This window comes from Chelonoidis abingdonii, chromosome 4 (genome assembly GCF_003597395.2).
Source record: "Chelonoidis abingdonii isolate Lonesome George chromosome 4, CheloAbing_2.0, whole genome shotgun sequence".
In the NCBI taxonomy this organism is placed as follows: Eukaryota; Metazoa; Chordata; order Testudines; family Testudinidae; genus Chelonoidis; species Chelonoidis abingdonii.
In genome coordinates, this window is record NC_133772.1 from 58255504 (window position 1) to 58399682 (window position 144179).

Consider the following 144179-nt stretch of genomic DNA (forward strand, 5'->3'; position numbering starts at 1 on the left):
GCCCTGGTCTACACTACGAGTTTAGGTCGAATTTTGCAGCATTAGATCAACTTAACTCTGCACCCATTTACACGACGAAGCCATTTTTGTCAACTTAACAGAGTGCTCCATTGTGACCGCTCTGGACAGCACCCTCAACTCAGATGCACTGGCCAGGTAGACAGGAAAAGCCCTGTGAACTTTTGAATTTCATTTCCTGATTGGCCAGTGTGGCGAGCTGATCCGCACAGGTGACCATGCAGAGCTCATCAGCTCATGTTTCAGAGTAGCAGCCGTGTTAGTCTGTATCCTCAAAAAGAACAGGAGTACTTGTGGCACCTTAGAGACTAACAAATTTTTTTTCAGCATGAGCTTTCGTGAGCTACAGCTCATATCTTCAGATGCATAGAATGGAACACACAGACAGGAGATATTTATACAAACAGAGAACATGAAAAGGTGGAAGTATGCATACCAACAGGAAGAGTCTAATCAATTGAGATGAGCTATCATCAGCAGGAGGAAAAAAACTTTTGAAGTGATAATTAAGTTGACCCATAGAAGGCGTGAGGAGAACTTAACATAGGGAAATAGATTCAATTAGTGTAATGACCCAACCATTCCCAGTCTCTGTTTAGGCCTGAGTTAATTGTATCTAATTTGCATTTAATCGAGTAGCATCCTCTTGGTAGTCAGTTTGGAAAGTTTTTGTGCAAAATTGCTACTTCAAGCTGTCACTGAGTGGTTAGAGAGGCTGAAGTGTTCCTCCCACTGATTTTGAATGTTAAAATGATTCTGATTCCCAATTTGGTCCATTTATTCTTGCGTAGAGACTGGCCCGGTTTGGCCCAATGTACCTGGCAGAGGGCCGTGCTGGCCATATGGCAGATACACATTGTTAGATTTGCAAGGGAATGAGCCCGCTGATGGAGTGAATGATGGTAGGTCTAGACGTGTCACTTAATAGATAGTGGACAGAGCTGCAATGGGCTTTGTGCAAGGATCAGGCCTGGTTAGTGAATAGTTCTATGGGGTTCTGGTGAGTATTGCTTCAGTTGGGAGGCTGCTAAGCGAGACTGGCCGTCCTCCAAGATCGTGAGAGTGAGGGATATCTTTAAGGATAGGTCTGTAGATCTTGAGATGCGCTGGAGAGGTTTTATGTTGGGGGCGTAGGTGATGGCTATGGCATTCTGATTATTCCTTGTTGGGCGTCCTGTAAGTAGGGTGATCTGGTACTCGTCTGCCTAACATCTTTTTTCACTTCAGCAGGTGGTAGTAGTTTAAAATCTTGATAATAGAGGATACCTGTAGGTTATCTTCTATCTTCTGAGGGTTGAGCAATATCGGTTGTACTTTAGCTTGCGTGAGACAATGGACGTGTGTGTGTACGGATGAAGCTGAGGCAGTAGTATATAATTATCTGCGGTAGGGGTTTTCCAGTATTGCATAAGTGATCAGCACTTATAGGGCACAGTAGTTCTAGGAAATGGACCGCTTGTGGACTGGTCTACGGATTGAGGTTGATGGTGGGAAGGGAAAACATTAAAAATCACAGTGGAATCCTCAATGGCTTCTGGTTCCAAGGGAGTCCTTAAGATGATGAAGATGTCATCAATGTAGCGCAAGTAGAGTAGGGGCGTTGGGAACAAGAGCTAAGAAGCCTGCTCTAAGTCAGTCATAAAGAATGTTGCATCTGTGGGCATGGGGGTACTCATAGCAATGCCCCTGACTGAAGGTATATATTGTCCCAAATGTGAAATAGTTGGGTAGGACAAAATCACGAAGTCAGCCACAGGTACCGTGATGATTATAAGGTGATACTATGCCTGATGGCTGTAAGTCCATCTTTGTGGAATTTGGTGTACGAGGGCTTCCAACCGTAGTGGCAGAATGGTGTTTCTGGAAGATACCAATGGATTGTAAGTCTGCCTCAAGTAAGTAGTGGTGTTCGAGATAGCTGGGAGTGCGGTAGCATAGGCCTGAAGAGAGCACATAGCCAAACAATACCTGCTGTGGAGGTCCATGGGCTTGAGAGATGGGGATCCAGGAATTTCCACGGTTTTGGATTTGGGTAGCAAAGAAATCACACCTGGTCGGGTTCAGGAGTTGACTCTGTACAGATCAGTTCCGCGCTCTCAGGAGTTTTTGAGTAGATGGTGTAAGTTTCTTTTTGTAATCAGTCAGTGATAGAGATAATGCCTGTACGAATGTGGAGTAGAGAGCTGCCTAGCAGCCTCTGTTCATATCCGACCTATTCATGTGATGACGACGACCTCTTGGTCAGCTTTTGATTATGATGGCAGTATGTTCTGAGGCTGTGAGGCATTCGTGTCAGAACGGTAGGTATGGCAGTGATACGCTTTCCCACAATTCAGCCCATGCACGTTGATAAAGGAAGCAATTCATGCTCAATGGAGTCTCCAGATATCACAAAAAGCTCAGCATGGACCGAATGGGAGGTACTGGAATCTGATCCGCTGTATGGGGGAGACGATCTCCAATGCTATTAGAATTCCTGTTCGAAAAGAACGAAATCCATACATTGGAAAAAATCTCCAAGGCATGAAAGACAGAAGACATAACAGGGACCTGCAGCAGTGCATCCGGCGTGACAATTTAGAGGGAGTGAGCTGCCAGACTACCAAAAAACCAGAGGACACAACAGCACCCGGGTCACGAGCCCAGACATGCTGCCTTCTATGATGGAGCTCAATGCCATTAGAGGTGCCCCTATTACAACACCCCAGCCCTGTCATGGGCGGCCTCCGCAATGGATTCTCAACCAGGACAGGGAACTGAAGATTTTGGGACAGACCAGATTACTCTGAAGATGCGAGCATCAATGTACCTTCCCCCAGCCCTCCACATTGATGTGGTGAAACGTCCTGTGTGAATCCGCACAGCCACAGTGAAATGGCAGCACCATAAAAAGTACCTCCCTTTCAGTTATTACGGCTGTCTGGTGTCTGGCCCAAGATAGAATGGTTTGTCTTATTGCTCCGCCACATGTTAGGCATCCCAGTGCAGCAAAAGCCAGCAACTATACCTGCACATTCCCAGAGTCCCAAACCCTTCGATAGCAGCACTCAGTGATCAATGTTGCTAACTTGGATCACAGCAGCCACACACATAAATTTGCCGCAATACCAAATTTATCCCAACTGACCAGCTAGCTGTCTGCATAGCAAACTTCCAAGATAAGGCTATGACCACTACGCTGGAATGTGAGTGCTGCTCGAATTCTTGAGCTTCAGGGTAGGGGAAAGCAAGTCACAAAGTTCCATGAAAGTGCCCTTACACATGCAAAAGTTTCACAGCCACTGGGAAACATCCCAGACCTCAACACTATGCGATCCCACAAGTCTGTGCTTGTTTACCGGGCCCAGAATTGGCGTTCCATGACATGAGCCTGCCCCATTGCCACCAGGATGGCCAAATTGCTGAGGCCAATGCTTTGAGACAAGTTTGTGTCCATGTCCTCATCACTCTCGTCACCGCGCTGCCGTCACCTCCTCGCCTACTTTTGCAGGTTCTGGTGCTGCATACACTACAGGATAATGCACGTGGTGTTTACAGTGCTCATAACTGCCGCAGCGATCTGAGTGGGTTCCATGCTTGCCATGGTATGGCATCTGTGCAGAAAAAAGGCGCGAAATGATTCTCAGCCATTGCTCTCACTCGGAGAGGGGTGACTGACAACATGGCTTACAGGGTTGGCTTACTGTACTGTTCCCGCAGTCTCCGCCGACCATTGGTATTCTGGGCTGCACTCCCAATCCCAGCACCCAGGAGACGTACAGTGACAGTGAGCTGAGCGGGCTCCATGCTTGCCGTGGTATGTCGTCTGCGCAGGTAACTCAGGAAAAAAGGCGAGAAACGTTTTTTTGTCATTGCTTTTGTGGGGGGAGAGGGAGCTGATGACATGTACCCAGAACCACCCATGACAATGTTTTTGCCCCATCAGGCATTGGGAGCTCAACCCAGAATTCCAATGGGCGGCAAAGACTGCGGGAACTGTGGGATAGCTACCCACAGTGCAACGCTCCGAAAGTTGACACTAGCCTAGGTACTGTAAATGCACTCCACCGACTTAATGGTCTTAAGTAGGGACACACACAATCAACTATATCAAATTGATTTCTAAATAATTGACTTATATTAAATTGACCTAATTTCGTATGTAGACATGCCCTTTTTAGGTGCTTCTTTTAATTCTCTAATGTTGGGCTGTAAAAGAAATAAGACGATGGGGCATGCCCACAATTGGTGTAAATTGTCCTGGTTCCATTGAACTTCACTGATTTTAATGGAGTGACAGTTTACACCACTAAAGGATCTGCTCCCTTATTTCATACTGGCCTACTTTGTGCCTGCATTGTAATAAGAAGGTAATTCTGTTTTTAAAAAATGGAGTATTATTTATTACCAATAGCAGTCAGTGAACAAAGAAGAAGGGCCCTGAAGAGTTTATAGTCCAAAGACAGGAAAACAAGCAAACAGCAGATAGAGAAAAGGAGAACGACAAATAAAGAGTTATTAGGGCTGTCAAGATATTAAAAAAATTAATCATATTTAATCCTTCGATTAAAAAAATTAATCATGAGATTAATTGCACTGTGAAAAACAGAATTCCATTTAAATATTTTTGGAAGTTTTCTACATTTTAAAAGATATTGATTTCAATTACAACACAGAATACAAAGTGCACAGTGCTTACTTTTTATTTATTTTTTATTACAAGTATTTGCCCTGTAAAAAAAACAAAAGAAATACTATTTTTCAATTCACCTAATACAAGTTCTGTAGTGCAATCTCTTAATCATGAAAATCAAACTTACAAATGTATAATTATGTACAGAAAAAACCACATTCAAAAATAAAACAATGTAAAATTTTAGAGCCTGCAAATCCACTCAGTCCTACTTCTTGTCCAGCCAATCACTCAGACAAACAAGTTTGTTTACACTTGCAGGGGATAATGCTGCCTGCTTCTTTTTTACAATGTCACCTTAAAGTGACATTGTAAAAATTAACACCATTGTAGCTGGAGTTGAAAGATATTTACGTGCCAGATGTGCTAAAGATTCATATGTCCTTTCATGCTTCAACCACAATTCCAGAGGACGTTTCCATACTGATGACGGATTCTGCTCGATTACAGTCCAAAGCAGAATGGACCAATGCATGTTCATTTTCATTATCTGAGTCAGCTGCCACCAGGAGAAAGCTGATTCTATTTTTTGGTGGTTCGGGTTCAGTAGTTTCCCCATTGGAGTGTTGCTCTTTTAAGACTTCTGAAAGCATGCTCCATACCTCCTCCTCCTCAGATTTTGGAAGGCACTTCAGATTCTTAAACCTTGGGTGGAATGCTATAGTTATTTTTAGAAATCTCACATTGGTACCTTCTTTGTGTTTTGTCAAATCTGCAGGAAAGTGTTCTTAAAAAAAACAACATGTGCTGAGTCATCATCTGAGACTGCTATAACAGGAAATATATGGCAGAATGTGGGTAAACAGAGCAGGGGATATAAAATTCTCCCCCAAGAAGTTCAGTCACAAATGTCATTAACGCATTTTTTTTTAACGAGTGTCACCAGCATGGAAGCATGTCCTCTGGAATGGTGGCTTGAAGCATGCAGGAGCGTACAAATGTTTAGCACATAAATACCTTGCAAATTTCAATTTGTAGTCTATTGTTTAACAGTATGATTAAAACAGTCATAAGCTGTTCTACTGTGAGTTGGCTAGGATGCTATAGACATCGTTTATCTTCAGTCAAGTACCCAGTGTGCACCTCTTCCTCAGACTTCCATGCGGGGCCGGCTCCAGGCATCAGCTTAACAAGCAGGTGCTTGGGGCGGCCACTCCAGAGAGAGGCGGCACATTCAGGTATTCGGCAGCAATTCAGTGGAGGGTCCCTCACTCCGGCTCAGAACGAAGGACCTCCCGCTAAAGGTTCTTAGGCAGTGGTACTGTGATAATGCAAATAAATAATAAATAGTGGATTTGTTTCTCAAAGTAGACAGGTTGGTTAATCTAAATTTCTTCCTGTTGTGGAGAAGTTTCTGATTATTTTGCAGATAAAATTGAGCAGATTTAGGGTGAGCTGTGTGGTTCTGTGGCTGCAAAGCAGTATAAACGCTTTCTTCTCTGGATGAGTTTGGGGTAATACTAAGTTACTAGAGGTGCTGGGAGCTCTTCATCGTATAACCTGTCCTTTTAAGAGGAGTCCCTTTTGGCTGACGTGGGCCTGCTAGGTGAAAAAGCTGATCCACTGTTGGTGGACATTGTTGATGCTTTCCTTATGGAGGGCAGGATGTCAGCTTACCTTAAGTAAGCTGTTGTGCAGAAGAACCCACATGATTCTAACAAGCTAGTTAATTATTGCACAATATCTAATCTTCTAGAACACCTATACATCCGAGGTCTTCAAACAGAAACTGCACTTCTGGTAGATCTCCTCCTAGTGAGGATGACTGGGTTTCCATACTGATAGATTTAATGCTATCAGTTGTTTTTGATATTATTGACTGTGAGGAGTTACTGATTCACCTGCAGACTGTGGCAGAAGTTGACAGGGCTGCTCTTGGTGGCCCCATTCCTTTTTCACTGAGCATTTACAGAAAGTGATGTTTGGCAATTGCTTTCATTCTTAAGAGTGTTGTCATGTGTGAGCTCCAGAGGCTTCCATCTTGTCTCCCCTCTTGCTGACTATGAATACAAGTATGTTGAGAGGATTAAAGAGGAGACATAGGCTGATGACATCTAGCTTTGTATCTCACCATATCCTGCCACTGCAGTTAGACGCCTGGAACCGTGATCGGGGCCTGAAGCTCACTCAATATAAAATGTAGGTGATGTCGGTGCATTGGGGAATTCAACTAGTTGACAGTGGGTGGGGTGACCAGACAGCAAATGTAAAAAATTGAGACGGGGGTGAGGGGTAGTAGGAGCCTATATATGAAAAAGACCCAGAAATCAGGACTGTCCCTAAAAAATCAGGACATCTGGTCACCCTAACGGTGGGAGAGATGGGAGATGACTGATGGTGTTTCTACCACTTGTCAGAGGTCCTCAGCCAGGGGTGCTGTTGGCTCTCCAGCTAGTGTGAAACCATCAGAGGGCAGAAGGGCCTCAAAGAGGCTTTCTCCCATCTCCCTCTGGCTAGGGGGCTAGAACCACTTCTTGTAGGTGTGGCCCTGGTTCCTCTGACCCGCACCACAGTCACACCATTAGTTTGGCACAACGCGCTCTGAAGGGACTGCTCTTCACTAGCAGTTAGCACGGAGAAGCTGAGGAAGACAGCACAATGCACGGGGGCACTACTACCAGGTCGGGAGAGTGCCAGCTGCTCCCTTCGGCCCGGCGAAGGCAGCCTCCTTTTGCTCGTTCCATAGACCAATCCCACCTACCGTACACACATCAATCACTTCCGCCTCGCTGCGGCGTGCTGAGGTCAGAGGGTGCGCGTGACATGCTGTTCTCTCCGTCTCCTCCTTTTCCGCTAGTCTCCGCCCAGCGCGGCGCTCCTACCGTTTCGTCGCTTTCTGCAGTCCTCACGCGTACACTCTGCTCCCTCGGGCTCCCAGCAGCCCCCGCGCGGTGCCGCTCCTCCCCCCCGCCCCTCGTGAAAGCCGATCGAGGGCGGCCGGGCGGCCATTTTATTCTCTGCTCCCAGCAGCCCCCGCGCGGTGCCGCTCCTCCCCCCCGCCCCTCGTGAAAGCCGATCGAGGGCGGCCGGGCGGCCATTTTATTCTCTGGACCCTGGGTCGCTGGAATTGGCGGCGGCGGCCGTGTGGCTGGCGGGACCCTGGGAGCCGCCGCAGCGCTGGCCGCTTTTTAAAGGGTTTTAATCTGTCAGGGGGCCGCTGCTCGGCCCTGTTTTAACCCGCCATGTCCGCAGAGGGAGCCGCTGGCGACCAGGTGAGCGGGAGCTCCGAGGCCGGTCCCCTAGGGGCAGCGGCCTGGGGTGGGCAGCGCGGTACGGGGCGGCGGCGAAGTGGGGACCCGCGCCCGCGTAGGCCTTGGATGAGTGGCTTGGCTGAGTCTTCTCTCGGGGTGGGGGCGGTCGGGCCGCAGGGCTCCGCTGGGCGTGTGCACGGGAGCAGCAGGGAGGTGGGTGGGAGGCGCGGAGCACAGGCGAGGAGCACAGGCTTTATTTTTCACCCCTTTAGACTTAGGGCTTCCTCGACCAACGGCAGAGCTTTGCCGTAGGATGGTGGCACAATCAAAAAATGGGCCCGTTCTCGCCTTACCCCAACACAGGTTGTATGAAACCTCAGACTTCCATATTTAACCAGATACAGTTGGGAAACGCCTTGCATGCGCCACGGTTGGTGCTGGCCTTTTAGACTAGTTAAACCGAAGACATTTTTAAAAATTCGCTTTCCCTGTCCATGTTGGCAAGCACGTTTTCTTTCGAGTCAGCTTGGACAATAGGAAGTGTAATCGGTTTCAGTTTTTGTATACCCTTCACTGCTAGTGCTATCTCGGTTTCAGACTTCAGAGGATAGTTGAAACCCAATTAAGCTGTTTATATACAAATATTTTATTCACCTTTGTAAAATAAATTTAAGCTTTGAGCTTATACTAAGCGATTGTGTCCCTTTAAACACACACTTCTGAAATTTAGAAAAATCACTAGAGTAATGTACTTTAAAATGTTTTTAATCAACACATTTAACAATGAAAATATTAAAACGTACTTGTTCAACAGAGGTGGTTGTTTTTCCCCTGAACAGATTTGTAATGGAGGGAATCTCTTCCCGGTTACTTTTTGTGCAGCAAATACCTCATTTTAATTACATCATCTTCATTGTGTGTTTAATATGTTGTTGTGGGAAAATAACTTTTCATTAACTTGTTTTTGTTTATTTTATAGGCAGATACAATCTGATGTTGTACATCATCCCCCTTAGAACTGGTGTTACTATGAAATGCTTGCTTTATTTACCAGCACTCTTTCTTTCTTTCTACCTACCTACCTACCTACTTACTTTTGGATATTGAAGAGCCTGCTCTGCCACTCAGAGCTATATTTTAAGTCCATTCTCACTTTGTGGGAAAACTCAAAGTTTCTGAAGCAGGGAGGAGTGATGGAAAGAAGCTCAGAGGAGATGGAGACCACATATATACAGTGCTTATACAAGTTGATGGTTCTGCTCTTCCCTTCTTAGTGAACTTATTTTTTTAATGGAGGTGAGAGTTAAGAGAAGTTTCCCTGTAAGCACTATCACCCCCACTTCTCACCCTAGGCTTTAGTAGTGGGGGAAGTGAGTGTCTAGGTTCTAGGGAGACACTTCAAAGGAACACCGGTTCTTGGGGGGGAATGGGAATCTCATTATTTTAACATAAAGCTCTCAAATCTTGTCTGCCTGCAAAGTAAAAGAAATTAAAACAAGCTAAATGAAAGTAGACTTCACAAAAATATATAGCAAAATTGAGCTAATAAATATTCACAATATGGAATATTTCTTAATCACAGTTATTCTGTTTACTTCTTGGCAGCCATCTTCCTTCTAAAGTTCACTGCAACAGGAATTCTGATGCTCCCATACTTATCTAATTTTGATGTAAAATTGTGGTAATCAAAAAAGCTAACAATGTTGGGAATCATTAAGAAAGGAGCAAAGAGTTGATTGGAACCTTATAGACTAACAAACAAATTGGAGCATGAGTTTTCGTGGGTGAATACCCACTTTGTCGGATGCATACCACTACATGCGTCTGACGAAGTGGGTATTCACCGACGAAAGCTCGTGTTCCAATACGTTTGTTAGTCTATAAGGTGCCACAGAACTCTTTACCGCCTTTACAGATCCAGACTAACATGGCTACCCCTCTGATATTAAGAAAGGAGTAGATAAGACAGAAAATATCATATTGCCTCTATGTAAATCCATGGTAGCCCACATCTTGAATACTGCATGAAGATGTGATCACCCCATCTCAAAAAAGATGTATTAGAATTGGAAAAGGCTCACAAAAGGAGGGGAAAATGATTTGAGGTATGGAACAGTTTCTGCATGAGGCAAGATTAAGAAGATTTGAACTTTTCAGCCTGGAAAAGAGACGACTAAGGGGGGCTATAGTAGAGGTCTATAAAATCATGACTGGTGTGGAGTAAGTAAATATGAGGAGTAAATAATGCGTCTGTAACACACTAACTAGGGATCACCAAATGAAATTAATATGCAGCAGGTTTAAAACAAACAAAAGGAAGTATTTCTTCACAAAACGCATACCCAACCTGTGGAACTTTTTGCCAGAGCGTGTTGTAAAGGCCAAGACTATAACAGCGGTTTTATTTTAAAAAAAGAAAAGTTTATGGAAGCTAGGTCCATCAATTGCTGTTAGCCAGAATGGGCTAGGATGGTGTCCCTAGCCTCTGTTTGCCAGAAGCTTGGAATGGGCAACGGGGGATGGATCACTTGATGATTACCTGTTCTGCTCATTCCCTCTGAAGTACCTGGGATTGGCCACTGTAGGAAGACAGGTTACTGGGCTAGATGGATTTTTCGTCTGACCCAATATGGCCATTCTTATGCTCTAAATATTTTAAAATATGCAACATTACATAGGAAAATCTTAGTGTTCCTCTTTAAAAATTGTACTGATAATCCTTTGGCCAATTTAAAGTTGTTTAATGAAGTGTTACCTCTTGGAAATAACTTTTAGTATAGTTTCTTGGAAATTTCAACAAGACAGAATTATTGGGCAGTGACTTAATTGTATACTTCTTACATCACTGCAAAGAGTATTAGAAAGTCATTTATGAAAAATAAATTATGTTCTGTCCACAGTAAGCATAAAAACATTCTAAAAGTTTGCTTCCTGGTATTATAATTCTTGTGTAGCCATGCGTTTGAGGATTTCCATAGTCAAAGGACTTTCAAGACTCCTTGTTCGTGGATGTGCGGCATGAGAGTGGAAGGTGGTGGTGAGGTTATCAATTTTAGTAATGTTTACATGTGAGTAAATTTTGTATAAAGGGAAAAATATTTCAGTTTAGCACCTTAGGGCCAAGTCCTGAAGGGCATCCTCAACTCCAATACTGTCTGCAGTACGGAAATGTAGGGAAAAATGTCCATAAGCTACTTTCCATTGGTACAGCTGCTGTTAGTAAGATTAATCTGTGTGATGGTAAAAGTTCTAGATCCCACTGGACTGTTGTCAGCATTAGATCTCCCACCAGTTCTATCACTGGTATTGCCATTTAATTACTACTTTAATTATCTAGTGTATACAAGGCTATACTGTTTTCCAGTGAGAGTTGAGGGTGTTGAGAACCTCAGAGATCAGGCCCTTAAGCATATGCAGTTTGAGAGTTCTTTATAGTCTGTCTAAAGCATGTAATTTCACATAACGTTTTGAAGCTTGTGTGGTTTATATTAAAGGTTGCTAATATTTTCCTCCCTGCCCTAACTCAGTTTCTTACTGATCCCATGATCCTTTAACTGTATCCATGCTGGTGAACTCCCACCCAGTTTACTTCAGTGGGGCTCTGTGCGGACACAGGGTTTTGAGCATGTGGGTCTAATCTGAGGATCAGGACACCTGCTTCAACATACTGGGTAAAATTTCCAGTAATCTAAGTGACTGAGATGTCCAGATCTCTTTAGTGCTTTTGAACATTTTAACTACACCTAAAGTATCTGTAACAGAATGAAATTTAGAAATACTTGTTAAGGATAGTACACTATCTGGGTAGTACTATTTTGAGTTGCTAAAAATATGTGACTGGGCAGTTGGTAAAGAATTTTACCAGGATGCAAGTGTAATTGGTGTCAGTTTTGTTCCCTAGATCAATGTAAAATGTCTGAGATTCCCATTTCAATGATAACAGAATACACTTGAATATTAAAAGGTTTTCAAGGTAAAAATGAAACCACAGAGAATAACATGATTAAATAAATCCTCTAACTCACTCCCCTCCTCCATTACACTGAAACTACTTTTACCAAGGTATTTCACAACCTCTTTCTGGCCAGATCTCAAGGTCTCTTTATTTCATTCCCATTCTCCTTGACCTCTTTGGTTCTGCTGATACAGTTACATGTCCTTTTTGAATTCCCATGGCTTCAGTGATACTGTCCTTGCCTTGTTTTCCCATGTGTTTTATTTCTGCCGTGGCTGTTGTCAGGATGCTCCCTCCTTTCTCGGTCCTGGATGTCCCACTGCTAACTTAAACTTAGTAGACTCAATATCCTCTGCTGCACCCAGTCACCACTGAGCGCAACAAAGGAGATGCGACAACTCTCTGATTACGGGGCTATCTAGGTGCCAGGTTGCCTCCCTCCAGGATGCCACTTCAAGATGGCGGCAAATATGTATGGGTTGAATATTTATTGAATTTAAATGATTTTAGTAGGTTATTGTAAATTTAGGCCTTTGGATAGAACATAAGAACAGCCATACTGAGTCAGACCAAAGGACCTTCGAGCTCAGTATCCTGTCTTCTGACAGTGGCCAATGCCAGGTGCCCAAAAGGGAATGAACAGAAGAGGTAATCAACAAATGATCCATCCCTTGTCACCCATTCGCAGGTTCTGGCAAACAGAGGCTAGAGACATTATCCCTGCCCATCCCGGCTAATAGCCATTGATGGACCTAGCCTCCATAAACTTATCTAGTTTTTTTTTTTTTAACGCTGTTATAGTGTTGGCGTTCACAATATCCTCTGGCAAGGAGTTCCACAGGTTGACTTTGTTGTATGGAAAAAATACTTCCTTTAGTTTGTTTTAAACGTGCTGCCTATCCATTTCATTTAGTGACTCCTAGTTTGTGTGTTATGAAAAGGAGTAAATACTTCCTCATTTACTCTCTCCACACCAGTCATGATTTTATAGACCTCTATCAGATCCCTCCTTAGTTGCCTCTTTCCAAAGATGAAAAGTCCCAGTCTTATTAATCTCTCCTCATATGGAAGGTGTTCTATACTCCTAATAATTTTACAATTCCAATATATCTTTTTTGAGATGCGTTGACCACATCTGTATGCAGTATTCAAGATATGGGCATACAATGGATTTATATAGACAATATATATTTTCTTATTATCTATCCCTTTCTTAATGATTCACAACATTCTGTTTGCTTTTTTGACTACTGCTGCACATGAGTAGATGTTTTCAGAAAACTATCCACAATGACTCCAAAACCTTTTGAATGGTAATAGCTAATTTAGACACCATCATTTTACATGTATAGTTGAGATTATGGTTTTCAATGTGTATCATTTTGCGATTATCAGCATTGAATTTCATCTGCCATTTTGTTGCCCAGTCGTCCAGTTTTATGAGATCTTTTAATAGTTCTTCGCAGTCTGCTTGGGACTTAACTATTTTGAGAAGTTTTGTATCATCTGCAAATTTTGCCACTTCACTGTTTTACCTCTTTTTCCAGTTATGAATATATTGAATAGGACTGGTCCCAGTACAGACTCCTGGGGGACACCACTATTTACCTCTCTCCATTCTGAAAACTGACCATTTATTCCTACCTGTTGTTTCCTATCTTTAACCAGTTATCAGTCCATGAGAGGACCTTCCCTCTTATCCAATGACAGCTTACTTTGCTTTAGAGCCTTTGGTGAGGGACCTTGTCAAAGGGTTTCTGAAAATCTAAATACATTATGTCCACTGCATCCCCCTTCTCTGCATGCTTGCTTATCCCCCCTGCCGTCCCCACGAATTCTAGTAGATTGGTGAGGCATGATTTCCCTTTACAAAAAACGTGTTGACTTTCCCCCAACAAATTATATTCTTCTATGTGTCTGACAATTTTGTTCTTTATTATAGTTTCAACCAGTTTGCCTGGTCCAGTACAGACCCTTTTTACATGCGACCTGTTTACACACGAATCTGCTTAACACACGGTAGCACCATGCCTCTCAGTGCTACCTATTTAACATGCGAGACTCGTTAACATGCAGTACAGGAACTTGCTATGTAGTGCTACAGATTTGCTCACTAACTCACTGACAGAAATCGACAGGAAGTGCAGAGCAGAAATGTCTTGTACGTCTTTACTGATATTGATAAAGATGTATCACGCACACTTAGTCATTGTCATGCTAGAGATATATAATATATACAGTAGTACTGTAGTTATATAGTAATAGGTATACTACTTTAGAAAATTTTAACTGTAGGCCTAATATAATGGCAGAGGGCAAGCATCAGCGTTCCTACACTGTAGAAGAAAAGCTAGCTGCAATAGGTCGAGTAAATAGTGGAGAAACCCAGGCCAAATTTTCAAAAGACATTGGAAGTGCCAAATCTGCTTTACGAAGATGGTTAAAAAACGAATCTAAACTGAATGTCTTTGTACAAAATATCGATTCTGCTGTGGGGTTTAAGTGAAAATGTGTGCGCTATTCAGCAAAACACACAGTAGACAAAGCCATGCGCACGTGGTTTGCTCAGGAAAGGCTGAAAGGAATGCTGCTAAGTGGGCCAATTCTTCAAGCCCAAGCAATGAAATTTAGAAATTAAACGGGGGATGAATCATTCCAAGCCAGCTAGGGTTTTATAAGTTGTTTTAAAAAGGGTCATGGCATAGCGCAGGTATCAATTTCTGGAGAAAGCTGATGGATAAATCGGCCGCGAATGCTTTTCCCTCTGAGTTAAAATCTAATTTACATAATGAAGACTACCACGAAGAACAACTTTTTGTAATTATGATGAAACTGCTATCTGATAACTTTTAATTACAAGACACAGAAAACAGCTGGATTTAAAAAGAGAAAAGATTGTGTGACTCTTGTTTGTAGTAATAAGACAGGCAGGCATACGCTTACTCCTTGTTGGCCGCTTGCTTTAATTACCTCAGTAGAACCAAACTGCCAGTAATATACTTTAACAGCAAAAATGCTTGGATGACGAGACACATTTTTGACAACAGGTTCCACAACAGCTTTGTTCCAGCTGTTCGTAAGCATCTGCAATCAAAGAAACTCAAAGCCAAAGCACTTTTGCTACTTGACAATTGTCCAGCCCATCCTCCAGCTGAATCACTGGTATTGAGCGATGGAAAAATTCGAGTGCTGTACCTACCATTCAGCACAACATCAAAAATTCAACCTTTTAGACCAGGGCATTATTCAGAATTTTAAAAACAGTTATCGGCAGGAGCTAGTTCCAGCGATCGTGTCATGGACGTCTTCAGGAATTTCCGAATTCCTGAAACAGTTAAATATGAAGGAAATTATTTATTTAGTTTAGAAAAAGCTTGGGATGGAGTAAAACAAAAGTCCATTGAAAACTGCTGGATGAAGACTCTCGGTGATGCCTGTTCTGTCAAAGATGGCTCAGACTCAGAAAACTCAGAAATGGCACTAATTCAGAGCCAGACTTTGAAGGATTTTTGGAAAAAGACATCCTACAAACAAGCACGGAGACGAGGATAAAGGCTTCTCTTTCAAATGATAAAAGATTTTAGTTTGGATACGTTGCTGGAAATCATTACCAGGGGGCTTGAGATGAATGAAGACTGCCCGACTTCAGAATTTCTGTCTGAGGAAGAAATATTAACAGGCTGCGAGGCTACGTCAGACGGGCAAAGTGATGGTGAGAATTCTAATAACGCAGGCTTAAATGACTATGATGACAATGATGAGGATGTCGTTGAAAAGGTCAGAATTTCACTCGCAGAAGCCCCTAGTGCTGTAGAAAGTGTTGTAAGTTTTATGGAGGAGCAAAAATGTGGAAAATATTGAAATCATTAATCTGCAATGAATGACAGACTTCATAAAAAAGGAGAAAAAATGCGAGTATGAAAGAGCAGAAAATAAGCATTTTTTTTCCTAAGTGAATCATGGACACTTTTTTCAGCATGGCCTTCTTAATCCGTGGTCTGTTAACACACAGTCATGACATCTTGACTCCCGACGTCTGTGTGTAAATGTGTATGTACTGTACTTAAGTCAGGCTTACCGGCCTGTAATTGTCGGAATCACTTGTAGAGCCCCTTTTTAAAATTGGTGTGTCATTAGCTATTCTCCAGTCTTTTGGTACAGAAGCTGATTGAAATGATAGGTTACAAACTAGAGTTAGTAGTTCTGCAGTTTCACATCTGAGTTCCTTCAGAACTCTTGGGTGAATACCATCTGGTCCTGATGACTTTTATTACTGTTTTAGTTTATCAGTGTGTTCCAAAATCTCCTCTAACAACACCTCAATCTGGGACAGTTCCTTAGATTTGTCACCTAAAAACAATGGTTCAGGTTTGGGAATCTCTCTCAGATCCTCAGCCATGAAGACGGATGCAGATAATTCATTTAGTTTCTCTTCGATGGCCTTATCATTCTTGAGTGCTCCTTTAGCACCTCGATCATCCAATGGCCCCACTGGTTGTTTAGCAGGCTTCCTGCTTCTGATGTACTTAACATTTTTTTTAGCTATTACTTTGAGTCTTTGGCTAGTTTGTTCTTCAAATTCTTTTTTGGCCTTCCTAATTATTTTGACGCTTCACTTACCAGAGTTTCTGCTCCTTTCTGTTTTCCTCTTTAGGATTTAATTTCAACTTTTTAAAGAATGCCTTTTTGAGTCTCAATGTTGCTTTTACTTTGTTTAGCCACGGTGGCACTTTTTTTTGTTTCTTACTATGTTTTTTAATTTGGAATCAACATTTACGTTGAGCCACTGTTATGGTTTCTTTAAAAAGTTTCCATGCATCTTGCAGATAATTTCACTTTTTGGCACTGTACCTTTTAATTTCTGTTAACTTCCTCATTTTTGTTGTCAATTTCAAATACATCTATCTTTTTTTAAAAATAAACCTATTTAACTTAAATAAATGATTTTTATCTACCCTGTTCTGCTTTCACGTCATTCATTTGCCTCCTTGAGACCCTTTTCTGCTAAATATATAAATAAAGATAAATAAATTAATGGAGTTATCTCCTAGAACTGGAAGGGACCTTGAAAGCTCATTGAGTCCAGCCCCCTGCCTCCACTAGCAGGACCAAGTACTGTTTTTTTGCCTCAGATCCCTAGATGGCCCCCTCAAGGATTGAACTTGCAATCCTGGGTTTAGCAGGCCAATACTCAAACCACTGAGCTATCCCTCCCCCCTGTGACACCTATGAGCAATTGGCTTACTAATGATGGCTAAATTCATGGGCAGTTGGGTATATCTGATATTATGGAAGGTTTTTTTTTTAAATTTAAACATTACCAAGTTGTATAGTAGTTAGCCTACATAACTGATTCCTACTGTGTGATTCTTACTACTGTTACACTCCTACAACTACCCCCTTCATCCTTTCGTTTCACACTTTTAATTGTTTTTGTGAACTTTTTGGGGAGAGACTTTCTTCCTGTGTATTTGTACGGCCTAGCCCATTGGAGCCCAAAGAGGAAAAATCGCCTTAGTGTTAAGACACTGATTGACTTGAGGATCTGGATTCTGTTCCTAGCTCAGCCACAAACTAACTATGTGAGCCTGGCCAAGTAATTTGTTGGCTTCATGGTTACTTCCCCATTTTGAGAATGAATGTGAGATGCTCAGGTACAGTGGCATTGAGAACCGTATAAAAGCTTAAGAAATCATGACTGTGACCTTTCAGCTCCACTGAACTGCAGAAAGGTTTTTCTGCCATTTTTTGTTAAAGAATTAGATCCCTTTCAAATATACAGTCAGGGTTATACATTAGCTGATTTATTTTGGATACAAAAGTCAGTGGACAGAGCCCTAGTAAATGTACTACAGCAGGGATTAATCTACTTCTTTATATTGTCTCTTCCATTTCCAGATTCTATATGCGGTGTTAAATAAAATCTTATTTTGCATAAGTGCAATTTTAAAAATGTGTGGTAGCAGTTAAATTACAGAAAGCTGTCTAGTCTTGAGTGATATAGCATGGGAAGTGAAATTTAACTTTGCAGTGTTTAAAAGTGATCAGAAGGCAGAGCAGGTAGAAGTGTAGAGGTATTTGGAAGGCAAACACCAAAGGGGAAAATATTTAGGATGGCACAAAGGGCGTGTTAACACTTTATATATAAAGTGGGGATCTTGGTTACAGTATGACTAAAACTGTGGATTATTGAAGTTTTTGGCCTGGTTATGCAGACAGTTATTTCCAGTCCCCATGTAACTGTTTGTAATCAATTCCCTGGTTTGGTTGCATTTATTAATAAGCCCTTGGCATACTAAGGAGAAAAGGTGGTCCAAAAGCTGAGATCTGTGGAGTAGCCTCAAAAGCGGGGTGTGGCAGGGTGAGGTGTAAGCCTCATTTGCTTCTTTACAATTAAGTTTCTTCAAGCTTTCAAAAAAAGTGGACTCCAAACATACTTGTACAGTTGGAGGTTGGAGTAGATGGTCAGCTTAACTGCATTGCTCGTGTGTGGATTTTTTCACATCCCTGAGCGACGTAGCTGGGCTGACAACTTTTGAGTGTAGACTGCATGGACTTTAAGGTCAGAAGGGGCCATTATGATCATCTAGTCTGACCTCCTGCACAACGCAGGCCACAGAATCTCACCTACCCAGTCCTGTAACAAACCCCTAACCTAGGTCTGAGTTACTGAAGTCCTCAAATCATGATTTGAAAACCTCAAGGTGCAGAGAATCCTCTAGCAAGTGACCCATGCCCCACGCTGCAGAGGAAGGCAAAAAACCTCCAGGGTCTCTGCCAATCTTCCCTGGAGGAAAATTCCTTCCTGACTCCAAATATGGCAATTAGTTAAACCCTGAGCATGTGGGCAAGACTCACCAGCCAGCACCCAGGAAAGAATTCTCTAGTAACTCAGATCCCACCTCATCTCTGATCACATCACAGACCATTGGGCATATTTACCTGCTAATAATCAAAGATCAATTAGTTGCCAAAATTAAGCTATCCCATCATACCATCCCTTCCATAAACTTATCAAGCTTAGTCTTAAAGCCAGACCTAACCTTATTCACAGTAGTTACTTAAGTGGTTTTTAAAAAAGCTCAAATCAGCTGTTGTGACTGACTGTTTAAACTGATGTCTTGTCCATGTGAAACCCTTTAACAATATTTAAACCACATGAACAGGAGGAGGTTTTTAACTGCCTGCCAGACAGCTTTGAGTAAATGCAAATTGAGCTCAAATGTTGAATGAATTGTTTGAGTTTTGATTTTGTTAGGCACTTTGAAGTTTGCTGTGTCATTGGATCAGGAAATTGAGTCAAACCGTTGAGTGTGCTCTTGATGGCAATGGAGAAGTGAATATGAATGAATTTTTCCTTGAAATTTCTTGCCAAAGTAAAGTTTAGCCCTGAAATATGTCTTGTTTTGCCCCACATGAACCAGAGTCAGAGGAGCATTTGACCCCTGTTTTGGGGTGAACTCAGTTTTGAATTAACGTTAGATCATCCTCATGAACTTCAAATTGAGTCATCTGAAAACTTAAAATTAGTTTTAGGTACAACTGTTTCTATCAGTGTGTTTGACTTTGCAGGATTTTCCTTTTTTTTTTTTTTTTTAAATTCACCTTCACACAAATAAAAGGAGAAACTGATTAATTTAAGTTCTTACTGCAAGCAGTTATGTTCATGGTTAACTTTTCACACTGCAGTAATGCCATTGCTTATGTGGAATTACTTGTGTGTAAAGTTAAATATGTGTAACTGATTGTGACATAGGGGCTTCATTGACTATACAGGAGAAAATGACTGTACACAAATGCTGCCAAACACGTGAAGTTAAACTAAAAATATTTTTCAGGCATCTAGTGATCTTTAAATTGAAGCTTCTTTGATCACCTTTACCTAATGATATAAAAATACAATAGATCTGTGACCATTTGGACCTCTTTTCTTGCACCGAAACTGGTATCATAAAGAGGAACAAATCAATTAATGGACTTCAGTTTTGCAGGATTAGTGTATGGGCTTTAATTTGCCTCTAACCTTACTCATTGAAATGGGCGGCTCTTACCCAAGAATGCCTTTCCCAGGAACTGCTTGCTCAGCTTACCTGTCAGGGTAGGTAGTGGTGTCTTTCTTCCAATTTTTAGATCAAACAGCATCAAACTGAGCTCTGGCAGAATCCATGCACTGGTAATGGGGAAATCTTCTCTGCTTGAGGGAAGGATTCATTTTTTTTTGCACCACTGGTGCTTCCAGTTTCCACTCTGCCACAGTATCAGATAGGAAATAGCTTTCAATTTAAGAGTACTCCTTCAGTAAAAATATATTTAGAAATGTTACAAAGCTGAGAATTAGTTTCAGTTCTGAATAGGGAATAGAATAATTTTTACCTTTAAAATATAACTTAATTTAAAAATTGTAAAATGGGCAGGATCTTACATATTTGCAGTTAGTAGAGACCAATTTGCCTCCTTTGTTGCCTTTTATAGCTAAATAGGGAGCTAGTGTAGCAATTACTCATCTGAGTGAATGTTTGCCATTTTGAGAGGTGAAATTGACATAATTTTTTTATAGGGTTAAAATATCAGGCGAACAATGAAGCGTGTCATTTTTCTTCTTGCCCCCAAATTTCACAGTGATCCTGCACCATGCTGTTTGAGTTACATAAGTCTATTGGGTCATTGTTAGTGATACAGCCCATCCTCTAACCTAAAAAGCGCCCTATTTCTCTACAGACAGGTTTAAAGAGACTAAATCCTCATAAAATAGCACTTGTTTTTGTGCTTGTATAGCATAGTCAGACTAACAAGTTTTACTTGTTTTAATTTAACAGTAGTGTCATCTAAACAAACAATAGTTGCCAGGAGCAAAATTGTATTCCCATCATGTTGTTTCATAACGTCACGAAGGCAAAAAACAGGTGTCTGTGAATTAAGCTTTGAAGTTTGTGACTTCATTGTAAATTCCAAATAAACAAACTTTGTATATATTTTCCCAAAAGGAGTCCATTTGGAAGTGCTGTAAAACTGAACTTTTAATTTTAAAGCAAAAAGTAAGCTAAGTATGTAGTGACCTTTCATAAGAAACTTTGCGATTCCCAATAAATACGCAGCACTGTAAGTCAAAACTTTGAAAGGGTAGGGATGTGACAAATTAGATTTATAAAACACCTGCTGTTTTCCGTCACCTATAGTCAAATAATTTGTAAAAACTATCTACTAAAATGGGTATTGTTTCATGACATTAACTGTTTTAGGTACGTTTGCATTCTGTTTTGGGCTCTCATGGTGTCACAGAATGAATTGCTGTGAATTTGCGGGAGGGAGGGCTTAATGTTGGGGAAGACTCACATTCAAGATATGTATGTAAAGCTGGTAGTGCTACCTACCACGGACTTCTCTCTTCTCTACTGTCCATTCTTCTCTTCCCCCTCCCCCCCTCCCCCTTCCCTGTGTCAGTATGTCTTCCCTGACATTTTCTTTGTTTGTTTTTGGTACTCCATAAGTATGTCATAGAGTTTAATGAAAATCAAATTTTGCTCATATAGTTAAAGAATTTCAGACATTATATATTGTTAGTATGAAAGTGGCATTTTGAAACTTGGTAGCACTGAATGAATAGAAACATTTTAAAATTCATCTTTTTGAAGCGATCAGGTGGTCCTGGGAACCTTAGTATATGTGTGAAATGCACAGTAAAAAAAAAAAAAAGAAAAAATAATGAAAATGAAAAAGCTAAGATTTCTGCACTGGCATTAACTCAGCCTTGTTGCATATATAAATTGTTTTGTTTTTGGATTTCTAATTAAAACACATTTTTGGTGGATTTTGTATTGCATTGAGGTTTTTAAGATCTCATGCAAATTATCCTAACAGTAGTTCTTGTTCCTTTCCAGGCCTGAGAATGTGGTCTTCTAAGGGAGTCCATTATTTCACTGGATTTATATTCTTGGAATAATAAGACTTCAGTGGGGTAATGCACTCTTAAGGGGGTATGATTTCTAAAGCACACTAACATGTTGTCAAGTATCAGGGGGTAGCTGTGTTAGTCTGAATCTGTAAAAAGCAACAGAGTCCTGCGGCACCTTATGGACTTATGGAAACATTGGAGCATAAGCTTGTGCATGACTCTCACGAAGTGGGTATTCACCCACGAAAGTTTATGCTCCAATACTTTTGTTAGTCTATAACAGGCGTAGGCAACCTATGGCACAGGTGCCGAAGGTGGCACACGAGCTGATTTTCAGTGGCACTCAGACTGCCTGGGTCCTGGCCACCGGTCTAGGGGGCTCTGCATTTTAATTTAATTTTAAATGAAGCTTCTTAATCATTTTAAAAATCTTATTTACCTTACATACAACAGTAGTTTAGTTATATATTTTAGACTTATAGAAAGAGACCTTCTAAAAATGTTAAAATGTATTACCGGCACGCAAAACCTTAAATTAGAGTGAATAAATGAAGATTGGGCACACCGCTTCTGAAAGATTGCCGATCCCTGGTCTATAAGGTGCCTCAGGACTCTTTGTCACTAACATGTTGTGCATATTAATTGGTTCATGCAGACCCTGCTGGTGTGCTGTTTGAAATGATTCTAAGGTTAAAATGCACTAAAAAATCTTTGGTGCACACCAGCGAGGTCTACGCAGACCAATCAGAGTGGTAGAGTGTAGTGTGCTTTAGAAATCACACTCCCATAGAAAACATTTCTCGTGATGTAGACAAGCTCTGTGACAATGGCTATTGGCTGGCTTACACTCAAACAACATTTAATGTTCAATGTATTGTCAGTATTGTGCTTCTTAGCTGTTTTGTCATCCTTTGCTTTAGTAAGTGTGAATGATGGTATGAAGTACTGATAACTGCTGTTCTTCCGTAACCAAGTGTTATGTCTGCTGCCTGTCTTCCTTTCACTGTAATCCTAGGTTGTGCAGGTCTGTTGTGTTTTTTTTTTTTTTTTAACCATCTAATGCCAAACTTCAGAATGGAAATCCCCATTTGTTCTTTAAAGTTTTTCTAGCGCTAGTGTCCCTAGTATGGTGTACTTGAGTCTGTAAAACATGTAGTTAGACTTAAATTTCAAAAAGAAATAACACAACAGAATACCAAGTTTTAATAATAGTTATGATTGAAAAACAGTTTATCATAACCCCTTTTTTTTCACAGACATAACTTACTGAAACATCCACTGCTTAGGCTGAAAGTTTCCATATTTTGTTTCTGGCTGAAATTGAACTGTTTTTGGAAAATGTGAGCAAATCACTTCATCTAATTTGAGTTACTGAAGAGTGGTGCTTGTGAGAACCTTATCTACTGTTAAAAGAAATAACTTCTGAACACACTTGTTTGAACAAAGCAGTCTCAAAATCAGCTGAATTTGTAGTTTAACATAACAATTGTCCTCACAGAAGTTGGTTTGTTTACTGGCTTTGACTTAAAATAGGTATGACAATTTGAAAGTTTGTTACTGAACTTGCAAAGAGGGAAAATTGCAGGATGTGCAATATGACCATGTATTTTTTGCAAAGTTAACTTAATTAACTATTTTTTGGTACTTAAGTTGTATTGTAAAAATTATAAATCTTCAAATTCATGTTCTTTTGCATTTTAAGAACCATGATAAATCAGTTAAATAGGATTACAAATACAGAACGCTTGTTAGCTAGCTTACATGTAAGATGTTTCTTATGGACTTAGGCTATGTCTACATTGCCACTTTTGTCACTCAGGAGTGTGAAAAAACACCCCTCTGAAGGACAAAAGTTTTAACAACAAAAAGTGGAGCTGTGCTCCCAGCGGCAAAGCTACCGCTTCTATTTGGAGGTGGTACCTCTTAGTGATAGAGTGGCTACACAGCACACCTTACAATGGCATGGCTGCGGCAGCACAGCTGTGTTGTTGTTAGGTGCGCAGTGTAGACATAGCCTTACACTATCATATTATTTGTTTAACTTATTTCTTCTAGTTTGGGCAATGAGCTACCACATTTTGAATGTTTTGTGTTGGGAAATACATTTTAATGTTTCTGTAGAAAACTTGCTTTACTTTAAAATCATTTTACTTCAGTTGTTTGTGTGTAACAGCTAAGATCAGAAATTCCAAGATGTGAAATGCTTTATTTTCAAAAGACATTAAACTTATACTATAGATAGTATTGAACTCCTCTGACTCTGCTTATAGGCACTTACGCTTCTGCTTGTTTTTTTTTTTCTAGGCTGCTGAATATGTTCCAGAAAAAGTGAAGAAGGCTGAAAAGAAATTAGAAGAGAATCCATATGACCTTGACGCTTGGAGCATTCTCATTCGAGAGGCACAGGTTTAGTGACATAGGATTACATTTCCTTATCTATGGGTCCACTCACACTATTTGGTTCTGGAAGTCAATATAAACATTTACATAAATCATAATATTGTAAATGCTGTTTGTTGGTTTTCAATTTTTTAGAATCAGCCTATAGACAAAGCACGGAAGACCTATGAACGCCTTGTTGCCCAGTTCCCCAGTTCTGGCAGATTCTGGAAACTGTACATTGAAGCAGAGGTTAATATTTTAACATTCTTTCTTATATAACAATAGGAATTTGTTTACATTCTGTGATAAACAAAACTGAAGTTAGGCACATAAACAAATCCAGGTAAAGGAGGATTTTAAACATATCTTGCCTTTATTTTGTAAAATAGGTGCAAAAGAGTAATTAAAATGAATTCTCAAGTATTTGGGTCTTTTTATGAGCTGATGATTGTTGCATTATGGAATTGCAACAACATTAAAACAGTTTCAATGGTATTGGAGTGCTTTAGCCTTTTATTTACTTGTCGTGTCAATTTATTGCCTCCTGTGTCATTTATTTAGAGCTCATTTTTTGCTCATATGTACAAACTAATTTGATTTACTTTATACGAATGTTTGAATCTTTAATATTTTTGCTTCCTAGGATATTTTGAGTGTCTCTGAAAGTCTTTTCCAGGGAGGGTGTGGGAAGAAGATTATTTCTAATGTGAAGTGTCTTGAAAATGCATAGTTTACGCATAAATATTGACTAAACCATCAAAAGTCCAACTAACTTACATAACTATTTTTATATGTATAAATAGTAGCTGTTTTTTGTTCCAGTTGGCTATGCCCAAAGACCAATCTAAACAGTCTTTATTTCATGCCATGCCATGAAATTATTTGTATGGGTATTGTGATTATATTTTTTTTAACTTTCTGTATGTAATTGATAGGTTATCCTGGTACACATGCTTTTCACTGGCATTCTTAGGCTATAAATTTTGATAAATATAGACAAGTCTTTTATTAGTTAAACTCCTCAAATGCAGGGGATTTCTGTTTCTCAGATGATAAATGACCTAGTTTAACCTCTAAATAAATAAATATCTGCAGGCTGGTGAGTAGGAATCTGAGTGTCAAACCAGTTGCTTAATCCTTACTATATCATATAAGTTGTGTCCAAATTAGTTCTGACACTAGATAAATCTTAAAGGTAATGCAAAGAACGGGGGAGTCCGTTGTAACTGAAAATCTTGCATACTGTACTAGAATTACTGTTTATACTTAAGTGTAAAATATGCAACATAAATTCAAATATTCACTCTGCTTACATATCCTATAATTGGCACTGTTTCGTTTCCCATCGTATGTAGAAGTTAGTGCGGTATCAGCTGATAGGACGTGTGGGTGTGTGTACTCTAATACATTCATGTGTGGGTCTCTCCTATCCAATCTTAAGGTTAGATCTTGCAACTAAGTCTATCCTCTGCCTCCGGCAACCATACAGATCTGAGTTGCAGAATTGAGACCCTAGCCTGTGGACTTCATCATCAAAACTCTCTCTGGGATCATTAGTGCTTATTTAGAACTGTTATCATTCACTGGGGATGCCCCTAACTTAAGAGGTGAATGAGAGCTGACCTGCCATTCTTGTATTTAAGCAAGAATTCTCAAGCCACTTCTGTATTGGATCTTTTGAAGAAGGCCTGACAGAAGTACTCTTCTTTGTCATTTATTTAATACCATACCTTTTAACTAATGAATAAGTTAGTAGTATATATAAGCACAAATACTATTGAAGCATAAACAGTTTAGGATACAGCTACCCCTCAGGTGATATTTCAGTAACATAATAACTTGGGAGGGAATGAGTCTGCATTGAGTTAACAGTAGGCATGAATATAGTGGGTTTAATTACTCTTGACCTGTAGGGATAAATGGAGGATAGAATTAAATCTTTTAAAAAGATGAAGAAAAACAAATGTGGTTCAGTATTTTGACAGAGGTGTCTTGAGCATGTTACATTTTAAGCTTCATTTCTCTTAAATCAAAGTTAATTTTTTAAACCAAAATTTTGATCTTAAATTTGAACTTATTCCTTTCTAGTAACTTTCTCTGTAGTAACAGTGTAAGAAGTTAATTTGCTGCTGCTTTTTTTCCCTTCTGACTTCACTGACAAGAATGAACACACAAATTGGATTACTTGGCAATACTGCCTAAATGTTGCTTTAAAATGCATCATATATGCTTTGAACAGAGCCTCAAAGTAACTGCAGAATTATACATGTTTATAACAATGTAGTTGAACCTAAATTAATACTGATACAAACTCATTTTAAAGGTGACCCGAGATAGGGACTAGACGAATTGGTTTGTGGATTCTTTTATTGTTGCTTTATATTGTGCAAAGAAAACCTTTTCTGCTTGTTTATTACTTTAGACATATCAGAAATATCAAATTTAGTCTTCTTATCTTGGTCGAGGCTTTTCTTGGATGGTCCAGAAATGTGAATAGGGAATTTCACAGCACTGAACAGGAGTGGGTGGGCATGTTGAAACTTCATCAAGAGGAGTTCTTAATGAGCTTCATTCCTGTGGTATTTTAAATCCTACACTTATAGTTGTTCGTCATCCATAGTCTACACTTTTTTTGGAAGACCAGACCTCAATTTCTAATGTGAAAACAGATTTTTTTCCTCTCTAAGAAAAACAGTTTTCATAGTTATCTTTTATACATCACAGAGAAGCAAAGAGGGTAACAAATCATTGTTTCTCTTGCTTTCTGACCTTTAGTGGTAGTGAAAGTCTTTCTCGTAAGAGTTTGACAGAATGACATAGGAAGAAACTTAGGAACCAAATATTTAAGTGTTGTGTATTGCATAGGGAAATAAGTTAGGGTGAAGATAATACCCTCTGGAATCTGTTAGCATTAATGTGGAATAGCTGCATTCAGCTGTTTTCTTTATGAAAATTCAGGTGTCTTAAATATTAAGAATTTTTAAATCTCCCTTTAGCGGATTTCAGGAATTGACCTTTTTTGAGTCACTTTTTATACCTTTGAGTAGAAAGCTATTCAGATTAGTCTTCAGCATCGATATTTTAGCCTGTGATATAGACAAATCCTTTTCTCACATACTTCATTTTTCTCTCATAATTTTTGGAGAAAGCTATAAACCCTACTAAAATATTTACCTTTATTAACTTCAGAATTACATATTTTTGCAGCGCTGTCTTGTCTTTTTGCTGTTCGAGTGTGTTCCGTGGTGGACTATAGTAGCATATTATATAAAGCAGTTTTCATCACTTACCTGTGATAACATTTATTGCCAGCAAATTTGAAAATAAGTATGTGCTGCAGTAAATTGGATACTTTACAATGCCATTTCTTGGTATGCTGAATGATGCTGTGGGTACACTCAAGGTTTTTTATGAAAACTACTGACTATGTAGTGTGTGAATGAATCTGAATGTAGATTTGGACTTAATCTGAGTTGAGTACACTCCCTCTCTGACTCCCTTCACTGATGGGAGACAAAACTACTACACAAAAATATAAACCTGTAGCAGTGAAAACAGCCTGCTTTCCACCTTGGTTCCTATTTCTACAATGACTTCAAGAAACAGTGGGGGAGGGGCAGTTATTAGCAATAGAAGAAATAATTCCATCTGCAAAAACACTTTATCATGCTGCAGTGTTGAACCACTTACAATCTGTGACCATACGGTTTTGTTTAGTGGTTTTATGTAGGCTATCCTCTACAACCTGTTTTGTAGCAAGTTGAGAAACAAGTCACTAGCTAATATATACTGCATCTTTTTTGAAAATTATGTGGCACAGTAATAGTCTCTGTAGTGTTGTGTAATTTTATCTTTTTCCCATTGCTTAACATTAAAATAGTTGGTTATTCCCTTAATGCCTTTTTTCAGCAAAAAGGCCACTCCCAGCAAGCTGCTTGCATAAATCCACAAAAATGCCTCTGTTTACAGTTTTAATGGAACACGTTACAAGTCTCAAACATCCACATATGCTGTACTTGCTAAATTAATAGTTCAGTGATCTGGATTCCATTTCTGCCCAGCTGACTTGGTGTGCCATCTTGGGTAAGTTTATTTAAACTCTTTCCTGCCAGTAAGATGGGGATAGTACTTACCTACCTCACAGGGTTGTTGTGAGGCTTGTATATAGAACAACGAGGTGCTATGGAAGTACAAAATATGTATATTCTGATGAAGTACACCATGTGGGCCCATGAAAGCAGATGCATAATGTATATCCATGATCTGATTTTGATTGAGACTGCTAGATGACCCACTTATTTTTAGATATTTATTTTTAGAATTAGTTTAATCTTTTTGATGCACTTGAAGAATTTACATGGTTGGCAGTATCATAAATGTTTGAACAGTTCAGCCTGGACACTTGTATGAAACTTGTAGTTAACTTGTTAATTTCAGGAATTTCCCTGCATTCCTAGTTTCCTCTGGAAAAATGAATCCGCAGAAAATCCTTTTAATCAATTTGTGACAAATAATCTATACTTACAATATTCTTGAGCAGTAGTATTACTCTTATTCCAATCTTGATATTTGAAATGGTATCTTTGAAAACTTTTACGATCCCATGCTATAGACCTTGGATGCTCTGGGCAAGCTTATACCATGCTAACTTCATTCTTTCATGGGCTTATTTCAGTATCTCCTGGTACATTCTTTCTGCTGTTGGGAGAGTTCAAAAAGTTTGCTATAACAAGGTATTTAAAAATCACAACCACAATACAGTTCTGACAAACACGTAAAAAAACCCAGAAACTAATAAATGCAAAGCTAGTCCATGTGCCTGTAAGGTATTTGAGCTGTTCATATGTATTTTCACTGTTATAAATTTCTCAAGTTTTGAATTGTGTGTAATTGCTTGCACTTAAGGAAAAAAAGCTTTATAAATAGAATAGAAATATTTGTAATTTTAATATGAACATAGTTTATTTTAAATGTAGTTTAATAGCGAGAGATGTCATACAAGAATTCTTTTTATGGGACAATGGGAGAAGGAAGAGGGCTTGAACTATATAACCAAAGGCTAGGATTGATGGCTTTTGCATTTCAACATAAACATATACATGAGTATCTTTAACTCATGTAATTCAAATTGGTGTGAACACTAGCCAGAATGTATCATTTCAATATATTTGTACATTAAAAAATGTAACTTTAATAAAATCATTTAGAAAAATGATTGGTTTTGTTTAAAATGTTTTTTCTGTTTGACAGTATTTTCTTTCTTCTAATACTTTGATTTGGGCCTGGAGAAGGAAATTGTGAATACATACTTTCAAAATTAGTGTTCTGTTTGGAAAATTGAACTCATTTCTGTCAGGATGAAGCTGATGTGACCTAAAGTCAAAGTAGACTTCTCCACTGCTGGTATTCCTTTATTGGCAACACCTTAACTGAATTAGAAATAACTACTGTTTGCTAAATTTATGTAAACTTTCTTATAGTAATTGAAAAATATACCCATATAAAAGTTGCTACTCCAGTTACATAAGCATTTTTCTTGGTCAACTTTTGTTGCTGAGAAAGTATGTTGTACAGAGTTTCTGCACATCCTAAACATTGGAAACTTCTGTCCAAACTTTTAATCTTTACAACTGTACTACTTATGAACTTTTCTTATTCTTATGGACTTGTTCCTTTCTTGTTAATAAATGTTGTTCTATGTCTGTGTGATTATTGTAGACTTGTACTAGAATCAATGCAATTTGTCCGTCTCCTGTCCCTTCTGCCCAATATGTAAATATAAGGGTGTGCAAAGTGAACAGAACATGTTTTTAGTTGTGTAGTGTCAGAAATACTTTTCCACACAACCACAACTGATAATGTTTGACTTAAAATAGATGTACAATATTGAAGTGGAAGACTGTATATTTATCTGCCTTCCATATATATCAATTAATACATTACTGTTCATTAATTTTAATCATGAAAAAGGGGATAGACAATATTTCTAATATTAATGGTGAAAGGACAAGATATGATCAGAGAATCACTGTGGATTTCTTTTGTAGTATGTTGTCATTTTCGCATGAAGAAATGGGTTGTTTGCTATTCTGCCTTAACAGTATTCTTTCTACTTGGTGTGGCAGTGGAAACGTTCACTTCATGAGGGTTGGCTAGCTCAACGTTGTTCATAAAGATCTCTACATTCTAGATCAGTTAGAGAGCACCAAACGTACTACAGTAGAAACATTTGGCCTCCATTAGCTTCATCTTTTTATTCTGATTTTAATAGGAAAAACACAAGCATTTAGCTTTCCTAACCGGGTACAATTTTCAAAACCTTCTAAGACCCACTTACAGAATTTGTGTAGACAGTGAAAACTTTAGCCGTTATACTATCTTTTATTTTTATTTTTATTTTTTGGTACATCAATGTGCTAATACTACTTCTGACTTTTCTTTCCTATAGTTAGATATAAGTTAAGCCTCTTTCTGCTCCCATTGGCAACAGACTTTCAGTATAGTGTAAAGCTTTCTCTGGCCTGCAGTGTTTATGGGTGGGTCACTTGAACCTGGACCAAAGGGGCCACTATAGCCAATTTCTTCTTACCTTATCTTTGCCCTCATTTTTGTACCTCACTCCAGTTATCAGCTGGTCAAATATCTAGTCATACTGCTTGGACTACTTCAAAAACTTACTGTATATCATTACTATTTCTTTGTGCACCTGTTGTGCTAAAAGTATGTAGGTAATAGCCCCACTGCATACTAGAATAGTGAATGTTTTCTTATATCTCAGATCCTTTTGCAGACTGTGAGTTATGTGTTGAAGGGAACACAGTGGCTTCTCTGTGCCAATAACTTATGACCAGTCATGTGAATTTACTGTATTCAGTTGTGGCATTCATTGTAGGATATGAATACATGTTTGTTTAAAATTGGAATTAGAATCTTTTCCCTAGCTACAGTAGGCTTTGCCAATTTTTGTGCCACATGATGTCCCATGTCCAGTGACAGCCAGCTTGTAAAAAGTTTGCAGTGAAGTATCAGGTAGTTGATGATAATTTTATTATACTATTATGAGATAAAAATGTAATGTTTGTCAGACTTCTTTATATATATATATATATATATATATATATATAGGCAACTCTTACATGAGAAGTAGCAGCAATGGATGTGTGCAGTGAACATGTGTGCATGCATGTTCATATACAAAAGGCAAGCAAACATCTTTATATGTATCAGCATAGTTTGTGTTTATATAAGAGCTGATTATTTTTATAAATTTCTTGCAAAATACAGTGATCTCAATCTATTCATAAATATTTACATTATGGTAATTGGATTGGAGCCTTATAGTACTTTTGTTTTGTCTCTGATCAAACTAGCTAACTTTTGTAAGTATGAACACACTTTGAGTGCAGTACGGCTGCTTGTGCCATCAGAAATTTGTTTGGTCAAGTGTGTTGTCAACAGACTTTTATACTGGAGCATGTGCAAGCCATCTGCATTAGGCTGACAGTTTTATAATGAATAATCCAAAACTGATCCTCTGAATAAAGTACACATCTTCTTAAGTGTTCAGTGTCGTGACTTGTTGAACAGCTGCATTTTTTTGTTTCCCATTTGACGTAGATTCCAAGTAGCTTAAATAAGCAATATTTGTTCTCACAATTAGCTTCCTGATTCGGGGCAATTGAGGCTCTCATCAGTTCCCTCATATCTCCTATTAGTTCATGAGATGAAAAACAGGGAAATTTTAATGTGGAAATCTAGTTTATTACAGGAACACATTTTGCTTCACTTAAAGAGAATTCCATTCATTGGGGTGGGGAGTAACTTCAGTTACAAAATGCTGTTAAATAAGGTTCTCACTTAAACCCTTAATTGAACAAAATACATAGTAAAAGACAGTCTGAGACTTTGGCACCAGTTCATCTGTTGTAATATATAGATATATATGGAAAGTAATTTAAGATACATTACTTTAGTGTGAAGGGTTAATTTGTTAGGTTTAAGTGAAAGGCTTCATGTTGTTAACTGGTTTTGTAGTTCCTCTGTTGCTTGGTTACTCTCACTTATGTTTTGGACAACTTTACTCATATCTCTTCTCGAAGTACAGTATTTTAAACTCATAAAGTTGTCACATTTTCTCTTGTTACTGTAGAAAATCAACAGTTCTGAAAAATGAGAGTGGCTCATTAGTGGTTCCTAAAAATAGTTGGAGGATGTGTATAAGAATGTAATCCTGCCACTACATAAATGTGTGCTTACCTTTATGCAGATAAGTAATCTCATTGAGCTCAATAGGAATACTTACATGCATAAAGTTAAGCATGTGCTTAAGTATTTGTAGGATTGAGCTCTTGCTTGAAGGGGACACTTTTTCAGTGACTCTTAAAATAAAACTTAGATTTTTGTTTAATACTCTTTGGTTTGGAGGAAACTAACTTTTCTCTGTTTTACCAAAGGCAAGTCACAAACACAGCTTCCTTTCTGTTTCTCCCATCTCCTTGCGCATCTTCCCCTTACCTCCCTCCCAAACCAACAGATTTATGTATAAGCATTACATGGGTAGTAATCTGCCACAATCAGTGGGGTGCAGGGAATGAATTATCCTCATTTGTGAGAGTTAAGCTTCTACTATACAGTTGACTGAATCTAGAGCAGCAGTGAAAACCAGGTAATTTACTTTCTTCTACACTAGGAACATGGTAATAGAAGTTTTTGAGAGAACTAAATTTAAAGATTTGGAATTTTCTTAATTTTTTAATAGAAAAATTAGATCTTACCTACACTGTCCATTTTGGAATGCACAATGGGTGCCTGGAGAGCGTATGTTGGTCAGAGAAATTGTGCAAGTGCAGTCTGCAAGAGGATGTGGCTTTTATTCAGGCATCTAAACTTTTTTATTTTGTAAACATCTATTTAACTCAAACTGCTTTTAGAATAGTTCTTTGTTGTTGAAGATTCAGCATCCCTGTCCTTTCAGTTAAGGGCTGAGAACTATTTAAGACAGTGGAGCAGAAACACAGTGAAGAATTTACATTTCTAATACTCCTAAGGTAAACACAGTCCTCCCCATATTTCCTGAGTAGAGGTGGGGATGAGGATTAAGGCTGTCTTTATTCATAAAGAAGCCAATAGGAGTTGAACTATTTTTCCACTTTTTGTACTTACCCAAAATGTAGTTCAATTTCTGGTTATGAAGTTTGTGTGTGTGTGTTTGTGCGTGCATGTGCTGCGAGTATGTATGTTTAAAAAAAATAAAAACCTTCCATTGGCCCCTATCCTGCAAAAAGAAGAGCTACCTCTGTGGAGTCTTAAGCAATCTTCTTGGATTTCTGTGTAGGTAAATCCATTTACTGGATATGGAGACATAGTGTGGTTCATATATGGATTTAAATGGAGAAAATAAAAGTTTAATCCTGATTATTCTGATAACTCATCTAGATTTTTTTTTTGTTACCCTTACTTGGATCTTACAAATGATTTGAAACAAAAGTGTGAAAACATACCATGATTTCAGTCCTCAACCTTTTGTATAGGTTTTTATGAGAACTTTCAACCAAACCTGTAGCCTTAAATAGTTCAACAGATTAGTTCCAATTGTGTATGTTTTTGGAGTGGTGGCTAGACCAAATATATCTAATCATGGTCTCTCTGGGGTAAAGCTTGTATATGAACTATACAAGGTGGTATACACGTAATAAGCTTATAAAAAAGTTCAGTGACATATTTTACATTCCATTTTCTTTTATATACCCCAGTGGTTAAAATTAATAATCTATTAACATTATATACAACTCAAGCGCATGTAGGGAAGCAGCTGAATACAAAGCAAGAAATGACTGAACTAGATTGTCCTACTTTGTCATCCAGTCTTGACTGCATTCTTGTAAAATGTTAATTTTCATATTTTACATGGTCACGGGCAGAGTTTGAAAAACGTTACAAGCAACCTATGAACAACTTTTGTTGATTTGGAGGGATAGGCCTTAGTGTACCTGAAGAGCAACACTCTCATGTTGCCTATTCCCTACCATTAGCTGCTGAGAAAGGGGAAGGTGCTAGGATTCCTAACCAGGATATGGTCCTTGGACTGTACCACAGGATTGTAAGTTGAGAGCCATGTTGGCACCTGACATGCACACCATATATAAGGATTTTGGGGGGCTTAGAAATATCAGGACTAATTTCATTTTCATTTAAAAATAGTTCCTTGCCATTTCCTTTAGGAAGAGATCTTCAAATCTAACGTATAGCTGGGATTGAAAGTTTATTTGCTGATTTCCCCCCCCCCCCCCCCCGTTTTCCACTCCTGTAAAGATCATGGGTTATTCAGTGTTTCCCTTTCACCATCTCTAGCCTGGCCTTCAGTCATGGGTTTGTCAGACCCACAGGTCAATTCAGGGTTTTTGTAGGAAGTAGACGGGTTATTGTCTAGTGGCTACTACTGTTGCTACAGCTATTGCAAGTTACCTCCTTGCCTCTATTGGATCTCCATCCTCTGCTGACCAGACAATGTAATCTTTGGCCGCAAGAAGGTGTAAGTAAATAGCATGAAGAAACCTGATATAGAAAACCAAATATGGAACTAAGACCACAGAACTCCTGTGTTGTGATCCTGGCTCTGAGTTTGGTTTCCTTTGCGGCCTCTATCAAGTTACTTAACCTTTCCATCTTAGCTTCTGTCTGTAAAATGGGGCTACATTATAGAGAATAGTTAATGCTAGTAAATTAGTATAAAATACTAAAATTAACTCGAATGGACACACAACGTTTAGTAGGGAGGTGACTTGTCCAGTTCCTTGTAAAAGTCTTGTAAACATTTGCAACAGTGCATAAGCACCTGGGATTCACTTCTGCAAAGATTATTATTTTGGTGGCCCACACTAAAATACAGATGGCTGTTTGATTAGGCAAACATACAAAAACTTTTTCCTACTAATTGTTTCACTAAAATAGCATAGAAGCTAGCCAGACTGTAGAAGGAAGATGTTAGTAATTTTAAAATTAGAGGTTTAAAGTTGCATTTTTGTATGGGCATAGTATACAACTTTTCATGCTATAGTGTTCTAGTCACTATACAGCATAAATGTGCTTCTTAGAATTGTAGATAAGGAAAAACTTTTCCCATTTCTGTATCTGTGCATTTGTAAAAAAGTGATGCCTGCACATTTAAAATCTTTTGCAAACACCTATTACAAGATGATATTTTGTGAAAAAGCAGAATTGGAGAAATTTGTAAGAAGCATCTCGGTAAGCATGAATGCAACTGATCTAACTCTGGAGTTCATGTTTCTCCCAGATTGATTTGATAAGTGGAGATTTTGCAGTTAAACAGGGTTGGAAGGCAGCATCTCTTAGCAGTTCTTCTTTTGGGCAAAGAGTATCCTTGATATTTCATATGTCTGTAACCCTGTGTTCTCTGAGCACCATTGAAAATCATCTAGCAGTAGAGGCTGCATTTCTTAACTTGATTTTTTTTTCCCTCTGAATTTTCCTGTATTTTTTTAGTTAATAATGCAGTGCCAAGGCTGGAAACTGAAATGCAATAACTCTTTGCCCCCAACCCCAAGAATCAAGTTCTTACACCAATGTTAACACAGTTCTATTTAACGTACTGCTCATTTATATCTGTGCAACTTCATAGATGCTGGTGAGATTGTAGTGGTATTAGTGAGGGTAGAAGTAGGCCTACTACATATATAGGAAGATGCATATTTAGCAGTATAAACAGCAGTCTAATAATGTGCAATGTGGCCCATTAATTGCTTCATAGCGCATTTTGAAATTTTAGAGTTTTAGAATTAAATTTGCCTTTACAATCTGAAGTTAGTTCTACTGTACTGTCACCAGTACCTTTCATACTGCCTGAAAGAAGCATCTGTAATTCTGAAATGATAAATTGGCAGTTCTCTTTAATATGGCATGGGGATCTTGGGATATAAGAAGTCCAGTGGTTTCATTGACTCTTCTGAAGAAACCAGGTAACTAACATCTTTTTGTTCTGTTTGTACAGTTCCTAGCACAATGGGGTTCTGGTCCGTGACTAGAGCTCCTAGGTGCTAGAGTAATTAAAATAAATGGATTTCTATCCAACTGAAAGTGCTGTGCACTCCTAGTAGCTTGTTAATATGCTTTAAAACAGCGCTACCATGAATGAATATGTATAGAGACAATTACTGTATTGATGCATTATATAAGTGGGAGTTGCACATACAACTTTCCTGCTCCTGGATGTATGTTGATTGCTTTTCTTGAATTTTGCATAGGTGGTTCTGCAATATCGTTGTTTGAAAATGGGCAAAATACTTTCACAAGTATGTATACTTTGAGAATATTGACAGTGTTACATATTCAAAAAGGAAAACGAGTTCATAACAGTTTAGATTGAGACATGGTCTTAGGCCAGGGGCGGGAATTTCAGAGTTCTAATATCACTTAATCTCTCTCTTCCCATTTATAAAATAGGGCCAAAAATATTTATCGGGGTATTACTGGAAAACTGGGTATTACTGGGAAACTGCTTTAAAGAACATATGTTAATATTATAGTCAAAACCAGAGAAGTTCATGTGATCTGGCCTTTAACTGATGGGAATCTAGAGTCAAGTGTTCAATTATTTGGGCATCTGTAGGTACAAATAGTGCCTAGTGGGATTTTGAAAAGTGCCTAAGCAGGTTAGATGCTTAACTCCCATGTTAGGCACCTAAGTAGGTTAGGGGCTTTTGAAAAATCTCAGTGAGTACCTACCTGGATCTTTAAATGCCTAAGTACCTTTGAAAATTAATCCTTAGTCTTGCTGAACATTGGACAATGTCAGAACTATTTTTAAGAAGGAAAAAAACTAATCACGTGCTGAAAGGGGCAATCTCATATTTCTTTGAGTCCGCTTCAGAATTCAGCCTGATAATATTAAATGTGGAGTATGTAAGTAGATTGATGGAGTGGGTAGACTGAAAAGAACTGAAAATATTCCTGAATGTCTACAAGAAGAGCAGTTATCAATGGAAAACAATCATTACATTAATATAGGAATACAACTAAACAGAATGTGCTACTTACACTAGAATGTAAAACTTCATTAATGTTTTCTGACATAAAATGTCTTTGAATCTGAACACAGAATTTGACTGTAGAAGGCCATAAATTAGAATTAATATGTTATGGCAATATGCCACTTTTTTTCAAGTCTGATATAGCTCACTTGCTGATTAAAGATGACAGTCTTTACAATTCTAAATGTAGTGCATACAATTTTTATTCTACACAAATATTTTTGCTGTAGTGTTGGTAGATCCAGGTAAGTGAATCTTCCATAACAACCCAATCCCTCTGCTCTTTCTTTCCTGTGCTGAGAAAAGCACAGAAGACTACAGTGCAAGTGAGAGAGATCTCATTGTTTGAAAATAGCTTTTTGATTAATAACATCTGGTCATGTATTACATACTAATGCAGTGTTCTTTTACTGATGATCTTTGATTTCTACACTTGAAAACAATAGTGTTTCATGTGTGTTTGGAGAAATTTTAGACTTTCCTTCTTTTCCCACTTAGAAATGAATGTCTTCATTTGCTCTTATGTAGATGAGTTGAGTCATCTCTTCCTTTTTTATGAGTATTGCTCTGATCAATTAAACAGTGGTCATTAATCTACCAATTGCTCTTCTCTTATACAGTTAATGGTTGAGTAGAAGTTCAGTCGACCTGCTGGTATTATTCACTGTTAGGTCTGTGACTGCTGTAGAGCTTTGCTGTAACACTTTCTCATTGCTCTTGGAAAAGCCTGTTTGTATTGATTCACTGGGTAAGAATCTTGTTTGAGCCATTAAAAAAAAATCTGATTACTTGGTTTCATAATTATGTCATCTATACTTCCATCTTCTCCTAGATGGTTGGAGATGCTAGAAATACAAGCTTGTCAAGACACAATTTTCTGTGGTGGTTAAGCTTTTGAGTTAGTGCTATCCACTTCAGTGCAAGTCCTGTCAAAGGTGTGTTGAGAACATTTGTCAGTGCCTGCAATGGTGCTTAATGCTGCTTAAAGGAGACGACATTTCTCTCAAAGGGCAGGCTAAGTTCTGAGTGAGGGGAGATTAATTTGCTCTGTCCTTTCAGCTAGTCTGCCTTTGCTGTTGACTTGGATTTTATGAGTTTGAATACTTTGGACACTGATAGACCAAACTCATGTTCTAGCTGCAGTTCGATTCTTTTCGTTTCATCAAAATGTTTGTCGTGCCCTGATAGATGTACCACATCTTCTGGCAAAGTGAGCTATTGAACTAATGCAAGAACCTCTTTGGAGATTAAAAGGCTTGGATGTCCTGTGATCAGTTCATTGATATAACATCTGCTGTGATAAACCTACTATCTGTCTTACCTTAGGAACTGGAACCTACTAAATGGGACACTAGGGATGACTACACCACAGTGTTACCTAGAGGAGCCTGAGCCTCTGACACACCCTACATCTGTAGGCAAATGGCACCCTTGACCCTCAGACTGAGGAGCTTAAATGCTCATTTTAGATCCTGTGCATTAGATGCCAGCAGAATTTCAGTATTGAGATGATTTAGAACCTTGTGATGTTCCTTTACATGGATAGTGGTGTCAGTCCACCTAGTCTTCAACTGCCTGCTAAAAATCTGTATAATACAATTGCAGTCTCCAGAATAGGTGGTGTAAAGTGCTTTGCACATCAGGAGGTGCTGATGACTTCTTCCATCCTACTCACAGTTTGCCTGTGGCTTTCGTAACAGTTTGCACAGTTCAGGGGGTCAGGAGCACAGTTACAAGCACTGCAGTGTTATAACTGGGAAGATATGTGTCTTTGAATCTAGGTGCTCATGAGTGCTACAAATCCCACGTGGGCAAATAGTTTAAGCTTCAGAAGGTGGTTCACCCATTTGTGCCTCAAAGAATAAATATGTGGACTTCCAAAACAATCATAGATTTAGTTTTAGAAATGTCCAGCAGTAGTTATTGGTATTATATGATGTGACAGTGAAAAAAATATCCAGTAGACACCCATGGCATTAAATTTATCTTTTCAACCAAGAGGTACAGCAATAGTAGCTGGAGGACCTTGTGTGACACCATTACTCCCTTTGGAGATAATGTGGAGGACTGTCTCAAGAACATGGAGGAAGTCATGGTACAATTTGTTTCCTTCAGTCAATAATCTTATTTTCCTCTTCTGAGAAAAAAGACAACGGACAGCGAGAGGCTTTAGGCTATAACCAATACAACAAGTATCCCCAAACAGCGTACTGAGTTTGGCAGGGACTGAGTCTTTGTATTTGGAAAACATCTACCACCTTTCAGGTGCTACGTGATCTCAGCAATATGCCTTTAACTTCAAAGCAGCAAAATGTTTGTTTTTTTTTTTCTCTTAAATTTCTGGATCAAATAATTAACCTGCTTCTGTCTGCCCTGTGTGATCTCACTGTCAGAGAAAGATGTGAGCTTACTTCCTTCTGACTCACCTAATTGCATATACATGGGTCCTCAGGATTGTCAAGCAAAGGCACAATACTCATTTTTTGGAAAAACAAACAAATCCCCACAAATTGAGTCCACAGCTTCACTCCTGCAGGAGTGCATCAGAGAGGCATTCTAGTAAATATAATTTTAAAATAAAACCCTACATCAAACTCCTATTACTTTATGTCTTTGATAACTGAACTGTACTGCCAATTCAGTTTTGCCTTTTGGATTGGTGGCGTGTTCAGCAGTTAGAGCAGGATACTGACTGAAAATGGGAATTTGTGTTTTCCAATTTCAAGATAATATGTTAAGAATAGCATTTCTTGAAGGAATCTGAGGATTTGTCCATGTCACTAATGGGTGCTGGAATCCCGGAGCTCTTCAATATAATTAACTGACTCAGTTTCTCTCCCACTGAGACTATTGAAATATGAGACCATATGAACATGTCTTATCTCACTGCCTTCTCTCCATTCCCCGCAAGTCAAAGAAGTTGTAAACCCTGTAAGAAGAATTTGCAAAATTTAAACAAGTTTTCAATAAAGAACAAGCTAGAGATATTGGGACTAATAGCCACAGCTGGTCATTGTACCCATAGCTCATCTCCATGAGTCAATCTCAATAGACTGAGGTTTATGTGGGTCACAGACCACTCATATGTTCAGTGCCCTCTTTGTGAAACATTTGGTAGACCTCTAGGAGCACCTTGCAATATGGAGAATACTTCCAAATTTATGCCACTTAAATTCTTGTAACCATGGATTGATCATCTGTGAGATATGGAAAAGAAGGGATGTTTCACACTCATGGAACTTAGTTTCTGCAGACCCCCATATCTCTACCTAAGTTACTGGAAATGAAGATGGTACAGTGTACTCGTCAAACTTTCAGAGACCTAGATTATTTAGGTGCTGTGATATTACAACTCAATAAAAGATGGTCCTGGTTTAAACAAAAATCATACCACCATGTTCCAGGTTAATCATCAGGAAGACATATGTCCCCTGTATTGGGAAGCTGTTGTAGATATGGAACTGAGCTTTATCCATATAACTCCTAGAGTCCATTTGGCTAGCATGGAAAGGAAACACATTAACCAACTGGCTGAGCTTGTGTGTAATGAAGCCTTCATAGGGAGACCACAGTAGTGGTGCTTATCTTTGCTGGGGCAGAATTCCAAGGTTAAACTCTGCTTTTTGCATCTTTTCTGAACAACTACCGGTTTTGTGTGTATACAATGTTCACTGTCCTCTATGGTAGGAGTAGTAATCTTTTCTTTCCTGTGATGGAAACTTCATGGATGTCTATTCCTCCACTTTTCTCACAGTAAACATCCTCACTAACCTCTGAAAAACAGTGGTTTTGTGATCCTGGTTGCCGCCTTAGTAGCCAAGGCAGATCTGATTTCACTGCTATTGCACATAACCATTCCCATAAAAGGATTTTGTCACACGTGATTGCTCATATACAGGACACCTGTCTATAGCTCAACCTGTAATCTCTCCCCTTTCATTTTTATTTCTGAAAAGAGAGATCTTGACAGGGTCTTGGTGTGTCTAAACAGGTTTCTGTGTTCTTGCTGGGAAAGACCTTGTCCAGTGTGAAAAGTGCCAGTGTGAATCTCATTACTTGTTCTGAATAAGCTGTTCAATTACATACTTCACTTGGTCCATAGAGCTATTGTGACTAAACTTTGTTTCTCATGAGTTGCTGAAGGTAAAAATTTCTTCTGTCATTAAGTTCATGAGGTTTTTGTTGCATTTCAAATTCATTGTTAGGTATAGTGACAGATATTTTCTAGTAACACCTCAGATCCTTACAAAGTTCCCACTGTTACGCAAGATTAGCAGAGTCTTTTATTAAGCTCTTCTTTTGAGACACTTGATAATTGTGAGTTAAAGTTTCTATACTTGGAAGATTTTTATTCCCATGGCTTCAGCTCAGAGAGGGAGAGATGTCCAAGTTTGTTACATACTTCGGCTCTTTCAGAAAGAATATTATGGGGCAACTCAGGGCCTACATGAAGTGAGTGTTTAATTGGGCATTTTATCTGTTGTCCCCATTTCTGGGTTCTCCAATTTTCTGAGTATTTTAAATAGTACTCTTGTCAATGAGCATATGCTCCTTTATCACTGTAAGGATAAAAGTATACATCAAGCACAAAAGTACTAAATAATTAATACACACTCCTACCAAAGGTGACAGAGTTATACCTACACAGTCAAACATCCTGCCAAAATGTTTCCCACAGCCTATGCCCGTTCCAGGAATATTTTTAATAGCTCAGTGTTTGGGCTTGTCTATGTGAGAAAGTTGTACCTGGTTAAGGTGTGAATTAAAACCAGTTTAAACCGGTACAAACCCCTGAGAGGACACTTTTCAGTTAAACTGAAATACCTGTTTTAGACTTGAGCTAAACAGATATGAGACATTTAAGCTGACATAAGTGTCCACTCAGGCATTTGTGCCAATTTTAATTGGTTTAAATTCACACCATAACTTAAACAGTACAACTTTCTCATGTGGATATGACTTTAGAGGGTGTTTTGGGTCTTACCTTGAGGAGACTAAAACTCAGGGTCTAATTCTTCAGTGTTTATGTACATGGCCCCACAATTCATGACAGTGATGTCAACTGCAGTGCGCACAAGCATGCTGCGCTGTAACTGCCCTGTGTGGAGCCTGCGAGCATGCACTAAAATGTATGTAGTTTGCATTAACTCTTGTTTATACCCCTGTCTTCTGAACTGTGCAGCTGTGTAGGCCTGTCTGTTGTTTCTGTTGACACTGGTTCAGTAGAATTTATTTGGCGTCTGTGCTTTCTTATCACTGTTTAAACTTATTACTGTTCAGTTATCGTGATTTTTTTCAAATATCATAACAAATATGGATTTCCTTCACTGTTATAATAAAACTTTTGCCACCTTGATTGAGTGTAGACATGCTGTGTTTTTGGTCTTCAGTTCTGTATTCTGTAGTTTTAGAATAGAGAGTAACTTTGAAGTCTACTATCCCTTAAAAGATTTCAGTGTCAAGCTAGAAAACAGCCTCAGTGGAAATGTCATTCAAGTAGCTTTCTTTAATAAAGCTCTAAGGCATGATTTATAAGAGAACAGCCTGTATATATATTGTTTCTCATTTGTTCCACATAATACCTAAACAAATAAATACCGACATAAATCAGCAACTGAGAAAATTAGATTTGGATGTGAGAACAACTTCAAAAACTTCATAAGTTATATGATCATAAAGCATACGTTCTTTTTAGTTTAATAGTTTTATAATCCAGAAACAGCAATAAAATATGTAGTACAAAAGATAATTAACCCAAGTACTTCAGCTTATTCTTGTTTCCCTTTCCTCTTTTTTGATGGGAGGAAAAAAACTTAGGAAGTAATTTTAGGGAAAATGTTCTCTTTAGTATGTTTTCTGTACAAAAGATTGTAAAAGATCATAACTTCCATGAAGAGTGCTTACCAATGTATGCAGTCCTATCTTGAGAAGTGACTTCTTGTCATGTACGGATGGCTAATTACATTTATGACGTATAGTAAAAACAGTGGATAGAAAACTGGTTGCATTAGAGTTGCACTTAACTTATCCCACCACTTTCAATAGAATAGACCAAAATGTAAATGCTAAATAAATCTGGTTGCCATGCATCTTGGAAAACCATTCCAACCCAAACTTGTTGAAAACTTAGGAATTTTCTCTCTCCTTCCTCCTCTTAAACTGGTCAGTTTCAATATATATTAGATAAATGGAACACACAGACAAGTAATCCACTGAATATAGACTTTATGCCAGTAGGCTTATAGTTTCCCAGGTGTTTCTCCATTAAAACATTAGGTTAATGTTGGTTCTGAAACAAGGGTGTATAATCCGGCAAGGTTGGTAAACTATTACTTTGAGATGCCAATTTCTCCTGCAACTTCTATCCACCCTTTCTCATTTATATATAACATAGAATGAGAATGGTGCCTTTGGCCTGTGTTCCGGGACAAGTAACCTGCTTGAGAGCAAAATGTCCTAGTACAGGACTGATGTTTCATTAAAAAAACAAAAGCAGGGACTGCTTCCTGGATCCAGATCAGCTTTTATTGTGCTACCAGCTTGTATTCATGTTAAGTGCATTAATCCGAATATTGATTATGTATTCCCACACAGTAAAGTCTGCTTAAATACTAGTTTTAATACAATTGTAATTGATGATTTTGAAGACTTTTTATTGTAAATATTGTAGATATTTTGGGATCAAGATGTCATCATTAATTGAATCTTTAAGTAGTTTAGGCCCAACGTTTAGGCTCTTGGGCACTGAGAATGGATAGTTCTGCAAAAACTATCTATTAAAATTATGTATTTAAACATTTCTACTTTATTTAAAAAACCTCCTTTTTTACAATATATCTTTTGGATAATTTGTTTTAAAAATTAATCTAATGTAAATAAAATCTTGGGAAATAGGAAACAACTGTATTGTGATCTGGTTCTTCAACCTTTTATGCATGAGAGGAGCTGTTTTACTGACACAAGTAGTCTTATTAAAGCCAATGGAACCCTTTACCTGAGTAAACTTGTACACGTTTCCAGGATTGGAACATTACAGAAATATTTATATGCCCTTTTTTAAAGTACAGTAAGGTTTGTCAAAACATAAGTGGTGTTGACAACTTTTAAAGTACTGATAATGTAATTTTTCCATATATTAAATGAACTGTGGATGTTTTGTAAAGATAAAAGCTGCATTTCCTTTCTTTAATACTTATACAAATAAGTACATACATCAGTGATAGAATTATTTTTTAATTTTATGAAACATCTGTTTGTTAGGTTTTGTGTTTACAAAAATAAAAATAATCCTTCAACCTAAATTTTGGACTAACTACTTTTACAGTGCCCCTTTATTTTCCTTTTTCATGTCTTTGTCAAATTGAGCCTAATAAACTGTTACTCGCTCTTCCTAATGGTGTTAAATATTGTTGTGCTCAGGTTATTAGTTTGCAAGTAACTCATGGGTTCTATTCTGCAGCTATAAAATGACATGTAAAATAATGATTAGTGGTATGACAAGTGCTACTATGTTGTCAAACCATGCAAACACATTTTCTAACTTGAAAAGCAGAGAACAACCTTTATTTTAAAAAATTAGATAACGTTTATCATAATAACCGTCTTGCTTCTGACCATGTCTTTCTACGTTTTCTTCTGCTTAATTGATTCTAATATGATTTGTTCTAATTCCCAACCTGGGCTGCCTTTTAAGGTTCAGTTTAACCTCCCTACACATCAGGTGAAGGTAGAAAATAAACAGCTGTAAACACCTTGTTTTCCTTTTTTTTCCTTCCTGCTTTCAGTGGAGGAAGCAGTCCTGGAGTTCAGGACTTGAGTATCCTGTAATTGAATTGTGAAGGTTTTTTCATATTTCAAATCCACCCTGAGTAGCTGCACTATTTACAATTGCAGTGTAAATACTATTCCAGTAAATTCCAGGACAGAACTTCCGAAAGTCATGAATTCAGCCTTATGAGGAGCTTAATCCAAAGTCCAGTGAGGTAATGGAAAGACTTCTGTTGTCTTTCATGGCTTTGGATCAAGCCCTGAGTATCCAACTTGCAATACGTGAGGCGACTGATTATTGAGAAGACACTCAGCAGCAAAATTCAGAAATGGTGACAATTCATCTGAAACCATTCTCTCCATTGGATGCTAATTTTGTATTCCATAATTAACTGTTCTGCTATGTTTCTGAAAACCTAATTTCTACACCTGCAGTCTGTCTTGTTTAATTTTCAAATTCTTGATATTAAACATGACCTTCCAATAACTAATATTGGGGAATCTTTCTGGTTTAGTGTGGTGGAAATCACTGGAGAAGTTCCTGGTTTTCTGATTGGCCCTGGATGGGAGTTAGCTTTAGGACTCAAAGAGGATATATGTGCAGGAAAACAAATCACTTCATATCAGCTGGGGCCTTTTCTGTATTTATATTGCCCCATCACTATAGTATCTGAAAATGTCACAATCATCAACTTGTTCTCACAGCACTGTGTGAGGTGGATTACTGCCCCTAGTTCATAAATGGCTGACAGACAAAGAGATTAAGTGATTGCTTGGGGTTCCACAGGAAACCCATGGCTGAGCTGGGAACCGAAGCCAGATCTGCGTCCCAGTACTTTAACCACAAGGCCATCCTTCCTATAATATAGCTCAGTATTCTTGAGTTCTGCTTTAGTCACTGTCCTTTCCATGGAGTGCAGTACTTCTTTTGTCATACATGAAATTGAGTGCAACATTATATAGTGTGTAATGAGATAAGTGAAGAGCTCTTTTAATTGGTCTTGGAATTCCAGATTCAGAATCTTTTCCTTTGATCTGACATCTAGCTTGTTGCTTCGAGTATTAGTGTAGTTTACCGATTTTTGACTGATCTTTTTAGTTGAGATCCGTCACAGTGTTAGGAGCGGTTATTTGTCTTGTCTTTTTGGACTATTCCTGCAATAAATTAGTGAGGTGGTAGAGTTATTTGCTGTACAATCGCATCCTCCAAATGTCTCCTAAGCATTCCTTTCTTTTTGCACCATTCTTGTTTCACATTGGTTTTATATGCAGTAAATTAATCTTCAAGAAATGAACCCTGGCATATTAGCAAAAGACAACAGTCAGAGTCCAACAAGCACTTGCATACTGTGTGAAGCCAAGGAGGCTTCTTTGTTTCCTCAATGGTGAGGGTGAAGAATTGTCTGTGAGAACTACGTCTTGGGTTGTGGTGGTTTCCTCAGTCTGATCTGCTTGTGGCCCTTTCCCGGTTAAGCCATTGCTCACTGTGGTGGCTTTTCTTTTCGTAGTGAGAAGAGAGCCCTGTTGCAGTATGTCAGCATGTGAGGGGATGAATGCGCAGTCTTCGGATAAAATTGACACACTGTCTTTTTCAGATATGACAGTACTTCATAGTTCCGTCCTACCATCCATGTGTATGGACCATTCTCCTTCCTGATTAGCTAAAGTCAGCCAGGAAATGGTAAGCCCATTGTTGATGGAAGTAATTAGTGCTTTCCTAGGTTGTTTCCTGCTCTTAAATGTGTTTTAGATTCAAATGTCACTTTAAAAGAAGATCTTAATTTGGTCAGATGCCAGCTGGTCTCTGACCTTGCCTTTTCATATAATCTTCCTGGTGATTCTTTAAATAGAGAACAATCATTCAACTGTATCTTCAAAATTCTGCAACATTTGGTAACCTCAACAAATATTTGTCTAGTACTTGATTAGATTTGTAAAATACCATGCAATCCATATTTCTCAAGGCACATACTTTGCTTATTTAGGCTTTTCTATTGATAGTATCATTTGAAAGGGATACTATATGGGACTGTATGTAGTCACAGAAGGAAATTAGAGTGGAAAAGGCCTAAGACTAAGAAAACTAAACATGAGTATGATTTACTTGCATGTAATATAATGGAAATTTACTGGAAAGGACTTGGGTAGGTCATCTTGTCCTGTCCCCTGCTCTGAGGCAAGACTGAGTACCATCTAGACCATTCCTGACAGGTGGTTGCATTACCTATTCTTAAAAACCTCCAGTAATTCTACATCTCCCTAGGCAATTTTGTTCCAGAGCTCAACTACCCTAACAGCAAGTTTTTCCTAATGTCTAACATAAATCTCCCTTTCTGCAGTTTAAGAGCATTACTTCTTGTCCTGTCCTTAATGTTTAAGGAGAATGGTTTATCACCCTCCTCTCTAACATACATGACAACTGTTATCATTTGCCCCTCAGTCTTTTCTTCTCCAGACCAAATACAGGTTTTTGGTTTTTTTTTTCAAATTTTCCTCCTAGGTCATATTTCCTAGACCTTTAATTTATGGACTTTCTCCAGTTTGTCCACATCTTTCCCGAAGTACGATGCCCAAAACTGGATACAGTACTCCAGTTGAGGCCTTATCAGTGCTGAGTAGAGTGGAAGAATTGCTTTTTGTGTCTTCCTTACAACATTCCAGCTTAATACAGCCCAGCATGAGATGTTCGTGTTTTTTTTTCCCCCCCTACAGTATTACATTGTTGACTCTTACTCATTTTTTGATCCTGTATAACTCCCAAATCCTTTTCTGCAGTACTCCTTCCTAGGCAGGCCTTTCCCAACTGATGATTCCTTCCTAAGTGTAATACTTTGCATTTCTCCTTATTGAATTTTATCCTGCTTATTTCTGACTATTTCTTCAATTTGTCAAGAAAACATAAATACTAATTCTGTCCTCCAAAGCACTTGCAATCCTTCACAGCTTGGTATCATTCACAAACTTGGTAAGTGTACTCTATCATCCAAATAAGAAGATATTGACTAGAACCAGACCAAGGACAGATTCCTGTGGGATCCCACTCCATATACATTTCCAGCTTGATTGTAAACCATTGATAACTACTCTTAAGTATGCTATTTCAACCAGTTGTACATCCACCTTGTAGTAGGTTTGTATAGGCTATACTTCTTTAATTTGTGTTCTTGATATACTGTATGGGATCTGAAAAGATGCTCTCCGGTAACACTATTAATTAAAAAACAGAGCAATCAGCTTAATCTTAACTAAATCTGCGAAGAATTGCTATTATAAACAAACCATTATTCCCCCTTGTATTTTTTAATTCAAAAAGATTTTTCAGTGTTCAGTCAAGTCAAGAAATATATGTGCAAAACCACCATAAAATACCATGATGTGAAACAAATCTATATAATGACACTGAATTAGATAATTGGTTCTTGGTTCTTCACCTTTCTTCCAGATATTGCTGCATAAGGAGAGTACACTTTATAGTAAGTTGCACTAAGTTACCTGTTACACTAATCTGGCCCCTGCATTACTTAGGCGCAATGAAATCAGTACAGTGTATCCATCTTATTTTTTAATTTCCTTGCTTTTGTGCCACAACCTTAAAATTAACTCAAATAACATTTAGTGGTAAAAGATCTTCAATTCATGCCATTGCACCTTGGCATGTGGAGGGAATGATTTTATATTGCATATGTGCTATGTTGATATATTTTAATTTCAATGGTAGTGTAACGTCAATCACACCCTTCTATTGATAACTGAGCCACTACAGCACGGGTAGGCAACCTATGGCATGTGTGCCAAAGGCGGCACGCAAGCTGATTTTCAGTGGCGCTCACACTGCCTGGGTCCTGCCCACCAGTTCAGGGGGGGCTCTGCATTTTAATTTAATTTTAAATTAAACTTCTTAAACATTTTAAAAACCTTATACTTTACATACAATGTAGCTTAATTATATATTATAAACTTATAGAAAGAGACCTAAAAATGTATTACTGGCACATGAAACCTTAAATTAGAGTGAATAAATGAAGACTCAGCACACCACTTCCAAAAGGTTGCCGACCCCTGCACTACAGTGTTAGTTCTAGTTTTAAAGGGATTGCGAATGTGTGAGAGAGAGATGATATGCCTCCTAACAGCAGCAAAGAATACCAGTAGATCTGTTTGTTGATTGAATTATGCTTAATGTCTATGAATACTTTCAAAGACTTGTAACAACTCCCATGTGTGTTTAATACTTTTTCACTGTCATAATAGATTACAAAGCCTGAGAAATATGGAATGTGAAATGGGAACTACAGTGAATAGAACTAAGAAAAGTGAGCAGAGAAATGGGGAAAAAATAAAATAACTCTTGCAACGGCTACAGTGAGTGTGTAGTGTTTATATTCTTTGCTGTTGACCTGGAGGTGGCACATGGGTAAGCAATACAAGCTGTTTAGAAAGCTGAAATAGAAGTTGAGGCTGGATGTGTAACATTATCATCTGGGATGTTGAAGACTTTTCTGCCATTTTATGCAGGAGATGCTTGCAGCTGAAATTAAGGAAGATTTCAAACACGAGAGGACTGAATCTGAGTAGAGGGAAGTGGAAGGTAGAAGAAAATAATGTGTGTTCATAAAATGGATTGTTCCATCTGAATACATCCAGAGAGAGTGTATTATCTTGCATTATATTTGACAATGGACAAATAGAGCAAACCAGTGTCCAAGCTGAAATGTGTGGTAACTGCACTGATCTCTAAGAAAGTCTTGAAGAAAGTTGTGGATCAGTGAGTGAAAGATCACCATGATCAGGGTATTTGTATGGAAAAAGAAGGGATTGGATAACATAAAATAGGGATAAGGAGAACAAAGCAGTATATTGCTTCAAGAGTTTGGAAGAATGGTTGCAGAGTGTCGCTCACATTACTAGTGACACAAGCAGTAAGCAGGACAGTAGTGTCATGCAGAAGTTCAGTGACTTGGGGAGCAAAACAGAGATGATTAGGTTAATCACTGAAGATTGGGCAAGGCCTAGAGAACTAGAAGCAGACAGATTGTTGGATTAAAGGCTGTTGCTTGGAAAGAAGTTTGGTTTAATGAAATAGAAATTCCTTGTACTGAGAGAAGGAGCTGTTACAAATAGAAGTTCTTCACTGTGTGCATGGGGGATCAGCCTCCTAAACTGGACAGGCTTTCGAAGACTTCTTTTAAAATGTGGAAAGTGATGTAGTAGGTACAGCTCACATCATGAGGAATGTAGCAAAAAAAGGGCAGAGAAGACACATTTTCCTAAAAAGACTACATGAGCAGACTAAATGTAAAGAAATGGACAAAAGATAACAGAGAAGATAATCTTCAAAGGAAAGGAAAGAAAAGTAACTGGACTAATGCAAGAAGCATGGTGGACAGATAATCACCTACGAATATTAGTTATAAAAAAAAAGATTTGGTTCTGCTGACAAAGATGGCTGAGAATAAAGACATGTAGAGTAGATGCGACAAGGAAGTTGATATGAAAAGAATTCTGATGGGGCTTGTTGCCTCTAAGCATGGTCAATGCAAAGAAGGATATAACTTAATTAGGGCAAATAGTACTTAAGACTGAACTAATGGGTTTGTTTTTTTCAAGAAAGGGTTAACAACTTCTGGATTTCTAGATACCAGTTTTACCCATGTAGTAAAAAAACTTAATTGCAATAAACTATGAGGATCTGTTAACAGAAGTGAAAGAGGATGACAGAGACTCCAGCTCCATTTTATATTTGACTATTTTATTTTGGTGTAAGAGGACATCTAGTGTTCTGTTTAAAAAAGAGTAACTTTAAAAGGGTAAGAAAACGGAAAGTTGTTTAATTGTCATTTTTCTAACAAAATCTTGTATGTGAGCCTGCATCTGCCATTCTTACTCATGTCAAGCAGTATCTAACACCGCAAGAAATATACAGGGACTATTTTGTATTTAGGTACTGGTGAGGGAAGTAGAGATGTGCACTGGCCTACGAGTGTGGGCTGAGATCAGAAATACATTTCTTTTCAAAATATGTACTCAGAGCTGAGAGGAGGAAGAAAGGAACTGGCCATGCTAGTGAAATAAAAAGAACAAGCAACAACTCATGTTGATGATTGGAGGAGGAAGTAGATATATAGGATTCTTCAAAAAAGGAGTGACTGAAGAATCCAGTATAGACTAGAGAGGGAGAAGAATGAACTTAAGAAACTGATTTGTCTATTTTCATTATCCAAGTTGAAAGAAAAAAATAAAGCAAGCCAACATAAATAGTGGGTAGGAGGAGTGAGTTGTCAAAGAGAAATAACTTTTTAAGGGTGAGTAAATTAGTAATGGCAACCCAGTGCCATTTCCTGTTGGTTATTTTGTTTTCTAAAGCCCAGAATAGAAAATCACTTCATTTTTGTTGTTTTGTTTGTTTGTTTAAATTAGTTTTTCTCCATAAAGACTTAGCTTGTTATCTGTAGACTGAGGTCATTAAATGTATGATAGCTTCTAAGACAATCACTATGAAGAGTGGGCCTCTTTCTGTAAAGTGCTGAGCACCCTAAATTTTTGTTCAACTTCCATAGAAATTGAAGGCATTCAGCAGCTTGCAGTTTTAAGTGCCAAACTACAAATATGTTGTCTTAAGTCTATAGTGGAATACTAAGGTGGTGACCAAGATTACACCATAGTGTGAGTTGTTAAATTCTTCCAAGAAAGCTTAAAAATGAATCAGTCCTTAAGGCTTTCCTGCACTTTAAAATTAATTTGGATTAAGGTAGGCTATGAATTTAAAGAGCAGTATCTGTTCCTGAATAACTCCCGAATAATATTCCTGAATAGCTGTTGTGGACATTCTTACTTTGGAATGTTTATTTCTGTTTAAATAATCCACATTCGAAGTGGATTAAGATAAATGGGAACAATGCACTTTTGCTCCTGAAGAGCTATTCCAGGAATAACCCAATGTGCAGAGAAGCCCTTAGTATTCAAAAGCATATTCTTAGCTGCTAGGGGAAGGACATTGCTGTTTCAGTGAAGGTTGTTATGCTCCTTTTCTTTTTCTTTTCTCCTTGAGGGGATGTAATTAGGAAGGTTAGCTAGCAGCCAGTGTTTCACCTAAAGCTTGATGATTAGGGTATACCCAGATTCTGAGTGTTGGTATTTCTCTGTCATATTTGAATGCAGACTTGATTTATAGACTCCTGGAGTTTGCATTTTAATGTGACCTTGAATTCATTCCTCCCATCTTACACTGGAGATTTAGTTAAAGTAGCATATTGGATCAAATCAGTAGATTCTGTGAGCAGAAAGAGAAACTTGTCATCTGCAAATTGGTTTTTGTTTATTAAAGTCTTACATAGGCCTTGCTTAGAAGGATTTAACTTAGCTTCCAGTGGAGCATAATATACTTACTTCAGAGTTTCCAACTAAGGATTCTGATGATTAGAGTTGGATGGTGGAAACATCAATATGAAAGCCTTTCTCTCTTTAGTCTGCTGCTTTGGCTTTAAGGAAAAAGATGTGTAAAGTTTGTTAATATGGATTGTGGAAACAAAATCTCTGACAGAAAGGGCTACTACATGCTGCTGTCCAGTTTGATTGCCCCCTTAGGGGGAGGGGAGTGCTGAGGCTGTAGAGGGCTGCAGGTTTCCAAGAATCTATGAGAAAAGCAGAAGACATCGTTACATGTACCAGGTCATTCCTGGAAAGGCCCTGCCTCCTCTATATTGCTATTCTTTTCCCACCTTCCCTGGGCGGGTTGGCTCCCTAAAGAGGAATGCTGCCATTCACGTAAATCTCTCCTTCCTCAAAGAGGGGTGCTTTCTGCCATTCTAAGAAGCAGTAACGAGCGAATTTCCACTGAGTTCTTTGTGGTCTCCGAAGACAAATAGATTTCCCTTTGTCACCAGGCAGGCTCAGCTTGGGGTTCTGAGTGCCATTTTCTCCTTTTCGTAACACAAAACAGAAGGTAACACAAAGTGCATAGTTTGGAAGTAAAAAGTTCCTAATTTCACTAAATATTCTTCAAATTCTTTATTGCAATATTTGTGTGTATAGTCATTGGGTAAATTGACTATAGAAATATAATCCTTTTATAGTTCATTTGAAACAATGTTCTCCATTCTTTGGAGAATGTTCAAAGAATGTTCATATTTAATTTCTCTTATAAGTAGCCTTTACTGTGAACATGTACAAAGTGACTATTCACATTAGATTGAGAAAAATCTTCTTAATGTGGGAAAGCAAGGTCTTCCATTCATTTCAAACACCTCCATCTTACACTTCCTTCAGGAAAATAAACTATAAAACTTAAAGTATAATTATGGGAAGAGTGATTATATAATGGCAGTTTTTTACTCTCAACAGCTCAGTTTTCTATGTAGATGCAGAGTCACAGCCGCTGCTGTCTTGCATGACAAAAAACAGATTGTTCTTTTACCACTGCAGAGCCAATACACCAGCAAGGGGACCGATGATGTGGTGTTCTGGTAATAGCTGAAAAGAACACAGCTTGGCTTTCAGGTGCTGATGGGCTACTACAGTGATAGATGCTTTAGAACTAAGTACGTGGAATAGTAGAAATAACCCTAAATTGAACTTCTTGCATTAACAGACGAAACACCTTTTTACATGTAAGATGAACTAATTTGATCTGGAATCGGAAAGGGACAAGAACTTTAAAACCCAACAAAGCCATTTTAGAGTCACTTTCAGAGCAAGACTTCACTTCAGAACAAAACAATGGAAATAAGGGAAAATTTACACTAACATGATGAGACTTGTAAAGAAATCTTTTATTGTAATTTTAAGGAAAATATATTTCTTTGATCCATGTAAAAGGGGTATTTCTTCCTGTCTATCTTTACTCTTTCCTTTATCTGTTCTCCTCCCCCCACCACACCACGTCTCATTTCTTAAGTTTTAGCTCTTAATTATCCTTCAGTTTGTCTTATTGTGAAATTTCGGGTAATAGGGGGACAAAACTACAGCTAATATTTTGCAGTCATTTAGGGTTTGACTTGCATGTAGAACTGCTGCAGAATTTGAATCTATTGTTTGTCGTCCATGAGTATATTACACAAGTCCTAGTAAAGGAGCACTGCATGCCTTTGGCTTCTAAGGCTGTACTGTTTGTCCTGGTATTACATAGAAATTGAGGAACCTGCATTTAAATCATTTAGTCCCTGAAAAATCTGACACATTTGGAATCTATAAAACCCCAAATGCAACAAATTGGTTGAGATGGTAAACATTCAAAAATTGAGAAATAGTTATTGCAGCCATCAAATCAGCCCTCTTGTATATAGATATTTTTGATACGGTATGAGACATTTATGTTCTATTGGCACTGTAGAGCCTTTCATCTCTACGTCACTTATTTGAACAGTCCCCAACTTGGTGGTAACAAAGTTGTTAATGGGTGGTGGCTGTCTGGCTCATGTGAAATGAGTTTGGTCATCTCAGGTGCTTACCCAATGAGATACCAGAATTAGTACTAAGTGGCATGTTGGCAGTCTGAGCAGACAGGACAAAGACTGACTGTGCATAAAGAACAAACTAACCTGTTTTTACAAATGGTCCCCCAGGTCAAGGATGAAGCTTACTAGTGGTCAGTGTAGGGAAGCTTGGCAGTTCAGAAATGCTGGATTGGCTCTAGAGAACTCATGTTCTCATAGGAAATGGCTGTACCTGTTTGTGGGTAAAATGAGAACATCAGTTCTTTAGAACACACCCAGCATTTTTACAAACATAACATTCAACAAAGCTAAATACTAGTTCATCTGTTATTACTACTACTATTTGTACTGTAGTAGGGCCTAGACATCCCAGTTAGGAAATGGGACCCCATTGTGCTAGGTCAGCGGTTCTCAAACATTAGGAACCCAACAACCCTTATTTTGATTTAAAGTTTTTTCAGGGACCCCCAAACCCCTGCTCAGCCCCAGACCCTGCCCCCACTCTGCCCCTTCCCCCAAAGCCCCACACCGCCCCACCTCTTTCCACCCCTGGTCCAACTCTGCCCGTCCTCTTTCCTCCCTTGAGCAGGTCCCATCCCCACGTCTCCCACTCCCTCCTAGTGCCTCCTGCATGCTGCTGAATAGCTGTTCCCCAACCTGCAGGAAGCACTGGGTGAGGGGGAGGAGTTGAGTTGATTAGCGGGGCTGGCAGAGACTCTGGAGTACCTTGGCAGATCTCCAGGGGTCCACAGACCCCAGTTTGAGAAACGTTGTGCTAGGCAATATACAGTTAGGCAGTAAAAAGACAATACCTGACCCAAAGAGCTTAGGGTTTTTTTCAATGAAAAATACACAAGTAGATGAGACAGAAAAGTGTTGAATGTGTGGATGAATTCAGTGTAGCCAATTATTTTCTTTTGGGAATGGTAACTTTAAATCTCCAGAGTGGTAGCTGTGTTAGTCTGTATCAGCAAGAACGAGGAGTACTTGTGGAACCTTAGAGACTAACAAATTTATTTGGGCATTAGTTTTTGTGGGCTAAAACCTTTTTTTTTTTTTTTTTTAATCTTCTGATTTTTTGTGTATTTAAATTCTCTCCTATAAATTGCATGAATGTTGAGTTTTAACATGGAACTCTAATTGTTTTTGAATAAAGAAAAATTGAGACCTGCAGTTACTGCTCATTCAAATAAATAAATAGTTTAAATATTCTTGTGTGTACCTATAGAATCACATACTGAAATGTATTGGTATATGGTATATTTAAAAAAAAAGAAGTGGAAGGTATTTTATATGCAGTATGTTTTGCAGTAACTTCATTGTGCAGGAACAACATTTCTTCAGACATGTTAGACATTTGTCATTGTGAACTTAGTCAATAGCAAATTTGACTTCAGGATAGTATTGCTGCTGTAGCACTATACAATATTTAAATTAGCCATTAGGAAACCAGCTAGTCCCTATATCTTTCAAGATTCTCCCCTAGCCCCTATGTTAGTTGAGGTTACTCTTTTGGAGTGATGGGATGCTTTGTGGCCACTGGAAGACACGGTCTGTTTGGGACTACTGCCATCCCCCCTTTTCCATATCCACTCTGCCATTTCATCCCATAAAGCATCATAGAGCAGGATACACCCAGGCAGTGGCACAGGCTGAGGTGTGGGGGAAGGAGGCAAAATTTTTTGGCATGGATTCCAGAATAACCACTTGCAGGGAGATGAACTAGAAAGTGGAGTTGGGAGAATTAGACTTTCTGCTTGGGAAATTTGGGGCTAACTTGTACAGCAATCATGCAGGAATGGAGGCTAGAGAAATAGGAGAGGTCTCATATTGGAGAGGCAGGGAGGAGGAAGAGGAGTCATGAGTAGGGTAGAGGTGAAGGGGTTGAGGAAGTTTCTTCCTCTAGGGGTCAGATGCTGTATTAGGCTTTGTGTACATGAAGCACCTTTTACCGCCACAGCTGTGCTACTACAGCCATGCCGCTAAAAGGCGCTCAGTGTAGCCACAGTTTGTTGACCCGAGAGAGCTCTTCCACTGAGAAAAAACTTCCACCCCTAATGAGCAGCGATAGCTTTGTTGGCAGGAGAGCACCCCTGCTCACAAAGGGCTGTTCGCGCCGGCGCTTTTTGTTGGCAAAACTCTTGTCATTTGGGGGTTGTTTTTTTTCACACCCCTGAACGACAAAAGTTTTTTGTCATTCAGTTTCCAGTGTAGACAAACCTTACTGTCCTATTGTGTGAAAATGGAACTCTGAAAACCTGTCTTGAAAACAACCAAAATCCTTCATTCTTCTGTTTAGAATTGTTGACTGTTGATAAATCTTGAGATTTAATTCTATAGGTAACGTAATGTAAGAACTTATCCTGTGCATACTATAAATAACCCCTTTCGAAGCCAATTAAAATCCATGCACTACAGCATCATAATATATGGACTAAATTTTGCCATTAATTTTGTAGTAGGAATTGCTCAAACACATATTAGGGCAAATTTTGTCCCTGTCACGGTAAAATGATTACTATGAGCTACTTGTTCTTATAGTATAATACAGTAGTTCCCAACCTTTTTGTCAGGCAGGCGCCAGACAAAGGACCATGGCGGTGGATGCTCGACCGCCAGCCATGATGCAGGCGTATTCACCGTGTTGGGGACCCCTGGTATAATACATTTATTTTGGAACAATTGAACTGGACAATAAGAATTACTTATGATTGGATATATGAAATACAGAGCTGAAATCAATCTTCCATTATAATGGATGGTCTGATCACAGAACTAAGAGCCAGGAACTCCTCTTTCTATTACTTATTACAGAAGCACTCAGGTGCACCAGTCAGACTGGGGTTCTGTAGTTCTGAGAACTGTAGAAATAAAGTGACATTCCCTGTCCTGAAGAGCTTATGATCTAGACTAAGACAAGGCACAACAATTGAAGGTAACAGAAGTCGGGAGGTCAAGGATAAAAATTATGCACGCACATGGTAACAAAGCCAGGATTAGCTTAATTTTCAGGGTTTGTTGTCTTTTAAGGATAAAAATAAAGGAACTATTATAACAGGAATTCCTAAAATTCCAGTCCTGACTCTATCAATGTCTATTCCTGTGTCCATGGTCAAATCACTTAGCTTCTTTACCTCTATTTCCCTATCAGTAAAATAGAGGTAATATGTAGTTCACAAAAGTAATGAGAATTAATTTTGTGAATATTTGTAAAGTGTTAAATATTAATATCCAAATATTATCCTACTTTAATAGTTTCATATAACCCATTTCATCACAGCTGCAGTAGAGGAACAGATCCCTCAGTTTTTTAAATTTAATTTCAACCTAACCTGAGTATTACCTTGATAAAATAGGATTGCAGGTATCAAAAATGAAATAGTCTACAGTGTTAGCTGCATCCAAGAACACTTATTTTTTTAAATGTGAAGGATTAAAGTTAGAGGTTAGTTTAAATTGCAGTTTGTCTTCTTCCCTGCCTCCCTCCAAACAAGTATGTTGCATCAAATTAGTCTCCTATTAGAATCAGACCCCTTCTTATCCATCACTTTGTATTTTGGTCCACTGAAGAATCAGAATTCAAAGAAGTCACTTATCCTGAGGCGTAAGAAAACAGACAGGTATTAAGGAAAGCGTGAAACAGGATATAAGGAGGTGGAAGTGAAAGTAGACCATTCTCCTTACTTCAATTCTTTAGGCTCTTCAGCATGTAAATTACACACCAACTCAGAGTCCTTTGTATGGTAGTGGGTGTAAGTGGATCTCAGAGAATTTGCTTACACATCACCTCCTAAATCTATCTCTGAGAATTATAAATAAATATTAGGTGTCCAGCACATTGATCCTTGTTCAGCAAGATGGTGGCTAGATGCAACTGTCTCAGAAATAGTTGTCACTAGCTTTATTTATTTTATTTATATTTTTTTTTAAGATCTCATATTTTAGCCTGGAGAGAGAGAGAGACCCAGAACACACTAATAATTAATACATCCAAACGGCCTGCTTTTGATCTCTCCAGCTTTGTAAAACAGAAGTAACTCTGATGAAATTCAGTGTAGTTACACTGCTGTAAGGTAGATGTGAGGTTAGAATCAGGTACTAAAAGTCTAGTTGATTTTTATTATTATTATTTCATATTCCTACTGAGGAAAAATCGTAATTTTTTTGTATCCTCTGAAAATACTTTTTCTTCTGAATGAATTTTATCACACTTTTACTCATATTTGTCATTCTCAGTAGCACCCAGATTTAAAAATCAATAAATCTTGCAATACAAATAAATATTGGAACTGTTGGATTCTCATGCTGTAATCTTGTAAACCACTGCTGCTTGAAGCAAAATGGGCTGCCTCTATCTTAAAAAATAATTATAGAAGTAGAAAGCATTTGAAAGAAATTGTCTGAGATTTGTATTGTCTGGTCCGAAATATGACAAACTTGTCTTACCTTTATGTTGTATGTTTTTAGACTTCATGAGCATGTTAATTTTTTCACACAGTAAATTAGACCTCGATTCTCTCCTGCACCCAGTCTCTAAGTACAGCCTGCGGGAAGCGATCAGAGAGCTGGTTTTGACTCCCTGATCTTGAGGTTGGGTTTATGTAGGGTGACCAGATGTCCTGATTTTATACAGGCAGTCCGATTTTTGGGTCTTTTTCTTGTGTAGGCTCCTATTAACCCTCCCCCCCGTCCCGTTTTTTCACGTGCTTGCTGGTAACCCTAGTTTTATGCCATCCCTAACCTGACAACGATTAGAGCAGCCTCGGTCCTGCTCTAAACTTTGCCTGCTTGGGATAGCCAGAGTGAGGCTATGTCCTGTCCCCCAGTCTTGACCTGGCCCTGAAGCCAAGAACTGTAAGTGGGATGTGGGTGTGGAACAGGCTATGCTATCTCTAGTAGCTGTGGTGACTGCACCACATTAGGGAAGCTCCAGCACAGATGATGTGGCCATTCCCCCTCTCTACCTTTCCAGTGGCACAAAGCAAGCTGACTGAGGCAGAAGGGAGCAATATCTGGTGCCTGTTATGCTTTTTATAATCAGTTACAGCAAGCTAGTATTAATGGGCTAATAAACTGATGACCAGTGTAATGGAGGCAGGTATTTTTTCCTAAGGAGAGAATTCAGTTGCAGCATCTCAAATACTTATTAAAAACAGAGTAAAGTGTTTTTTTGACAGATACAATATCTGGTAACTTTTCCATATAATCAACATATGTCTGAAATACACAGGAGTAGCTGTCTTCTAAAATTGTCAGCTCTACTGATGTAGTCACATTGCACTGGACTCTGAATGTTAATCATAGGGGCAGCCTTCCTGTGACCAGCTGTAACTTCTGCGGAGAGCTCCCTTGGTCCTTCATACAGCAGTAACACATGCATAACAGAATACATTGGCACAATCTGACTTTGTATTGCTTTTATCTTTTAAAAAAATATTTTAAGGCATAGTGCCCCGTAACCTGTTACTGTAACATTAATTGTTGCTGAGATTGGCCCAAGCGCACACATTGCCCCGCCCCCCTTCATACTGAATGTAGGAGTCTAGGGGGCTGCAGGTTGGGGCTCTTGCCTTGATCATGGCAGGTACATATGCAGACTGCCCCCATTGTTCCTTCAACCATGCCTGGTTATTCTGTTTGACAATATGTTTCTTAGTCTCTGATGACCTGCAAAACAGTGTTTCCATGGCTCTCCACAGGTGACAGAATCCAGCTGACCAGCATCTGTCTTGAACTCCCCTTGCGGCCTATATTGTTTTGGGTGTGCAGAAAATTGGGCTAGTCCTACACTAGTGTTTATTTCTGATTAGTCAGTGACCAAAGGGTGGACTATGTTAGGAGTTATTTATTTTTTTAAATATACATTTCAATTTTTAGATCCCTTGTGGGTTTTAGAGAAAAAATGCTTTGTGCCCCCTGTTGTGTGGGGAACAGGGGCAAAAGTTCATTCTTAGAGCTGAGCATATGAATTGTGTCTTATTTCTGCTGATCTTAATGAAGATTCTACATTAATAAGTAGAAGTAAATAGAACCAAGGCCCATGGGCTTCTCCTGCATTAGAAACGAGTCAAAAATCACTGTTAGACCAATGGAAGAGGACAAGGGACGTGAGCCTGTAACAACTCCTTGGAGATGCTGAGAGCTCTCTCCTCCAATTGTCTTTAATGGGAATTGAGGGCACTCTTCACTTCCTAGAGATGCTCAGCACTTTGCAAGATTAGACCCAAATCATAAAGATGTCCTTTTCAGGCTTCCAAGACCTTACAAACAATGGAGAATTTTAAAGCTATTGACAGTTATGCCCCTTCATCCGCAATAAAAAAAATAGGATGGAATCAAACCCTTCATGAAAGTTTGCATCCCATGAGAGACTTTTGTTAAAATAATTGTAAGGTGTCATGATAGCATTTTTAAGAGAAGTTATGCAAATATAATGTTCCAATTGTATTAAGCAGCAATGAGAAGTGGACGTAAATAAGTACTCCATACCTGGAGGTATGCAAAGCTGATGCCTCATATCACAAAGGTTATAGGTATCCCGTGGCAGCAGGGACACTCTACTTTTAAATTTTCTTTTGTTAAATATTAAATTGCCTGTAAGAGCAGGAAATGCCTTCTTCTGAGGCCAGCTCCTTCTTTTATTACATAGTTATTGGGTGCATCGTAATGCACAATCCTCTACAGAAGTGTAGAAAGGGAGATGTACTGTATATGTTGTGCACTGTGTGTGTGAAAACATACTCTTGTGGAATGATAGGGTCTAATTTTCCACTAATAGGGACTTTGTGGAGTCATTTATGTCTGTGCAAAGTGATTGTAAGTACTCCTGTTCTAATGGTTACACTCACTGCACAGGTGTAAATGACTGCATAGGGTTCAAGGCAGTGCAGAATCAGGTTCACAGTCTTTACTTTCTTAGATTTCCTCTGTAATATTTCTTTCATGATTTGAATTCTCAGAGTTTAAATTACTCTTTGTTCCTGAATTTATTTCCAAATATTCAGGCATGAAGGGGCTGGGAATCAGGTCGCTGGAGAATGTGGGAAGCCATCAAAGGAACAGGAATATTGCGAGACGGTGTCTGTCTTAGGGTCCCTATACCAACATAGAGTAGGAAGTATTTTAGTCCCACTTCTGCCCCTTGTCCCACTTGTAAAAGAAATTATTCTCTGCAAATAAGTGAGAAAAAAAAGGAAAAGTTACCTTCTGGGTAAGGTTTGTCCCTGAAGTGCTACTGGCCACTAAACACGAATAAAAATGTGAACAGAACTTTTCCAAGTCAAGGGAGAATAAATGGAAACTAGGGTTCTGCTCAGAGGAAGATTCAGCAGGAGAGAGTGATTCAGATGAATTGTAAGAGGCTGCAAGGGTAACTGGAACTGTTGATGCAGCTTTTAAAAGTTTAGAACCCAAAATAATATTTCCTTCAATACTTGATCCAAAATCCCTGTTTCCCTGTGTGGAAGCTAAATGAATGGGAGCTAGTAGAGTGTATAAATAGGAATGTTTGTTTGAGGCTTTCTGCAAGCTCTTTTAAAACCTATCTTCCTAGTGTTTTAAAATAATAAGGAAAGTACATTAAAACAGACCTTGCTCGCTGTGTCATCATGGATTCCTACCTCCTCATGGAGAATGAGAAAAGGCCAAGAGCTTTTATCCTGTGGCTCCATAGTTAAAGGATAAAAATGTTGAAAGCACTGAAAAAACAAGAGCAATAGGATTTACAGTGCAAACTTTTTTGTTTGTTTGTTTTTAAATATCCCATCACTTTTCTCTCCAGTTACAAAATAAAAGAATGCAATAAGATCTTTGCAAATTTTCCATTAAAGTATGAACCCCTTCCATAATATTTAATGTCTATAACTAAACAAGAGCCATGAAGAATATATTACAAATGAAATGAGAAAGGTCTAAAATATGCACTGCTACATGAGAACAGCGTTAATTAAATGAGGATATAATGATATATACTTTTTATAAACCTAGATGGGCAGTGGCCTTAATGTCAAAGAGAACCAAATTGCTGGCTCTGACTAAGCCTGAAATTCAGGAGCAGGGTACTTTACTCTTATAGCTGTTCAAGCTAAATAATTTCCATTCCTTTTGGTTTACGAATTTTTTTTTTTTTACTGCAATCATATTTTTTTTCTAACACAGATGGAACTTACATTTGCAGACTTTCTGCCTTCTACTTTAAGGAGTGACTGCTAATAGCTTAGCATATTTATGCCAATTTAGTCCATATGTACCTGTGTGGTTAGGTCTTCTAGTCTGTGGACCTGAACATAGCTCAACCTGCCCTGTAAAATGCAGCCTTTTAAAATCAATTTTAACTACCACATAGTGGCAGGTTTCAGAATGGTAGCCATGTTAGTCTGTATCAGCAAAACAACAAGGAGTCCTCGTGGTATTAGAGACTAATAAAGTCTATGCCCAAATAAATTTGTTAGTCTCCAAGGTGCCAGGAGGACTCCTTGTTGTTTTATCTACCACATGCTCATCTGTGTCATGAAAAGCAACAAATTTACTTAAAGCTGTCAGTAAAACTATATTTGCTATCCTTTATTGGTCCAACACTGTGAGCCTTCTACTTGGGTATGTGTTTCACTGTCTGTTAGGCAGTTATTGGATGAAATAAAGTGTTATGAGAGCAGTATTAAGAGTGAAATGTAAGGTCATGAGATCCATGATCAACAAATATCTTGTAGAAAGCTGTGGGGCAGATACTGAGGAAGGCAGGTCTCCCGCACTTGCAAATCTCAATTTCAGTAGAGTCAGCTCCAGCATCCCTGCTGCTGGTAGGGTCAGGTCAAGGAAGGAGAGGCAGTCCTATGATAGATGGGTTTCTGCACACTGAAATTCTGAAAAATCAAGACCTTAAGTTGGATTCAGTATTAAGCAGGGAGCAGGTGCCATGTTGAGACTGTAAAGGCTCCAGTGAAAATCAAGAGTAAGATATAGGGTTTATTGATCTCCTTAATATCTCATGTTTGTTTACAGCCTTTATAAGTTAGGAAAGCAGTTCACACTTTAAGGTAAATAAAGAAATATTACTGTTGAAATGTCTGTGTTAATATTGAAGCAACCAATTTGTTTTTTGTGTCTTTGACAAGGTGCACATGATTCACAGGAAGTTTGCTGAAGTTGGTAACGCTCAATTAAAATAGTTTGTTTTGTTCATGGGATATGGGCAAGCTTTTGGAGGTGGCTTTAGTAAAATGTTTACTTGGGTGTCAATAGATCAGCCCCATGTGTTTCTAGTAAATGTTTAAATATGCATGGAAATATATTGGGCCCCACAGGATGAATTCTGGAAGTGGCTAATGTCCCTTCTCCTTTCTTTCATGGGGAAGGTTCCTTCATAGCTTTAATCCTAGAAAGATGACACTGTTACTTATTATTTATTGTATGTGTTCTGCTCAGTTTTACTACAGAGTTCATCTGCATGTCTAATCAGACTTAGGTCCACAGCTAAGGGCAGGCGTACGTAAGATGATATAATACTATTTGTCAGTTACTGTTCATTAGCAGTCAGCTTTGTGGAATTGTGATTCTGTCCCTTGGATTTTATGGTACTGCTGCCCTTTTTTACCAGATTCATAAATAAGTCAAAGATGCGTGTTAATGTATTTAGTGCTCCATTTGCGTGTGGAGATGTTTGTATAAATTAAAGGAAAAGGGCTCTCTCATCCCTCTCCTAGTTCTGTGTTTCTCCTGGGATTTGTGAGCTTTGTCTTTGAATGTCAGAGAAATGGCACAAACTTGGCTGATTGGCTTGGAAAACCATCTGTGATTCAGAAAAAAGCTAGCAGCCGTCTTTTGTATAAATTTTCTGGTAAGCCAGGGGAAAGGGTAGTATAATCAGTTCTGGAAGTGGTAAAAATATAAGGCCCTCAGTGTCCTGAGAAGACAAAGTACCCATTCCAGCTAGATACTTAAGGACTAAACTGAACATTCAAAAATGCATTCAGTGTGCTCCTGCAAATAAAGCTGGAAGGCAGAAATGACAACTATTTAAACAAAACCAAAATCACAGATTCATGCATTATCCCAATTAGTTTGATAAGACTATAAAGCTAACCAGAGGCTGCAGTTCTTGGGATGGTTTCTGTAATAGGAAGGAATCTTAGCATCAAGCTGAACTTTTATATGAAGATATTGAGATGCCTTACAGGCATAACTTAGTTTGTTTATTAGCCTTATGAACTTCCAACCACAGAACTATGTGGGAACAAATGGGCTAAAAATTAGATGAGACCTTTGTCTTTTGATTTTATATTTGTAGTAATTTTGGACTAATTGTGTACAGCATAAATATAGGGCTGTGATAAACTTGAGAGGATCTGTTTGTCACAGACTGTAATTCTGCAGTTCAGTTAAGCTATAAGCAGGTCTATGAGACTTCAACTGTGTATTTATTCCAGGGCCGTCAGTTATTTATAATACATACATCAACTTTTTCAAAATCCCACTAGAGGTTACAGATGGTCTCCATGTTACTAGTGAAAAGCAACAGGTGTTTCTCTGACTTCTTGGTAGAATTTTTTTCTCTCTTTTTTTTGGGGGGTCAGGGAACATGGTCTTTATATGTTTGGACAGTACCTAGGACAGTAGGGCCTTGATCCTGATTGGGGCTTTTGGGAACTGCACTTTACTCTGTTGTGGTTTACTTCATAAATATTGACCAGGACCATTTGTTTCCTGGCCAGTGGAATAGATGGTCCAAGGTGACACCAAAGGCTAGTCATTAGCAGCCTCACATAGAGATCACTATTACTGCTGTGCTTTGTGAAAATGTAAACTTTATGGGTTGAAAGCCGAGGTCTGCTGATTTGGGCTTACATTTTTGGCAGTTCACAGTCATTTCCGCATAATATAAGACTGGTTCCGTAACTGATAGAAAAGCAGGATTTTGTTCTGAACTATAGAGCAAATTCCTTATTTCACATAAAACTAGTTCGCAAATTTAGCCGTTTTCCTGTTTGTGAACATTCACAAACTGATCTTTAATTTTTCTAATATATTTATTATTTGTAAATATTAACTGAATAATGTAACCAACCAAACAAGTTTGAGCCTTTTGGTTGTTTGAAAACTATTTACTATGACTAAGCTTCCATGACTTTCTGTGACCTTCGAGACTTCTGCAGTGGATGGTACAGCTGGCTCAGGGGCTGCCTGCAGGAGTTTGGGTGTGTGGGAAGGGGCTCAGGGCAGGGGGTTGGGGTGCGGGGCAGCACTTACCTTTAGAGGAGTCCTTGGCATGTCCCTGCAGCTCCTAGGCAGACCAGCTAGGGGGCTCTGTGCGCTGTCCGCGCCCGCAGGCGCCGGCCCTACACCCAGCTCCCATTGACTACAGTTGCCAGCCAATGGGAGCTGCAGAGCTGGCACTTGCAGTGGGAGCAGCACGTAGAGCCCCCTAGGAGCTGCAGGGACATGCTGATTGGAGCTGAGTGGGGAGCCTGCCTGCCCTGCCAACCCTCCTCAGCACCAGAAGAGGTCCTGGGCTATGCTGCACCCCCACTCCCAGCGCCATCGGGGGTCCTGGGCTGCACGCTGCCATCAACCTCCCCTTACCAGCACCAGGAGGGGTCCCAGGCCATGCACTGCCATCTGCCTCTCCACCCCAGCACCAGTGGGGGACCTGGGCCTTCTCCTCCAGCACCCTTGGGGCCCCCAGACCTCCCACAGAGAAACACTGGCCCAAGTTTTAGTAGGGGTATATAGTAAAAGTCATGGACAGGTCACGGGCTGTGAATTTTTGTTTACTGCCTGTAACCTGTCCATGATTTTTACTAAAAATACCCGTTACTAAAAAGTAGCCTTAACTCTGACTACTCAGAAATCAGGTTCAGTTAGTGAATGATTGGTCACATAAATCCCTGGATATTTCTGCTTTCTAATTCAGTGACTGAAACTTCTAACAGGAAAATAACACTCTTCTGGTATGGAGTTGGAATGAATAATCGCTCTTGCTGAAATTTGTAGAATTTGCGAACATACTTGCAAATGATAAATAATATGACATCACAAATGAGAGAGAGATGAATTTACTGGATTTGCTCAAGAATACTCTTGTTTGAACATTTCAAGAGGTTTATTTTAACACATACACTTTTCAGCATAATGTATTAATGTTTGCCAGCAATATGTTACAGAACATATTCATACATAACATTCAAATGTTATAGTGGATTGATTAAAGAAAAGACCCATTTAGCTCAATATTCAAACTAGGTTGGTTAAGGTGGGGTGCCCAGAACCTGATCTAGATGATTAGATGGGCACAGAGGTAACTAGTATCTGTTTTGTGCACTTAAGTCCACAATTTAGCACCTTAAAGTAAGTGTCCAACTTAGAAAATTTGACTTCCAATACAGAATACAAGTAAGGATGTTCATTAAGGCCAAAATTCTGGTCCTGTTGGAAGTCAATGAAGTAAACCTCCATTTGACTGCAATTATTTTGTGTTGAAATATTGGGAGGCAATGTGGCCTAGTGGCTAGAGCAGTGGAGTAGAATTCACTATTACTCTAAACAAAGACAAATTAACAGTTTCACCACTGCAAATATAAAATTTACTTTTTACCTTTAAAAATAGGATTGTTCCGACTTACTCTTTTCTGCTTCCCTACAGATTAAAGCAAAAAATTACGACAAAGTAGAAAAGGTGAGTCCAATAATAAATTTTATACTTTATGTAATTTTTAAGATTTTGTTTTTTAAACAAAAAAATTCCAAGGACCTTACATATGAAATATATATTTATAAGGAGACCAGGTATCATCTCATTAGGCTAGGGTGGTAGATTGGAAAGAACTGCAGCTTGCATTGAATATTTTATCTGAGTCATTCTTTTTTTATCCAGTTTATCCAAGGATACCTTAGAAGTATGATCACGAAAGTGGGTTTTATTGCTGTCCACACACTGTAAACAGTGGGGTCACCAGAACAATTGTCCTGCATTTTATACCTCTCCAGGTCTGACTACTGAACATGAAGATAATCTTACCAAATCAGTTGGTAATTTAGGTTATTCTTTCCAGTAAATTTCAGCTCAGAATAATAGAGAAGGTTTTGATTGAGGCGCTCTGAGAGATAATATAAAAACCTAATTTCTGTTCTTGGATTCCTGATCACATTTTCTCCACATGCTAACAGTTGTTTCAGAGATGCCTTATGAAAGTGCTACACATCGATTTATGGAAGTGTTACCTTTCATATGTACGTGAAACCAAGGGAAAGCTACCCAGTTACAAGTAAGTAAAAATGGTTTGTTCCAAATTCTTTAGTTTTGATGGTGATTCTCTTTTCCTTTACAAGGCATTGAACAGGGGTTTTGTCTTGACAAACCTGACTCTGAGACTGGAGAGCTGATCATAATGGAGCTATAAGATATCGCCTGTTCTCTGTTCCAAAACCATTTTCTCCCTCGATTCTTTCTGGTAGGCAGTTGCCATGCTCATGCTCCATATAAAATAGCAGATAAAGTTGCTTCCTTGAGACAACCAGAGAAGTAAATTGTCCTGTGCATTTTCTTGTTAATGAGGGATTGTTCCCTATCATACATTCTTTTGCCTGGTCTAATCTAATTTTAAATTTCCTGGTCAGTGGGGGCAAATAATAAAAGCCTTCTGTAGACCAGGATTGATGGTCAAGTAAAACAGCTCAAGTGTTAGCTTTAATCAAGATACAATATTCAAGGTGGGAACAATTGAAGAACTCTAGTTTTGACAAGGCCTGGGAAGACTATTCTAATACATCATGGTGTCAGGAAGAAATTTTGGATATTAATCTTAAACTTTTCTTTCCTTAATTTCATCCCATTTCTCCTAATACTCCTGTGTACTGCACTAAATAATTCCTCTTCATCCTAAGGCCTGGTCTACATTTACAAGTTAGGTCGATGTAGCTGTAGCACTTAGAGATGTGAAAAATTCATACCACCAAGCACCAAAATTAAGCTGACTTAACCCCTGATGTAGATGTGACTAGGTTACTGCAGAATACTTTTGTCGGCCCAGCTACTGCTGCTTGGAGAGGTGCATTAGTGATACCAATGGAAAAACTGTTGCCGCAGGAAGCGTCTACACAGTGGCACTAAAGCAGCATAGCTGCAGTGCCATAGCTGCGCTGCTGTAGTGCTTGTAGTGCAGACATAGCCTTAATGTTTACACTTTAAATAGCTGTAGGTTGTTGTCATGTTCTCTCCACATAGTCATCACTTAACCTAGCTATACATACTCATTACTAGTGCTGTTAAAAATGGTAAATAAATTTCATGAAGAAAATCAATTTTTATTTTAAAAATATCAGTAATAAAAGAGAAATCACTTTTTTCTTGGTATTTGTTCATCACCTTCCTTTGTCTTGTAATTCCCTAACCCTTTTTTCAGTAGCAAAATGTGTGGGGAAGGGGGTGAAAAGGGAGGTGGGAAGATGGAAAAAGGGAGAGTGAAAACAAAATTACAATTTTTGGTGGGGAGGGGAGGGGAGGCAAGGGGTTGATGGCTGAAAGATTTAAAAAAAAATGTCCATGGAATCTTTTGATTATTAAAAATAAGCCATTTTTATGGAGGGAGGGGAAGAAGGGCATTTCAAAATAAAACCACTCCTTTTAGCCCTTAACTGCTTTTTGTTGCTTTTCTCAGGGATTCCTAATCTCTTTCAGGTATTCCCACTAAGTAAATCAGTCAGCAAGGAATATTTATAGAGCAATTGGCCATATCTTCTCTGTTGCTGGTGCACATGGCATATGTGAGCTCTAGTCATCTAAGAAGAGAGGCCCAGGCACATGAGAGCATTATGTACTGCCATCAGTGCACTGAGCCAGTCAGTTTTCCTTTTAACTTCCTTGCTTGTGCTAATTGTCTGAATATAGAATGCCAGGAATTTAAGGAAACCAAATGCCTATTTTACGGCACTAGCCTTTTTTACTTAAATATATATTTAGATTTTGTTGCTAAAAGATTTTTTAAAATTAATACTATTTATTAAAATTGATAAAACCTAGTCCCAGCTCTGAATGTTTTCAATATTGTGGCATTTTTCAGAGAAAAAATGGCTCAGGCATATGACTTCGCTTTGGATAAGATTGGCATGGAAATCATGTCATACCAGGTATGTTTCGTTATCTGTCTAATTATTTCTGATTAGTGTACTAAGTGCTTGTTGATTTGATTTTTTTCTGTTCTTTTTTTTACATAGATCTGGGTGGATTACATCAATTTTTTGAAAGGCGTGTAAGTACTGAAGTATTTCTTTAAAAGTTTGTTCATGTAATTTTAATGTTTATATAAGTTAGTGTTTTAATTACTGACATGTTAGTGTCTCACTTCACTATTTAGAGAGGCAGTTGGATCTTATGCAGAAAACCAGAGGATAACAGCTGTTCGTAGGGTTTACCAGAGAGGTTGCGTGAACCCAATGATCAACATTGAACAACTCTGGAGAGATTATAACAAATATGAAGAGGTAACTGAGAAAATAAAATTGTTTGTGATTTCAGGTTTGTTTAGAAAATCCTGTCTTAAAAATTACTAAAAGTTGGTCCCAGAATTGTGTCCACCCTATTACATGTGTGCAAACAGATTAAAAGGTAGTGCAATGCATCTTTTGCATGTACAATGGTGAGTTCTTTGTGCATCCATGCACGAATTTTACAGGCACAAAGTAGGTACCTGTGTGTGATGATTGTTTTTTTAATATTTCTTCACTTACAGACTATTTGTTCTGGATAAACATAATTTTTTTTTCCCTTTTCATATAGTGTCATGTGTTTCCTGTCTGCTGTATTGGAGAATTTTAGTCTCAAATTTTTTTTTTTTTTAATATTGATATCCATTGTGAAAGGTCAAGAAAAACGTGAGCCTTTTGAACATCTAAGTGTGCTGGTGTTTAGGGTCTTATTTGATCTGTACTCAGTAGGTGCCATATCCCCACAGAGTTCCCTTATGGCTTGAATTCAGTAGAAGTTTATGGTGTTCAACAAATTGCAGAAGACAGTAATATTTGCAGGATCTAGTCCAGTTTATGTCCTTAATTAATAATCTGGTGTATAAGGCATTTTAAGTAGCAAATACAGAGGGAGTTTCATTTCATTTAAATGTACGGCATGATGAGTTTAAAGAATATGATTATCTTTCTCAGAAATTTAAAATTAATATATCTATTTAAGGGTCAAGATTATAACTTGTTTTATATGCCCACCTAGGGGAATAAATGTGCACAAAGCCTACTCACCTACTTGAGTACCCAGATTGCCAGTCTATATTAGTGGGGCAGAGCAGATTCTGTGGAGCTGTTACTCTTAACCCCTCATAGGTGAGCAGGGAGGGGAGCCAGGGCCTTGGCTCTGACCTCTGTGATGTGCTGGCCGTCAGAGATGAGCTTCACTTGGTAAAGGACAAGGGGCAAAGAGGGAAGGAATTGTGATTGACTGTGGACTGATCATTATTTAAGGAAAGACAAAATTTCAGTCTCGTGTCCCAGAATGTGTATGTAAAGTTTATTCTAATGGTTTAGAAGTCTAAATGTGAATCCTTCATGCACAGTCAAGCATCGCTTAAGGCATATGTATGTTAGAAGTGAAAAATCACAAATATTTTGTAATATAAATGACTAAAACATTTTACTCCCAAAACTGAATTGCCAAAAACAGATTGTATTTGTTCCCTAACTTGGCCACTTACCATACATTTATTGGAAGATATTTGTTGTTTTCTGATGTCCATACCTTTTAAAAGACTTCTGTTGAACATACTTAAATAGTTTTATATCCCCTTCCAGGGCCCTTCCTCTCTCTAAAATAAAATTCAGTAGTTTGTATTTTTTGTAAAATAGTGTATTTTCAATTGCTGTTCATTTTTTTTCCCCAGGGAATCAATATTCACTTAGCTAAAAAAATGATTGAAGATCGGAGTAGAGATTATATGAATGCTAGACGTGTGGCCAAGGTACAGACTCCTGTTCATTTAATTTTTACGTTGTTTAGTTCCATAAAAGCCAGAACGCATTAAGCCTAGTTGAGCTACTTGTTTGGTAGGCTGTTAGAATTGATATTTTCATAGGACAAAAATGCTAAGCATACCTGTAAGCAGTCACTTTCATTATGTCTGTTTCTCTCTACAACTTAAAATATTGTCTACCTCTTCTTCAGGAATATGAGACTGTAATGAAAGGTCTGGATCGCAATGCTCCCTCCGTCCCCCCACAGAATACTCCCCAAGAGGCTCAGCAGGTCGACATGTGGAAGAAATATATCCAGTGGGAAAAAAGTAATCCACTGCGCACAGAAGACCAAACTCTCATAACAAAAAGAGGTAACATGATTAGATATCAGAATCAGTCATAGATACTCTGCAGCATGTTTAGAATTATTGCTGAGAATCGTGAGTGACCAGCTGAAGAAATGAAGTGATCTTAACATTGACAATGATCCTGGTATGCCCAAAGTTGGTCACATCATGTTTTTTCTTCATTAATCCCCATTCCAGCTCTACATACAAACACTGCAACACTTATGTCAGTACTTCAACCTGACTTAACTCCCTTCAAAGGCCAGGCTGCAAATGACCTACAGCAGGCCTGGAAAATCTGCAAATATAGGCTATTTCAGACTGTGATGGGAGGTGTCAGGCCCATATGCAGAAGACTTTTCCAGTCACCCCCTCTCTGTTATAGTGAGGGGATCTTGCATGGGTATCTCCACTGACTACAACTGGGGTAGTGTCCTGAAGAGAGGCAGGCTGGCCACAAGCCACGTTGGGTATTAGTAGAATCTACTGTATTATCTGATACTTCTGTGTTTGATACGCTGGTTAATTAAGTTACATATGTAAATTATTAATATACAGTCATACAAATTCTTTTGCTAGGCATATTTATCACTTTGACTTTTTTCCCCTAGTTATGTTTGCTTATGAGCAGTGCCTATTGGTCCTCGGGCATCATCCAGATATCTGGTACGAGGCTGCACAGTATCTTGAGCAATCCAGTAAGCTGCTAGCTGAGAAAGGGGTAAGGGAATGGATATGGCCAAAGGGGAGAAAACACTTTTAGCATTTCAAACTGTACGTAAATTTTAGAATTCTGAATAGTATTCCATAATATTAAAAATTAATTTTATTTTAGAGACTTTTGAGTTATGAAATGCAATTATAATGTTGACATTAAATATTTTAAATAGTTTAAATCTTAGCCCTTTATGGTTAGTACATATAGTAGCATTGTAAATGCTGACCGTTCAAATGCTTATGTACATGAGCATGCGAATACTCCATTTGAATTCCGTGAGACTGCTCGCATAAATAAAATCATGTACACAAGTGCCTGCCGGATCAGATCTTAATTTTGTCTTCAGTGTCATCAGTATTAAATAATTTTGTTACAATATTTCTTTATCATAGGACATGAACAATGCTAAACTATTCAGTGATGAGGCTGCTAATATTTATGAAAGAGCGATCAGCACTTTACTAAAGAAGAACATGCTTCTGTACTTTGCATATGCAGACTATGAAGAGGTGAGCATAAAGATTTCAGTACTGACTCTAACTCCAGTGGGACAAGATGTCTTTTCTCCAAAATCTCATCTGCTTGAAAAGTACTATATCAGGGGTTGGCAACCTTTCCAAAGTGGTGTGCTGAGTCTTCATTTGTTCACTCTGATTTAAGGTTTCGCGTGCCAGTAATACATTTTAACGTTTTTAGAAGGTGTAGCGAGAGGGCCCCCCTCCCCCACGCTCCTGAAGGGAACAGGCCAAAAAACCTGCGGCCCCAGGCGGAGGCCCGGCCGCCTATCCCCGCCCCCCAGAAGTCAAGGGGCGGGACCAGAAGTCCAAGGCCTCCTCCGCCTGTCCCCGCCCTCAGGAAGTCAAGGGGCGGGACAGGAAGTATAAAAGCCCGGTCCCAGCCCTCAGTTAGGAGGAGGCTGCCAGAGAAGGTAGACACTGAGGCCCGAGCTCCCGCTGGGCCTGGCTTACCCCGTGCCCGGTATCCGGAGGGGTACTGGCCTGACCTCCCCTGGGACCAGTACCCAGAGAGGCCGGCTGAGCCCTCTGACGCTCGGCCTGTGGAGGAGTGGACCGGACCGCCCGAGCCCCAGTACCCTGAGGACTGGACTGGACCGCCCGAACCCGGGTACCCTGAGGAGTGGACCAGACCTCCCGCTGCCGAGCCTGCTGAGGAACCCATGATTTGGGACCCCCCGGACGACGCTGGCAAAGGGCAGGTACCCAGTGAGGGGGAGGTTGGAAGTGGCCCGGGGGCAGCCGACTCCCGTCTGGCTGCAGACTCGCCTGAGCCCATGTCAGTGTGTTTCGGTCAGGATCCCCCACTGACCGTCAGCAGGCGCTGATCGCTGCTGGCCCGGGCTGGAACGCAGTGGAGTGGGAGGGCCTGCGTTCCCCCTGCCACCCCTTTAAGGGTGGCAGACTTCCCTCCCTTGCCTGAGGAGACCATCTACAGTTGGTTGCCTGTCGCTCAGCCCTGCTGCGAGGCCTGAGCCTACTGTGTGTGTTGCCCCGCCCTGCAAGGGCTTAGGGTTTATATATATATACGGTTGCCCTTACACGCTCAGCTGCTGCAAGGCCTGAGCCTAACTGTGTTGTTGCCTACCGCCCGGCCTAAGGCTTGGGCTTTATATATTTACTATACTGTTGTCCTGTCGCCTCAGCCCTGCCTGCAGCTTGAGCCTAACTTGGTGTGGTTGCCCCGCCCTGTCCAAGGGCCTGGGCTTATATAGACTCCTGGCTTCGTGCCCAACCCGACTGACAGGGCCGGAGCCTCCTACTAACTGTTGTCGGCCCCCTCAGCACCCCAGCAAGGGACGGGCCCCAGGCCGACGGACTGCGGTGAGCCGGTGCGGCTCCCCTCCACCCCGCCGTGGAGGAGGGTTGAGCCCCGGTCACGCCCGACTACAGAAGGTCTCTTTCTATAAGTCTATAATATATAACTAAACTAGTGGTGTATGTAAAGTAAATAAGGTTTTTAAAATGCTTAAGAAGCTTCATTTAAAATTAAATTAAAATGCAGAGCCCTCCTAGAGCAGTGGCCAGAACCCGGGCAGTGGGAATGCCACTGAAAATCAGCTTGCGTGCCACCTTCGGCGCGTGTGCCATAGGTTGCCTACCCCTGTACTATATAAACATAATATTAATTCTGCCAAACTTCTCAGCCTACATTGATACTTTCTAGGCTAAAGTAATATAATGGAAAAATATTTCTATATTATTAATTCCAAAAATATGTTCGAAATATTCAGATTTCTACTTAATTCTTTAATTTTTTTTTTCTTTTCTTCCAAACAAGTAGGTAGAGGCAGAAAGCGGCAGAGAGAGACTTCCAGGAACTTCAGTGTGTCTAGTATTATGAAGCATGTTAGTGATTTTTCTCAATTTATTTTATTTCCTCAGAGTCGAATGAAGTATGAGAAGGTGCACAGCATATATAACCGGCTCTTGGCTATTGAAGATATTGATCCCACATTGGTAAGATGATTCTATACTATTCAGTTTTTCCACATTTCCAGTAATATTGGTCTCAGTACACCCAAAGAATGGGTAGCGTTCTCATCAGTTAATAGCTCGAGTGGATGACTAGTGGACTAAGCATTAGGTTGAGAATATGTAGACTCTTGGAAACCACAGTTTCAAATTCCATCAGGGTCAGTGACTCTGCCCTTTAGTCTTCCAAGGTAGATAAATTAGGTACCATGCACTTTAATTTCTGTGTCCTTAAAAACCTACAGCAAGCCATATCCATTCAAATGGACGATGAAGATCCCATGACATGCTTTGTAAGAGTAGGCATTTGCTGTTTGACCAAAATATCACTTCCTCTTCCCTAAATTGTGTGCTTTTTACCCATTGATTGCCACTCTTTGCCCCAGTGGATGATGCAATGCAGTGGTGCTTTATGTTTAAAGTTTATGGAGCACTTTGGGATGAAGTACACTGCATAAATACCGATTATTAGTACTACGCTGCCACTTTGAGGGGAAAAAAAGAAAATTGTATTACAATAGTGCCTATTGTACTAACACTGTACAAACTCATAGTGAGATAGAGTTCCTGTCCTGAAGAGCTTATATTATGAATAGATAAGACAGAGTGGGAAGGGAACAGAGGTGCAGAGAGGTAAAATGACAAGTCCAAGGTCATACAGCAGGGCGGTGGCAGAGCCAGAAATCTGGTCTTCTAACTTCAGTCCAAGTCTCTGTTTACTAGATCATAATGCAGCTTCAAGTGCAAGTGCATCTCTGTAAAACTCCCAGAGCCTGATTCTCTCTCTCTCACCAGTTTTACAGTTGAATCAATGTTGTTACTCCTAATTTAACCCAGAATAAGTGAAAGGAGACTGAAGTCCATAGAGAATACACACCACAGATCAGCCACTGGATGAATTAATTACCATATGTTTGCTATTTGCATGATGATACATCAAAAATATCAGTCCAACAGGAGAGAATGAGTGGTATTTCAGATCTCGTTACTGACTGGTAAATGTTGGAACAGACTTATAGCATGCTTCTTCAGTGATGGGTCTTATGGCCTCCTGTTTGTGCTCTGTTATCGCTATAAGATACTTGCCATTTTTAGAAACAGCAGATGACTTATGTATAATTGTAATTCCCTTAAGGCAATAGCCTAGGTAAATTCATACCTACCTAACCACCTTTTCTGCCTCAAGAATTTTAATATTGATTATCCTTGTAATTTTACACAGGCCTAATGTCAAAAATAAATAGGTAGGTTAAAGCTGTGGCGCAGTATATATTCAATGATGCTGCCTCTTAGTTGCTACCTTATCTGAACGTGTTGTTTCTATTATGAATTATTATATTTTGTGGCTGGAGTGGATTCTAGATATGACCAAAGGATCTCTTTCATATCTGAATACTTTTATATTTTGGATATCATCTTGTGTGCTGAACAAATCATCATGTGTATTTTAGGTATATATACAATATATGAAATTTGCAAGACGGGCAGAAGGCATCAAATCTGGAAGAATGATATTTAAGAAAGCGAGAGAGGATGCCCGGACCCGCCATCATGTCTATGTTACGGCAGCTTTGATGGAGTATTACTGTAGTAAGGTAAACTCAGACATATTCTTTGGGATTAATGAAGTGTTAATAGTTGTGTTGCTTTTTGAAGTTAATAATGCTATTTTAACATTTGCAGGACAAGTCAGTGGCCTTCAAGATTTTTGAATTGGGGCTGAAGAAATATGGAGACATTCCAGAATATGTACTGGCATACATTGACTATCTGTCTCACCTTAATGGTAAGCTTTGGGAACTGGGAGGGCTACTAATGAAACATTAACCTTCACTCTCAGAGTTTGGCTTCAGTCCACGTTTGCATACTGGTTTGAATTCTTTCCTACAGGGCAGTAATCTTCTTCACAAAACCTGTGTGATTGATTTGACAAAAGTGCCATTTTCTGCACTGTGAAGATCCAGAAGTGAATTGACATTGAGATTCCATATTGTCTCATCGCTATACAGAGTGGGCTTTCCAAGTCATTAAGTACTTTCCACTGTGGCAGTTTCACTCCATCTGTAGTTGACAGTGGAAAACATGTTAGGAAAATCTAACTCCTTGGGCACAAGGATTCACAGGGGGTTAAAAAGTCTGTCTGCAGAAGTACTCAACAGCAGTGATGGATTGACCCTTTCCTGTAGTGACTGCAGAATTCTGGGTCCAGTTTTCTGACCTTCACAAGTACAAATAAAACTCATTCTCCAACAGTGGATGGGAAAAGCAAAATTCAAAGTAGTATTGTGAATTAACTGACAACTTAGAGTTAGCGTTTCCTGGGCAGGGGGCTATGGCTGTCAAAGGCCATTGATAAGAGGGGCATACAAAGCCATACATGTGCAAGGGGAAAGGGAGTATGCAGTGTCAGTGTACCCGTTGTGTGGCTAGCAGCAGGGCTCTGCCACTGCAGGACTCAGTGTGGGAGTTAATGGAACAGAGAAGAAACTGGAGCTGTCTGAAGCAAAGCTGTGGGGTTGCAATGGCGGCTGTGTGTGTAGCTGCTGTGGTGTTTCACAGATTCAGAGAAGAGGCGGGAGAGTGGCTTGTCCTAACTCCCTAGTTTCCTTCCCTGCCCAGCCACGCTCTCTAAAGATTCATCAGATCCCCAAACTGCTGAGCTCACATGGAGGGGCTTCCACAGCTGTGGGTGATGTTGCTTATCCATCCACACATTCTGGTCCATTTGGGCCTATGCTTGCACCACTTTCCTTTCTCTACACTGGAATTTAAATGATACAGTGTAACCCTTAGTTATTATTTAATAGCTCAATTGGCACGCTTCATTTATTTTCTCTGTTTAAGAGAGATTTTGAATAAAGGAGATGTTTGTACAAAAATCCAGTTCCCCCTAACATCCCTCTGAGAAAATGAATATTTGTGTAAATTCTCATAAGAGCAGATGTAGAAAGGGGAAAAAAGCAAAGACTTTGTGACATCACATACTAGCAAACAGTCCATTTGCTCACTTAAGAGATTTTTCTGAACACAGGTAATATTAGTGCTAAAGAGCTTCACACTAAATATTTTTGAAAATAGCACCCCTGTTGTTGTTGTTGTTGTAACTATCTGGCTGGCATAAGGGGATTTGGGGGAAATCAGATAAATAGATAAGAATTTACTATGTACCATTACACGCAGTGTCAGCTGGAACTTCACCAGCAGGACAGGATAGCAGGTGTCATGGTTACTGGGCTATCTGCACCCCTGACCCCTCTCTAAGTGCACCCCTTCAGATGTCAGGCCTTGAGTCTTTACCTCTTTTGGGGTGGAATCCTACTCTTGGACCAGGATCTGGGCTACTGTGCCCTGGAATCCAGCTAGACCAAGTGGGTTTAGTATCTGCAGTTTTTTTCCTTCAGGAGTTTGTGGTCAGTGGTGCAAACACTGATCAGACAGCCTTTTTCAAAGCAAAGTATCGTTTGATTTTAACAGTAGAAATAAAGCATAGCATAAGAGAAAAAGGATTTTAAAACAGTAGGTCTATTTGCATCTCTTTCTTATCTAGAGCCATACCATCCCTACAGAGACTCTAGCCAGACCCGAACCTCTTGGTCTGGGTGTCAGACTGTTTCCCCTTAACTGTGTTTTCACCATTTGATGGGGTGTCCTTTTAAAACAGTTTAGATTTTTGTTCTCCTGAGTTCAGACTTGGACCCTGCTGCCCTCAACCAGTTTGGGGAACTCTGCAGGCAGTCAGAGATAGACCATCAAAGCAAAGGGCTTCTGCATTGTACCTTATTGGCAGATGGATGGTTATCTCAAGTTATTGTCCTGTTTCCTGCTTGTTTTTCCAATAGCCTAGTATTAAACTAAACCAACATACTCATACAGTGAAAAACCCAATAACCAGGTCACAACACGGTATTCATGTTACACAACAACTCCATTTCCACCACAGTATCTATAAAATATTGAGAGGTCTATACAGGAGGTTTTTCCATTTCCTGATACCACGGCAGTAGGATTGACTTGCATATTGATACAGCTGTAGCTGTATATTAAGGTTTATTGAAAATTAAATAAAGTCAGAGCATCATATCGTTGGAACAATCTTTTATTTTTCACTTGAATGACAAATTTCTCTGAACAGATACAGATTTGGAACTGGACTTAATATATTTTTATTTTTTTTAGAGGACAATAATACAAGAGTTTTGTTTGAACGTGTTTTAACCTCAGGAAGCCTCCCACCAGAGAAATCTGGGTAAGTTTGTCAAATTATTTTGTTTTTCTATCCTTGAAAACCCACCTTTAAAGCTTAAACATCACAAATTAAGGAGAAGAATTGCTGCAGGTGTACTTTCCCTCATAATCCCACCTAAAGGAAAGGGCAGAGAATTCACCCCTTGGACTACAGCACTGGTGACAACATAAACACCTTTAGCCGATGATACTGATGATCACGATATTGTTCCCTGCCATTTTGGGAAAGGAAGGGAAAGATTGTGGGGAATAATGCAAGGACCTGAGAGAAGGTGAGATGGGAACTGATGGGAGAGGGACTTTACAAGAAGTACAAAAAACAAAGAAATAACCACAATGCAAAAACATCATAGATGAGCTTGCAGCCCTTTCTCATCTGGTCCCTAACTCTGTCAGTCATGCTTCCACCCTCTCCTCTATTAAACGCAGTTCTTCCAACAAGACTACAAGCCCTGGTGCTCCCCCGCAGGGAAATAGCCACAAGCCTTATATTACAAGACCTATGCATCATAGTCAAATGTTCCACTGCTCTGCTCATTCATGCCTCAGTTTGTTGCTTCTGATTCTCTGAGAGAGAATAATTTTTATCCAATTTCAAAGAAAGGGGAACTGAAGTATAGAGTTTAGAAGCCAAAATCTCCTGAAAGGTGGGCTGGGAAGCTAAAATGAAAGTTGAATTGAGCCCAGATATATGTGCTCAGATCCCTTCTTACCAAGCTGTGTAAGATTTTCTGCAAAGAAGTTGGGATTTACAATTGTGCAGAACACGCTGCATTGGTTGGTTTCTCTCTCTTGCTGCCCTCCACATCACTGCAGTGGTATATAGTTTGTAAAATGCTATAACGTCTATTGGAAGGAAAGGTGTTATAAAAATGAGAGAGATTATTAGGAGCATAGTATTAGTGTTACTGTTATGCATGCACATAAAACAGATACTTGAAGTTGTTTATTAAATGGTAATGTCCATGTTTCCTAATCACCTTAATTGGAGTTTGTCATCTTGTGTATCTTTACAAGTAGGAGGGATTCAGCGTAGCTTTCCCCCAATCAATCATTTATTCCCTTTACCTGTTTTCTTTCACAGAGAAATCTGGGCCCGATTTTTAGCTTTTGAAAGTAACATTGGTGATCTAGCTAGTATACTTAAAGTGGAAAAACGGAGGTTTACAGCCTTCAAAGAAGAATACGAGGGTAAAGAGACAGCTCTGCTGGTAGATAGGTACAAGTTCATGGATTTGTACCCTTGCTCTGCAAGTGAACTTAAAGCTCTTGGTTACAAGGTAGGTAGCTGAGAAAATTTAATTTTGTGATAGTTCTTTTGAGATCTGGAGCAGTCCTGTAACACTGTCTCACTTCATCTTGCACTTGCCTTAAAGTTTTCATTGACAGACAAGAAAAAATAAAAACGGGTGCATTGATTAGGGTTTTATTCTTTCATTTTGAGCCTGATCCTGCTCCCGGTGGAAGTTTCGCCATTGATTTTTGCCACTGAGTTTCAAATAAAGCAAGATTGGGCTGTTAGTACTATAGGCTGCTTGTAATTTTTAGTTGTTTTAGCTGGACCCAGATCTGATCTAGCATGGAGTTAATAGCATTGGGTGTTTCAGAGTCACTTGTTGTGTTCCAAAATTGTTCATAAAGAACCTGATCATGCGAGCCTGCTTCATGTGAGTATTCCTTATGAGAATTGGCTTATTGGCTTCAATTGAACTGCTCATATATGGAGGATTGAGCCTAAACATTGTTTACAAACAATCCTTGTTGGAAGCAGGGCTGGTGTTAAGTCTTTGTGTTCATGGGACTCATACTTAAAAAAAATATATATGTATACACATTATTAAAACATAAAATGTTTATAAATACACACAATATATGGACACAACCACGTTTCAGATGGTGCAAGTAGGAAAGCCTTTAAGGTTGCCTAACATTTTTTCCATTTTAAGATACTGTTTTGAGTATATCTTCTTATTTCTGCTGAGCTGAAATTTCCAGTGCGGGTGCAGGCCTCATACTGATGTTTTTTGTTTCTTTGGTGACGTTTCAATTAAAATGGTTTAGCTGTTTCCACAAATGAGATGAGAGAAAATGTTTTGCAGATGCAAGAACAACCATTATATGTCAGGTTTAAACACACATAGGAGTGTCCACACAGTGATTTGCGTCAGTTTAACTGTTTTAAAACCCATTTAACTTAAGCTGGCAAACCTTGTATTTAGACAAGCCCATAATCATTGTACTGTGCCTACAACAATGGAGTCTGATCTCAGCTGGGGCCTCAAAGCAGAACTGTCATAGCCTACATATGGAATCCAGGTACCTCCTAAGGTACCTACATTTGAATAGATTGAACAAATGTCTTCAGAAAGCATTAGAAAAAATGTAGCTGAGATTGTCCATCTATCTTTAATTCCTACTATGATATTGCTTTGTGTAATTTAAAACATGAAATTACTAAATTCCCTGGTTCAGTGCTCTCTAATTTGTGTTTTCAGGATGTCTCACGTGCCAAGTTAGCAGCCATTATTCCAGACCCTGTGGTGGCTCCTTCTATAGTGCCTGTTCTAAAAGATGAAGTGGACAGAAAACCTGAATACCCAAAACCAGACACACAGCAGATGATTCCATTTCAGCCAAGACATTTAGCACGTAAGTCAAGAGTTTAGTCGTGTTAAGGTTAAAAAATTTCATTCAGGGACCTGTTACCGCCCCCTAACTCACATCAAGCCATCCCATTGAATTTAACTGAGCTACTCATGAAGCCCCCGTGCCGAAAAGCTCCAACTTTAGGCATCTGCTTAAATCCCATTGGGACTTCAGAAGAATTTATGCACATCTAAAGTTGGTTCTTAAGTGCTTTGCTCGATTGGGATAGACTTAAGTCTTTGCTGAACAGATGCCAGACTAAGGTAGGCATGAGAAAGGGTTGCAGAATCTGGCCCTGAGGCTTCTGCTAGCTGTAATAAGATGTTGTAGATTGCTTTATACCAGGGGTTCTCAGAGTGGGGCTCGGGACCCTTCAGCAGGTCGTGAGCTGTCAGTCTCCACCCCAAGCCCTGCTTTGCCGCTAGCATTTTTAATGTTAAATTAAAAACACTTTTTTATATATTTATAAAGGGGGGGGGTCCGCACTCAGAGGCTTGCTATGTGAAAGGGGCACCAGTATAAAAGTGTGAGAACAACTGTTTTATACTATAGGATTCAGATAGCTGAAGACAATGACAAAATGTACTTTTAAATTACATCTGCCCATTATTCATTTCTGTCTCATACAAGAGATCTAAAGCTTGAATTACTCTACCATTCACATTTGATTTATACTGTTCTTTTCCTCAATAGCTCCAGGTTTGCATCCTGTGCCAGGCGGTGTATTTCCAGTCCCACCAGCTGCTGTAGTTTTAATGAAGCTCCTCCCACCTCCTGTGTGTTTTCAGGTTTGTTTCAATAATTTAATATATTCCACAGGCTTCCCGCCTAGTACATACACTTCAGTAGAGTGCTTTAATGAATGAATTATATATATACTGTGCTACTTAATGTTTCCAGTAATGTGCAAATAGTTCCTAGTCAGTTATCTAAATTCTTCTCCCATTACAGGGCCCTTTTGTGCAAGTGGATGAACTCATGGAGATTTTTCGAAGATGCAAAATGCCAGAAAGTAAGTGTTCTCCATTTTTATTTTCTGTCATTGAAGTAGCAACATGGCAGTGCAAGGTGAGTGTGGGGATAGTTATACAGCCTCTTACAGAGGAAATCTGTACTGAGATTAGGCTGCTGTTTGCGGCCATTTGATTATCTGAGATTTCCCTATAATAAAGAGAGGAGAATTATTGGGTCAATATATTTCTGAAATTCTCTGATTTATTATTGTTTCTGTTAGTGCAGCTATAAACTTTCCATTATAAATGTCCTTAGGTGAATGGTTCATAACTCAGCTAATAAAAACCCCAGGGCTGGACCTGGGCATACACCTTTTCATTCCCCAAATACACATTTCATAAACTTAAAAAGCATTGGCCATTTTAGAGTATGCAATAACAGTTCAGAATGTGGCTGTATACTGAACAAGAGATTGAAATTGATCAAGTGTCTTTCTTTACCTTGTGTCTGGTCCCCTATAAAACCCGTAGCTCCAGAGCTTAGAGTAGAACATGATCCAATATAGGGTGAAGATGTTGAGAAAGTGACCAGACCTGAAACTAAAACCTAAGTCTCTCTTGTTATAGGAGAAAGTCACCTTAGGTAGGGACACTACAGATGGCATTTTCCTTCTATAGAGTAGAGTACTTTAGACATCAGTTTCCACTTTCTCAAAGTAGCATGCAGCTGACCTGACTCAAAAGTAAAAGCAGTAAATTTCACTTCACTTTCTCCTGAAGATGTTTTCCCATGCAGTAGAGCGTAGTTTTTGGCTCACTCATTATTTTTCTTCCAAAACTGACATCCAGTGAGATGACTTAGATTTTGGGAATTCCCTAAATGGAGAAGATGCCTTGTTATTTTTAAAGTAAAGTGTTTTTTTTTTGTAAATTATAGTATCCTGAACACACACACTCAAGTGTTTGTAAGGAGTAAAATGGCAAAATTCTTCATTGTCCAAAATGCAGTGGATCTAATCAGTGGCTTAAATTAACCATCTTTTTTCATGTCCTTGTTAAGTTACATTCTAATCAAGCATTGTATTACAGAAATGTTAAGTGAAACTGAGAAATGTGGAAGGAATGCCTTGTTAGGAAGTTTCTGAAACATAACATTTCACAGGCAAAAAGTCCTGCTTTAGCAAACTAAGCTACAGCATTCAGTGTGAACTCTATTCCCCCCTTGGCAACACATTTTGATTTAACTCTTTTATAGCAGCATAGCCTTTGATAAAGGGCAACTCATTTCTCTTCTGTTTTCAGCAGTGTATCTCAGTACACCTGCATAGTGTCCAGAGCAACTTAATACTTTGCTGACTTGTTTTCCTCATCAAGGAAAAAACAGTTTCTGAAGCCGATTTATCTTTCTTGTTTCAAAGCTGTTGATGAAGCTGTAAGAATAATTACCGGAGGCCTGCCTGAATTAACTGTGGAAGGCAATGGACCTGTGGAGAATAATACTCTGTTCAATAAAGCTGTCAAGAGACCAAATGAAGATTCTGATGATGAAGAGGAGAAGGGATCAGTGGTTCCTCCTGTACATGACATATACAGAGCAAGACAGCAAAAGAGAATCCGATGAAACAGGTTCCAAATCAGACTGTGAAAGACTTGTATTAAGAGATTTTTTTTGCCTCTTATGTCAAATGTTTAAAAAGGGACAACCGTTTTTAACAAACATCTCAACAATGAGGTTTTGTTACTGTGGTACCTCTTTATACTGTATGGTTCTTGATCAGCGGAGTCTTAGAAAGAGCTCTAAACAAAATTAGGTTTTCAAAAACAATAGCACAAAATGTCTGAATTGCATTTTGTTCCTCTTCAAGTGTGTTTACATCTACCACTTGAAGTCTTGTGGGGCTTTCAACAGTTTTATTTTAAAAACTGGATGGCTTATAATTGTGAAGCATTTTTAATTCACAGTTCCTGGAAAACAGTTGTTCTCAGTTTGCTCATGTAGTGTCCTGCCTTATTGTTTGTTTTTATTTATGGCAGAATGTATGGAATCTGTTTTGTAGTTTTAAAATGGAAAAACATTCCATTAAAAGATATCAAAAACTTCATGTCTCATTCAGATTGTATGTGTATACACTCTTACATCAACCAAACAAAGCAGCCTTAAAAGAGAAATTTGCTGGGAGGTAATTCCTGATGCTGGTTTCAGAGTTCTGGCCCCTCCCCAAAGTTGGAAGATAATTCATTTCCTCATTCCAAAGCAAAAATGAAAAGAACTGACAACACCCCAAGATAAATTATCAGATGCACACTTTGTATATTGAAATTTCAATAACTACTGTTAGTCCTGCATTAATTTTATCCACTGTTACCATCTTTAGTTTACAGGCAAAAACAAGCTCAAACAACTGCAGTGGTTTTAAAAAAATCTTTAAGTTAATGATATTTCTTGAAGCAGCTTCAGTGTAATTGTACATCTCTCTTAGATTGCATTTAAACTTGCACCTTAATATTCCACATTAATAGTTAGTGGTTTTTTTCCCTCCAGATTATACCGGCTCTTACTACATAAGACAAACTTAAATTCTGACCACTCATGTGGATAGCTGTAGTGTAGTGGTACCAGTGAGATTTGAAGAGGTGGACATATTCAGTCAGTAAAGTATATGCTTCACTGTGTGTAAGTTGAATTTGCAATAGGAATTGCATAGTAACCATATGTAAGTAGGACCATACTTTCATTTAATGGGAAACAAGGTGAAGCGTAGAGGGGGGTATTTACAGAGGTAGGCCCTCATCTGTTTGGCACAGAACCCTAAAATGGGGAGCAAGTGTGGCTGCATGAAACAGCACACACAAGCTGAATCAGGTTCCAGTTGCTGGCCTTTGCCACACTTATCTGAATTTATTTTTTAAAGGGACTTTATCAGAAGAATATTTTTCAGTTTAGCTTGTCACCCAACAATTAGAACACCTGGGAAAAGTAACTGAAATGTGACATAGTAATATTTAAAAAGGGACACACTTAAAATTTAGTAGTAGGTAACAAATGCCCCAAATAAACATTCCAACACAGCAGCAACTTACTTACACTATCTACAAGACTGATAAAGCCCAAACATGGAGTCATTGGCTCTCTGCTAGTACATCACCCCAACCTCGACCAATGTGCCTGCTGCCTAGATTAACTTCTTTAAAAAAAAAAAAAAAAAAAAAAAAAGAGCTTTAGGAATAAAACTCAATATTGTGAAAGACAGGACTTACACCCGTGCATGGTGCTCATGTGGTCAGTACAGTGTGTTGAACAGTAAGCAGGAGCTGGCACTCACGGACATCTAGACTTTGCAGCTTTGTGTCTAAATGGGGGTGATCTCCTACATTAAGCAAGAAGGCATTTATCCCACAATTCAGTAGTTGACCATTACTTATCCATACAACGAATCACCCATCCTGACGTACTTATCACAGCATTTACTCAATCGATGCTAAGCTTATACAGTCTCTGCTCATGAGAAACTGTTTCAGTATACTCGTTTTAGTATTAAGCATGTAGGTTGGTTTGTAAGCGATCAGTGATAAATGTAGTAAGAAAACCAAAGCAGAACTGATTTGGTGTATTTTTAAACAAAGCTGGTAGGGGAACCAGTGGAGGTACTCAAGTGTAAACCTGGAACTGTGCAAGATTTTCCAAACACTGCTACAGCACAACATAAATAAGAAAGCTCAGCCATATGGGGCTCAGAGTGAGTTGTGTCAGTCACCTCACCTCTGCTACTGGTGTGTGTATTCCTCCCTTAGAAACCTACTCTAAAGATTTTCAGACCTGGGTGGTTAAGTCCATATTTAAACATCTCATTAAGTAGTTTTATTTTCAGGAGGGCTGAGCACACAAGAAGCAGGTTTGAAAATTTTAGCCTTAAACCTCAATTTCACATATCAGCTCATGACTCCTACTTCTCATTTTGGCATCAAGCTCTGTCTTGTTCCAACTTTGAAATAATCACTCAAAAGGTTTCAGGGTACAGTAGTCAGGGGTTTAGGAGCTTTCACTGAACAACTTGAATCTACAAAACTGGGCTAGAAATTACACTAGGAACTGTGCCGATGGCCTGAGAACCAGGATGTACAGAGGAGTGTGAAAATGAAAAAAAAAATCCATTAAAAAAACAAACCTTAAACAGTTCAGCTGTGTCTCTATGGCCCTCCTCCCATATCATAACAAACAAAAATGGATGTAGTGGTACTAGAAAGATGCACTGATCACTCTGTGCAGTGTGTCCTTTTCCCCAGCACTGTTTTTAAGATTGTAAATCACTGCCTTTAATGGAGGATTTGGGCACTGCTGAAATATAAACAGAAGCAATTTAGAACCTGTACACTTAGATCTCAAACAAGAATATCACAAGCAGAGTAGTTTCTGTCTCTCAGGAACTGTTGAGGTGAAAATCAAAACATAGCTTTGGAGCTGCAGCAGCGTTTGGGTTATTACAATTTAAGAGCACCATCTGCTGTAATAGGTTTGAAGCATCCACTGCGAATACACAAGAGTGTTAAGATCACACTGACACTACACAAAAGGTATGGAGAAATGTAGTACCAATGCTTGCAGACGAGCAAGAAATGCCCTCAGTAACTTCTATCTATGGAAAGTATAGCATTTAAAGGCCAGAGTCATCTAGTCTGAACTCTTGTGTGCCACCAGTACCACCCAGCACCTACACGCTAAATCCAACAACTGAAATTAGGCCAAAGTATTACAACCCATAGAAGACTAGACTATTACGTGCCACAGGCAGAGAACAAAGGGATTGAGGGGCACCAGTGAGACCAAGAGTAGAATAGAACACGGACAATACAAAAAAATAGTGCTAGACAAACTTCTGAGCTTAAGCTACTTATTTTCAATTTACTAAAGAATGTTCATATATATATTTTCAGGCGTTCACCCAAAAGAACCATCCAGCGAAGAAAATGGTTTCCTAATATTGTTGGCAGTTTTGTAATCATAAAAATGAGGTAAGCTTTGTTTTGCATTGGGCAACCAAAGTTTGAGATTGATTTAATACACTAATGTGGTGATACATCAAGCAAGTAAAGCTATTGTTATTTTATTCCCTCTTCCCCAAAGAGCAGAAAACTGTTAAGAGCCGTACAACCGCTCTCAGTTCAAGCCCTAGGAGCTAATGAAATTTCAAAATGTGAAGGGAAGTATAAGTACTCCAGGGTACCTCCCTTACCACTGTTCTGTTGAATGTGACTGACTAGTCAACCAGTTTATTTTATTAATTAATAGTGTCAAAAAATGGCCTTCTTGTAAATTCTTCATTTCAGAATACAGTAAATATTCTATTTTTCTCATAGCGTCCCCCACCCCAAAACTCTTAGGACAAGGTACCCACCTATTAACAAGAGCTCACTTCACCTTATATTATCTGAGATGCTAAGAACTTTGGCAACTATTTCTTACTCAACCTGATGGGTTCTAGCCGCTGAAAAAAGTTTCAGTTTTGCTTTTCACTGTCCTAAACCTTAAATTTACTTCCAAGAAAAGTTTAGATTTCCATATTTTATGAATTAGTACGATCAGAAGTCCTTCAGAGTGCATTTAGAGAAAATCTTGCTAGTTATCTTCAAGAATCTAAAATACTTTGAGTTCAAGAACATCTGTAAAACATGAAAAAGCATCTAACACTAAATATTCTCTCATGACTTCAAATGAACTTTAAATAGTTCATTTCCTAATACACCTTTTAAAGTTACCATTTAAAATCTTCGTTTCAGAAATATCACTGAAATTGAAACATACCATGAGCATATAATTGTCTCATAAGTCACAGTTTTAGAAAAAAAGAGGAAATTTCCTCATGCCTGAAATTCAATGCATAAGTCTTTATCCATCTTCTGAAAATGTTAATTTTTAAATTAGTATTTCATATAAAAAGGAGTCAACTATCAGCAAAAGAAAGGCAAGAAATGCCACTCTTATCAAAACATTTCTCTTGGCCACCTGAAAGTTTTACAAAGAGATAAATACAGCTGCAATCTTATAGACTGGTCACCCTTGTAATACTGTACATAAAAGAAGACAGTTATTTGATAACCAGAAAATTCACTACAAAATATAATCATATGATGTTTTTGGTAACTTATTTGCAGATAGAGAGCAAAAATTACTATAGAAAAAATGTGATTAGCAGAAAGACTAGTAGCCTTATACTGTTACAATAAAGTGCTATGTTTGGGCCTGCTCTTAACCACCATGATTCAAGTTTCTTACATCTCACATTTTAAATTATTTCTTCAGTTGTTAAAACAGGATTTTGGAAGGCCAAATCACTCAGTATGGAAGAGACCTTTGCTAATCTTCTCTAGATGAACGCATACACTAACTTCATGGTAAACTGGAGAGTTAGAATGCTACAAAAAGCCCCCTGCCACAAAATCAGCAATTTAAGCAATTGTACAACCAGACTGCATTTTTAATCTTATCTAACATCTGCTCAGTAGCAAAAACTACAGCCATAAAATTAAGGAACATACCTTCAGCATGAATACTTATGCTAAAAATGTATCTAGTTACCATTTAATTCAAAGCACCTATCAACTTATACATAATTTTCCCCTTCAGAATCAGTGCTATTGAATTACAGTAATAAAACTATGTTTTAATGGAATGCCATTTTCCAAAGCCAAGTTAGTTGCAATTTTTTTTAGCAGACAAAATTAACACTATCTAGATAGCATACAAACTGGTATGACGATTCTTCTGATTACCCTAACAATTGGGATTCTTCCTTATTCAGTAGTTTGCTGAGGATCACATCATAGTACGGGCTGAACACCATCTTGTTATAGTTGACAAGGCGAACATACTTGACAGCAATTTCTTCCATCTCTCTTTGAATAGGGCCTAATCCCCCAGGAATATCAGGAAATGATTTCTGATGACCAGAAGTCAGATAGCTCTCCAAAAATGCCTGGATTCGAGAATCTGGCGGGGGGAAAAAAGGACCAAGGTGTTTTTAAATACAAAACAAGAACAATGCATGTGATCTTCCTCCATGGTGAACTACCAAAAAAACTGGTGAGCACATCCTATGTTATGTACTTCAATCCAGAGCCTCCTCCGAGCATAGATCCCAACATTATATTCTACTGCCTGAGAAGATCATTTTAAATAACTACAACTTCAGGCAGTAGACTTGGTGATGCAGGTGGCTGGACAGCTCAGTGAAGATCCAAGTTTAGGAATTCAAAGATCACTTCTACAGTTGAAACTTGGGCAACTACACTTGAAAATTCTGACCTGATTTTCAGAGTTGCTGAGCTGCCCAAGAGGTCAAGGTAAGGCACTCAACTTTGTCTAGTGGCTCACCATACATCAGACGCAAGTGTTATTAAATAATAAATATTAAAATTATACAAAACAGGTTATTCAGTGGGTTTACTAGCAGCAAAAGAAAAAAAACATGTTTGAGAACACTGCATAGACACTCCAAGATTACCTATCAATTTGCATATGGTGTTGTCAGAGTTTCCCAATGTCTGGATCTGTCCTTTAAGTGCAATCTCTTTCTCAGTTGTGAATGGCATGAATCCATGTTGGGAAAGACAGCTATTAACTTCAGCACAGACCTTCTCACCAACAGTAGCCAAAGATTCACTCAGGTTAAAGGAGCTAGAGAGAACATGAAGGAGTAAACCATTCCTTAAAGATTGTTGCTTAGTCATTTATTTTGACTCTTTACAAATTATATTGATTTGAGCTGCCTATATATTAACAAAACACTTGTTCCTCTCACCACCGCTGTCTATGTCAGTCACCCTAAACCAACAGGTGTCTGCACACATGTATAGAACAAACAATATTGTGAAGGATGGAGAGGGACTGGTCCAAGCTATGAAGCATGGTTAACTGCCAACATAAGGCTGTGGACTTGGTAGAAGACTTTGCATGAAAAATAGTAATAACAGCAAATTAATTGTTTGGCACAGGCATGTCGGATGGGGAGGAAAGGAATAAGGTGGTTAATTTCCTTAGGAAAAACTGCTAGCCTTATACGCTTGTGTGAGTGCAAGCCCTCCATTCTAATCACTTGTCCTTCTATCCTTCCCTAAGTTTCTTGAAGTCAAGAGAGTAAGAGAAGCCCATGCACTCAATACTTACTAGGATCACAACAAAATTAAGCCATCAACCACCACTTCAACAATTGAACATAACATAGCTGAGAGATGGGAGGTAGGAGTCATTCAGATACTCACGGAAGATGCATTCCCGTCAACAACACCTTTATAATGGTTTTGATTTTGTCAGCAAACCCTGGCAGATTGGAAAGTGCTGCACCCGCTATGTTGAACATGACCAGGAGGATAGCACCAGTCAAGGTGAGCTGTTCCAGCTCCAGCTGCATTTCCTGAAAGCGGGTATGGTCCATTAACAATGTCTGCAAAGATAGAGTAAAATCAAAATGCTGGGTTAACAAAGTATAGTGAAAATGAAATTGGGAGGTCACGTAACATAAAGAAGATTATTCTGAAAACTAAATTCCATTAGTACACAGACTTCAAAATTGTATCAGTGTTCCATTCATTTGACGGATGGGCCAGTGGTACCAATGCCACTCTGAGTAAAATCCATAAAGAGGTGCTCTGTAAGCAGCATGTTTGGAAGCCCAGAGAGGAATCATTTTATCTCCATTTGCTTCTCCTACAAAATTTCCGTATTCACTCCTAAAACCCGATTTCCCAGATAGGAGTAGAATTCAAGGTCACTGTTAGTATATATCAAAAAGATGCATTACTCAGAAAACAGTCCTCTTTAAAATTAAAAGCTTTTACGATGGTTACAGTTAGATAATTACTAGAGATTCCTCTCTCTAGGGCCCTTCAAGGGATTGGTGTTGCAGTGGGATAGTGCACCAGTCTTATTTCCAACACCTAATTACACAATCAGTCTAGTCAAATATGGTCCATCTAATCTGATGTTTTCCCTGTAACAGTGGACAGTGCAAGAAATCCACAATGAACAATTATAGAATAACCTTCCTATGGGAGAAATCTTTCTACACTGGTTAGTGGCTGGTTTATGCACTGAAGATGTTTGTATCCATTTTACATTTTTTATCCTAAGGCAGATGCAAGATTAAGTCTCAGTAAATGTCTCATCTTAGTGCTTAGAGGACATTTGTTTCCATCCAAATACCACCATTTACATTTATTAAAACTCAGCATGATAGGCAGTGTGTGCTCCAGAAAGATCCAGGAGTGGCATATCAGGGATTAGCAGGTGAGAACCAAAGTGATTTAACAGAGCTGTGTTGGTAAACTTGCACAGAGCCTGGTTTTAACGTCTTCAACCCCTTGCTTTAATGAGCACTAATTCAATTCACAAAATAAAAGAATGTTTTAAAAAATGCTTAGGTTTCATCTTTGAATTACTCAACTTCTATTACAGATGGATTTGTTTCAAGACAAACGAATCAAAATATTCTCCTTTTGAGATAAAAAGTTAACTTATTGGGTTACTACATTCAAAATAAAGCACGAGAGTTATCAATTAATGGATCGCATTACACCAATCATAATTTATAGTGAACAATGTAAACCTTTGTAGCTCAGTTGTGAATGTTATTTTTCTGAACTCTTTCACACGTGCCTTCCTCTCAAAACAGAGTTACAGGGAAATACATGAGATGGTTCATAAGATACAAGTTACAACTACCATAAAGGGGAAAGATTTTGTGGAGTGTTCATCCTGGGTGGGTAAATAGCTGTTTGATTACTTAACTCAATGTCAGTTCTCGACACACCATATCCCTTATGCTTCTCCTCCAAACTGAATACAATGGTCAAAGTCAATGGAATAACTCTAGGTTTATAGTGGTACAACAGAATCTAGCTGCAGTGCTTCTGCAACAAGCTGAAGGTTGTAAATCTAGTTTAAATTCAGGAGTTTGGGTTCAGAATCTTCCCAGCAATTAACTAGCTGTCCAGGTCTTAGAAAGACAGACAATTCTTCTCCTGCAAAATCGTAAACCCTGAGATTTATGCTGTAAGCCTCATACACAAACAACTATTAAACAGAGGTATTTTGCATGCATAAAACCAGACATTAGTAATCAAAACATCTGCTCAGCCATGCAGAAAGAACTCTGAAGCATTTTTTCTCTTTACAGTAGCTACAACTCACATAACATAATACAGTTTATGAACTGCTGTAGTGAGAGACCATGTGACAGTGTTTGAGACTGATATATACATATATAAAACCCACAGAAAATTACAAAATCATATAGAGAAAATTCATAGTGCAACACCCTAAAGGAACACCTGTTAAAAGTAACCTGATGAAAAGAATACATTAGGATTTGTATTACAGTAACATCCAGGGGTCCCACTGAGACTGGAACACTCCTGTGCTGAGGACTGTGCAAAGTATTAGACCATCCCAGTCCTGAAGAGCTTACAATCTAAATAGACAAGATAGAAAAATGGTGGGAGGGAAAACAGAGGCACAGAAAAGGAAATGACTTGTGCAGTGACACAGAGCCAAGAACAGAACCCAAATCTCCTGAGTCCCAGTCCAGTGATCTAGACAGTAGATTACGCTACCTCACCTTCAGTTAAATTTTTTTTTTTTTTTTTTTTTTCCAAAACTGAAAATGAATTCAGAATGGAGTTATCCTATTAAAAGAACTGCAACAGCTCCAGTTAAATCCTAAATCTTTTAGTATTTTATGTCAAGAACAAGGTTACAGATCCAAATGATTTCTGCTATATCACCAAAAACAGTGTAGAAAATTAAATAAAAAGCTACATCATCTCTTAAATACCTACTTCTGGGAAAGGCCTGTGCACATGATCCCACTTAAGCAGCTTTAGATATGCCCAATTCTGTACAGCAGCAGGACACAATACAGGAACTCCACTAGCAGCAGCACCACCAACACCAGGGGAAGGTGAATTTTTACACCTCAAATTGGCAAGATCATCTGATGCTTCTTGCAGCCAGTCGGTGACAAAGTCTAGTGAATCTGAAAGAAAGCATTTTGGTAAAAATCTTACTTTCAGGAGTTGTTATCTTCTTCCCTCATGAATAGTTTTCAAATAATACCACTACTAGTCTTTCCTACTACCCATGGTGCTAGTTACTGAGATGCATTTTATTTACTTTATGATTCACAACTTTGGAAGATACCAAAACAGATTTAACACAGAAAACTTTGTGGATGGAAACCACAAATTAATCTAGCAGTACTACAGACTAGCATGTTGATGCTGATTTATAGTGTCATATATTATACTGATATCCTGGGTCTGGGTTTGTTTCTTGTTTTTAAATGTAGAATTGAAGCCTAGGGACCAGAGGTATCTCTGGGTACGTCTACACTACAGGATTATTCCGATTTTACATAAACCGGTTTTGTAAAACAGATTGTATAAAGTCGAGTGCACGCAGCCACACAAAGCACAATAATTCGGTGGTGTGCGTCCATGTACCGAGGCTAGCGTCGATTTCTGGACTACCACTGTGGGTAGCTATCCCATAGTTGTTCTTCGAGTGCTTGCTCATATCCATTCCAGGTAGGTGTGTGCGCGCCGCGTGCACATTCATCGGAAGATTTTTACCCTAGCAACACCCGGTGGGTCAGCTGGGCGCCCCCTGGCATGGCGCCGCTATGGCACCGAATATATACCCCTGCCGACCCGTCCGCTCCTCAGTTCCTTCTTACCGCCCATGTCGGTCATTGAAACAGTGGAGCGCAGCTCAGCTGATCTCCACTTCCCTAGCTATTCACTCGTTCTAGTACTTATTGTGTATATAATTTAGTTTTATAGTTGTAGTTAATACTTTTAAATACCCTTGTGTAAACGTAGTTAGTGTATATAGTTCAGAGGGTTGGGGATTAGCCCCTTCCCCTCTCTCGGTGCCCAGGCCCATGCCTGGTTCACCGGGTTTCAAACCATGCTCGGCCTGCCGGTGGCCGATGCCAACGGAAGACCCTCACGACTCCTGCCTAAAGGGCCTGGGGGAATCCCATCTTGCAGATAAGTGCCGGAGTTGCAAGTCGTTTAAGCCACGGACAAAAAAGGAGTGGGACTTTTGCCTTAAGCAGCTCCTAATGGAGGCAGCCCTCACTCCTCCGTCTTCGGCACCGAGTGCCGCACAATCTGTGCCGGGGAGAAGTGCCTTGTTGGCACCGGAGAGCACCGTCACCGCGAAGACGTCCCGGCACCAACCGGCACCGGCCCAGAAGCCAGCCCGGCACAGCTCCCTCTCCCCGCATGCCAGAAAGCTCAAAGCTCCTGCGGCTCCAATATCTGCACCGCAGTCTGAGCAGCAGCCGAAACTGAGCCACCCGACACCAGCAACTGCCGCTGCACTGGCAATCTCGGCACCGTTGATTCCAGCCATGCAAGAGCCGTCGAGTCCGGTGCATGACAGCTCCCCGGCACACGCCTCGGTAGAGCTTATCGTTCCCACCACACCAGAGACCTTTTCGACGGCGAGGGAACTCATTGCCCTAACGGAGCCCACGCTGCCTCAACCCCCAGCACCGCCAGTGCGGGTTGTTACATCAACAGGGAAACCTGCCCTGGTCAGGCCACCTTCCATTGAAGCCGCAGGCAGGCAGCACTCAAGATCGAGGTCTCACCAGCGCTCTCAATCTCGCCACCAGTCCCGATCTAGGCGCCACTCGCAGTCCCGGTACCGATCTCCTTCTCGGTACCGGTCGTACTCGCGGCACCACTCAAGATCCCGCTCACCAGACCGATATTCAAGACGGTGGTCCAGCTCCCAGCACAGTTCACGCCACAGCCGCTCTCACCATAGAGCTTCTCGATCCCCGTCGACCTCCCGGCACCGCGCTGGTCACAGGTCCCGGTCACCCTCTCGGCACTGGTACGACTCCTGGTACCCCTCTCTGGTGCGGCACAACGTACGGTACCCTGCACACAGGGCTCCTCCTCACGTGCTCTCTGCTCCGCCATGGCCGTCACGGCACCCATCTGAGTCTTCGCATGCTGATAGCACCGCCTACGGGGATTCAGAGATGCATAGCCGTGTCCTCCAGGAGGCTCAGGGCCCAGAACAAGCGCCTCATCAGTGGTCCTTTTGGACACCTTGGGCATATCACCAAGCCCAAGGCGAACCCACGGTACCATCTCGTTCCGCCCCGTCGGAACATCGCACACCAGAGGCCACTGTTAGCTGCCCCCCTCCAGCGGGTACAGACGAATCTGCTCTGGCGCCAGACCCTCAGGTGTTCCTGGACCCTGATGTTCCTCCGGAACAGGTGTCACTGCATGAGCCAGTCGTCCCAGGTCTCTCATCCTCCTCTTCACCAGACGAGGCAGTGGCCGGTACTTCCTCATCGGGCCCGCCCCCAATCGACCTCCAAGCCCACCAGGACCTTCTGAGGCGAGTCGCCTTAAATATCAATCTCCAGGTGGAGGAGGTCCCAGAGGTGGAAGACCTGGTCATAGACATACTGTCGGCGGATGCGCCAACTCGCGTGGCTTTGCCATTCATCCGTTCCTTCCAAGCCAAAGCGGACACCATTTGGCAATCTCCGGGGTCTATCCCTCCCACGGCCAGAGGCATGGAAAGGAAATAAATGGTACCCTCTAAAGGGTACGAATACTTATATACCCAACCTCCTCCATGCTCTCTGGTCGTTCAATCTGTGAATGAGCGAGAGCGCCATGGCCAGCAAGCCCCCGCCCCGAAATCGTGGGAGGCTAGACGGATGGACCTACTGGGATGTAAAGTCTACTCTGCCAGAGGCCTCCAACTGCAGGTGGCTAACTAACAGGCCCTGCTCAGCAGATATAATTATAATACCCGGCAGTCGGTGGGTAAGTTCGCTGAACTGGTCCCACAGGACGCCCGCCAGGAATTCCAAGCCCTTCTGGAGGAAGGGAAGAAAGTGGCACGGACTTCCCTAAAGGCCTCACTCGACGCTGCTGATTCAGTGACCAGAACCGTGGCCTCGGGAATTAGGATGAGGAGGATATCGTGGCTGCAGGTGTCAGGCCTACCTCCTGAACTGCAACACACTATCCAGGACCTTCCGTTTGATGGACAGGACCTTTTCTCTCAGAAAACGGACCCTAGACTCCAGAGTCTCAAGGATAATCGCATCATTATGCGTTCCCTCGGGATGCATACTCCGCAAACCCAACGAAGGTCCTTCCGTACCCAGCCTCAGCGCCCTTACCCCCCACCCAGGCCACGACAGGACTTTGGCAAAAGGCGTCGCGGGAACCGCAGACGGCAATCCGGTTCCCAAGGGGGCCAGAATAATGGTCCCGCCAAACCATCAGCGGGACCCAAACTGAACTTTTGAAGGTGTGCCCGAGAGCAGAGCACCAGTCCTTCCCCAGGATCCCCTTCAGTTTTCAAACCCCCTTTCCTCCTTCCTCCCTGCGTGGGCCCAATTAACCTCGGACTGTTGGGTCCTACGCACGGTGGAATTTGGATACCACCTCCAATTTATTTCGCTCCCTCCCTCCCCGTCCCTCTTCAGGGACCCCTCTCACGAGCAATTCCTCTGGCAAGAGGTTTGTACGCTCCTTTCCATCGGAGCTATAGAGGAGGTACCGGAGGAATTCAGAGGCAGAGATTTTACTCCTGATATTTCCTAATCCCCAAGGCAAAAGGAGGTCTCCGACCCATCCTGGACCTGCGCGGACTCAACGTGTTTCTGAAGAAGCTGAAGTTCCTCATGGTGTCCCTGGGGACCATCATCCCATCCTTGGATCCCACAGACTGGTATGCTGCTCTCGACACGAAGGACGCATACTTTCACATTGCCATTTACCCTCCGCACAGACGGTACCTACGGTTTATGGTGCACCACCAACATTTTCAATTTGCGGTCCTTCCGTTTGGCTTCTCTGCCACCCTGCACATGTTTACAAAGTGCATGGCTGTAGTGGCTACCTTCCTCCGTCGTCGGCGAATACACGTCTTTCCTTACCTAGACGACTGGCTTATTCGCAGGACCTCCGAGGCCCAAGTCACCAGGCATGTTGCCATCACAGACCTATTTGAGCGGTTGGGCCTGATGATCAGTCTAGAGAAGTCTACTCTAGTGCCCACTCAAAGAATAGAATTCATTGGGGCCATTCTAGACTCCAAACTCGCAACAGCCTGCCTTCCACTGCCCCGGTTTCGAGCACTAGTTTCGGTTATAGAAAGCCTCCAAACTTTTCCGACGACCTCGGCTTGCACCTGCCTCAGCCTTCTCGGTTACATGGCCGCATCCACTTTTGTAACCAAGCATGCCAAACTACGTCTGCATCCCCTTCAAACCTGGCTCACCTCAGTTTACCGCCCAGGCAGGGACGCCATAGACATGGTTGTCACCGTTCCTCAGAGTGTTTTAGGCTCCCTCAACTGGTGGCTAACACCTTCCCTGGTGTGTGCAGGAATGCCGTTCCAACCGAGACAGGCCTCAGTATCCCTAACGACGGACGTGTCGTCTCTCAGCTGGGGGGCGCACCTAGGCCATCGTCAGATGCAAGTCCTTTGGTCATCTCAAGAGCTAGCGTTGCACATAAAAGTCCGGGAGCTGAGAGCAGTCCGCCTCGCGTGCCAGACGTTCCAACAACATCTGCAGGGCTGTTGTGTTCTAGTGCTTACGGACAACACAACGGCTATGCACTACATAAACAAGCAGGGAGGAACTCGATCCTCCCCCCTTTGTCAGGAGGCAATCCAACTGTGGGAATTTTGCATAGCCCACTCTATAGACCTTGTAGTGTCCTTCCTCCCAGGGGTCCGGAACACTCTGGCAGACCATCTCAGCAGATCCTCTCTCTCCCACGAGTGGTCGCTTCGCCCAGACATTGTACATTCCATCTTCCAGAAGTGGGGCTTTCCCCACATAGACCTCTTCGCTTCCCGCAGTGACAGGAAGTGTCAGAGTTTCTGCTCCTTCCAAGGTCTTGCCCCGGGCTCAATATTGGACACCTTCCTAATCTCTTGGGTAAACCACCTGCTTTACGCCTTTCCACCCTTCCCGATGGTGCACAGGGTTCTTGTAAGCTTCGCAGGGACAGGGCTTGCCTGATCCTGATCGCCCCTGCGTGGCCCCAACAACACTGGTACACCACGTTGCTGGACCACTCGATAGCCAACCTGATCCCCCTGCCCCTTCATCAGGATCTGATAACGCAGGACCACAGCAGGCTTCACCACCCAGACCTGCAATCCCTCCATCTCATAGCGTGGCTCCTGCATGGTTAACCCAATTGGAGTTACGCTGCTCTGCCCCGGTGCAAGAGGTACTCCTGGGTAGCAGAAAACCTTCCACTCGGTCTACTTACTTGGCCAAGTGGAAGCGGTTTTCCTGCTGGTGTCAAACGCTGAATGTCGCAACTACGGAGATTCCCATCCCCACTATTTTGGACTACCTCTGGTATCTTAAACAGCAAGGCCTCGCTATCTCATCTTTGCGAGTGCACTTGGCTGCTATTTCCACTTCCCACTCCGGAGAAGGTACTCACTGCGTCTTCTCCCACCCTATGGTCTCGAGGTTCCTCAAAGGCTTGGCGCGTCTATACCCTCTAGTACGACGCCCCACCCCTTCCTGGGACCTCAGTTTAGTCCTGACGAGACTTACGTCCCCTCCATTCAAGCCATTGGCAACCTACTCACTCCTCTATTTGTCATGGAAAACAACCTCCCTTGTAGCCATCACATTGGCTAGGAGAGTCTCTGAGCTTCGGGCTCTGATGGTGGACCCACCATACATGGTGTTCCACAAGGACAAGGTGCCGTTACGTCCACATCCGGCGTTCCTCCCTAAAGTAGTCTCGGCCTTTCATCTCAACCAGGACATATTCCTCCCAGTCTTCTTCCCCAAACCGCATACATCTCGTAGGGAGCAGCAGTTGCATTCGCTCGATGTCTATAGAAGGCGAGCGCCCTACATTGACCGAACGAGGCCCTTCCGCAAAACGCCCCAACTCTTTGTTGCAGTGGCAGACTGGATGAAAGGCCAACCCGTCTCTTCTCAGAGGATTTCGTCCTGGGTAACAGCGTGCATCCGGACTTGCTATGATCTAGCTCATGCCTCTCCAGATCATATTACTGCACATTCTACCAGGGCCTAGGCCTCATCGGCCGCCTTCTTAGCTCAAGTACCTATTCAGGAGATATGTCGAGCAGCTACATGGTCTTCAGTACACACCTTTACTTTCCATTATGCCCTGGTGCAACAATCCAGAGACGATGCAGCCTTCGGCTCAGCAGTTTTGCATTCTGCAGTATCGCACTCCGACCCCACCGCCTAGGTAAGGCTTGGGATTCATCTAATTGGAATGGATATGAGCAAGCATTCGAAGAAGAAAAGACGGTTACTCACCTTTGTAACTGTTGTTCTTCAAGATGTGTTGCTCATATCGCCATCCCAAACCACCTCCTTCCCCTGTCAAGTAGCCAAGAAGGACTGAGGACGGACGGTCGCAGGGTATATATTCGTGCCATAGCAGTGCCCCCAGGGCCCAGCTGACCCACGGTGTGCTAGGAAAATCTTCTGACGAACGTGCACGCAGCGCGGCCCACCAGATGGAATAGATGAGCACACATCTCGAAGACAAACAGTTACAAAGTGCTAGTACCGCTTTTCCTGCAGTCTCCCCCCTTGGAATCTGATTGAGAATCCAATGCCTGATGGTGGAAAACAGTGCGCGGGTGATTCTGGTGTTAATGTGTACTTCATTCCTCCTCCGTAAGCACAGCAGAGCAGACAATCATTCGCGCCCTTTTCCTGATTGCCCTGGCAGGACGCCATGCATGGCAACCAGAGGCCCGTTTGCCTTATCACTGTCAGCCGTATGGTATTCTGATGCCGCTCGTCGAGGTCAGTCTGCAGCGCCACACAGCAGCGTCATTGCCTTTGCAAGTAGCAGAGAGGTGTATCATCATTCTTACGCTCGCTGCTGTCATGGGTGCCTGGTGACCTTACGCTGAGGTCGGCCGGGGGCCAAAGACCAAAATGGGATGACCCCCGCCCATTCCGTCGCCTTACGTATGTATCTAACAAATAGCAGTAGTCCTCCTTCAAAATGGTGCAAGTCTACTAGACACGATCCATGACCAGAGAACCAGATCGACCAGTCCGCTCCGTGTCCGATACCACACGGAAATGTAGTGCCTGCTATTCTTTACGGGGTGCCCCTGCAAACAACCCCCTGCGTCGCTCTCTCCACTCCCCAACCCTCTGCTCGGCTGACCATTGCACGTCGCCCCAATTCGTGTGTAATGACCGTACAAATAGAATGCAGAACACTGCTCCTTTAGTGAGATAATGCAGAGGAGGCACCTCCATCTGCTATGATAGTCAGGCAGTACAGATCTTTCTTTAGACATGGCGGGGGGGCTGTATGGAGTTCATGCCCCCAGTTGTATGATAGACAGTTATCAGCCGTTCTGTACTGATCTGCCAGGAATAACCGGAGTCCATTACTATGTTTTTACACTCAGGCGCCCTGGCCTCAAAGCACCAGAACCTCACCTGAGGCAGCCAGGACTACTCTGAGAATAAGGAGGATGGCTCACCAGTCCTACTGTGCATCTGTACCGTTCCACGGGGAAGGGAGGGGAGAGGAGTCGCTGTTCAGGCCCAGCACACGTCTACCACAGTAAGTTTAGACATACGGTGAATTGAAAAAGTCAACAAACGATTTCCCCTTTCTTTCACGGGGGTGGAAGGGAAGTAAATTGACGAGATACCCTGAACCACCACAACAATGTTTGACCTACAGGCATTGGACTCAGACCAAGAATGCAGATACTTTGGAGACGTGGGACTAGGGTATAGCTGACGCCCCAGTCACCGCCTCCGCAGCGTCCATTTGTCTTTGCTTTCATTACGCTTGTCACACAGCAACGGCTGTGGACTGTATACACTACCCTGGAGATTTTTTCAAATGCTTTGGCATTGTCTCTGTACAGAGCACTGATAAACAGATTTTCTCCAACCAACAGCTATCAATCCAGTATCTCCATAACGGCCATGCTGGAGCTGCTTTGGATTTGGGACTGCATTGCCCGTGCTGATCAGAGCTCCAGCGCAAACCAGGAATGTAATTCAAAGTTCGCGTGGCTTTTCTGTCTACCTGGCCATGCATCAAGTCAGATTTGCTTTCCAAGTGGTCACAGTAGTGCACTGTGATACCGCCCGGAAGCCAATACGTTGATTTGCGCCGCTACCCATCGATATGGTAATACCGATTTCAGCTCTACTCCTCTCGTCGGGGAGGAGTACAGAAACCGGTTTAAAGAGCCCTTTATATTGATATAAAGGGCCTCATTGTGTGGACGGGTGCAGCGTTAAATCGGTTTAAAGCTGCTAAAATCAGTATAAACGCATAGTGTAGACCAGGCCTCTATTTGAATTACGGAGCAATGTAACAAAATACTGAATTTGATGGGTTGTTTTGTGTTTGTGACACCAACATGCAAAGGCACATAATTCAGAAGAGGGAAAAAAAAAAAAAAAAAAAAAAAAAAAAAAAAAAAAGGTCATACTTGGCTGTTTCTCAAAAATCTTCTGAAACTTCTCTCTTTCATATTCAACAGATTGTTGCATTAAATGCGGCCTAATGCTACTGATAGCAAAATTAGCCATGTCCATTTTCATTAAGTTTAATACAGAGAAAATTGCTCTGAAGAGAAAAGAAAAGAAAAATATGTTATTCTTTCAAGCAGGGCTGCACATGTTTAAAATGTACAATTTGCAAGACTTACTTAGCATAGATTGTCCAAGGAAATGAGCTATTAAGAACATTAAAAAAGCATGGCAAGTATTTACATGGAGCTTGAAGTCTTGGGGAAAAGCACCAGGGTAATGAGGCTTGTTTCCCTATAAAGAAACTTCTGAGAATGTACTAGAGTTCTTTTCACAGATCAGTTCTCTTGGGACATGTCATCACATGCTGAATTTAGGAAAAAGTCTTGAATTCCAAGCCTAACATATACTCTGACCTGTGCATCTATTCTCCGCGAGGGAGCTAAATAAAAGTGAAAAGGCCATGGAAGAAATTAACTCCAACATTTACTTACATGTAAACATTTCCAGTTTCCAAGAAAAAAAACAAAAAACAAAAACAAAAACGGTATTTTCCTCTAAGGAAATCCTTACTCTTGGAGACTATAAAGTTAGGAAATGTCTTAGTCTGGTAAGACACAAATGGCTCAAGACACTACTGATGACAGTTAACAAAAATTCCCTGTAACTGTTGAGAACTTGCACAATTTATTTAAATGAGATAGTAACAAAACAGAAAAAGGCATAAGACATATCCAGGCCCTATATGCTTTCCACTTTTAAACATCTGTAATATATTATTACATATGAGAAAGGAGGCGGAGGGGAAGAAATGAGGAAGGAATTGGTAGAAGACCACCCTAAAGCTGAGTGAACATTATTATTTTTTAAATTATTTAATGTATATCAACAGAAAAGAAAAGCATGAATTCCTTGTTTACTTTTCCTAAGACAGTGTCCCAATATCCAGGGAAAGATCCTCTTACCTAAATATGGCATTTCAGAAAATGATTGTTTCCAATTACACAAAGCTACATACAAATACCTTCAGTTCACCAGAACCAAAAGGGTCTTTGCTAACAGCTGCTGGAATTTTCTTCTTTAGGTTTTCCTCCTCTGCTTATTTATATTTTTTCTAGAAAGAAATTTTTTGCTACCAGACTGTATATGCCTCCAGCATGCACAGGTAAAATTTAGATTTTTCTACAAGCAAATCTGAAATGAATTAAGTGACCCCACAGTTTGATTCCTTAATGTCATTCCAGTACCTGAATAGTGGGACTATTTCATGAATGTCTTTCAGTTTCTTAATTTCCTCATCTCTAACTGGAGCACAAAGGGTCCCCATCATTCCAATGATGAAGTCTGCCAGCTTAGAAATATCCAAGGCCCCATTCACTGCCTCCTGCTTTATCAGATCCAGATCCAGAACTTCAGTAATCTGATTTCTTAATCTACTATGACCAGGCAATAAGAAAGATAGAAGAGCCTGAAAGAAAACAAATTTTCATTTTGCTTGTTTTTCACAACAAACAACATTATTGTTTCACCATCTTACAAAGGAACCGAATAATGGTCTGAATTAACAACCAACTTCATAGATTTCTATGCAGATGACGTCTTAATAGTTCTTCAAAACATAGGGCCACAAAAATTACACAGTATATTTTTTAATTATAGTTTTCCTGCATTCTATACAGTATTGGTGTTATTCAGATTGTAAGCTCTTTGGGACAGGGAGGGTTTTTTTGCTAAACCTAGACTGATGCCTCTAGGTACTACTGTAGCACAAATAATTAATGTCACATTTTGCTACTGCAACCTCAGAATTATTAAAGTAACGTTACCTGCAACCATCCCTTCATTTAACATGACTCGACATTTCTTGCTTTCACATTTATTTTTTCCCCCATGTGTCCATGAAGCCTATAGATAAAACTATCGTCTAGACTTCTACAGAGCATTTTGCCATCGCTGTATAACTGTGTGTACAGTTTGCATATTTGTGCCATGTGATCTCTGTAAATCATTTCTGATGTCACACCTTCTTACCTCTTTAATCTCCCCAACAAGTTTAATTGAATGATCATACGTTGGTGGATTTTCACTTAACTGGGCTTCCAGACAGTCCCAAAAAGCTTTATGTACAATCTCTTTTACAGTTTTCTCCAGGCTGTTAGTAAACACAACAATATCAAAAGATGACAGTATCTTACATGTAATGAATTAGAGAGGTTTAGAGGAGAAAATTGCCATTTTAATCAGGCACAAGAGTATAAAAACTGGAATGATTTGGAATGGCTGACATCACAGCTGAAAAGATACAGAGCAGGTGAAAAACAAGACCCTTAAAAGCATCCAGAAAATGCTATGTCTAAAAGTAATCTATAAAGAGAAGACAAATCACAAAATCATAATTTATTTCATCTTCACATGAACGACAGTGTTTCTTAGCAAGACAACCCAATTAACTTCCTAGAAGCAGTGCAAGTCCTTTGGGTAAAATTTGAAAAGTGAAACCAGAATGTCACAGCAGTGAGGTATTTCCTTCATGACTGAGCACAACTCGCCGCTCATTAAAATACATGGGCATTAAGGTATTTTTACTAAGTTGGATGGTCAAATTCAGAGTAAGTGTAAATAATCCCATTACTTCAACAACAAGTTTCAATGTTTTGATTTAATTGTGCAACTCTATTGAAGCTGCAGATGTTCACATCAGATCTGAATGTGGCCTTGATCCTTTCCTGAAGATGCCTGGAGCTACCTTGGAATTCTTACTCCATTAACTACTGAAGTTCAGGCAAATCCTGAAAGCAGTAATCATCTGTTCCAAGAGCAACTTAAGGGTACATCTAACGCTACAGCTGCAGCACTTCAGTTCGGACATTACCTATGCCGACAGGAGGGGTTTTCCCATTGGCGTAACAGCTATTCACTTTTCCGAGAGTCAGTAGCTAGGCTGACAGAAGAATTCTTCCGTCAACCTAGCGCTATCTAAACGGGGACTTATCCTCAACCCTGAGCCAATGTATTTCACAAACCCAGCCGACATCGTTAATCCAACCAAATTTTCTAGTGTAGACCAGGCCCAAGAGTCAACTTTAGAAAGTTACTACAAAGGAAGAGGATGTTAAAGAATACAGAAGAGTAAAATAGTGGTGCTAGAATGAAGAAGTGGTGAAAAGCTAAGAAACACATTACAATTCTTTTCATGGAATTTTTCCCCAAAAGTATCTGCATATTCCACTCTTTACATCCAAAGGACTGATATAAACAGCTATTTCTTTCTATCAGTAATCATCTTACCTGCCTTCTGGTAATTCAGCTGGTTTAATCTGGAAGCCTCCATTGACTACAATTTCATGTGCTAACGCCATATTGGAAACTCCTTTTGCTGTTTCCATCAGCTCTTCCATCGACACAAGCTGAGGGGCACTTGCTGTAACATTAACAAATATATGATGTTTATTCATTCTTTCAGAAGCTGGAGGTAAGATCCTCCTTCACCTTGGCCTCTTTCCACCACTTGGCCAGTACAAAGGGGATGTAGAGCCAGTAGACAAGCCCAGCTGAGGATTTCCTCGATGTCATAGATCTGATGAGGCTGCTTCCTCTACCACCCCAAAGGGACACATGTCTACAGCACTATTGTGCTCCAATCAGCCATCAGTTAGGCCCCAAAATGCCTGCAACCTCTGCTGCATCAAGTCCCTCCTTAAAACACACATCTTCTTTTAGGGCAATAGAATCAAGTCCTTCCCAGGTGAAGGGGACAAACCATTTCTACAAAAATATGCAGACAATATTGTGGGGCCAACAAGCTTCATATGCAACTTCACCATTCCGTCCTGGAGATTTCTGCTGCATTTATTATGTGCACATTAACATTTGGATTATACATTTTTCAAGGCAGGGAGGGATCTCGTCTTCCAAAGTATCTGTAAAGCACTTACACTGCCACCACGCAAGAAAACAGCTAGTTTTCTCTTCTCTACTTCCAGTGGAACCAACAACCTACTTGCCCCCCGTTTCCTGAAACCAAGGTCTTGCTATTCTTAACTTACTAATGATTTCAAGGCCTAGCCTGTGCTCTGATGCCACAGCTCTTCTCCTTCCATTCATCTCTGTATGCTCAATGGGACACGGGTTGCTCCATATCCTACAGCACAGCAAGAAGCTTGAGACTGGGGTTTGGAGTGGCATGAGAATAAGAAAGTGCACAGAGGAATGGGAGGCAGCAGTGCGGCAGGACGCCACACGCACCAGGCCCAGCTTTCATTAGGTAGTAAAGGAAGGAGGTAACTAGCTATAGAAAACTGGGAGGTGGAAGGTCACTGGGTGGTAAAGCCAAGACTTGAAAACAGTACCAGCTGTCTGAATATAGTGGGAACTAGCGCTCAAATTTGTCCTGACTTAGGTTACATAACATCCCAGTGGGACAGGGCTGATATTGCTGTGATACTGAACGCATTAGCAGCATGTAGAAATAAATGTGGCAAAGGTGGTGATGATATAATAGGTGCTGATTAAGGGAGTAATGCTGCACCCACTGAAATCAACTGGAGCTTTGCCGTTGACCTTCTCAGGAGAAGGTCTCCCCCCAAGTTGTGCTTGTAGCAGTGCTGACGTCAGTGCTAAGCAGCATAGACGCAGAGCAGGCCTGCAGCAAGCTATTCTGAGTAATAAAGCACGCGCCTTCCAAAAACCGAGAAGAAAAGGGAAGGAGCTCTTCTCTGGTCCAATCTGTGAGAAGAGACCATATCATTAGTGCCATCAGAATAAGAGAAGGCTGGCCAGACTTCTCCCCAGCTGCACAGAAGGAAAAGTGAGAAAGAGGAAGATAAACAGCAGCAGAAAGCAAGGATTGGTTGCTCTGTCACCCTGTGATTGTGATAATTCCAATTTTGGCAAAAACATTATATACAATTACACCCCCCACACACTGAAATAAAACCCCTTGATCCATACTAATCACACATTAGGTTAATTTGGAATAGATTTTTTTAGATTGATTAACAGGTTTATATGATTGGGTTTATGCAGGCAGCAACCTTCCACAGGGAACAGGCCCTTCACTAAGAAGCCTTTCCCCAATTGTCTGCTATACAAAGTGTCATTTACTTAATAAAGAATTACCTGTGCCACTTTGTCAAACAGCTCTTCAGTTCACCCAGCACTTTATAAACTTGCATATTACTGCCTAGGGTTTGATCCTGCACGATGCCTGAGAGGAATCTAAACTGATGAGCAGACAGGCAGTGCACTCAGCCTGTGTTTAAATCAAAGTGCTCTTGCTTGATTGCCAAAAATTATTCCTGCCTAACAGCAGAAGTAAGACTCAGAAGGGAAACTATAGCTAAGCACGTAATTTGTATGCTGAAAAATGCACTTAAGCACATCTCTTCAGACATACACATCTCCTGACCATAGCCCTTTCTTTACCCAGCTTTCATGACTAGCTACCTCTCAGTGCAGAGGATTATGCCTAACACTTGACTTTTGCTTTTGCTCACACATGTACTGCAGCACACTGGACTCTCTGAAGGGCATCTTGCAATATCAGGGCTAAGAACATAAATCCCATAGGGAATGTCTCCTGTGTTTGACACAGCTCCAAAACACCATCATGCTCAACAAATAATTAGCACTGGTTTTAAAAACAAAAACACAGATAAAATGCATTGTATTTGCAGGCTTTTGCAAATAATATCTGCAGTAATTCTGTTTCTTTAGCCATAAGCAGAAATCATACCATGGGGAATTCCCATTTGCTTTTTCATTTGTTTTACCTATAGGGACTTATTAGTCAGACCAGACTTTTCAGAAACAATAGTAATATCATAACCAGCTCCTACACTAAACACAAAAACACCAAACCTCCGGCAATAAACTTTAATGCAACGTGATGATCTGGCAAGAATGTTTGTCACTGCCCTGTAGCATTAGGACTGAAAATGTTTCCAGCCCCATTAAAGCTCATTAATTTTCAGATTTAAAGGTACACTACACTGCCTGGCAGAACCAAAAGCTGACATACCCCCCAAAAGAGGTCAAATTGAAGGGTAAGGTCCCTTTGAAGGTTAAGGAAACAACTATTAAACTATAAACCAAAGGCTACAACACTCCAGAAAGCTAAGCGGATGGACTGGATGATGTACAAGCAAATGAGCATACTATATTGGGCCAGATCCTGTAAATACTTAGACACTCAAATATTCCCACTGAAGTCAGATGACTCACAGGGATTCTCAAACTGGGGGTCGTGATCTCTTATTACAGGGGGGTCACAAGCTGTCAGCCACCATCCTCGAGCCCTGCTTCACCTCCAGCTTTTATAATAGTGTTAAATACTTTTTAAAATGTGGTTTTAATTCATAAAAAGGGGTGGCACTTAGAGGCTTACGGTGTGAAAAGGGTCACCAACACAAAAGTTTGAGAAGCACTGAGTTACTCAGATTCATAAGTATTTGCAGGTGCAGGCCCTTGGTTAGGATCACAGATACAGGCATGCACATGATACATGTGTAGAACACACCACTCTACTGATTCTGGCTCACAGTAATGTTAGGTGAAAAGGGTTGAAGTTTATTAATATCCTGTGCTTTCCTTCCCCCTCTCTTATGGGTATCTCTAGGCACAAGCGGACCTTGTGACCACAGGACCTCTATTATTTGCCTGCAGGCTTTCAGCAACAGTAAAGTAGATGTAAATTTCACATAGTAGTGGAGGGTGTAAAAGACACCATTTCAAATGTTCATAGGAGCCTCCATACGACCAGAGGTTGTTCTACAATAGCACTCGTATTCTCCCCCAACAAAAAACACAGCACTCGGAGAATGACTGCAAGAAACCCGAATGCTGCTCCTTGTGGGCAACAGGAACTGCTAGAGGAGGACACGCAGAGCTCTTTCCCCCACCACACAGAGGCTAGCTAGAATATACAGTGTGCCTCTGAGACCCTGCTAGTTTGGGACCTAAATTTGGATCCCTGTACTTTTCAAACTCGACCAGATACAAAAGCAGAGAAAACAATTATTTAGAAAATGACAAATGGCCAAATTCTGAAGCCCTTGTTCATGGAAGATTTCCCACTTATTTAAATAAGAGTTTTGATAACATAAGGATTTGGCCCAGTAATTGCAAAAAGTGAACTGAAGTAATAACTCTTCCCTAGAACGATGTAGGTGGTGATTTTACGATGGAGGGACAACCAGACGTGGTGGCAAGCCCACAATGTTGCTGAGAGCCTTCCACCCACATTAACTTTAATAAGGATAGAGGGCATTGTGCACCTTTTAGGATCAGGCCCTAAAAAACCAAGGACAGTAAAATTATAAGCTGATGACAATGGAATTCCAGGACTTCTTCCAGTGACAGCTTTCACTTCCTTCCTATAACAAACTGGAATGAATTCCAAGATTACTCTAGGGGAAGAAACATTTGCTGGTTTTTATTCTGGTACTGTGGCCTGATCAGGAGTGCTTGAGGGGTGCATTAAGTTATGGCAGTCCTACCCAGCCTCACTATGGGCTGCTTCACAGGACAGAAAAGCCAACGACATTAAAAGAAAAAAAAGTTCTCTCCTTTTCAATTGTTAATGATCGATACAATATTTAAATTAATTACACAATAGTTAATTGTGCAGCACCCAGTGAGCCTCTTAAAGGAATCTAAATATTTATCTTCACAACAAGAAAAATATATTTTTGTACTTTATTTTAACAGATTTGCTTACATTGAGCTCTGTTGCATCTGTGTGGACTTGAGGTACATTGTGGTATCCTTTCTCTCATAGACTGATCTGGGTTGTTCAAGCTGTCCTCTTGGATATCTTCTGAATCACTTGATTTTTCCTCACTTGTATGTGGAATATTAGGATCCTGAGACATTTTCAATGTTTCTCTTTCTAGGGAAGAGGGGGGAAAAAAAAAAAACACACACAGAATGGAACTGAATTGATATACACTCTTCCTGCCCTTGCAAAAAACAAACAAAAGCCAGCAAAATTCCCTGTATAGTTTTAGATAAATCAGAGATCCTCCCTCTTGATTTTTTTTTAAAGGTTCAAAATAAGGAGATCCTTTCAATGCAGTTATCATCATTTACTCAATATTTTTGTTCACAAGCCCTCATAAATTTGAAACTGTTTCCTTCCCATAATGTACAAGATACAGACATACCTCTACCTCAATATAATCCTGTCCTCGGGAGCCAAAAAAATCTTACCCTGTTATATCGAACTTGATTTGATCCTCCGAAGCATGCAGCACCCCTCCGGAGCACTGCTTGACTGCGTTATATCCGAATTTGTGTTATATTGGGGTAGAGGCATATTTTAAGATTGCTAACGAGTGACTGACTTTTTAAATATATATTAAAAGAAGAGACCCTTGAAGCAATTTTATGCACATACATTACTTGGATTTTGAAATTAGATAAAAGAAGAAAAGTAGATTATATTTTTAAACTACCATTTTAGACATTATCCTTACTAAGGAGTGTAATAAAGTGTTTTGCTCATATGTTCCAGAACTGTAGCCAAATTCTGCTGTGACTTATTATCAGAACTCAGTGCAATCCATCTGAAAACAATGGGATCCACCTGAAGATAGTGAGGTAAATCAATGCAGAATCTGGTTCCTAAATTTTAATTCCATACAAGAGGCATGATTTATCCAAGTTAGGAGGATTTATTAAAAAACATAAAAAACCCTGATTTAACAAACAACCAGTAGTTGTGGACATTACAATGTTGGATTTTATAGCATAATATCCCATCACATGCACTTTAGAATAATCCTTCGGTACACTGCAAAAGTGGCATTTTTAAAATATTTTGCTCAATTCAGTAACTTTACATGCTTCACAGGAAAAAGTGAATGAGAAATAGTTGAAGTAATTTGCAAAGATTATCAACTATACATTAAGTTACTGTTCACTGGTTGTGGCTTCAGGTAATAATAAAATAAATACATACATATATACATACATACCACCTAGCTCTTAAATGAAAAGCTAAAAACATTTTAAAATATATCATTGCTCTGAAATCAAATATCCAGCATCTCCCCAACCTCCCATTTCATAGAACATCCTCTGCATGAAAATAAAAGGGAAAAACAAACAAACTTACTTTTTCACTTAATAATATCCGTGGACCACAGGCTGCAAAAGATGAGAAAGTCAGGCTGTCAGCAAGAGAAAACGTCCCAGGAGCACCTCAAGGCTATTGAAGGCAAACTGGAGCAGAGGCCTATATGGATGAGAACGTAGCAGGAAGTAATATAGAGGAAATACAAGAAGCTGCTCTGCGTTTTTAATACAATAATTAAAAGATTGAACCTGGTGCATCCTACCTCTCTCATCTTGGAGGAGATAACAAGAAAACTCATCATGAATTATTTTGTATTACAGTAGTGCCTAAAGGGCCCGACTGTGGGAGGTGCTATACACATACATGCAGTAAGAGACAGTACTCTGCCCCAAAGAACTTACAATCTAAATTGCCAAGACAGATAAAGGGTACGAGGCAGGAAGTATTATTCCCATTTTACAAATGGAAAAGTGAGACACAGAGAGGTTAACTTGTGTAAGGTCACACAGGAAATCTATGGCAGAACCAGTAACTGAACCCAGACCATGTGTGTTCCAGTCCAGCGTTTTAGCCACAAGACCAGCCATGCCCCAATCTGTAAGTTGCGCCCTAGAGAGGAAAAGCTATGCCACCCATTTCTCTGTACATCTCTGAACCAGCACCAGAATCGCTGACCAGCTCTATATCACATTTCTAATCACTAGAGCCATCAAACCTCTACGTACAGGACTCCATCCAGTACAAACACACCAATGACCAGAGCACCAATCCTGATGTCCTGGAGTCAATCTAATACTCAGCCAAGACAAGAAATAGATCTCATCCATGGAACATGGTTCTGTAACCCACATGGATCAGCCAGCCAAGCTCCATGCCCCATGGCATGCAAACGATAATCTGAGCTCTTTCCAATAGCACAGCAGCAGCCCCAACCAAGTTCCAGAGCCACCACGTCCCCAGCATATGAGAAAGGTAAGGATGGCGACACCAGGAGCAGAAAGGGTAGAGTAAAGGATCTCAGGCCTGGAGAATGAAGGGTCACAGCTACAGTGAACAATGCAGCAATTAGGAGGAGGAGGTCTGATGACAAAAAAGCATCTAGAAGATGAGTACAGTGATGGATGCTGTAGAAAAACCTAAGATAGATAAGGTAGGTCTTGTTAAACAAATGAAAGGGGAAAAATTGAAAACAATTTCTATTCACTGTTTCTTGAAAAATAGCGCCAACACAAAATCTCCCCAAATATAGAAAACAAATTGGATTGTTACTATCTATCCATCCACATAATGTGGTTTCCCCTACAGTCCCAACCTGCTGCTTCCTCTGAAAAAATGGTTCCAGAAATTCTGAATCTGAAGTGCAAGCATGGCTGTATTAAAAGCTCTCTCTCTCCCCTTATACACCACCACATCTGAGTGTGTCACCATCATTAATGGATTTAAACCTCACAACAACCCTGAGAAGTAGGTAAGTATTATTCTTATGTATCACAGGGGTAGCCGTGTTAGTCTGGATCGGTAAAAGCAGCAAAGAGTCCTGTGGCACCTTATAGACTAACAGACGTTTTGAAGCATGAGCTTTTGTGGGTGAATACCCACTTCGTCGGATGCATGTGTAGTGGAAATTTCCAGGGGCAGGTACATATATGCAAACAAGAAGCAGGCTAGAGATAAGGAGGTTAGTTCAATCAGGGAGGATGAGGCCCTCTTCTAGCAGCTGAGGTGTGAAAACCAAGGAGGAGAAACTGGTTTTGTAGCTGGCAAGTGATTCACAGTCTTTGTTTAACCTGAGCTGATGGTGTCAAATTTGCAGATGAACTGAAGCTTAACAGTTTCTCTTTGAAGTCTGGTCCTGAAGTTTTTTGCTGCAGATGGCCACCTTAAGGTCTGCTATTGTGTGGCAGGGAGGTTGAAGTGTTCTCCTACAGGTTTTGTATATTGCCATCCCAATATCTGATTTGTGTCCATTTATCCTTTACTGTAGAGATTGTCCAGTTTGGCCAATGTCATAGCAGAGGGGCATTGCTGGCATATGATGGCGATATTACATTGGTGGACGTGCAGGTGAATGAACCGGTGATGGTTGGCTGATCTGGTTAGGTCCTGTGATGGTTGGCGGGTGGTGTATAGATATGTGGGCAGAGTTGTATCAAGGTTTGTTGCATGGATTGGTTCCTGAGTTGAGTTACTATGGTGCGGTGTGCAGTTACATGGTGACGAATATGCTTCAGGTTGGCAGGTTTCTGTTGGCGAGGACTGGCCTGCCACCAAGGCCTGTGAAAGTGTGGGATCATTGTCCAGATGGGTTGTAGATCCCTGATGATGTGTTTGGAGGGGTTTTAGCTGGGGACTGTATGTGATGGCCAGTGGAGTCCTGTTGTTTCTTTCTTGAGTTTGTCTGCAGTAGAGGCTTCTGGTACGTCTGGCTCTTGTTGATCTGTTCCTTATTTTTCCTCGTGCAGATTTTGTAGTTTTTTGAGAATGCTTGATGGAGATTTTGTAGGTGTTGGTCTCTGTCTGAGGGTTAGAGCAGATGCGGCTGTACCTCAGTGCTTGGCGTAGACAAGGATCGTGTGGTGTGCCCGCGGATGGAAGCTGGAAGCATGAAGGTAGGCATAGCGCAGTAGGTTTTCAGTATAGGGAGGTGTTAATGTTACCATCACTTATTTGCACCGTGGTGTCTAGGAAGTGACCTCCATGTAGATTGGTCAAGGCTGAGACTGATGGTGGGGTGGAAGCTGTTGAAATCGTGGTGGAATTTTCTAGAGTCTCCTTCCCATGGTCCAGATGATGAAGATGTCATCAATGTAGCGTAGGTAGAGAAGGGGCGTGAGTGGACGAGAGCTGAGGAACCGTGTGTCAGGTCAGCCATAAAAATGTTGCAGTAGTGTGGGGCCATGTGTGGTCCCATAGCAGTGCCACTGATCTGGAGATAATATATTGTCATCAAATTTGAACATAGTTGTGTGTGAGGATAAAGGCACAGAGCTGAGCAACCAGTTGTGCTGTTGGCATCATCAGGATACTGTTCCTGACAGCTGTATTCCATCTGTGTGTGGATGTTTGTGTAGAGAGCCACTAATCCATGGTGGCTAGGATGGTGTTTTCGGAAGGTCACCAATGCATTGTAGTTTCCTCAGGAAATCAGTGGTGTTACGGAGATAGCTGGGAGTGCTGGTGGCATAAGGTCTGAGTAGAGAGTCCACATATCCAGACAGTCCTTCAGTGAGAGTGCCATCCTCAAGATGATGGGGCGTCCAGGATTTCCGGGTTTGTGGTCTTAGTAGTAGATAGAATAACCCTGGTTGGGGCTCTCAGGTATGTTGATTGTTCTGATGTTAGTGTAGGGAGAGTCCTGAGGAAACTACAATACAGATCAGCCACACCATCACGGTTCATTTCACCTGCACATCCACCAATGTAATATACGTCATCATATGCCAGCAATGTCCTCTGCTATGTAATGTCCAACTGGACATCCTTACGGAAAAGGATAAATGGACACAAAATCAGATATTAGGAATGGAAATATACAAAATCTGTAGGACAACACTTCATCCTCCCTGGCCCACAATAGCACAGGCTGCACAACATGCAGCCCGCGGAGCTTCACTGTGAGGTCCACAGGGGGATTCTAAATCCCAGCACGCCAGAATCAGAGGGCTTGGGCCCAGAGCCTTTAAAAATCAGCCACGGCCGGGGTAAAAGGGTTCTGGCTGCCGCAGCAGCAGCAGGAGCCAGAGCCTTTAAATCCCACCACGGCAGGAAATCAGAGGGCTTTGGGCTGCATGCAGAGACCCAGCCGCGGCTGGGATTGAAGGGCTCAGGCTCCCACGGCTGCCAGCAGCCCAGACCCTTTGAATCTCTGCCCGCAACCACTGATTGCCCCCTCCCAGACCTCTGCCCCAACTGCCCCCCCAGGAACTCCCACTCCCTATCTAAGCACCGCTGGTCCTTGTCCCCTGATACCCCTCTCCAGGACCCCTGCCCCTAACTGCCCCCACCCTCCATCTAAATGCTGCTGCTCCTTTCCCCCGATTGCCCCTCCCGAGACCCTTGCCCTAACTAAGCTCCTTCTCCTTGTTCCCAACTGCCTCCTAGACCCCTCAACTTCTCCCAGGCTCCCACCCTACCTGTCCCCTAATTAAACCCCTGGACTCCCATGCCTATCCAACTGCTGCTGCCCTGACTGTCCCTCCGAACCTCCGCCCATCCAACCCACTGCTCCCTGTCCCTTGACTGCCCCCTGGAAGCCCTACCCCTTTCTCCACCTCAGCCCCTACCGTGCCCTCAGACCAGCATGTCTGGCTCCGTGCAGTCCCAGACAGTTGCTGCATGCTCTCCACTAAGCCCAAACCCCACCCCACCCCAGCACCTGCCTTCCAGATTTGAACACCTCAAAATTCAGGAGCGCTCAGCTCAGTTGGGCAGCTGTTACTTCATTTCTCCCAAATCAAATATTACTGATCCAATGTAACTTGCTGTTACGAAAAGTACAATAAAATCAGCAAGAAATGCTTCCAGTGGTTATTAGGACTGGAATTGCTGTTTCAACGGCCACTGCCTTTTTTTTCTTTGTTTAAAAGGAAGACAGTGATAATTGCACTGGCAAATTCCCATAGAAAGAAAGAGGAACAAAAGAATAATAAAGGCACCTCAACTTTTCCTCATTTATGGAGGACAGTCTATAATATGCATCCAGTATACCTCACAATCACAAGCTGAAAATTGTTCACTTTACTGGCCGCTCTGTAACCATATGGGAACCAATCCTGTCTGTGTTCTGTGCACATTCCAAAATTCCTGCTGAATGACCTGCCTGGAGTGAGTTACCAGTGACCCAGGGCTCGGCAGAAGGAGGGTGCAGTGGGGGGGAGAGCCCAGGGCTGGGGTGGCAGAGTGTCTGTGGGGCGCACTGGTGGGAGGGAAAGGGAAAGATCCAGTCCTGGGGCGGCAGGTGTGTGTGGGGGGGGGGAGAGCCCAGGACTGGGGCAGCAGGGGCGCGGGGGGGGGGGGGAGGATGCTGAAACGGGGGGCAGCCAAAATTTTTTTTGCTTGAGGCAGCAAAAAACCTAGAGATGGCCCTGGGTATTCACTCACGAAAGCTCATACTCCAAAACGTCTGTTAGTCTATAAGGTGCCACAGGACTCTTTGCTGCTATTATCCTTCTGTTACAGATGGAGAAACTGAGGCATGGAGTGGATTAAGTGATTTAATCAAGTTTATACAGCAGATCACTGGCAGAGCCAGGAACACAGACTAGAATTTGGCAGACATAGGCTACCTCCCAACCTACTAGAACATCCTTCTTATGCTACAGGCTGCACTCTAATTAGTCAGTCTCCACAAAATAAAAGACCAACAGCTATACTCTCCAGGCTACATAATTTCACATACAGAATAAAAATTGTTCTCCACAGTTCATCTGTGCAACGTCACTTTGAAATCAAATGCCACCTGATCAAAGACCTTTTATGCATTTGAGGCAGTACTTGTTAGGTTAGTGTCTAATTTGCAATGGTCTGTTTTCACTAGATTGTTACTATTATCTATTAGAATGTATCTAGAACAACTCCCTTTTACACTGGTCAAATAAGCTTAACAATGCCTCTTCAGAATCAGCTAGCTGCATCTTCTGTAAAGAGTTTGGAGTCCATTCAATTAAATGAAAAGAGTCTGTTTCATTGGACTTTTCTCTCTCTATTTAAAAGAAAGTGAAGAAATGTAACAAAAGTTAAAATATTAAATTTTTTAACTTAAAAAATAATAATTTTCCTGGGTATGGCTCATTTCATCCAAGAACCTCAAACTGTCCTGCAAATATTGATGTTAAATAAATGTCGCAAAGCCCCTGTGAGATATTATTCCCAGTTTTACAGATGGGGATACAAAACCGCAAAAATGTTTAGGTCCCAATGCAATGAGCTCTGGGACTTGTTTGTATGTAGCTCATTGTGACATCAATATCAAAATCACAAATCAAGTCATCGCCCATGCTGAGCATCTTGACAGATGCTCCTCACCCTTTAAATAAGTCTCTCGTCCAAAATCCACTGACTTCAATGGGAGTCTACTGATTTCCATGGTCTTTGCATCAGGCCCTATTCACCTAGTCAGAACCCCATTTACAATTTCACAACATCACAGTAGTAGTGAGCACTATTGCTGTCCTCTTTAATAAACAAGCCAGGGAATCATGGGCTCTAGACTGCCAAGGCAAAATAAGCATGCAGAAATAGTTAACATTTACCTTGGTTTATTAATCCTTCCACCCAATCCCATAATATGATGCCTCTGGGTCGCTACTCTGCTGGAGCTGACCTACTGAATTAAGGCATGTACTGGAGTTATTTGTTTTGTCTACAGTACTGCATGATTTTGCTAATGGTGCCTTATCACCCCTTTTGGGGTGCGGAATATTAAGAACGAGGGAGTCAAGCCAGACACGCGCAGTAGGATGGCAGGAATAACAGGCTTTACCCAAATCCTGCTGCGTACCTCAGTTATCAGCCCCCACCCCCGCACCCCACATGTAGGGCCAGAACTTCAACCCCTCGCAAAACAGCAGGCACCAGCCAGAAAACAGGGCCTGACTCAGCACTGCAGCAGGGACACGGGGGCCTTTCCGCAGACAGGGAGCCGAGCCTGCCAGCCACAAGCCGACGCACGGGCTGCTCCCCCAGCAGAGATCCGGGACGGAGCCAGCCTCCCCCGTTCCCCCCCAGCAGCAGCGGGCGTGCGGCCCCAGCCCCTAACCTGGAGGGGAGGGGGATGAGGTGTCTCTCCAGCCCCACGGCGGACAGGGAGCGGCTCGGGGCGGACACAGGGACGCGGGTGCTGGCGCAGCTACCAGACCATCGGCCAGGCTCCGCGCCCCTCGCTTACCTGGGCGGCGGGCTTGGGAGCCCCAGTGACTCCGGGCACCGGAGCGAGCGTGGGCGAGCGGCCACGGCTACCCCCGCAAGCCCAGCCCGGGCTGCGGTGCGCGGGCACTTTGCAAAGGGCTGGGAGCGGCCAGCCCCGCGCAGGGCGGCGTCATGGCTCTGAGCCGGGCAGCCGGAGGCTCTCGGGGAGCAGCAGCCAGCCAAGGCCGTGGGGCGGCGCCGGCTGCACCAGCCGCTGGAGGGGGCTGCGGGCAGGAGCGAGCCGACTGAGGAGGGGAGCGCGGGGCGGTGGCTAGCCTGGCCCGTAGCCCCACCTGCTGGCGCGTGGGAGCGGCCCCGCTGCTGTACCACGCGGCTTCGGCCAGTCTGCTGGGGTAGGAGGGAGCCGCTGCGCAACGGACAGGCCCTAGCGCCCCTGTTCTTCGGCCTCAGCCTTTAGTCCCTGCTCCCAGGGAGATGCTGCTGCTGGGTTGAAACAGAGTGTAGCAGGGGAGCGCTCCACGCAACGTCCTCAGATGCTACATGGCGTGCGGACCTTCTCGTTGGAAGTAGGGAAGTGTGTGTCCCCTCCGAAGTAGCCGCGCCTGACAGCTTTACCGCACAGTCCGTGGTGCTGGGACACACACTGGGGCGGCTCTAGTTCTCCTTTTACGCTGGTGTAAGCAGAAAAAACCTCTTTCGTTTTAAAAGGGTGAAACCAATTCACAGCATCAAATTGGCAAGAACCTTTTCCAAGACACCCCCTTCTCCTCCACGTTTTTAACCAGACACACAGAAGAGGAGGAGGAAGGGGAGGGGGGTTTCTTTACAAAAGAAAAGGAAAAAAACCATGTCTGATGCGCTATGAGTAAAGACTTTGTATAGAAAAGGAAATGTATTTCCTGTTAAAAAATATTGATCCCTTAATTCTTTAAAGTGCATAATTTTCCTTCCAACCAAGCTATGGTTATTTCATTCAGTAAAGGTCTTATAATGGAACACTAAAAGCCCTTAGGGTGGATAGCTTGTAAAACTGATTGTTACCGGGTAGGTTCTCTTTGTTTACTAACATCAGGAGTCCAGTGACACAAAAGCTTATACCCAAATTAAATGTTAGTCTTTAAGGTGCCACTGGACTCCTTGTTTTTGTGGATACAGACTAACACGGCTATGCCCTGATACTTGACCCCAACCACAGGATTAGGATGAAAAAGAATTTTAACAGTGACAAAGTTAGACTGATTACAGCATTCAAATTATAAAGCTGTTGTAGGGTGAATGCAGAGTACTTACCACTGTCTATCTCCTTGTGGCTGTGTGGCATAGCAGGCTCTCCTCATCTAGTACTACCACCAGCTCCAGCCCTGCAGTGGTCTGCCTCTTCTCCTGAAAAGGCTCTGCAGTCAGGTCATCATAGCATGTCCTCCCTCACCCCAATCTGGGGTAAGAGTCCAAACAAGAATCAGAGATCTTTAAATCAGGTCTTCATCCCTTGATTCTGGGCTCCGTGGTCCTTACAGCCCCCTCTTGCAGCTTTCAAGAGTCCCTATCTCCTTATGCCAGGGGACTCCAACCACATTCCCTTATGGCTGTTAGAGGAGGGCTGCCTGGCTTCCCGCCTTCTCCTGAGTTCTAGCCCAGGGACCCTGTAGTGAGCAGACAAGGGCTGTCGATTCAGACTTACCCCCAGCTACCTCCCTGGACTTTTTGCTATGTCAGGCTGGTAGCAGGGTTCCTACAGTGCCTTCCTAGGCCCACTGTGTACTTGTTTTCTTCTTAGGCACCACAGCCTCTCAAGACTCTCCTCTCTCTCGTGGAAGGGCCTAGCTAGGTTCTTCCCTAGCATCCTCCAACAAATCCAAACTGAAAAATATAACCTGACACTAACTTCTGTCCTCTTAGGGCTTGACTTTTCATCTCTCTTAAGTTTTCTCCTACTCCAATGAGAATGCTTCCCAGAAGTCTAGGTCTTGCCCTTTTAAATCAGAGCTCATCACCAGAGCTTGCTCCATGTCTCTCTTGACCCTTCACCAGAGCATCACTGCAGGAGAGGAACCAGGCCTCCTCTGCCCCTAGAAGCCGCCTCCTTTTATTCTGTAGCCCCATCATAGTAGCCAGCCAGCTCCAGCTGGGTTTCATCCCACATTTGTCCTGGCCCAGCCTACACCTGCAGCCAGTGCACTAATTGAGCTCCCTCCAGCCCCCTTTAACTGTTTCAGTGCCAGTAGAGGTGTTTACACGCCATCACAATGCAGTTCTTTTTGGGGGGGGGGGGGAAAAGGTAAATTATTTTTTCTAATGGAATCCTGGACCATTGTTATGGATTTCCTCTCTTCAATTACTACTATTTCTGCCTTTTCCAATAATCAGATATTAGAATAATGGCTCTAAATCAGAGGTCCCCAAACTATGGGGTGCGGCCTACAGGAATGTCCAGAGGTGGGAGCCTAGGCCAGCCTCCATAGAGGGCAGGGAGGGAGCACTACCCAGTTCCACCCCCAGCTGTGACACCAGCTTCCAGCCCTGCCCCCAGCTGCTAGCCTCTAACTCCTGTCTGTATCACCCCCTCCTAGAGCTCCAGCCCCACTCCACACTCTGGGAGGGGATGTAGGGAAGGGAAGGTGTGATGTAAAAAGTTTGGGGAGCATTGCTCTAGATTAAGTTCCTGAATAAAAAAAAAAAAAAAGGGTGGGGGGAAGGTATCAGTGCAGTATATAGTTACGTACTCTCCATACATCTATAGCCAAATAAAGAAAAGAAAAGCCTGGATAATCATTGACGGTCATTATATTCTAGACAATATCTTCCCTCTCAAGAACCAAGTATTATTGTTTTTTCCTTACACTCAACCCTGGATTACTCAATATCAGCTGTTCCTTATGTGAAAATACTCTTAAGTGTGTGTTGGTAGCTATAAAATTAGTTGACACACTCAGATTGACAGCTGTCTACACCATAAGAGGCACCACACATGGTATTTCTTGCCCTATTACATCAACTATTAAAAGCAGAGGAAGCTCTTAGAACACATTTGGTACAAATGGGCACAGACAGTCCCCACAGAGCTAGGGTAATAATAGCAGGTTAAAACTGGCACATTAAAAGTGTAGCAATATTAATATTGATTGACAAAAATAAGCCTTGTCACTTGCTACCAAAGCTTTCTCAAAATGGATAACACTTGCTTTTTATGTCACCCTTCTAGAAAGGAGAGGAAACAATTATTCTTTGCTTCAAATAGGTGTGAGGAAGAGGGACTAGGAAGGGGAAGGGTAGGATAGGGAGTCTTGAATCCTACTACTGCACACCTAGTTTGTTTTTCCCAGCATGCAATAAGGTGGTTTCAGTACTCAATCAATTCACATAAAAAAAATCCAACAAAATTGAAGCAAAAATACAGATAAGCATGGACTGAACAGCCATTTCTTGCACAGAAAATTATGTATTGAATTAATGGGGATCACTTCCTGTGCACAATACTTATCTTGACTTCTGTGGTATATGAAATTCTATGGCTTCATGGAGGTGAGAGAGGAACTGTGATGTTATAGAAAAATTATGTAATATTTGCACAGAGGTGTTGTATGTGCTCATAACCTAGTATTCCAGTAAGAACAGCAATGTGCATTTTGTAATAAGTGTACATACACTCCTCCCTTCAGGATGAGGCACTTTATGGACATCATCAGAAACAGGCAGCTGAATGATCCATTTCACAATACTCACTCTGATCTTGAGCCAGTACTAAGACCATTTCAGTGATCTGCTATATTTTAAACATAGTATGTCATGAATTCTCAGATTCATAGCTGTTAGGCACAGTTCAGTCTCTCAGTCTTGAATGTAGTTAAAAGTAACCTAATAAGAAAAATATAGCAATAGCCTACCTTGTTTTAGCTACACAGAATCAACACTGTGCCCGAAAGCCAACCGACTTCAGACCCATTAAGTAGCATCAGCTATTATTGATCTTTCTTCAGGACAAATCATGTTTAGGAGCCAAGGAGTAGAGAGTCATTGGGAGCTGGAGGAGCAGCCATCTAGTTTTTTTGCCTCTGTAGTTCAGCAACCCTATATGGCAATGGCTATTTGCATTATGGCACACTAATTAACCATCCTTACTCTGCCAAATTAAATAGTAGATGGTTTCTCAGTTACATTGTTCCATGCCAATGAAGACAGACACCAATTTACAGTTACTGTACAGCAAGGGACATACATAATGAAGGAAAGTGGTTTTTACTGGCACTGCCCCAATAGCTTGGTGAAACCCTCTCAACTCCAAGTAAGGGCAACGCTGGCTCCAAGTCACTGAGGAGACTGATGACTATGCTCCCTCTCTAATCTTTAAGAGCACAATAGGAAGATACACAGTGAAACCCTGGAGGCTGCTATGTATTATGTAGACAAATGACATGTCCACATTATAGAACTCAAAATCCTTGTGTTTGTTCCAAATCACTAACTGTAGCTAGATGGCTCATAGTAAGAGCACCCCACTACTGACCATTATTTTGCAGTAACCAAGATTCACTGGAGCACTTATAGGCTGGCCTTTCTGTTTAAATCAGTTGATATCCAGGTACAACTAAATATAATCTTTTCTACAGGAAACTCTAAAGCCATTAAAGTCAGTGGAGTTGAGTGTACACAGCAGTATCAGGCCCTTAATGATCAAGTCATTTCCCCCATTAAGCTTAAATTGGCACAACGAGTCATCTTAACATGACAGTTCAATTAGCAGTTTGATACAGGTTGTGGAATACCAAACAAGAGTTTACAGAATTTTTTAGATTACTATGGTACTGCATTGACTAAAAAAAGGAAAGATATGTTACCTTGAACTATGTCTTACAAGGGCAGTTAGATTAGGTTAAGATTCAAGATCCTAAAAATTGCTGGAGGAGGAAAAACAAAAAAAAAAAAAAAAACCAACCCCAAAACCAGTCCCAGACAGCCAGAAGCAAATACTTTTGCTAAGTGACTCGCTTTCCATTGTCACAGGACTTTACTTCCATGTTTGAAGAAAGTAATATTAAAAATACACAAGTTGGGATTTTTGGTTTCAGATTTCTCTGCCATAAGACAGGCTTGTTTTGGCAATATAGCAACAAAAATTTAAGACAAGCACTCAAACTGTTCCATAAATACACATTGCTTTATAAAAGCAACTGAAGCCCAAGATTATAGTTTTTAATTTGATTAATTACTTGTAAATTCCATTCATCTTCAAAATAATTTTATTATGTGGATGAATACAAAATCTTTTTAAAAGACATATTAACATTCTGAAAACTATTGTACAGATTACATTTCTTTAATTTTAAATTACACACACATATTAGTAACTATCACCAAAATATTGCATGAAAATAGTTGGATTGCTACTATGAAATTGACCTAGCAGTTTCTCTCTCTCCTTGGCAGAGATTTTTGTGTCTTCATCAATAGTTTTGAGCAAAGATAACAGCTCAGCTTTTGTGGTCTTCTGTACACTGTAGTGATATTCACTTTGATCAAGCTTCTGGCAGAAGGTGTAGCCTAAAGACAGGTGAAAGACAGTCAGATAATTTACAAACAATAGGACAGAGTTAGCCACCCTGTAGATTTTACAGGCATGTTTGCCTTTAAGATGGTTCTGTACCTTTCATGACACACCTAGCTTTAAAAAGGATCCTTTGATGCAGTCTCAGACTGCAGTTTTAGTGAAATTACATATATTTGTCCAGATTACAAAGAGAATGACTTTTAAAACACATTATCTATAGTCTAAAAGGCAATTTTAAAAACAAACACTTACCTATATCCTTACTAGGATCTTGTCCTTGTTGTACAGCCATCAGCTTATCACTAACCATTTTATGTAATGTTGCTGGGATCTTGAACAAGAGAGAGTAGAAAATATTTGTATTTTTTATGGTTAATGTTTTAGGTAGATCTGAGATGTAGTTTAGTTCAAATGTCTAAGGTGACTGCTTTCTCAGTCTTACCTTTAAAACGTCTTTTTGCTGATCCACCAAGAATAAAATTAGGAGGTCAGTTTTTCCTTTGGATAAAGTTTTATTGTTGACAATAGCTTTAGAGAATGTTCGTTTTACAACCATCCTGTTTTCACTCTACAAAATAGAGCGACAGAGAATAGTCAGAGGGTAGTGCTATAATTTTCTTATTTACTAAGTATGGTTAACAAAAAAGCATCACCTTGTTCATTTTAGCATACTTTTTAATATACAATCTTTCAACATTAAATTATAAGACGACACAGATAAATCCCCCCAGATATTACAAATCTGTTGGAAGTTATAAGAGTGCTAGAAATCTTGGATGTTAAATTTACCTCTTTCTGCAACTTGAACTCAGAATGATGTGCTGCAATAGCCATGAAGTACAACAGCCTCCTAAACTCCTCTCTAGTTTGACTATCCAAAAGCTTCAAGTAGAGCTGAATTGCTTCTAAAGCCTGTTCTGTTTTTCCATTCACTGGGACAAAATACAAAGTTGAATAGGTTCATTCTCCTATTATACTTCTTTTTTGAAAGATCAAAGTCCAGAAACATTAATTTTTAGTAAATCAACCAACAAAAAACAGAAAGTTATCCATTAAGCTAGATGTATCTAAGCAAAGAATAAGGGCAAGTCTACACTACCAAATTAAGTTGACCAAAGTTACACTGACACACAGCCACTGCAGTAATTTTGTATGTCCACACTACACTTCTTGCGTCAGCAGTGTGCATCCTTGCCAGGAGCAATTGTACCGATTTAACTGTCAGTGTGGGGCATTATGCGATGGCTTCTGAAAAGCAACAGCAGTTGATGTAAGCAACACAGTGTCTATAGTTACACTGCGTTGATTTAACTACATTGACCATAGTGCTATGCCTCGCACAGAGGTGGAGTTAAGTCAGCATAGTGAATGGCCTGGTCTACGGGGGGGGGGGGGGGGGGGGGGGGGGGGGGGGGAGGGTGTCGATGTAAGATATGTAACTTCAGCTACTGGAATAGCGTAGCTGAAGTCGACGTATCTTATTTCGACTTACCTCTCATCCTCACGGCGTGGGATCAACGGCCATGGCTCCCCTATTGACTCCACTTCTGCCGCTCGCCCTGGTGGAGTTCCGGAGTCAACGGGAGTGCGTTCGGGGATCAATCTATCGCGTCTAGATGAGACGTGATAGATTGATTCCCGATAGATCGATCGCTACGCATCGATCCAGCGGGTAGTCTGGACGTACCCAACGAGTTACCTCAATGGGAGCTACAGTTCAGAGTAGATGCTTAGAGAGTTACGTCTATGGAAGCTGCCTTATGTCAACCTAACTCTGTAGCATAGACCAGACCTAAGCATATCCACAGGGCAAACAGCAAGTTTCTCTTTCACTCTGCTGCTGTTTTAGAAAGGTAATTGATTCTTGTATTAAAATTTAGGAGTAATTTGTCTCTAATGGGAAAAAATAGTTTGATTGCATAGATTATACAGTCAAATAGATGTATACAGATTTGAGGCTTATAATGAAAAAATATTTCTCTATCAGTGATTTAAAACTATTTAAACTATATACCAGCTTTGAACCTGTAAGGCAATAGGATGAATACTAACAGAGATAAACACAAAACTAAACATACCACCTAACTGAAATAATTTCATTTTTGCGTTTGTGTTACTTCAGGCAGTTTCTACAGAATTCTATGCACTGAATGATTTCAGAGGCCAGTTTGCTGTAAGTTCTTCAGTATTCTTAAATGACACATGGTCATTGCCACTGTAAGGCTACATTTATGCTCAAACAACCTTTAGCAATCCCCCCCCCCCCCTTCTTCCTCACCTGGATACTCGGATTCCAGGTGTTTTCCACCTGTACCATAATCTTCAGATTTGACAAGTCTGGTGACAGGACTGTTTGGCTTGCCATTTTAGAACACTTTATACACAGGCTCTTTACACTCATATTTAAGAGATCTCACTTGGTCAACTTCAATTAGCAATTTACATTCCACAAAATAAGATTGTAACATTGACTTTACAACTCAACTTTGGCAACTTTACAAAAATAGCTAAGATATTGGCATGACCTCCAATTGTGCCAGACATACACAATGTAATACAGTTTGTAGTGTCTTCAAAGGGGAATTACTTTTTAAGTTCTCACTGGCACCAACTGAACTTAATATTTAAAAGTTAATTTACACAGGACTAAAAATAATCTCCTCCAGTAACTCTCTGAACAGCAAGCACGTTTCAGAAGAAGATTAGTAAGGAGAGATGGGGCTCTGTGTTTTCAGTATGCTGATGACTCCCCGCTGTATGCCTCTATCTTGTCTGATTCAGTTGATGCACTTCAGGTAAAGTCTAGTCAAGTTTGGGGCATGGATGAGAGTGAGCTGACTAAAGCTAAACCTAGAAAAGACTGAGGCAGTGACAATGGAAGCAGCTGGAGGAGATGGCAGAGATAATCATAAGAATGGCCATACTGGGTCAGACCAAAGATCCATCTAGCCCAGTATCCTGTCTACCAACAGTGGCCAATGCCAGGTGCCCCAGAGGGAATGAACAGAACAGAAAATCATTGAGTGAGCCAATCCCTGTTGCTTAGTCTCAGTTTCTGGCAAACAGAGGCTAGGGACACCATCCCTGCCTATCCCGGCTAATAGCTATATTTAAAGTGAATCATATTAGGCTATTCACCTCTGAAGTATTTTTAAATGAAAGCTATTAGCCACAGTGTAGGGGGAGCCACTAGCGAGCTACACACATCTACCTAAAGAAAACCAAACGAGGCTTAAAAGAAAACCCAGTAACTCTAACAGACCAATACAGATATGCCAAAATGAAGTTGTAGGGAAGTAGATATGGTAACATTATGCAAGATGTAAAGCAGTAGAGAATCAGACCTAGTCATTTACACCTGTGTAAAGTAGGTAGTCACATCCAAATGTTAGAGTTTCACACCCACTTGTACAGGTGTAAAGCTGTAGACAATCTGGCCCTGAGGCTCCTAAATTAGAGTTCTCTTAATCAAAATTCAGGCCACAGCTGCACCGCTATTTAAGTACATCCACACCACTGCATAAGATGCTCTATGCTGACAGGAGAGAGCTCTCCCATTAGCATAAAAACAAAAAATCCACCTCCACAAGCAGCATAAGCTATGACAGCAGGAGAAGCTCTCCCGCCAACATAGCACGGTGCACATGGATGCTTATGTCAGTGTGTAACTTATGTCGCTCAGGAGGGATGGAATATTCACACCCCTGAGCGACTAAGTTTTGCCAACATTAGTTGTAATATAGACATAGTCTTAATTTTTAGGACTAAAGTTTATAGCTTTCTAGCACAGCAGTCAAACCTGAAGCCTGACAGCTAAGTACCCAGTCCTGCTGCCCAATCACCAGATGAACCTGGGATCTCAGCATCATTTCTTTTCACTTACCCAACAGCTCTGCAATTCCTGTGTGGATGTCAGATGCATGGCTTAACAGTGGCTCCTTCTTTTGGCTGTAATATCTACCAATAGTATCAAACAGCAGTAGTTTCCATGTGTCTGCTTTATCAGGTTGACTAGGCAAATTTCTGCTTATATCCACCACCATTTGATCTGGAAGATACTCCAAGCAATCTATTGCTGCAGAGAGCCATTCATCAGTCCTAGAGAGAAAGACCATTATCCAATAATTCTATGAAGATACAGACATGAAACAGACAGGCAGCTGAATTTTGTCTCCAGAGGGCAAAGGACTCTGCAAATACAGCCATGTAAATGTTCAAACCAGTAAATGAAAATATGTTTGGTGCTCAGATATCATAGTAATGGGCAAAGCCTAAGAACCTAGACTGAGAGTTTAGGATCAAGCTAAGGGTTTAAAAGTCTGTTCCTCCATTATTTGCTTTTCAAAATTGGAGTTTAGGATTCTGTTTGTCCAGCTAAATGAGATTATAAGTATTTCAAGCAAAGTCAAAGTGGCATTCTATGTATTAGGTGCATGTGGTATAATTACCATTCCTGATCAGAGATTCCTGAACTTTGATCTGACCTTAACAGATAAGGACAGGGTTTCAATCTATATTTTTAATAGCAGACTATGCAATTTCAGGCTAAGCTTTTTTTAAACTAACTAGTATTTGAAATATCTTCAGTATACTGAAGAGATTTTTAGTCTGCTCACTCATGGTTGATTAAGAGTTTCCAGAATCCAAAAGAAGGAATTATACAGCCACACTTAGTTTTAGGGGTCCTTTTTTTTTTTTTGCTGTGCAGTATGGTTAAACAAAACATTTTATGTTACCTGTTCTCACTGTCTACTGTCACCTCCTCTAATCAGGTGCTTTTCTCCGTCCAATTAATTTCTCCCCACTTTCAAAGAATTAACTAGCACCTATTCAGGTCAGAAGTGCTAACCCTTAAAAACTACAGTTAATAATTTTAAGGCAGAAGATGTTGGCTTACTGCATGCTGAGGTATGCTTTTTGTTTGCATACTTCAGTTGTAAGACTAGTTTAATTCCATGCTGAACAATGCTAACCTCTTAGAATCTCAGGGAGTTGACACAGCAGTAACACAATTACAACCAAGCCCTTAGTTAAAAATAAACTACATTACAAGATTGCACTGTTAATACTTTAAAATTAAAAGGAAAAGTGCTCTTAATTCTTTTCCATCTGATTTTCCATTATTTGCTGTAATTCCAATGACATATCTGGAATACTCAGTTATAACTCATTCTCTTCTGCTAATTCCCCATAGAGCAATAGTGCCCAAACTTTTCCTACTGCATCCTCCTTTACCAGTAATAGAATCTGTCCAAACACACACATCCCCCTCCATTACTGTGCAGTTGGCTCAGCAGGGGATCTTGAGCTGGGGTCCAGCCAGCCAGGGAGTCCTCCCAGCCTCCTGGGGGGCTGGCCCAAGACCCGCCAGGCACCTCCTGAACATTCCTCCATGCCCTCCTTATGGGGCACGTCCCACAGTTTGGGGACCACTGCTATAGACCCAACTCAAAAGTTTCCTATCAAATCAGAGTTCCTACCACCTCGCACTAAAAGGATTATCGACTAAAAGAAAGTCAGTTCATCACCTGTAGAAACTCCTTTACTTAGAATAAAAATAGACCAGAACTGAAGGTGGCTGATGGACGGATTTCTCTGTGCTGGAGAAATCATTAAACACGATCCCAGGTCTGGTCTCCAGTTCTGCCCAATAGCTTCTTGACTTGTAGATTGTGAACAAACACACAACAGAAGTGTTGGAAAGTTAAACCCTATTTTGGGTGTTGGCATCTCCATGTAATAAGGTAGCCCTTAATGGAGAACTCACCACTTTGCTAAGTCAAATGAAAAACTAGTAGTATTTTGCTGCCATTTTAAAAGTTCATTTTAAGACATTTGGGCACTTTTGTTCCTTACTTAACTATCAGTGTTTTCAGAGGCCTTCCAGGGTTCAGAAGTAATGGTTTCTGTTGAATTGAATGTTAGCTTAGCAAACTATATCACTATTCAACCTAGTCAATTCTAATGGATAGATACCATGCCTGTTGTCTTCCATGCAATAAGGGAGGCTGATTTTATTATGTTTTTTACTGTCGTGCCTATAGATGAATCAAAAACAGGCCCATTGTGCTAGGCTTCTATGTGACTTAGGAAGAGAAAGGTCCAAAAACACTTCTTGCCCTCACAGTTAAATAAGTTTCTACTTACTGAGAGTCACTGAAAGCCTTGAGAATTTCTCTGTCTATGTAGTTGCTTGTGATGATATATCCCGCCTCCTTCTTGGGTTGGGGAAGCTTGGACCTAACCCCTTGATGTTCAAGTAAAGAGTCAAGAAGTGGAAGGTCCACAAGCTGCAGCAGACGAGCAATTGTTTGTTCTTGCCATACTTCATTAATAACTGGGAGGGGTTGGAGCGTATAAAGACAAGCAGTGAGATCCTGCTAGTGAAGTGAAGAGTCAAGAAAGATTATACAAGTTATAATATTTTTCTTTTCTCTAACAGATTTCAGTGTTCTCTTAGCAGGGGGTTCCAGTAACAAGGAGCGGATTCCTTATCAACTTTAAGTGCATTTTATCACAGCAAGAGAAAAGGATTTGTTTAGTTAGCTGTTAGAGTAGGAGAATTACCTTTGGATAAGTCTGAAATGCTTTACATTCTTTGTACTCTAAGGTGCAAGCAATCTTTGTCAGATAAGGAATCAAGTCAGGTAATTCATACTCATAGGGGCTTCTGAAGAAAGGTTTGTTGAAGATTCTGAAGCTCAAACAATTACTCTTAGCTGTAGATCCCTACCACATTTAAGGCTTCCATAACTGAAAACTAAAAGACCAGTCTACTGTAATTTCCAGGAAGTATACTTTAATCAAGCCAAAGGAGGAAATATCTAGCTATAATGCAATAATCTAAATTTTACAAGCAGTTTAAATTGAGTGAGAAAACACGAACTGTCAGCCACCATTTTAAGCCCTTTCATATAAAGCAATTAAGGGGGAAGGTTGGAGACAGGGAAGAGCATATGCACATTTTGGGAGCTAGGAAGAGGGTTCGAGCCAACAATGAGTTATGTCCATGATGAAGTCAGGTGTGACCATAGCTTAAGATGTTAATTGACAAACAGGGAGGATTTCTGACTCCAGTCTGAATCTATGCCAGCCCATGACAGTGGCGTGTTCTCCCTCAGAAATTTCTACACTGAGGTATTGTTTAAACTGGAGATAACAGATCTCTGTTAGAATCTAAGTTAAAACAAAACTTCAGTGCACAATGTTCTCCTTGTGTTTTGAACTTTGAGTTTCATAACAAACACACTGAAGAGAGTCTAGTTTAACATCTTTCCTCCAGTTTAAGACTGGAAGGTGTATGTCTGCTGTACCAATATTACCTTCCTCCTCGCCCCACAAGTAGTTGTGACATCTTATTTGGCTTACCTTGACGAGACAAACTTGCAGAGAGGTTTACTTCGGGAGCGTTAGCAGGTTTTAGACTCAAGTTTTCCCAGAGATCTTCTAAGCTTTCTGATTTGACTGGAGGAGGATTAAATGCCATTTTCTTAAGTCTGAGACAAAGAGAAAAGGTGATCCAATATCAGGACTTCAGAAATAAGGGCCCATTTACTTACTAAAAATCAAATCTATACACATGAAACAGTGACTACCCTTGGTGCCAATTAATAAAGAGCTTTATTTTTAAAAAAGTCTTATGAATGCTAGTGCAGAATAATGGGGTGGGAGGAGTGCAGGGGGAGAGAGCGCACAAAACTCCTAAAGACTGACGAAAGTAGAGTAAAAAAGTACCTCTGTGAGCTTCTTGTTAAAATTCCCTTTGCTCCCATTGCTCTGCTCCAGTTTGAACAATACAAGGGACACTGAGATCCATTTTCACTTCCTTACTATTTGTTCATGGAGTAAAACAGAACAGCACCAAGTGACAAAGCTGGACAGAATGTTAGAGAGGAGGGAAGAAAGCAAGTCACCAATATCCCTAGCTCACTGCCACTACTCTCCATCCTAGGCTGCACAGATATCAGGGAGCATGAAAGCAGTGCACTGTTTGGAAAGCTTTTCTGCCTTCCCTGTAGCCACAGGCAACACATATAGACACAGCCACTTATCAGGACCCAGATAAGAGCCATGAGTGCATGTACTGGTTCACCCCTGCCTCCCATTTCAGGTCTGGACTTGGCAGGTCCCCCTAAAGCAGCAGGGAGTTTTCTTCCAAAAAGAGCTCTGAAAAAAAATGGGAGAAAGAGGCAGGAGAATGGGATGTTCCAGACACAAAACACACCCCCGGGTGTAGGATTTGTTGGGATTAGGAGATAGTTTGTGAAGCAAAAAGAAGTGGTAGCCACTCACTGGCAACACATCATTGCTAAGGCAGTACAGACACAGCCTGTGACACAAACTTAACATGAACACAAATGCGTGTAGGCTGTTAGCCCTTCTGTCCCTGCTCCCTCTCCACCCACTTCCATATTTTATAGAACTATAAAGATAATAGGCCAAATTCATCCCAAAAATAAAGTCAGTGCAATTATGCCACGGACAAATTTGTCCCAGTAACATTTATATATCAAATTTCTTCAAACATTCATCAACATAGGAATGCGTATAGTGTTTTAAGATGGTAATTTTTTTTCCCATTTATCTAGCTATGGACAGCCAGACTACCCGTATTAGTCTTGCTTTCTGGTTTTATGTGCAAACTTTGCAGAAGCGTGGGCTACAGCTGCAGCTACTCAGAAGACAGACCTCCGTATACATAAAGTAGTTGTTTTAAGGGTTTAAAAAGGTGAACTTGGGACCTAATTTACACAAGTCCTTTTAACAGCTAGGGACTTCCAAAAGTGGCAAGATAGTAATAATTTTGCAGTTTTTCTTGGGGACTGCATGGCACAGTCAATTGGTAAGGAGACAACCTCTGGATTACTAGTCTAAATCCACACCAGAATTGCAGTGATTGAATGTTATTCCATGTGATTAGTGATCAGATACCTCCATTAGATGAGACTGATGGTCTAAATCCACCTCTTAGTGGATAAGCATCCCATCTCCTCCTCCCCACAACTAGCTCCTTGATTTCAGTCCTTGTGACTGCTTGGACAGAGAAGGCAAAGACTGAATGGACATGGAGACTGAACTTTTCCATTTGAAGATGTGGTTCCGACAGGTAACAGCCACCCATGCTCTACTGGTTTTGTGGATGGAAGGAATGAGCTGGATGCCTTTCAAGAAAACCTAAATACACAACCCACAAAAAATAGCATTATTTCCCCACTGCAAAGCATCTTATCTTCTCATACCACTGAGTACTAACCTTTGAGGGGTACAATGCCCGTATTCTTTCTCAAATGGACTGTCTTCTGGGCTAGGTACATTTGTCAATCTATAGAGGCTGCAGCTACTATCTTCAAACATGGACCGTTTGTCTTTTCCAAAGACTCTAGTTGAAACTGCTTCAAACACTCTGTAATCCATCAGTGCTTGACACACTCGCACTACTTTAGCACGGGAAATATCTACATCCCCAAAATATTTGTTCTGGAGGAGGTGAGCAAAGATGACATCCACTGCATCAGAGCCAATAAAACAGTTGTTATAGCATTTCAGGTTCTGTCGCCGCTTTTTCACTTCCACTTGAGTCTGAAGTGCATTGATGATGCTGCTCCATACATATGTTGCTCCAAATGGCTTTTGTGCTAAGCTGAAACCTAATGGAGGAAGGACAGGGAAAGCATTAGTAATGGCATTTACTGTGACAGGCAGATAGCTTGCTGTGCAGTTTTTCAGAATTAGTCTACCCTGGAGAGAGTATATATCACTCAGCCAAAAAAAAAAAAAAAGAAAAAAGTCTATGCATGAAACCAGCGTATATTTGCATGCCCTGTTACTTATTCACAGCTAAAGTTCTGCTGCCCCTTAACTGGAAGCATCATTTGATTTTCCACTCTCAAAGTACATTGTTCAAGACACCACTGACAGCCACCATGGTGTATATATAGAGGACCACTTACACAGACATTTACCTTCTCCAGAATTTAAAACCACTAGCAAGTTAAAAACTATGGACCCTATAATCCCAGCAGTTGCATGTCTGGAACTCCCTGGCTTCTCTGCTATGGCTGTCAACAGGATGCCACACCCCCCCCCTTTGTTTGTTTGTTTTTAAAAAAAAATAAACAGGGACAGGTGTTTTCTGGACACTTGTCCACTAAGCACTGGTCCAAGGTCATCAACTTATCTCATACATGCTACTGAACACCTATCAGTTGGAACAGCTTTTGGTCATTACAAATCTGTCTTGGATTCAGACCAATAATCTAGAGGCAAAAGCTCCATATTCCTATTACTAATTGACTTAGCCAGTCAGTCCCCAAGAAAAGCTGCAGAATATTACTAGCTTGCCACTTTAGAAGTTGCTGCAAGTTACACACTAGTAACTGACAGGCCTACTTATGACAAATAATTGTTTTCAGATGTTTCTATTCACTTACTCTTTTCTAATTATATTAATCATGTTTTTTTTCTTTTTGAAAAAAATATTTTTAAGAAGAGACTACAGTGGAAAAGTTATTTTCAACTAACTCTTTTACTCTCAATTTTGGTGGGCAGGGGAGTGAAACTGCATGTGTGCGCTTCCCCACCTCTTTTAAAAAAAGTTACTTGGGGTGTAAACTTAGTTAAATCTAGATGCTGTAACATTTTGCACAGAAGGCCCATCAAGTGAAACAGTTTACAGGTTTTCATCTCGGGAGGGGAATGGGACAGATTTATCCCACTGCAAAACAATGCTAGGACAATTTCTTTAGTCTGTTTTTTTAGAAAGGAGTTGTGCTACAATTAGCTAACTCCCTATTACTACACACTACCCAGTGAGTGTGGCAGGAGGAGTGGAAGATATGTTCACCATGTTAATTTTCATACAGATTTCTGATAGAAATCCCACCAATACAGGTAGGAAGCACATCCTCTCTAGTATACACATGCCCCCCAGACTTCTGTAGCATTTACACATACTAACTTCCACAAGCAGCCAAATGGATCATATAGCAGAGTTACAACATCTCCCCTTTTATTAAATATATGGCCCTGTTTCACTTATGGAATCAAAATTCAGGAGTTAAAGTATTGTCAACATCCACTGGGTCAGTCATGACTATGCAGCAGCACATACCCTTGTAGCAGCAATATTCATTGACTGATAAACTGAACATTCAGCTCAGAGTTAACACTAATAAAGCGGACATTAGAAAAAAAAAAACTCTGCTCAGTAGAAACCTGCTGGTGGCAGTTTATGTTCTGGGGCACTCTGGTACTATGGAAATAGGGGCAGAGAGGCAACACAGAGGCAACACATTCATAATCCTTGTAACCAAATTAGATGAATGTTAATGTGAATTTCAAGTCTTGGAACACTGGAGAAGTTCCTGAAGATTGGGGGGGAGCGGGGAATCTAATGCTGTGCCAACATTTAAAAAAGGATAAACAGGATGATCTTGGTGATCATAGGCCTAGGTGATCAGGCTGACATTGATCCTGGGCAAGGTAACAGAGCAGCTGATATAGGACTCAGTTAATAAAGAATTAAAAGAGGGTATTATAATTAATACCAATAACATGGGCTTATGGAAAATATATCCCATCAAACTAACTTGATTTTTTTTTTATGAGATTACAAGTTTGGTTGATAAAAATAATAGTGTTGATGTAATATACTTAGACTTCTGTAAAGGTGTTTGACTTGGTACCACACAACATTTTAATTAAAAAAAATAGAATGATATAAAATTAACATGGCACACATTAAACAGACTAAAAGCTGGCTGACTCAAACATAATTGTGAGCAGGGAATCACTGAGTGGATGTCTTTCTAATAGAGTGCTGCAGAGACTGGTTCTTGGCCCTATGCTATTTCACATTTTTAATCAATGATCTGCAAGAAAACACAAATCACAACTGATAACGTTTGCAGATGACACAAAAATTGGGGGAGTGGTAAATAATAAAGACAGGTCACTGACACGGATGGATATGAATTGCTTGGTAAACTGGGCACAAGCAAACAGTGTGTGTTTTAATATGGCTAAATGAAAACATAACCATCAAGTAACGTAGGCCACCTTTTACAGGGGATGGAGGACTCTATCCTGAGAAGCAGTGACTGAAAAAGATTTAGGGGCAGTGGTAGATAATCAGCTGAACAGGAGCTCTCAAGGTGATGCTATGGCCAAAAAGAGCTAATGCAATTATTGGACACATAAACCAGGAAATCTTAGAATAGGAGTAGAGAGGTGATTTTACCTCTGTACTTGGCACTGCCGCTGGAATACTGTGTCCATTTCTGGTGCGCACAATTCAAGAAGTGTCTTGATAAATTGGAAAGGGTTCAGAGAAGAGCCGCAAGAATAATTAAAGGATTAGCAAACCTGTTTTACAGTGACAGACTTAAGCAGCTGAACAAATTTAGCTTAACAAAGAGCAGGTTAAGGGATAACTTGATTACCGTCTGTAAGTACCTCTGAATCTATACCAGTTACTAGAGACAAAACGAGAGAGAGTCTCAATATACAGCTTTGGAAGGTTGGTATGTAACCCAGAGATGCTTAGCCTCCTATGCAGAAACACTTTTCTCCATGAGTCTGGGACTCAGGAAACTCCAGGCAAGCTCTGAAATAGTGTCAATAGGACAAGTAGTCAGCCAGGTGCATATCCTACCCTGCTGGTGTCAGTTTATGTTCTGGGGCACTCTGGTTGAGGGGGGAAGGGGGAGCTAGAGTCAGGAACATCTCAGAAACCAGGACAAAAACAGTGATGCCACAATATGCTGTGCCAGGGTCCGAGTACACAACACCGTTGCTGCCCCCAGAATGGAGTTTACTGTTACCTCCTCACATCCACACTAGATCCCCCCCATCTCCCCTTCCTCACAATACCAGGGTCTGGGCAGAGGGAAGGTGGTAGCTTCGCTTCCTCTCCCAGCATCTGGGGTTGGGGACAGGGAGATTTGCCCCCTACAGGGCAGAGACACCGCCCTAGGGAATGGGTTTGGGGCACTGAAGACACACACCTGCGTGAGCCCCATCCTTGCAGGCCTGCGGAAAAGGGCTCAGAACTAACTGCAGGGGGCAGGGAGCCTCAGGCAGGCAGCGCCTATAGCCGCCCGCCACAGGTTCAAGGACCCGTCCCGCGCTGCTCTCCTGTTCCCTCTGCACAGACCCGGCCCCGCTCTGAGCAGCTTTCCACGCGGGTGCGTGCGGAGAAGGAACCGGCAGGACTGAGGCGGGGCAGCGCCCGGAGCAGTCCCGGCCAGGCAGGCAGGCAGCCCGCTCCCGCCGCGGTGTTTCCCGCTTCCCTCCTCCCGCCCATCCCCGTACCCGGGGGCTTGTTAGCCGGGCTGTACACAGCGCAGAGATTCAAAGCTGCCGCCTTCTCCCGCACGCCGGCCATGGCAGATGCTCCGAGCGCCGCGAGCGGAGTGTGCCCGCCACCGCCGGCCCGGCGGGGATCCAGCCGTCGAGTGGGCGGGGCCTTCGTGAGCAGCGCCCACCCTATTGGCTCATCAAGGCCCCGCTCCGTCCTCAATGTATCCGCCCCGCACTCCAGTCCCGGCTCGTACACGGGGTACGGGCAGTAGGGGCGCGGTAGGGACCTTGGCTGCACCCCAGCGCCTGGGGGAATGAGCCCTCGCCTCTCCTGGCCCCCTGCTCTGGCCCCAGCTGTAGCCTCCCTTGTTCCCATTGGCCCAGCAAAAGGATAAGGGGAAACATAATTTAAAACGGGACAGTTATAATAAAATCAAAACCAGGCAGCCAGGGAAACAGTTCCCTGCCCATGTAAGGACTTTTAGCACCTAAGCCAGAGCCACGGACTTTTCTTCAGGTTGGATTTGGGGAAAAAAGTGCTGACATGTTACCGCAAGGCAAAGCAGTTCGCATAAATTCAAAATTGCTCCGAAGTCAACAGACTCACCTCTGTCAGGATTTTAAAAATATATAATGCTGAACTATTGGCTCTTGCATATGTTTCAGTTTTGTAAGTAGGACTGGGATCATCACCAAGAAAGGGAAATACCGTTTTTGTCCATGAAAAGCATAGCATATCTGCTTCTTAACTATTTTTCGTGATTTAAAAAATGCTCTTTATATGTTTTCATGATTTTAACAAAATCATGTTTAATTACATTTTTAGCTAGATAAAATTACAACCTGTTATAAAACACCATTAGAGGGCTGTAATATTTCAAACGCAATAAAATTTCAATAATATATCAACAGCAATAAAAGCTTCACCTTATACTCCTAACAGGAGAATATATAACCCTGTCAAAGCACAAGCATAATCAAGTTGCCTATTTACTGTGTAAGAATGTCTTAGATTAACAAAATAATAAAAGGACACAGACTCAGCAAACAAAGATCAAGGTCCTACATGATTCCAAACTGGTCAACAACATGAAAGCACATTCACAGTAAATCTTGCATGTGATTTTAGATGAACACCTGCTAAACAAATAGAAGAGCATTTTTTATTGTTTAAGGGACACCAGGTATTTACCAATCCATCCAAACCTGTAGGTCAATCACATTTCACTGATATTTTCAGTGTATCTTACCAAGTCTTTTTATTTGGTGTGAAAGAAGTGTAGTTTATTAAACTTCAGGGCTGCAAAAAGAAAGGTCTGCTTACTTTCACAGGCTTTTGCCTGAGGTGGGAAGAGTTGAGCTTTGCTTTCGGTAGGGCTAGCAAGGTTGTTGAATCTTTTGTCAGTATGGCATTCAACAGAACTTCTGTCCTTGAAGTAGAAGCAGCAGCAGAGCCTTAAGTTGCATTTTTAATTACATACATAAGTTTATTTTAGAAATAAACCAAATTATATAGATATTAAAAGTGAAAAACAAAGCTATTAAACTTCAGATTCTAGATTATTAAAAATATTGGGCCCAATCCTGCATAAATTTACACATGTGCAAAACTTTACTTAACTTGGATCTTGGAATTTGCTCAAGGCTGGTAGTGCTTGAGTGGAAATTTTCATCTGCCCTCTAGAGCCTTGAAGATTTTGGGCAAACCTCAAGATGTTGGCACATACAGGCTCCAGCTACCTTTAATTTACACTCGGATGTCAGTGAAGTGAAGATGTACAGCCACTAGAATGGATTTGTTTAGGTCCTGCATAAAAAATAGCTGTAGTTTAAAGGTGGGAATTTCAAAGGGCCCTAAGGAAATTAGACATCCAGCTCTCTTTAAATTTCAATTGCAGTTGGGTGCCTTAGGCTCTTTTGAAAACCACAACCTATGTATTAATTTCTCATTGACAGTGAAAATTTTTTTAAAAATGTTTCATTTTGGAGATCTTTACGACCCTATTTAACAATGTAAGTTACTTCTGAGGCCTAAATACTTGATAATGTCCTTTCAAATACATATATAAAAAACAGAAGGGCTCACACAAACCAAAGCCCCACATTTATCTTCAAAATAAAATGTAAGTGAAAATTTGTTAATTATTCTCCTTTGTGATAGTTCTAATTCTGAAGGGGAAAAATAAGTATATTAAACAATTTAAAAAAATTAGATAAAAGGTTAGGCCTCTCACTCTTCACATTCGATGATCTTGGTACCTAGACCAGGGGCAGCCAACCTGCAGCTCCGGAGCCACCTGCAGCTCTTCAGAAGTTAATATGCGACTCCTTGTATAGGCACTGATTCTGGGGCTGGAGCTACAAGTGCCAGCTTTCCATGTGGCGGGGGGTGCTCACTGCTCAACCCCTTGCTCTGCTACAGGCCCTGCCCCCGCTCTACCCCTTCCCACCCCTCCCCTGAGCCTGCTGTGCCCTCGCTCCTCCCCCTCCCCACTAGAACCTCCTGCACACCATGAAACAGCTGATCAGGAGGTGCTGGGAGGGTGGGGGTGGCACTGATCAGCAAAGCTGCCAGTGGGTGGGAGGTGCTGGGAGCCGAGGGACGGGGAGCTGACGGCGGGCTGCTGACGTATTACTGTGGCTCTTTGGCAATGTACATTGGTAAATTCTGGCTTCTTCTCAGTCTCAGGTTGGCTACCCCTGATCTAGACTAAAAATAGCTCTGCATCAAAGTTGATGGTGTCATTAGCAGTTAAGGTTACAATAACAGCAATAAATGGTTTGGATCAAGAGACTCAATTTAAATGAGTGTGTGTTATGACTAATATAATAGCAGATATGGCTACTGCTATCCCTCTTAAAGGTCTGGAACTGGACCTAAAGATCATCAAGAAGTTTAGTTCCAAAATTAATTGCAAAACAGCCATAGTCCAAATTCCTATGGAACTTTTTGTAACTTTATTTTCAGTACATTTCTGAAATAAGGTGATACTGCAGTGGTCTGGTATCTTCAGCGCCCTCAGTTTTAAGCTTGAGAGAGTTAAGGCTGCAAAAATATTTTCAGGAACTAGATATAGGACTTTAGTAAAAGTACAGTACAACTTTTGTTATAGAACAAGTTGTAAAAACTCTGTGTCAAAAGATAATGAACTAGTGCTAGCACATAGTGAACTGTATCTCTGAGAAGATTGTGAGCCTTTTTTTTTTATTTTGCCAAGTAAAAGAAGAAAGCAGAAGAGGCTAAGTTCATTTCAAGGTAGTATTTCACTCAGATTGCTATAAGTAATTTATTTTGCTTTGCTTTCTGTTAATGCATTACATCTCCTGTTCACCAGATGACTTATCTGACAAAAAGTCATCCAGATTTATAGATAAGTCACTTCTTATCTCACTATAGATACTGTATCTCTATATTTACTATAGCAACAGTGGCAGAAAAGGAGGACATTTTCCTTCCTTTTCCACTGGTCAAAGGACATCAAAAAACAGTGGCGGATTAACACATGGGCCCAGGGGGACTGTTCCTAGGGCCCTGGCCAATTTGGGGTACCCTTGAAGGAGTGCCAGAATCCATAGGGGGGGCCCACTGGAATTCTGGCCCCACCCCTTGCTCCACCTCTCCCTCACAGGGTCCTGCCCCCTGCTCTTCATTTTCCCTCAGAAGCCCCATGCCCTGGCCAGGCTGGAAGCTGGAGCTGGGCTGTGGTAGGGTGATCATATTTCCCTTCCTCCCCCCAGCGTGGAACTGGCCCAAGCCACTCACCACGCCCACTCCACCCCCAGCCCCTTTTTGGCAAAACTGGGCATTTGTCTTGTTTGTTCTTGCCAATTGCTTGGTTGACAAGAGCAAATGGGACAAATGCCCAGTTTTGCCAAAATAGTTGGGACATTCAGGGCAGAGCTTAAAAAGGAGCCTGTCTTGGCCAAAAGGGGATGTATGGGCACCCTAGGTTGCACTAAGAGCCGCCCAGGGAGCAGGGGGCCAGAGTGCACGAGACCAGCCCCTGGCCTGCATCCCCTCCCCCCGGGACATGCTGCCCAGGGCAGGTGGAGGGTCCAGATCTCCCCACAGCAGCTTGGCTCCAGCTTCTGGCCTGGTCAGGGCCTTGTGGGGAAGAAGAAGTGGCGAGGGGTGTGTGTGTGTGTGTGAGGGGGGGGAATGTTCTTTGTTCCCAGGGTCTCAGTAAATCTTAATCCACCTCTGAGAAAAGGCTATGAGGCAGACAGTCATTTCTACACTGAAAACAAACTAAAAATGCAGATTAAAAAGATGTGTATGTATGTGGGAGAGGAGCCAAAATGACACTGAATATTTTAATAGACCTATTTTAAAGGATAGTAGTATCCACTGATATTACTCTGGAATTTAATTGCTTGTGTATCTCCATTGACCCCAGTGGAGTTATACCAAGAGGAATGTGGAAATCATGATTTCTTTAATGTTCCAGGCTTTTTTTTTTTTTTTTTTTTCCCCAACTGCACCTTCATAAACATGAACCTGTCAATATAAGATTCAGTTTGGAGGCTCTATTATCACTTCCTATCTAGACTCATAAGAAAATGCCAGAGTTACAAAGGCCCCTTGTCATAGTATTTCTTCTCAGATCTGAACCTTACAGTTCAGAAAATGAGATACTAGCACATGAATCCTCTAAGCTTAATTACCAGCTTAGATCTGATAGCACTGCCACCACCCAAAAATATAGTGTTTTGGGGCACTCTGACCTCCCCAACCTTCCCTGGGGACCTCAAGAACCCAAATCCCTTGGGTCCTTAAAACAAGGAGAAATAAACCATTCCTCCTTCTTTCCCCCTCCCAGACTTTCCCTCCCTGGGCTATCCTGAAAGACTACTGATCCAAACTCTTTAAATCACAACACAGAGAAGCATGTCTCTTCCCTTCCACAAAGAGGCAAACAGCTTCAAGGAAAACAGAGAGATTCTACCTCTCCCCCCTCCCGTCTCCCCCCACCAGTCCTGGTGAGTTATCCCAATCCCCTGGGATAAAACAAGGAAAACAAGGGGGGAAAAATCAATCAGGTTCTCTAAAAAGAAATCTTTTAATAAAAGAAAGGAAAAAGTAAAAAATTATCTCTGTAACTTCAAGATGTAAATATTACAGGGTCCTATAGCTTACAGACACCAGAAAGAAACTTTCCCCCCAGTACCAATACAAATCAAAATATTCCCAGCAACTACACATATAAAAGTTAACCAGCCAGATCCACATTTGCAAATAGAGAAAACAATCAAAAAGTCTAAAAACCGCCTTTTCTTAATTACTTTTTGAACAGAAACTTAGAGAGCCTATAGTAATGTCTGGTCTCTCTCAGACCCCCCGAGAGAAGAACACCTAATGGACGAAGAACACACACAAAAGCTTCCCTCCTCCCAAATTTAAAAGTATTTTGTCTCCTGATTGGTCCTCTGGTCAGGTGTTGTTTGTTAACCCTTTCGAGGCAGAAGAGACATTAACCCTTAACAATCTGTTTATGACACCCCTCTTCTGATCTTCAAACCCCAACCTCAGCATCAGAAGCAGGCTCCTCACAGACCAAGACACAGCAATTCAGAGAGGTACCAAACCCTTTCAGAACAACAGATGCAAAACCTGCAGACATAGCTCCATTGATAGGGATGATTAATACTCCCCACAACACACCTTTCAAGATCCATGGGTCCTACAGAGGATATCTACAGCAACATGTGGGGTACGTCAGCCAGCGCATCAAATGCCCCAACAACTTTGTGGGTGAAAGCAAACAACTACTCTACTCTCGGAAGAACTCATGCAGAAAAGTGATAAAGGACAAAAACCTACCACCCCTCAGCAAACACTTTTCATAAAGCAATCACTCCATATTCTATACCTCTCAGTCCTTCTCTTCAAAGCAAACCTGCATAACACCTTCAAAAGATGAACTGGGAAATTTAAATTCATAAGTCTACTGGACACTAAAAACCATGGACTTAAAAGAGACACTGGTTTCATGGCTCATTATAACAATTTGTAACACATCCTACTGCCTTCTAACCCTTAATTGCTCACTTAAAATTAAATGAACTACAGCATGTGTGATCCCTTGCACTTAGCAATCTGTCCCAATTTGTATTTAGCTTGGACACTTCACTTACTTTCTCCAGACCAGAGGAAGAGCTCTGTGAAACTTGAAAGCTTTTCTCTTCCACCAACAGAAGCTGGTCCAATAAAAGATATCTTAACTACTTTGTCTCTTTTACATATAATTCGAATCACTCATCCAAATCATATAGGGTCAGATAGCGACACACTTATTTACATTCTGGGATTTAGATACCATGAGTAAAATATAGTTTTAACAAGTTATGTAAGTGAATCCTAATTTGTATGAATGTTGTTACAGCTGAATCTTTTCTTTTTTTTTAAACTGTTAACATAAAGGTTTTGTACGTAGCTCATCTTTGGATTGATAAATTCCACGTGTGACTCTGAAGTAAGTTCTGTGAAGAAAACCTAAAAAATAAATCAAACCAAGGGTTTAAGGACTAAGATCCTGCTCCCAATGAAATCAGTGACTGCCACTGCCATTGTCTTAAATGGGACCAATAGCAGACCCTAAATTCTGAGGACCTTACTCATTCAAACTCCCATTGAAGTTCTTGAGAATTTAGACTGAGTGAAGACTGAATAAGGACCTCAGGACTCAGTCACAAGAGTACAATTTTAGTTTGAGTAGAAAGAGCAGACAATTTAAATTCTTTTATAATTACAAACATGCTTCTGTTGCCCAACGTGGGAATTAACTGCCAGGTGAAGAAAGCCATTGACTGGAGGAGATGGAGATGTATGGTACAGGATAACGTGAATTGACACCATATTTCAATACCACATTGGCAGACAGATGGAAATGTTGAAAGGCCTGTGGATACAGGAGTTGATAAGCTTTAGAGTAGCCAATGCTAGGACTTTGTTCCCTTAAGTGCTGCCTAACCAGATGGAAGTGTATTATTAGAAACAGTGAAGATGCCTGTCCTTACTCAAAACAGGTACAGTAACTCCTCACTTAAGGTTGTAGTTATGTTCCTGAAAAATGCGACTTCAAGCGAAACAATGTTAAGCGAATCCAGTTTCCC

The 144179-nt window shown here is 40.7% G+C and overlaps 3 protein-coding genes across 3 annotated transcripts; 1 reads left to right on the forward strand and 2 right to left on the reverse strand.

Moving 5' to 3' along the window:
* The first annotated feature begins 7695 nt into the window (after positions 1 to 7695).
* Positions 7696 to 84799, forward strand: CSTF3 (cleavage stimulation factor subunit 3). The gene is made up of 21 exons (XM_032791669.2): positions 7696 to 7902; positions 24033 to 24134; positions 24264 to 24359; positions 66992 to 67024; positions 67516 to 67613; positions 69408 to 69474; positions 69562 to 69596; positions 69702 to 69828; positions 71232 to 71309; positions 71513 to 71675; positions 72263 to 72372; positions 72762 to 72878; positions 74769 to 74843; positions 76310 to 76453; positions 76542 to 76644; positions 79035 to 79104; positions 80188 to 80383; positions 81599 to 81752; positions 82443 to 82537; positions 82701 to 82761; positions 84121 to 84799. Exons 1-21 carry the CDS (start codon positions 7873 to 7875, stop codon positions 84321 to 84323), a joined length of 2157 nt encoding a protein of 718 aa, XP_032647560.1. The 5' UTR covers positions 7696 to 7872; the 3' UTR covers positions 84324 to 84799.
* A 2919-nt stretch (positions 84800 to 87718) lies between these two features.
* TCP11L1 (t-complex 11 like 1) lies at positions 87719 to 118504 on the reverse strand. The gene is made up of 11 exons (XM_032791670.2): positions 118242 to 118504; positions 111395 to 111514; positions 109997 to 110163; positions 105568 to 105700; positions 104311 to 104431; positions 103527 to 103747; positions 102240 to 102376; positions 93533 to 93729; positions 90959 to 91140; positions 90202 to 90374; positions 87719 to 89687 (listed from the first exon to the last, which is right to left on the reverse strand). The coding sequence occupies exons 3-11, from the start codon at positions 110148 to 110150 to the stop codon at positions 89467 to 89469; spliced, it is 1539 nt and encodes a 512-aa protein (XP_032647561.1). The 5' UTR covers positions 110151 to 110163; positions 111395 to 111514; positions 118242 to 118504; the 3' UTR covers positions 87719 to 89466.
* Positions 118505 to 123474: 4970 nt separating this feature from the next.
* DEPDC7 (DEP domain containing 7) lies at positions 123475 to 137192 on the reverse strand. Its single transcript, XM_032791673.1, has 9 exons — positions 137079 to 137192; positions 133021 to 133414; positions 131136 to 131263; positions 129915 to 130104; positions 127651 to 127865; positions 124557 to 124699; positions 124210 to 124335; positions 124020 to 124098; positions 123475 to 123760 (listed from the first exon to the last, which is right to left on the reverse strand). The coding sequence occupies exons 1-9, from the start codon at positions 137149 to 137151 to the stop codon at positions 123561 to 123563; spliced, it is 1548 nt and encodes a 515-aa protein (XP_032647564.1). The 5' UTR covers positions 137152 to 137192; the 3' UTR covers positions 123475 to 123560.
* Between the last annotated feature and the right edge of the window lie 6987 nt (positions 137193 to 144179).

Excerpts from the sequence above, each read along its gene's own strand:
- CSTF3 (XM_032791669.2), top strand. The coding sequence starts at position 7,873 with ATGTCCGCAGAGGGAGCCGCTGGCGACCAG. Across the intron at positions 71,310-71,512 it reads ATGCTAGACGTGTGGCCAAG|GAATATGAGACTGTAATGAA; the intron begins GTACAGACTCCT and ends CCTCTTCTTCAG. Across the intron at positions 72,879-74,768 it reads CATATGCAGACTATGAAGAG|AGTCGAATGAAGTATGAGAA; the intron begins GTGAGCATAAAG and ends TTATTTCCTCAG.
- TCP11L1 (XM_032791670.2), bottom strand. The coding sequence starts at position 110,150 with ATGTCTCAGGATCCTAATATTCCACATACAAGTGAGGAAAAATCAAGT. Across the intron at positions 103,748-104,310 it reads TTGTTGGGGAGATTAAAGAG|GCTCTTCTATCTTTCTTATT; the intron begins GTAAGAAGGTGT and ends GTTTTCTTTCAG. Across the intron at positions 93,730-102,239 it reads GATTTTTGAGAAACAGCCAA|ATTCACTAGACTTTGTCACC; the intron begins GTATGACCTTTT and ends GCTTTCTTTCAG.
- DEPDC7 (XM_032791673.1), bottom strand. The coding sequence starts at position 137,151 with ATGGCCGGCGTGCGGGAGAAGGCGGCAGCTTTGAATCTCTGCGCTGTG. Across the intron at positions 131,264-133,020 it reads GGGCATTGTACCCCTCAAAG|ACTTAAGAAAATGGCATTTA; the intron begins GTTAGTACTCAG and ends TCTTTGTCTCAG. Across the intron at positions 127,866-129,914 it reads AAGGCTTTCAGTGACTCTCA|GACTGATGAATGGCTCTCTG; the intron begins GTAAGTAGAAAC and ends CTTTCTCTCTAG.